Raw genomic sequence first — 144,179 nt, 5'->3', positions numbered from 1 at the left:
AATTACCTCCGTGTCTGCATGAGAATTCTTAGGAGGATGATATATGGATGAACCAAAACTCATCTTATTAAAGATTATTTCCCCCAATTAGGTTATCTCTTTCCTGTTAAGTTGCTGATTGTGGTTGATTGTTTCAGGACGTCTTTGTAAGTGTAAGAAAAAGGGAGAGAACATCATGATAGGAAGTTAGTTAGGTAATACTGGTTCTGCCGCAGGCTGCCACCCATCTCAGCTTCCATGAGGCTAACTCTTATACATATGTCAATAGCTATTATATTGGGTTGAAAAAAGTACAACCCACAGGTAATTTTAATAAATGGATGTAGGAATGCCATGGTGATATGACAAAGGTGATACTGATTGTCACTTCTCCCCAAAACAGACACTTTTTGGAATTAGACTATGGGGTGTATTTGCTGAACTTAGATGAGAAGTATTATTGTGATCCTCTCTTAAAATGAACCAGGCCACAGTTCTTCTAGGTTTGGTAGCTGAACTCTTCAGGATTGCTCAGCATCTCCGTGTTTTATATATATTTTAATAGAACTTGCAGAGTTTACAGTATAGACCAAAATGAACATTATCTGTCTGTCGTCACCGCAAGCCAAGTACATGCTGTGTATTAGAGACAGGTAATGAATGACTTGTTACATGGTATGCACAGTATTTTAGGACATTCATACTGATGTTTTTTTTGTCACAAGCTATCGACCCCAATAACCTGTAATCGTTCTGTAAAGTATCATGTATAACTTTTCTTTGTTTAGAGTGCAAAAAAAAACAAGCAAACAAACAAAAAAGCACAATGTCTTTGTTAAGGTTTCCTGAACATCTTGTTCTATACATTTGAGGGTAAATCACAACAAATGTAGCATATCCCCTCTACCATCCCTGCTTAATACCCTTTTCCTTGAGACGTACCCTCTCATTTGTTGCACAGCTCACCTACTCTAGGCTATAGCTCTGGGCTTTCTTTTAATTCTTGTCACAGACCTACTTTAGATTTTTCCTTTGAGACTATTGTTAAACTTAAGCACAACTGGAAGAGGTAAGAGTGGATTATACGATACATTCATAAGAGAGAAGAAGCTAAAGAAAGCCTTGAAACAAAATCACAACCCAATCCCCAAACAGAGCATCTATACAAAGCATGGGTCAACACTAGGTTTTTGGCCCCAACCCAGGCACACACCACAAACTAGATTCAATGTTGTGTTCCTGAAGACATCAACGGAAAAAAAGGTGATATCAGTTAACGTACTGGACCAAAATATCTCAGTTTGTTTCATCTTCTAGGGGAGACCTGCTATTCAATTACTAGTGATAGATTTATCTCAAGCATTGACTATAGGCCCATGCCTGCTGAAGAAGAAGAGTGTTTGCCTAACTTTACTAGCTTTAAGAGGAAAACTCATGAAAAAATAATATACAAACATTAAAGGGACTCCGCCAAAGAAACATTAGAAATACAGCATCATGGAGGTGCGTAAAGCTACTCCGAACATTTACGGGCCGATTCACCTTAATTATGTCACACCTGAACACTGCTAGTTATTCATAGATACTCAGTACCCTTGTTCACTGTTCATTATCAACCTTTTAGTTTATCTACTCATTCCTGATCCTTATGATGTATACATGAGCAAAGCCCCAGAATGTTTCTTTGGGGAAGAAAGTAGAACAGCTTTCACTCAGTTATATTAAGGGGGGGGGGGAACAGATGTAGCAACCAAGCACTGCCTCTATTTCCAGGAAAAAGGTAAAATAATCAGAGTTTAAATGTTTGGCCAGAACCCATTGCCTGAGGTACTGAAATCCTTTAAATTTAAAGTACGTCCTTGAGTGATCAGACCAATCCATAAAATACAGAGTTACAGAATATTGAATCTAAAGTTTAAAACTAATTAAACTACATATTTGAAAAGTTTGAGTTTAAATAAATAAATAACACACTTTTGTAATTACTGTGAGGACGTACAATAAATATCTGTGTGCGCAAACCCATGATTATGTTATAAATTACTAGTTTATGTCATTAATCTATTTCTAGAATTATTTGGTAAGGATATAATTAACCGTATATAAGCAGAATAGTTGATGGCTGGGATTCAGGTGCAGTCATTCACTGGTTAGAAATTACCTTCTCTCTCTGTTCTTGTATGATTTTCAGCATCAGTGCTTTATTGATCACAATTGGGAAGTTAATAAGGTTTGGGCTAATTACTCCAAAGGGTAGGGACTGGAACTACCCCGAAAAGCTTAATGAAGTCATCAGAGCTTCCTGGCCCTGAAAAGGGTAATTAAAGGCAGATGTACCTTAAGAAAACAGGAATAAGGAACTAGACATCTATCATTTCATTTGCTCATTTGTTATACGAAACGCACAACCAAGAAACATTCTAGATCATAGCAAAAATAATATATACTGTTAAATGAAACCACTCCAATGCTGCTCTTGACCTGAGCAAAGACAGAACCCATATCCATGAAAAGGCAATGGTACCATGCTAATCAAACTACATTCTCTTCTGAGTCCTCCTTGCTGTGGGGGGTTATTCCATGGTGGTCTGGTGGAGGCATCTCATCCGACACTGAAGGTGCTGGGTTATGACCTCCATCTTGCTCTACAGGATATCCTGCTATTGGTTGCCAATCAAAAATGTTTCTGCAGGAAAAGCCCATATCTCCATTTCTTCTTTGTTGGAAATGCAAAGGTGGCACTGGTCAGGATCTGTTTGCGCCTTCAGTAAGATGAAATAAGCCACTGAGGTATGACAAAACCCAAAAACATGTTAAACGGTGTTCTAAAATAAACTGATTTTGGTCTTCAGATAGCTATTCAACTGTTGAAAATAGGAATATTGTGCAACTGCATTAGTTTGGGGCAGTGACCACAACCCCCCCCCCCAAAAAAAACCCCATTGCCTCTAATTGAGATTAACATTACATTTTACCCCAGGTCTGGAGTACTACTACTCACATTGGAAGTAGAGCATCGAGTACGTGCAATTGGCTACTTCTCATCTCACAAGCACACAAGCTGAACTCCCACTGATTTTACTGAAAGCTCGACCCAGCTATAATAAAATAGAATATATCCACCAAATTTCAATGCAACACTTTGCATGTACTCTCCAATTTACCGCATGCAAACTAGTTATTTAGTTAGGTAGAAAATTAGATGCCTGTCCCCCTGTAACTCACATATGCACTAGCCTGCATTGTTACACACTCAAGGAACACACATCCCCTTTCACACTTACATATACACATTCATGTTAACATACTCACACCTAACACCCAAATACATACACATTCATGCTCACACACACTTACACATACATATTCATGCTCACACACATACACATTCATGCTCATACACACACTTATGATTGCAATCTCACTCTAACGTACATACATTTTTTCCTCCCTCACTCTCTTACATCACCCGCAGCTTTCTTTGCGTGTGCAGGCAGCCTCACCTTTACAGGCTCAAGAAAGTGGCGCAATGTCGTAACAGCCCTTTGTGAAGACCTTTGGCTGCTGCCAATGTTAAATATATAAGTAATAGCTTTGCACTCCTGCATTGAAGAGGGTAAATAATAACTTTAACAACTTCCTCAATAACTGCTCAACTGACACATAACAACCGTCACCATTCTCTGCTTGCAAAAAAATAAACTATTGACCATTATTCTGCCTTCAGTAATACAATTGTAAACATTTTATAATTTTCTCGCGATGTGAAATGCATCTTGGAAGAAGCTAATTGATAAACATATAATCTGATCTCAGCGCATTTAGTTCCTGTAACTACTATCTCATGAAGATGAGTCTATCAACCCCTTAGAAAAATCACTGCTGAGAGTAATTAAGCTGCGTTTAACCCACATCTTCATAATTATGTTTACTAAAACATCTGAAAATCAGTCAAGAAAAAAAGATTCAGTAAGAAAGGAGAGAACTCAGCATTTTAACACAAATGTAACCACTATGCACTTTAGCATTAAATGCAAATTGATTGTATGGATCAATGTAAATTAGTGATGCCTATGCCCTAAACATTTTTGAGAATGTGAAAATAAATCTTTTTTTTTTTAATCAAACCAAATAAGTTTTTATACACAATGGTAATGACTTAAGGTGTCACATAGCAAAATTTTTATAACAAAACAATGAAAAATAATTAGCAGATTAGGGGCACATGTGGAAAATCCATATATCCTTTATATGCGACACAATGCAGCCTATTTTCACCAAATGGTATCACATTTCTGCGTTAATTTGAATCCGGCAATTGTGCCAACATGCAGCATTGTGGGCCATGAGACTACATGTGTTTAATGCATCCCCCCACACAATAAATGTGGATGTGGATGGAGCGAAAAGAAAATGTGAGCTAATTTTAAGTGGAATAATCATAGAGCGACCTTAAATGATCACTGCAACAGGCAATTTATTTAGAACATAGCTTATTATATAGGACCTACGCCTTTATATAAAATATTTGCTGTCAAATTATATTTTTTATGATGGCAAATAGGAAGTTGCATTCTGTCTTTAAAGGCCCTTCTTCATTTACAAAAACATGCATTAACCGATCAAAATGTAAAACATTGATCAAGAAATACAACCTCTTGTAATGAATGCAGGAACTGTTCTAGTAAATGTAGAGAAAAAATAGTGCTGGGTGTCATGGTTTGTTAATACCTGTAATGGGCAAAAGTTTTTACTGTTTAGTATTATCACTGTGAATGTCTCACCATTAATTTAACTAGGTTTCTTCAGCTCTAATGGGGAAATAAATCCATCTTAAACAATAATTAAATAAGAATCATGAGAATGAGAATAAAATGAGAATAGACCAAGGTGCATCCATTATATGTATAACCGGCATATACATTTTGTTGCTAAGATGTGCCCAGCTTTGAGCTTTACAGCTGCTTAAGACCCTAAATGAATGAAGGTGCTGGCAAATGTCCAGAATTATTTGGGGAGAGAACTGAGTAACCCCATGGTAATTTACGCTTGGAAATCAGGCTTAATCTGGAAGACCACAGATTATTATGTTAGGCAGTCCATATACATACTACATTTGTTCATAATAGATGAGGCAACACCCCACAACCTCTCCTAGGCAAGCCTATGCTTTTGGCCCACCACCAGTTACACGAGCACCATCTGACTTCCTATATCACCTTCCATCCGAGTACCTCTCCCTTATCACAGCATCCCAACTTTCTCCCTCCTTCCATGTAAATCATCTTTGGTTTTACTTTCCTCTACCTTGGCCAGGGACAGGTCCCAGCTGCCTGGGATGTAAAATGGGCCCTGCTACTGGACCAGTGGCCCATACATCAAAGGTGTGCAGCCGCCAGCTGGATGCCAGGCATCTGCTTGGCTTACACGATGGCCAGTCCAGGTTATTCTATAGGTTTTTTCCTTGTCTTTATGGAAGAACAGTAACATCGCTGGTGAAGTGGGGAAACCCATCATGTGCTGAAGCAAACAATACTGGACCATCTGAACATGGAAGGCGTGAGAATTTGGTACCCGGTATAGTGCCTCTAAGTTTTGAATTGAAATATCTTTTTCACTTCACTGATTCAATAGGTAACCTTTTAAAGGAGAAAAAAACACATGAATGTGCCATCTTTGGTGAGACATTGAATTATACACCACATTATTCATGGTGATCTGTGAACATTATCACTAAAAAAAATCACAGAAGCAGAGGAAGATCATTGTAGTAGAGCAGAGAAATCAGATGCTGTTATGGGATGCATCGTGCTGCCTGGAATTGTCCCTAGAGAGCCATGTTTTAGATCATATTATAGTCGAGCTGTGAATGTTAAAGAGTATTGAGTAAAATGTGTAGATAGCTGTTTAAAAGGCTTAACCAGTGAACACGACTCAACCTCATAACAAAGAGCATTCCTGAAAAGAATACATGTTCAACAATTCACTGTCTCTGAACACAACTCAAGAAAAAAACTAAACAAAAGGAGGGTCTTATTTGACCTTTCTGTCTCTTTAGATTACATAGATTGATCAAACCAGTCAGACAACAAAGGGGTTAAAATACAGTCACACGTTGCTGAAAGTGGGATTTGTAGAACAAGCACATCTGTCATCTTTTCCACCTGTTCTAGATCCAGACTGCAAGACAGTTGGGTGAAATGAAACCTTTCTAAATGCCATCTAAGGAGCGAGGTGCTGAAATACCCCTTTCTTTTGGCCCTGCTCAGTTTACAGTAGCAGATGGAACACCATGTCTTATGTTTATCTCATCATGCGATGATCTCAGAATGCTTCTTCTCCTTGGGTATTTTGGGGCTACTTTTAAGCCATGACATTTTTCCTACGTAATATAAAATTAACTTTGTAATTAGCCTTTACGCCTTTAAACATACACACTATACCGGAGTTCAATATTGAACTTTTCAAATTATGCTTTGCACAATGCTTGAACACAGCGAAAAGAAAAAAAAAAAGTACCAAAATGTTCTCATTGTAGAACTAAAAAAAAACACAACTCAGGGCCTCCAAACTGAAAATGTAAAATATATATTTGCAGATGAGCTTTCAGAAAGGTGAATTCGTGACTGTATTATTTGGGCAGTAGTTAAAGCATAGCTAGGACCTACCAAAAAACTACTATCATTTTGGGGATCTAATAACTAAAGGCAAATGCTGTCCTCACAAACCTGACACACAATGGGCTATTTCCACTGCTTTTTGCTTTTGCTAGTTGGATCTTAATAGTGCTTTTTTAGTCTCCTACCCAAAATGTTTTTATTAATGAGTGTGGTTAGGTTATTGGCTCCATAAACTGATACAATAGTGGTTTTTAGGCTGGTCTATAGATCTGTACTCTGATTGCAGAATGGACCCTAATAATTGGCAGAGACTGATATTTATTTACTAATAAATCTGCAGATAAGCTCAGCTTTGGTGGTAGAGCGGTGAACATTGCTGCCTTCCTAAGCTGCAGATCTACGTTTCTGTCTTATCTGTCTTATGTTATAGAACGTAAAGGCTTTGAAATATGAATCAGAATACTCAAAAAAACAGGGAAGTCCCATAAATGTTCTTCAAATGTAAAATTTCCTTAATTCCATTCATCTGTCATATTTCTTGTAACTGGTAATCCTGATGTCTAAACATTCTCTTGAAATAACGGGATGCAGCAGACATGCTTTATGTGGTTATAGTAGATTGGCGGCCATTCAGCTGTGCAGTAACAACAAATGACAAATGTTTGAGCAGCCTCTTTTATTGCTTATTAGGAACTGAAAGATGTGAAGGGTCACATGCAAGTTTCACTACTGTAATCTGTATTTATGGCTCGATTCCCCATTCTGTAAGACAGACACGTGCCTTGGAGGCCCCATAGTGAGAAGGACCTGGTTACCAGCAGACCGGGAATTGGTCTCATTCCGTGCATTTGCAGAGACCCAAAGCGCTATCACAAATGGTTGAGATAACAGTTGGCTTTGTTCTGAGCGGATGTGAGCTTGGCCCAGTGTATTCACCGTTCATATGAACAATTGCAGATATTAAATCCCAGCCCAGGTCATACGTTGCCTTTTGGTTAAACATTTCTCGTAATGGTGAGAGAGCTTTGATACCGGTTTAGCCATGGCTCTGATTCACAAGGAACGTATGCGTTGGTGGGACACGTTTCTACTCTATTGCATGCAGCGGTCCTCTGGGCACATGGCTAGCCTGTCCTATGGAGGATTTGGCATTGCCTTTATATAACTGCGTCGTTAGTCAACTATCTTTGAGTTTCTGTTAAGACTTTTATGCTAATCATCTGAACATTTATGATTCATGAGAGGCATTCGAGGTCCTTTAAGCATTGGTATCCAGTGTTAACATTTTACCCCGATATATATATAAATATATAAAAACATAATAATATCCTGCAGCACATGGTTCCAGGAAACATCCTGAGCAGGTTTCTGATTCTTACAGGATATTTCACTAAATTGTTTTTAAGGGAGTATCAGGATTTTGGGGAGTTGTTTCTGTAGAAAGATCATCCTAGAGTCTGCACCCAAGGGCACCATAACAGATACTCGATAATACCCCTGTGTGCCTTTACCTAGTACATTTACGCACCATAGGGGTGGGTCCCTTATCAGTCACCATAATTAGCCTACTACTTTTACCTGCTTATTTGGGTAAAGTATTTTCAACATACTCTTCACAAACATCAGCACATCCTCATTTCACCTGTCACAAACATAGTACGTGTGGACGGTATTCACAAAGCCACCCTATTATAACAAATCAGTTAACAGTTCAGTCATGAAGAGCTGACATGTTTGTCACACCTTGCGATAATCCCACCTGTCCTGATAGGAGCTGGTGATAGGATATAACAGGTATTTGCCGGATTTGGTCAAACACCATAAGACAGAGAATACCCAAGGTGACCTATTAGATGGTTGATTACCCCAGTCAGGGTTGTAATATATGAGGAAATTGGCCTAATGATCTTTGATGTGCACCCTAGAGCCTTATAACAATGATGTCATTAGATATGCTTTTTCGGGACAAGAAGTTCAGACACCTCTACATTGTGGGATTTAGCACTTTGTAAATATAATGCCCTTTCATCAACAAAACGTGATTTGCTCTTCCAGACATGACACTTTTACCTTATGATTGTGGAAGCTATTCTCTGGGGTAATTTACACCAATTAATTAAATGCAAGGCACGGGAATAAGGTTTTTTCAAATCCCAAAAATATTTTTTTCCATAGATAACTAACAAACGAAGGCAGAATTATTCTGTGTTAATATCTGAAAAGATGAAAATGTTAAATTTGTAATTAAAACCACCAACATAATGTATTGCATAACTATACAGTAGTGTTGATCCTTTATAGCACCTAGTAGTTCCTGTTATGAATAGCACACATAGTCATTTGTCAAACATGTTTACTGGATTTACAGAGGGAGTTTTGTTTTTTTCATTAACACTTCTACAATTTAATATAATGGTGGTTTGAGAAATGGATTTATCACCATAGAAATGAATGGAGTAGTCTAAGTCTGTATAACAAATCCTGCCTACACTTGTAATCATTATTGACTGATTATTATACTGATCAGGTGTGCAAATTAATTAATACAAGTTATTAATATTATATATATATATATAATATATATATCTATATGATATCTAATATATTATCAATCTTCATTAAATTCAAAAAATATTGATGAAGAAAATCCATACAATAAATAATTAATAAAAGTATATTAAAGATATAATTAATACAACCTAATCATAGAGATTATATAGGAAACCGGTTTAATTCAAAGCTCCTACTTTCAATTAAAGAAGCTTAAAGAATGTTAGAAGTCAATTAAAATGCCCTTAACGGTTATAAGAGATATTTTGACGGCTTAAGATACATTTGATCTTTTTTGTTTTTTTAAAACATCTATGTACCCTATAATGGTCTTAAATTGTGCACATCGGAAAAAATAAAGGTCTTACCGATCGTATAAAACAAATAGTATAATCACATATAAATGATATACACAAAGGCTATATCAGTATAACTTGCGGTTATTATGTCTCAGGTGAGGATTATTCCTAATTACATACAAAAGAATTGTATTATTTTATTTTTATATTGTTGGCATAAAAATACATTGTTTGCCTTATTTTATCCAACTGATCTTGTTTCAATCTTAAATATACATTTGGATTTGCTGAAATAAACCTTGGATTTTTTCCTATCACTATAAAACTGTATTTAGAAATAAGTAACTCTAGATATGTCGTTAATGAAGAACTATAATGCAGATCCCACGGAAAATACTGTAAAACATTTCAAGTTTCTCCCGAATTAATCGATCAACAACTCTTTGAGCCCCTTTTCTTACTCACAACGTTAAAATGTTTTCTTTTCCCATTTATTATTATTTATTTTTAACACATGGGCTTTTTTTGTGTGCAGCTTGTGGCATTAAACCAATCTGCTTCCACTGTCAAGAACTTAATTGCCGCTCTTAACTTCTGTCTCTATTTGAAAGAACTCTACACATTCAATGATGACAGAGAAAAGATTAACCAGAGTGCATCCCCCATCAAAAGACCTTACGGCCCAACTCCCTTTGTTGGCCAGTCCACAATGTTGTTAGAAGCCCACACAGTAGTGATGCTACAATCAGAACAAAGCCCGGGGGCACGTACAGTCACAATTACCCCGGCTCTGCACACTTTACATCTTAATGGGGATTTATCGCGCCGAGCACGTGTGCAGCACACTCCGCGCGGCCCTCCCACTAATTGTATGTAAAGAAGCACTACTCCGATGACACAGGATGCAGGACAAAGTAAACAGAAGACACCGTATCGAGCTATCCATTTACAGTCCAGATGTGTACGTCTCAATGCACAGAATGCTATCTGTTCTCTCGCTATTGCCCGTAGTAACCATAAAACACGCTACTGCTAACTACACTACGCTAAGAGCCTTTACAGCTCATTGACACAGGCGAAAAATGATTCTCAGGAGTAAGCATGGCGGTAAAAAAATGGCTTAAATATTATATTATTAACCTATACATTTTGGGGGAAAAAGAATTAAAACAATTGTTAAAATTAACCCTTAAGGAAGAAAAAAATAGAGAGATAAGTCTAACAACTAAAACAGACTACTAATCAAGAAACACTAAAACCCCCCAAAAATCAGACAATCTCTATATATACTAAATGCAATAAAAATGAAACATTTCTGGTCATATACATTAAATTGATTCTTGTTTTCATATAAGATTCCATCTGAAGAAATGGCTATTATTATTATTTTCTTTTATTTATATAGCGCCAACGGTTTACGCAGCTAAGGCCTTGAAAGCTTAGGTTACTATGTATTTTTCCATGTTGGCTTAATAAAAGGTATCGCCTTTGACTGAAGATTCCATCTTGTCTTGGATCAATAAGGCTGTATTTATTATCATTATCTCACATGGGAAAAAACTAAACAGAATGTTCTTATATGACAAGAATACGTCCACCTGTTAGGTAAAATTCATTTGAATCTGCTAGTATTTGTGATTTTACGGTTGTAATGAACACCTTCGACCAAAAAAAGGCATACACTTGGGCTATGAGGCTATTGACATTAGGTTTCAGAAGATGTAGATGAACACAAGGGTCAGTCTGTTGGGTCAGCCTTAGGTTTTCCAAGCGTTTGTTGTAGGGGTGCTGTGGCGCCCCCTTTCTGCATGAGCCTGCAAATAACCACAAGAAGCACCCCCTACATGATCAGCTAACTACTTTTGCTATATAGTAGTGGTGGCCCTGGTAGCCCTGATATCTGTAACTGTTCTATTAAGGGCTATATTTTGTGTAGCTATTATTTTTTCACCACCCAAGAATCTTATAATTATTTGACTTGCTTTATGAAAATAGATAAATAAATAGTGAATGTATATCATTACCATGCTGTGGATGTGGTTTATTATGTGGATCAGTCAGTTTTTATTTATGGGCAATTCACGATAAAAGGAAAAGTCAACTAAGCCTGCGCATGCTCAGAAGATCAGGAAGAGCCGACTCACAGAAGGCAGGCTTGGAAAGTAAACCTTCTTAGTGAATGGACAATTGTTTACAGGAAAGACGGGGAAGAAAGCATGGTTGGCTTGCTTGATCCTTGAGGAAAAATACATGGGCATGACTATCTATTAGTACAAAAACATTTATGAATACATTTTATTTTTACGGAACGCACTGAAGACCACATCCTAGTGTTAAAAATCAGCGTTTCAGTCTAGATTGACCTTTGTCAATAGTCTACTGGGTACATGAAAATTATGTTTTCAGATTCACTGCTGGGCATTTGTGGGTTATACTTTTTTTTATATTTTCTTTTTTCAAATTTGATCAGAGATTTCACGCCTTTCCCCAAATTTGTGCAATTAAATTCTTAACTTTTTTGACTATTTTTTTTTTATTAAGGTGTTTTTCTTCAAATTATTTTTTAGGATGATTTTTTCCCGTAAACTAAATTATTATTTTTTTTTTTGGAAGGTTCACAAAAGAAGTGCGTCAATCTAGTGAAACTCAAAAATATACTAACCTTCTCCAACTACAATTACAATAAGATCATGTGCATTAAAATAAGCAACATACTGAATAATTCACGTTAAACAATTGATTGGTTTTAAATATTTCCATCTACCTGCATTTAAAAGCCTCCAGAACCTGACTAGAGACTCAAAAAGAGCGGAACCTTTTTGTGTAATAAAGGAAGTTTGTGGCTATTAACCTGCTTAAATTACCCTATCAACAATAACGACTGCAAAACTATTATGAAATTGACAAACGTTGCAATTATTATTTTACTATAGATGGGAAAAAAAGAAATCTCAAATTTAAGGGAACATCGTTTTTCTGTTAATGTACAAATAAGGGGAATTATGTGCGGTTTGGTCTCCATAGCATGTGTTCTGTAGGCTACATCCTTGACCTTGACGGTTAAATTGTCGTAGTCACTACACAGCATCTTTTCTGGAATTAGCTCTCCCTTTGGGAATGAAGTTTATTAACCTTGACTCGAATGTGGTCTTGAGCTGTCAGCTATGTATTATTCATCATTATCCCATCCTCTAACATCCCTCTCTATCTTTATTGACACCATTCGCACTGTATAAAATTATCTAGCATTTTTTCTGACAATATTTACTCGGGTGATTAGGAAATTGCTTCTACCTGGAACTATAGTAACCATTTTATTACCTGAGAAAAAAATAAAAAACCTTTATCTATTTACTCATCTATCTAATGTCATGTTCTGTTTTATAATAATAAATAATAATGTCTAATATACACACACATATATGATATATATATATATATATATATATATATATATATATACACACACAATACATATATTTTATATAATGCACAAACATATTTATTGTAAATGTAAATGTGTTAAATGTAAACACAAGAAACAATTGGTGTAGAAGGAAATCTGTTTTTTTATGTTTATAGACGTTACAGTCTATAATTCCCTTGAAATGAAAGCAGAAGAATAATATACCGCATTAACATACACAATTCACACATACATTTTGTACACTCCATATAAGTGTATGTATAGTTTACTGTATATTTCATAGTATAAGATTCACAATATTTTGTGAATCAGGTTGCCGAGTGGCCCAGTTGACATCTGTATCCATTGTATGGGACTAATAACCGTGAGATACGTGGAACTGGAGAATTCTGTGATAGCGAGCCAAAGATCATACGAGATCAACCAGTTTGTGGGTCATGAAAACTGCAGCTTTTGTGGCATATGAGGTTATTCCAGTGTAATCCCAGGACACGGAACTTTTCTACCGGAATAACTTTTAACGTCTATGACATTTTCAAAATGATTGAGTAGCAAATGAAGTCTCTGCTAATGAAACCGTTTTCAGTATAGACTGGGATAAGTTTATTGCGCATATTAACTTTCTGTAATTGGGATGGATTAAGGACAGAGTCGTTCCCTTGTAGCTATTTTTCATGCTGTTCAACCGGCGACTGGAAGCAGGGAACCTTTTCGCTGATCAATTAGTCACCGAGCAAATTACTCCTGTAAGGAGTGGGGAACGACTAAATAAAGCATTCAATAGCCGCACTCGATGTAACTTTAAAGATTCGGGCAAGTGAGTAAAAATATGTCGTTTTATTTTGGAGTAACATTAGTTTAAAGTGTATCGCCCTGCTTTACTCCCTAACTCACCAACCATGGAAGCTGTCTGTTGATTGCCAATTTGATATTAAAAACGTGAATTTTCATTGCAATCGCAGCGTGTACGTCACTGGTCCTACTCTGGACTTGTTTTTTGAAGATGTGTATAAAAACAGGGAATTTTCAACAGGTCCTATTGAGAGACACTATTATTACAAGGCACATTATAACTTTTTTGCACTGTATCGCTTATGTCTTAATAAGTATAATTCTGGCATTTCATAAGGCACAAAGTGCGACGTACCCATCTCAGCCTAGGTGCAGAGAGCCTTATAATTTATGTGCCCTGTCCAGGGTACTGAAAAAGCTCATATGATGTGGACTGGCAGGAGTGGATTAATAATCATACACTTGACTACATGCTTCTTTTTAGAACATGCGATGTATTGCAAGCACTATTATTGTCACTAAACATAAATAATAATAACTGCTTAAACATAATAATAATAAATACAATTATTATTAATGTCACAAACGAAGAAAGACCCAATCATAATATGAAATAATGACACTATTAATATTGTTTCTAACAAGTAACTTCTTGGCATGGTAACTTTGGCATGGAAATTCTTGGCATGGTAACTTTGGCATGGAAATTCTTGGCATGGTAACTTTGGCATGGAAATTCATCGGCATGGTAACTTTCTATGTTATCTATAAACAGCCAACCAAATGTTTCATCACCATATAGAGAACTCTCTATAATAGACCAAAAAAAATCGAAAGAGAGAGTATAGGGATGTAGTTTGTGTTCATCTAGACAAGCAAGATCTACAATTTTAGTTGATGAGGCAAATCAGGAATGCTCAGTGGGTCCAGTGCACCAATACCGTTGGCAAGAAAACTGGTATTTTAACAGAAAAACACACAGAATCATATGTTATATATTTTTTTCTATGATTAGTTGTCTGACGTTCCCAAAAAAGCCAAGAAAACAACGATTAAAAATGAAGACGTATTGTTGTAACAGATCGTATCCACACAATTAACTTAACAATTGGCATTATGGTAGGCACACTTCTTAGTTTCTGGAGTAACTGACAATTGTACAGCCATTGGAAACTCTATGGGGTTAGAAGATTCCCAGCCCCGCTCGGTGTTCTGAGAGTCACTCAGTTGGAAAGCTATTTAGCCAATCCTGCACTTTAGCCGGAGCCATCTGTCTGCATACTGTTGGGGGCTATCTGATGCCCACGTAGTATAAGCGATACATGCTGCTCGCCTTTGGTCTGTGATGCACGTCAGATACTAGCGATTATAATATATGATGAAAAGGTTTCATATTCAGCCTCCAGAAAGATTCATTTCAATGAAGTACACATAGTGCTCTCTAACAAGGACGGTTCAGCGGAAATGACTGCCTTCCCAAGCAAACCCCTAGATTAGTTACAACAGATATATTCCAATACATTTCCACTCAGTAAATAAACAATATAAAAGAAAATCACGCATAAAAGAAAACCCTACAACAGTTAGTCTTGTAATATCAGATTTAGACAATACATTAAATGAAGATCGCAAATTGCTCAAGGATTATTTTTCCGATATTTGTGAAACAAACAATATATGTGTATAATTTTATACAGAATCAATGCATACAGTGTCATTAGTCATCATGTAAAAAAGGGCAAAGAATTGCAAACATTAGTTAATTAGGATCATATATTCATATATATATATATATATTTTTTGTACTGTAATTGTATGATAGTATATGCATTTAAATGTGAGTTAAGACTATAAAGGGAGTTAAAAATAAAATTATTTCATGAAGTTATTTTTACCCAATATTATTTAGTTTTTATTTCTGTGGAGGGTGAAGGAAATTGTCTCAATGGTTTTTTGCATTTCAGTAATGGAAAGTATATAAACAAATAAACAGTAATGCTGATATATATATATATATATATATATATATATACACACACATACACCCCATAGAATCTAATATAACTCTGTTAAGTTGCTAAATTGGAATTTATTATACATTTCTCAAACAAATATTATGCATTTAGCATTAATTGTATTAGTTAAACGTGTTTGTTTAAGCATTTTGGAAAAGCAATAAAAATGAAACTTAAGAAAAATGCTCGCTGCTGTTCTGTAAGGTGTAAGCCAAACACTGTAACGGAAGAGGCACTTTTAGCTAAATACGGAAGCATTTACATTTCTACTGATGTCATTGTGATTGTCACACCGAACACAGCTTGGCAAATATGTCCAGATTACACTCATGTATGCTTTGCAAACAGTTTGCTTAGCACTGATTTCTATGCAAAAGCACGGTAAGTGTTAACACATTTTTACTAGCAGCATGTGTGCTTCTGTATGTAGGAAAGAGGGGATCAACATATCTGCCTTCTATTAAAAGCCTGAAAGGGACCATATACATTTATATTCAAATAAAAATGGTATCTCATTGCAAAAGGAGTCTTAAAATCTGGGAGCGCGTATTTTTCTTGGGCAAGTGTTGATGGCCATAAGGGGTCGCTGTGAATAATGTATTTATCCAACTTGTTAAGGAGCTGATAAGATCCGAACAAGGAACTGTTTGCAGATAAGAAGGGTTTATTTTGGCACAGAGAATCATCGCAGATTGATTCCATTGAGTGAATGCACACGGGTTACATTTCATTATAAGTAGAACTTCTGCGGATATGAATCAATGGTACCTCCAACCCCAGAGAGCTGCCCCATGGAAGGGAAGATTGTTGGCAGCCTTACACAAAAGGATCTTTAACACAAATAATACAAAGAATGCGCAGTATCTATCACCTAAAATGTGTTTGAAGGAAAATGCATCACAGTGATATAACTTTATAAGAAATGTGTCTCATCCCTCTACTGTTAGACCAAGGAGGGCCCTAACCAGATGCTTAATCTGTTTATATGGTGGCACCACCCCAGCCCCCAGCAATATTTTGAGCAAACGTACACCATTGTACACCAGCACGGATATACTCATTCATTGCTTAGCTAGGTTTGTTCGTGGATCCTGGGTCAGTATCACCGCTCATGGATCAATGTATCTTTCCCACAACTACAACAAACTGGTAACATAATTTTAGGTAACAACTAGATCTATCTATTGCATGTAAAAAAGGAAGGACTAGTTGCCCACATTCTTCAAATTACAGCAACCCAGGGGGTCAGTGTGTCCCTTTTCAGCCCTCCCCTAATTAATGTAAACATGCTCTAATACACTAAATTGCCTACACATATACTACGTCCTAATGCCAGGTACTTAACATTATCAGATGCAATTGGGTTCCCAGAGGTACTGAAACTATCTGGGTAACAAAAGGAAGGAGATCACTTGGTATAGAAAGGTTAACCCAAATTGCATTTAAGATCTGGTATTATTCATTAGGTACCCGTTTAGCTGTATTATCATGCGATCCAGCATCCCAGTCCAGCTGAGTTGTTGTCTAACTGGTTTAATAAGCATTAACCTTCTAGCTGTAAAAAGCTTATTGAAAGCTGCATTGAACGGGTGTCTATATTCACAACAATTCCTCCTGTTATGGAAATGTCACCCTGTTGAGGTTGTCAAGACAGGACAGTCCTAATTTTATTGGGTTTTTTGTTAGGTAAAGAACCAACCTTAGATAGGTACACTATCTACAATAAATACAGCAAGCAGAAACTGGAAAAATTGCAAGTAGAATTTGAAAGGTGCTGTTCTTACACTGAAGAATGTTAAACAATTGTATAACTAAGTGTAGCTTAAGAAACATAATTTCCAGTACTATTGAATGCCCAAACCCTTCACAGAAATAATTATCTAATCAAGTGGAGTTTTGCGTCTTTCATTATTTTCAGTGGTCACATTATGCAAAAGCAGGCATTGATAGTCTAGAAATAGAAGAATGGTTCATGTGTTGCTTTTATGTGATTAAACATTTAGACTACAGACTGCAAGTAATGTTTGTGTAAGTAGAACAGCACCTTTGATTGTTACAGACACAATGAAAGTACAATACCTTATGGGGGAGAGTTTTAGGCATAAAAAAGCAGCAGATATTTAAATATATAATATGTCAATTTTTGGTGCATGTTTTGCAAACAAGATAAACTTATGAATTGTCACAATCACAAAATACACACTCCTTAATCCCTTTACACCTTTATTTTACCGAACCCTCAAATTGTCTTCTCTAGATATCAGAATTATTCTTCGCTAAATACTAATGATACTTCAGGCTATTCAAATGACTTTTTCTACATGTTCATCTTATTAGTGCTTCATTCCGAACCATAACAATCTGAAACATATTAAGAGGTTCGAAGACAGATGACGTCCAAGCTCCTGAGAATCACAAGCTGCGGTCCATGGAACAGACCAGCCGAGTGCGATGGGGCAGGCGGACGCTCAAAATGCATTACTAAAATTATTTTAGTCTAGGGGAACTAGATGTCTATGTCATTGATGCATTCTAACAAGGCCCTGCTAAGGTATGGTACTCCCAATTATATCACATGATGTACAGTTTCCCCTTACAGTATATTTGGGACTGGAGCCGTCCTCTGAAATCACTTTAGCGTAAGCCAATTACAAGAATTGGCGTCAAACATAGCAAAATGTTTAAACTTGGTCTAGGAAATGATGTCCACAAAAACGGAAAAATGCTTAGGCTCACAGATGGTTAAAGGTAAAATTCTTCTTTTAATGTGAATCTTCCCTCCGAGATGGATAGAGCCAACCACTACTATGTTTGTTCCCTTTATACATGTTAGATGTTAATGAAATGTTATTAGTCTATCCCACGTTATAGATGAAAAAAAGACAACAGGGTGATTTATAAAGCTGTAAGTTGTGTGATTCCGCTACTATGAATAAGGGTTTTGTTACAATTTTCTGCAATGGGACGGAATGTGGCATACCCAATAAATATTTGTTATATATAAAAAAAATCTAAAAAAGTAACCACAGCAAGCATAGCGGTGGCACGGTACATGGCACTAGACAGAGGGTCATGTTGATATTTCAAGTGGTTTCAAAAATAAATCAAAATTGCCACATTTTAAGTACCATTAACCGAATGTCATGATGTTTTTGTACCACGTGTATAGAAAGCGAATCCTGTAAACCCACATTATATTTCACATATGTGATGCAGTAAGTTGCATGTCTGTGAATGTTTTGATTTGTTCGTGCGGATGCCTATCTGTTGTGTTGGTGTCTGTGAGTTTCTATGTGTAGAACAATTGCGTTTACAAATGTGCAGCCCTCAATAATAGTATGTAGATCCAAAGAGGCCCTTGCCCAATTGAGTATGATGTCCCTGGACAAAACTGGCCAACTTTGGTTTCTTTGCTAGGAAGAATGTTACTCATCCAATTTAATGCAGTAGGTGATACAGTAATTGTGCAACACTGCCACCCACTGCTCAAAAAAGATATTGCAATGACAAAATATTTCACCGAGGTATGATCAGGGTGCATTACTACAGTTGCTGCCTAACCCAAGTCAGTCCTAAATGTGGCAAATGCATTGAATAAACTACAGAATCCACAAGTGTCATGTTTTAAGTGGCCAAAGTCACAACTATGTTTTTTACAAATGCCAAATACTTAAAACAGTTAAGGTTACTAGGCAGGTCGTTCAGGAGGCTGCCTGGGACATTAGACTGTCCCTTTATGAATACTTTTTAAAAAACTTTTCACAAGTGGGTGATAGATAAATGGAACAGCCTTCCATCAGAAGTAGTAGAGGGTAATACGGTAAATGAATTTAAACATGCTTTGGATAGGCATTTCACTATCCTTAATCTCAGACAAGACCAGACCGAGTCTTTACGTCAGGGCAAATGGGCAGACTAAATGGGCCATCAAATTCTTTTTTTTCTTTTCTTTTTCATGATTAGCCTCATATAGAGCCATTACTAATAGTTCTTTTATTTTTAAGAATATCACTTTGTAACTTTAAAACATAAAAACTGAGATATACGTGCTGTTATCTAGCAAAGGGGTTAACTAGCCAAGACGTTCTCTTGAGTACAGCTTTGGTAATACAATTGACAAAATTTGTAAATACATTTGAAAAATCAGGCTGATGGCATGTCTGCTTCTGGGCAAGTGATTTTTGTCTCTGTTATACCACTGTTACTTTGTCATTTAAATGTTTTCTTTTTATTCACTGCATGGATAGTCTCAGAAATGACATGTGTTGCTAACCCCCAGGTTCCCCAGATGCTGGTGTTAGGAATGGACAGTGTGGTCTCCTTAGTTTTGTATTCAGGACACCCTCAGCAGTGCAAATTTTCAGGTTATTCTGATGAGCACAGATGGAGTAATCAGGGTCTCATCCCACTGACAGATCCCCCCTGTGCTAATGAATGAGCCACCTGTGCTTCTCTGAGGATCGTGGCTGGTAGGGGGGCTGTGGACATCGAGAAGGCATGGATGGCTACAGTGATAGGACTTTTACTCTGCTGTCTCATGTACCCTCCAAACAAATAGTTTTTTAAAAATGTAAAGTATAACACAAGAACAAACTGCAGCTGTTAAAGAGAACATTGAAGTCTGGACATTCATTATGCCTTAAATTGTATTATCAATATGATACGTGATGAACTCTTTTAGTGCCAGAAGGTTGCCCAGCTACGCTTTTTGCAATGTCCTATAATGACAGCAATATTGTATGCATTAAATATTAAATAATGATTGTATGCAGCAGTTTAAACATTATTAAGACAGAATGATACAGTGTTGCACAGCATTTATAAAAATATTGGTCTATTTTGGTGGCTTTGAGATAAAACATTTCTTCTCACTGGCATAACGATGCTGTTTGCAGGACACATCATCAACAGCATAACTAAGTACTGTATATACAGACTGGGCCCTGAATGACCACCTGGTGTCTGATGGGGTCTTATATTTAATGATGCTGCTGCTCCAGTGGCAGGTCAGGTGCTGCAGTGTGTGGCTACTGTCTGGATAAGTGTGGCTGCAAGCTGCATCAGCATAAAAGCAATTGCCCCCCAGGCCGCCCTAAATCAAAAGAAAAAAGCCGGCCGTGCTGTCGTACGGCCGCGCACTAAAGCGGCCAATGCGGCTGCACGACCACCATAGCCATCTTTAATGCGGGACAAAAGCCTGCAGCAACCGTGATCACTTCCACAAGGGCCCTGCTGCTTACCTTTGCGTTGCTCGCCCAGAACAAGCAGGAACCCAGCAGAGTCACGTGACTTTACATCACATAAGGGGGGAAGCTGGGGCCGTTGATTTAAGTAACTATTGATTGAAGTAACAGTGAGGGGCAGGCTGAGGGCATAAATACAGATAGTACTGGCTGGGGGCGATACACAAGGCAATAACACAAAAGGAGGGGTCAACGACAAAGCAGTGTGAAAAAGACCTTTTATTTTTTTTTATTGTTGTAGCTTAGCCCGTTCGGTGGGTGTCAGTATGGCAGAGTCTGTCGTGGTGTGTGTCTGGCTGTCAGTGTGGCAGAGTCTGTCCTGGTGCGTGTGTGTCTGGGTGTCGCTGTGGCAGAGCCTGTCCTGGTGCGTGTGTCTGGATGTCAGTGTGGCAGAGCCTGTCCTGAAGTGTGTGTCTGGCTGTCAGTGTGGCAGAGCCTGTCCTGGTGTGTGTGTCTGGCTGTCAGTGTGGCAGAGCCTGTCCTGGTGCGTGTGTGTTTGGGTGTCGCTGTGGCAGAGCCTGTCCTGGTGCGTGTGTGTGTCTGGGTGTTGGCGTGGCAGAGCCTGTCCTGGTGCGTGTGTCTGGCTGTCAGTGTGGCAGAGCCTGTTCTGGTGTGTGTGTCTGGCTGTCAGTGGGGCAGAGCCTGTCCTGGTGTGTGTGTCTGGCTGTCAGTGTGGCAGAGTCTGTCCTGGTGTGTGTGTTTGGGTGTCGCTGTGGCAGAGCCTGTCCTGGTGCATGTGTCTGCCTGGCTGTCAGTGTGGCAGAGCATGTCCTGATGTGTGTGTCTGGCTGTCAGTGTGGCAGAGCATGTCCTGGTGTGTGTGTCTGGCTGTCAGTGTGGCAGAGCCTGTCCTTGTGTGTGTGTTTGCGTGTCAGTGTGGCAGAGCCTGTCCTGGTGTGTGTGTCTGGGTGTCAGTGTGGCAGAGCTTGTCCTGGTGTGTGTGTTTGGGTGTCAGTGTGGCAGAGCCTCTCCTGGTTTGTGTATTTGGCCATCTCTTTCCTGGTACGTTACTTACTGTAGGAACAAATTGAACTATTTAATTTTTACTTATCCAGAGATAAAACACCCTCCTGAATTTGTCGTCACTTTATAGAACAAAACTTTCTAGGCCCAGAAAATAGTGAGAGGAAAAGTAAAGGTTTTGTGTTATTTAATCTATTTCAATCTGCATATCTTATTAAAAAGGATTAGTGGCACTACATTGTGGCTTCAGGCAGGTATGATGACTTTTTAAGTGTACTGATGTACTCTCAATCCTATCACAATAGATCAATATGTGTTAGAGTTTCTCACCCTATGGAGAGTGTGCCTTGACGTGGCGGGTGAGCTTAATTATGCTTTGGCCAATTCATATAACCAAAACCTCTCGTTTATATTATGTTTATATATTTGTTGCCAACTTTATTAGGGTGAGAAGCGCAGACAGTATTTTGTTTTTTGTATACACTGTACAGCCAATACACTGTTTCTTGCAGCATGCTTACACTGTTTGGTAGGCCTCGTATTACACATTTGTATTATTTGAGCCTGAGACTAGCGTAGCGCACCGACATTTTTTCTTTTCCCTGTTAATACAGAAAGGCACATGTGTCCCAGGCACGCAGTGAGCATGGAAGGACAAGCGTTACTCCTACTGGGCTTTCCTTAAAAGAAACTTTATTTTTGAATAAAAGCACTAGAAGTGCTTAATCGATTCTAGATATTAAATCACCGACAGGCATGCTGGGTATTGCTTCTACAAGGAATTATCTTTTTACTTAAACATCTTGTGGTGCCGGTTAATTGACTGCATGACATTAGTAGTTATTTTTTCAGAATTCTTTCATCTCAAGCATTTTTTCTATAATGGAAGTTTGCATTACATATAACTTCATGCATATTGTTATTAACCCTTTTTATTCATATTAAGGTTTTTCCTTTGAGTTTAGTGTGGGTTTTTACTGTTTCTTTCTTCTATTGGCATACACTATTAGTATCTTCCCCCAACGTTCATTTAGGGATTATATCAGGGGCAGAATAATTGAGGGTGCAGCCAGTGCAAGGCACCATGGCCCACACCCTCTAAGTGGTCCAGTGAGCGACATAATAGGATCTTCCTTTATTTGGCCCCACTGGTGTAACTGAGTTGGTACTGATGTAGGCAATGGATGGGGTCCGACAAGGGGCACCAGAGAAGAGCTGTCACACCTGGCGCACCCACTCTTAGGCCAACAAAGGTAGGTGTGTGAGAAAGTGTGCTAGTGAGAAAAATAAGATACGCAAGTGTAAAAAAAAGTTGAATCAAATAGATTCAAGTTTATACCATGTGTGTATATATATGTGTATGTACTGTAAATGTCAATTTGCGCGTATGTATGGGTTTGTTTATATAAACACGATTTGGAATATGCTATTCTAGTATGTAATGGTGAGGTGTAAAACATGGGGTAGTTGCAATTGTGTCAGTTAACCCAAGATAAGAGAGAGGAGTAGTTGAATACACAAATGATTGGAAAAGACATAAAGGGGGGGGGTAATATATAAAGACAAAAAGGAAGTAGTAAAGGTAAAAAATGAATTACTACTTTTTTAATAGTTGGAGTTAATTTCGCATGGAGTTCAAGGCATTTTACTGCATGCAAATTGCTTTACTCCACCTTAATTCCACTAAAGCAGGAAGCCTACCCAAGTACACTTCCAACAAATGCTGTAATGCCATTAAAACTTAAAGGGTTAAGAGGGAACCAACAGGATGTATGTTAGCCAAACGTGTATAATTGTTTGCCTTTTACCTAAAAGGGCTGGAGTGTTCATTTAAATACTAGCAAAAAGGTATTAGTAAAACAAGACTAAGTATATACATGATGAGAAACCAAAACCAGACCTAGGTAAGACATGAATTGCTGAGTGCTGCCCTCTTGTGGACATATACAAGAACCGGCAAAACTGGAAAAAGCTTTTCTCTGAATAAAAAATAAATAAAAAAAAGGGCAAATTTGCAGTAGAGTTTTGACTGGGGGCGCAACGATTTACAAATAATCAAAGCATAATTTATTGCATGCCTTTCTTATCAGCCTAAAGGATTGCGTGGCTGCTATCATACATATCTCAAACTGAGCACAATTTGTAGTCCAAAACAGATAGAATAATCTAGTTTTGTACACTCGGTCCAAGTACCGGTAGCATCTCATTAAAAACACATAATTTGCCATAGATTAGAACCTTCTTACTCTTCTAGTGCATATTTTACATTTATTTAGTCTTGGCCGTGTCTTAGGCCAGGATATCCTAATACCTATCATATATTTGCTTATATTGTCTTAATGTACTTACTTTCCCCTGACTTCTGCAGTAAAGCTATTCTACTTTCTTACCACCCTTAATTTTTTCCTGTTGCATTTGTGATCCATTTTTTAAAAAACATTACCGCCTTTCTTTTATTTATTGATTTATATTCCATAGAGATGGCTGGCAATCACATAACCTGCAAAACCCCTGGTTTATTGCTAGGGCTAGATTAACAACAAAACACACAGAGCTCCAGGACCCTGGCTGTCTGAGAGGCCTGTTCCTCTCATCTGTCCTACGAAGCGGCGATATGATCAGGTCGCACAGGCGTTCACTGGCTGCGGCAATGCACGTAGACAACCTCCACTGCCGGCACTTCTCTATCATAGATGCCCCACTACACACCAGGGAGTCTGGGGGCGCATTGGTAAGTCTGGGGGGGGAGTGGCATAGCTAGGGAGCAGAGTGGCATATCTATAAGTAAGGTGCATTTTGAATTAAGGGGGGGACCTTTTAAAAAAACAAAAAAAAACATAGGCTGACTAACTGCATAATAGATAAAAAAAATGTTACAATGTATGTATTCCTGTGCATTAGATAAAATACTGTTTTACCATTCCACTTATGTGTATTTTTTCTTTAAAAATATTTCTCTTTCTTTAAAATAGCACCAAACTTCTAGGGTGCAGCCTATAATCGAGCCAATACAGTAATTGTTTTCTGTATGACCTTCTCAGTCTCTCACATCGTTATGGAGGAGCTCTCTTAAGGTCCTCCCCCAACACTTTAGTCAGGCTGTGGTCTGAATTTTAACTGGCCCATTGTAACCCCTTGATTCTTTTTTTCCCAGCCATTCCGTTGTAGATTTGCTGGTGATCTTGGGATCATTGTCCTGTTGCATGACCCAATTTTGTCCAAGCTTCAAGATGACCTTACATTTGACTCTAGAATACTTTGGTTTATAGAGCGGTTCATGGTCAACTCAATGACTGCAAGGTTCCCAGGTCCTCTGGTTACAAAACAAGCCAAAATAATCACCCCTCCACCACCATGCTTGACAGTTGGTATAAGGTGTTTGTGCCTATATGCTGTGTTTGGTTTGTGGCACTGTGCACTATTGCCAACTATGGCAAAGTTGCATTTCAACAAACCACAATACTTCTATAACAGTGTCCTTCGGACAGACGTGACCAAAGTAGAGATTACTTTGGTCACGTCTGTCCGAAGTACACTGTTCCAGAAGTCTTGTGGCTTGTTCAAATGCAACTTTGCAAACCTAAGCCTTACTGCCATGTTTTAGAGAGAATTAGGGATTACTCTAGTCTTGGTGTAGAGAAAACCAAAATTTTATTAAAGACAGGAGGCTTCATATTTGCATCATCTTCTTTACTAAAACCTTCAGCAGCAAAGAAATAGTTAATAACGGAAAACAAACAACCAATCAGAAATATGCAGAGTCCATCAGAAGGCCCACAGAACACTCCACTTCCTCTTCTTTGATGTGTCCAACAGGTGGCACAAAACTTCGACCAAGAACCAGGGGGACAAGGTTGACGTGGATGGGCAAGGGATTCAAAACAAAAACCTTGGACACATTGAACAGAATGAAATAACCTGTCCGCTACTGGGATTTGAGGTAAAATTGAAAAAAAAAGAGAATTACCTGATTAGCCTCGGGTCTTAAAGGAGGAGGTCCCTCTGCCCCTAGCAGGGCCGGACTGGGGCTGAAAAGCAGCCGTGAAAAAATTTGGAGACCAGCCCCATATAGTTTATCTCGCGGTCGAGCTCTTATACCCACACGCACCCCTTATACATACCCGAGTCACACTATAAAACATTCTATTTATCTCATTATTTCAGGGCTCGACAAATACCGCCTAGGTTTTGTCAGCCTCTTACATCCAGAAAAAATTGTGGATGTAAGAGGCTGAGTCACCACACGGGGGCGCTGCTGCTGCTGTCTGCCCAGGAGTCTGGACAGACAGCACAGCCACTCAGAGCCCGCCCCCGAGCCTGAGATCCCTCCCACGGAGTGATCCTGTAGGCTGAAAACGCGGTTGCTGCAAAACCAGCAATCGTGTTTTCAGCTGCCACAGGCAGCTTCAGGGAAGGGGGTTGTGTGTTGATTGGATCCCCACACAAGTGTGGGGACCTGACCCAACACCCCCCAGCTGCCTGATCGCTCCATGAGAGCATTTAGGGGTTAATTCCCATTTTGTATGGGGCTCTGCTGCTGGTGGAAGCCCAGGCAGACCAGCAACAGCAAAAACGAGCCCCCACAAGCCCTTTGATGACTCCTGTAGGCATGGAAGCCTACAGCAGTCATCAAAGACTCCCCCTGCAATGGCTGGTCTATAGACCAGCAATTAAGTCCCAGCCAGAGGCAGCTTCAGGGACAGGGGAGAGGGTTCTTCGGTCTCCACATGAGTGTGGAGACCAGCCCCAACACCCCCCTGCTGCCTGATCGCTCCCTTTTTTCCAAAACTAAATAACCCTAATTCTGATAATCTTTCTGGGTACTGTAGTCCTTCCATTCCATGCAGTCTTCTAATACAGAACACTGTTGATCACCCACAACAATCAACCAGTTCCTCAAGATCTAAATTAATGCAATCCCTGCCTTTAGGACTGCTTTTCCTCATATAAAAATAATGAACACACATAAATCATTTTTTTTTCATTACATTTATGTAAGCTGTTTGTAAGGTGGTTGCTTAAATCTTAATAACAAAACTACAAAAAAACATAACATAACATTCAAAGGGTTAAAACTATGTAGAAAAAAATTGAGCTGGTTATAAGCACACTACTGCAATACAATAAATTACTATCCCTGTGTTGTCTTGAACCCAATGCCTGACTGCAATCAGCTTGTCAAATGTTGGCTCAAATTCTTAGCCTGACTTAGCCCTTCCTGATGTTTGATGAACCCCCATCGCCTTGTACCCCCACATCATTGCACACCCCATGCCATGCTTAGTGCACATCATGGAGGTTATTTACAATTACTGTTTATATCTAAAATAAAAATAAATTAATTGCACTCACAAAGGATGAAAAGAAGGCCCATCACAAATTACAGTAACATTTTCTTTTTAATACCTTCTTTAAAATCTGGAAGATCAAAGAGACTTCAATGGTGCAATATCTCAGCAAAAAGGTAAAAATGAGGGTATAATTACACTTACAACAAATTTTGGCACAACCGAATGGTATGCACTTTTATTATTGTCGCCCCAAATTGTGCTGATTGGTATATCTAATGACATAAAAGAGAGAGGGAAAAAAATGCTTTGGTTTATACAAAATAATATTTATATATTTTATATAAAAATAAACAAATACTACCAATACACCACTGCATTTAGCCACAAAAAGTGACATGCTATGGTAAAATTGTCAGTCTTTCATTTTTAGGTAAATGTGGCTAAACGTAAGGTTAATAATATTTTTCAGTGATGCACAGCTAAACGCCCACAAGACAATGGAAGAAAACATCATAGAATACCCAAATTATGCAATTTACAGACTTTCAGAAAGTACTGTGCATATCACTTTGGATAACTCCATGGCTACATGTAAAACGTTGAAAGAAATATCACACCAACGAAAGAAAGTCTGTTATGTCTTAACCCAAAAGCTTTTCTTATATCATTAAGCCAGAAGAGTATACATCATGTGACCATAAGGTGGCAGCAAAAAACTGTCTAAACGTGCTACTCTTCACATACTGTCTCATAAATGACCAAGAGTGGACACCTCACCATCACACCTATATAAGCTTGTTGGACCTCCCATTCCAAATCCATGGGCATTAATATGACAGCTATAACAGCCTCCACCAGGCCCGGACTGGGACAAAAAATAGGCCCGGGCATTTAAGACTGAGCAGCCTATTTTTATTTATTTATTTATTTATTGTTAAAGCCCACCCTTCATGTACCATCTTTGCATTTCCCCAAATCAATTAAACATTCATGATAGACACAAACACTTACTCGCTCATTCACACAAATCATTAACACATATTCATTAATGCAGTCTCACAAATCATTCAAGCAATTCATCCACACATGAATTCATTATTCTCATACGCATTCACACAATTCATCCACACATTTATTCATTCATTCTTGTACGCATTCACACTACCCCCTCTCCCCATCCCCTTCTTATCTGCCCCTTCTATGTTCCCCCTTCCCCATTTCTCAATATGTACCCCCTCTCACTACCTATCCCCTCTACCCCTTTCTATCTAACCCCTCTCCCCCCTCTGCCCCTTCTCACTGCACCCCCTTCCCTCACCCTACTTACCTTGTTGCCGGAGTAAGCAGCAACTGCGACCGGGTCCGCCACTCTATGGGGCCGGGCAGCCCCAACCAGGGCCGGCCTTAGGGGTGCGCGGCCGCACAGGGCTTAAATTAAAACATTGGGGTTTTTTTGTTGTTTTTTTTTGTACTTTATTTAACATCCTCCGTGTTAAATAAAGTTAAACAAACTTTATTTAACATGAAGGATGTTAAATAAAGTAAACAAAAAAAACCCCCCCGATGTTTTAATTTAAGCCCTGTGCGGCCGCACACCCCTAAGGCCGGCCCTGGTTGGGGCTGCCCGGCCCCATAGAGTGGCGGACCCGGTCGCAGTTGCTGCTGGCTTAAGGGGCAGGTGCCCGAAAATGCCCGGTGTGCCCGATGGCCAGTCCGAGCCTGGCCTCCACCCTTCTGGGAAGCGTTTCTACAATATTTCTGAGTGTGCCCATGCAGGCAAAAAAAGCATTTGTGAGGTCAGGCCCTTGGAGGTTAAGGCCCGGCTCTCAATCCATGTTCAAGTTCATCCCAAAAGCATTGGATGGGGTTGAAGTCAGGGCTCTGTGCGGGGCAGTCATGTTCTACCACACAAAACTCATCCAATCGTGGCTTTATGGTCCTTGCTTTGTTCACAGGGACACAGTCATGCAGAAAAGCTTTCCCCAAACTGGTGCCACAAAGTTGGAAGCATAGCATTGTCCAAAATGCTTTTTACGCTGTTGCATTTATCTTACCCTTTAATGGAACGAAGGGGCCATGCTCCCCAACTCAGCCCCAGTCTATTGTCCCTCATCCATTACATTACAGTGGTCTTTATGGATTTAGTCAGGCAGCGCATCTACAAAATCCTCATTCAGCCATCACTCCAGAGAGCATTTTCCACTGCTCCAGAGTCCAGTGGCGGTGTGCTTTACATCACTCCAGTCGACACAAAGTATTGCCCATAGTGATCTCTGGCTTGTGTGCAGCTGGTCAGCCATGGAACCCATTTAATGAAACTCCGGAAGTGCAGTACTTGTGCTGATGTTGCTTCCAGAGGCAGTAGTGGGTGATGCTACAGAGTACAGGCAATTGTTACGTGTTCTGCACTTCTGCCCCTCTGTGAGTGTGCATGGCCTACTGCTTTGTGGCTGACCTTTTCTCACTCCTTGATGCTTCCACTTCATGATAATAGCACTTACAGTGGACCAGGGCAAACATTTCACAAACTGAATTGAAGCAAAGCTGGCATTCTATGACGGTGTCACGGTTAAAGTCGCTGAGCTCTTCAGTATGACCTATTATGCTGCCAATGTTTGTCTGTGGGGATGGCTCCTTATGAGCTTGATTTTATATACCTTTGGCAATGAGTGTGGATGAATCATATAAACTTAACAATTAGGAGGGATGCCCACTTACTTTTGGCTATATTTTGTATATCATAAGATATGACAGCTTCATGCTAGTTGTGTTTCTTATTCTTGCTTAATCTTTTCAGTTATTGTTCTAACTCACCAAGATGAAAGGCCATTTAGGAAGCATATAATGTGTTAACTATCGAAGTTATTTTAATGACAACAGTTGCACATGATGGGCATTGTTATACTTAGCTGGCACAGATTCTGAGGCTGCCAGTTGATATATATTGTCTCGAGTTATCTAAGGACAGCATAACTGCATTAAATATGAATCATACAATGCGCTTGTGCTAAACGAAGCATAAAACCTACATCAAATAATAACAGTAATGTGGAGTTTATGTCTGAATTGTATTTTTCAACTGGCAATTATTTGTGATAATATGAATGCTGCATTGTTATGAAAACAATAGCCAAACATTTAATAAATCGCTATTTTTGTTTGGATCAAATCAGTTTCTTAAACCTTATTATCATACATTCCAATTCTCCCTCTTTCAATCCCAAGCCCTTTTCTCCTTCTCTTACCCTGATATCCTTTTTTTCTAGAGACTCACAATGTTGTTTGCAGGGAAGAGGGGTGCTGCTGAATCACGTTATGTGCCAGAGTGCACAGATTGTTGGGGTGCTGGATAGCATTATGTGCAGGAGAGGAAGAATCAAAAACACAGAGAGCTAAGCGAGAGAGATGGTGTGTTAAAAAGAGAGAGGAAAGGAAAAAAGGATAGAGGGTATAAACATACCTAGGAACTTCTCGGCTCTGGCTACCCGGAGCCTTCCCTTGCGGGACGCGGCCAGGACTGCACACTGACATCAGCGGGCGGTCCCGGTGATGTTGGCAGTCCCACTGACGTTAATGGGAGTTTCCGCTGACGTTGGGCGCGTTCACTCTCTGGGGAAACACTCCCATTTAAAGGAAAAATGGGCGGGGAGCGGAGCGTGTCAAGACCCTGTTCCCGCAACCCGCAAAGGATTCGGGTCTTGGCCCGGAGAACCGGAGGAGCGGCGCTCACCCAGAAATCTCCGGGTCAAACCTGGAGAGTTCCCAGGTATGGGTATAAAATGACATCACAGCGTCCTGCAGCCATTTAGCTGTCTGGAGTTTTGAGAGCTGGAATTTCCTTTTGTATTTTTGCAAACCACAAAACTAGCTCTAGTTGAATAACAGCAGAAGGGAAGCTTCACCTTTGTTTGTTCTTTCGCAGTTATTAGTTCACTGGCCCAGGAAAAAAAACACAACATTTTCAGAGATTCTGTTTTGGGACGAGCATGGTGTGAAGTAGAAACATTGTAAACCACAAAACAAGTAAACAGTTTGTATCCATAAACTACATTATGGTATCAACTGAGGTCGGAAAATAACTGTATTCAAATGACCATGGGAAAAATGGTCAGTGTTAGTGGTGTTTCTTCATTCATTCATTAAACATTTCATTTTAGGAGCTTCACTAAACATTCTGAAGATCTAGAGATTCTGGAGAAGCACCATGCTGATCCTGAATAACATGCAGTACTTCCACCATATTTGCTTTTATCCCTAAAGCCACTTAAATAAAAAAAACTTCACATACTGTGTATTTTCTGTCAAAACAATCATTGTTTTCACTTAATACAATGATTTTGACAGCTGCATTTGAACTAAATGTTCTTATCCTAAGATACTAGACACACTAAATCCTAAATGCCTTGTGGCAAACGATGGAATTCATATTCTTGACGATTTGTTGACGGTTGATTAGGGAATATGAATGAAAGTGAATCGAGGACTTACTTATAATGTTAACCTTGACAAAGACGATCTGTAGAGTCATGGCTGGTTTTAGCAGGGTGTCTCAGACAGTTGCCTGCGGTGTCTAAATAACGGGGCTCCGTGCAGCAGTATGTTCTACCTAGGGAGACAGGTCTGCAGTTGTGGCACCCCTTGGCCACATTACTAGAATGCCATACCTGGGAACTTTTGGGCTCTGGCTGCCAGAGTTCCCTGGTGTGTAGATTGCCCTATGAGGACTTATTTCCCTCACCTCTTTCCTCATTTCTTTCTAAGAGCTTAGAATGTTTAATGGGTTTGAGCGTATCAGAAGACATCTTCTGCTTGCCACTGTATGTACAACACTCAAGCCATCGCTGGCTTGTACAAGAGTTCCAAGGGGTCTAACGAGACACCTCACATGCACATTCGTTTTAATAAGAGCACTTTTTTGCCACTGATTGGCTACTTCGTGCACCCAAGAGGGGCATGAATAGAGGAAAATAGAATGTATTTACAATGTACTTCAATATGCGTTCATTATTGGTGGGGCTCTATGGGACCACAGACTGTCTCTTTAACTACGATTTTTGCAAATACACAGGAATAGCCTTTAGAAACGGATACTGATTTGCTACAAATAACAAAAAAACCCTAACACAATCATGTTGACCCCTTAAGGACAATGGGCGGTCCCTAAACCCATTGAAAACAATGCATTTTGTCATTAAGGGGTTAAAGACTTAGCTTGCACCAAATGTGTATGGTGGAGAAATCCAGATTAGAGTGATCTAGAACTGTGCAAGACAATGCGTAACAATGTGAACAAAAATATAGTGGAAGAAAAAAAAAAATCTCCTGGTACATCATACACGGGCCACTGTCATACTTTATATTGTTAAAAATGTATAACATGTCCACCAAACATGAGTGGCGTTACTATAAAAGTGCTGTGAAAACGTAACATCATCATTATTTTCTGGCTTGAGAGATTACTCTTGGGGGTTGGTCCGGGGTATTGTCACAAGATGAAAAATTGCTTGTTACAGAGAGCTATTTGGGGACTTTCAGAGGAGAAGTTTGCCATGGTTTGCAAATCGGATCCCTGAGGGTCCTATTAAAGCAGATCTGTCAATCCTCCCAAATCCTACACTTTGCAGTTCTGTACCCTATGATTTGAATATTAAAATAAGCAATACTTAAGTACAACTCAATATGTTTGCCACACAGATTAATTTAAGGTTCCTTAAATGAATCTTTATTAATCTATGATCTTTATGATCTGTGTGATATTCTTCCTCATTATCTTATTTGTTCTTTATTGTTATGATGATGGTTGTTGTTAATTAGTTTAGGAAGCCTTTGTAAGGGTGGGTGAGGGAAGGGCGATAACTCAGGACAGATAATTGATTACACAAAGCTGATTCTGCCACAGACTGCTTCCAATATCAGCTTTCATGAGATGACTATATAAAGTACATGTTTCCAAAGCAAGTACAGACAAGACCAACAAAGAACACAATATTACATTTATTGAATTAATTTACTTATGCTAAAAGCAGCAGATATGTAAATTTTCCATTATTTTTGTGTTTCCCAAAGTTGAGCAAAGCATTAGAGTTGTATTGTGTTGTACTTTGATGAAACAGGCCGCATCTGAGAATGTGAAGGCCTACAACAAACTTTATTTTGTGTTAACATTAAATGTTTCCATATAAAAAGGAAACTTAAGCAACTACCTCCAATATTACTCTGTGGATGTTTCTGGTCTTTTCGTTGTAATCAATGTTTTGTAAATCAATGTACAAAATGTTTTCTTTTTTTCACAAAGTATGCACCTTTTAGGTGATTCTGTGATTGGGTTGTTTTAATGTTGTTATATAAAATTTTGAAACTTCAATAAAATTTTTTTTCCATATATAATGCTTCATTGGGTCTCACATCTATATTGTGCATTCAGACGATATAATAGCATGATTTAGGTGACTTTCACAATGTAACGTAAAATTTTCTGTTACATGAGGTGGCAGCTCACACTCAGTTTTCTGTGAAACCATCTAATTAAAGGAAGCCCCTGTGCCAAACCGTTGCCGAGCCAGTGCTGCAGCTACCTCACATCCTGCAAGTCATGTGGCCAGGCGAATACATAAAGGGATTCTGCATAATCCCTCCATGCATTTGCATTCGAGGACCCCCCAAAAAATAGTTCATATGAAGGCTATTATATCCCTTTAATAATAGTATGGTTGCAGGTTTAGAATAGACTATTTCATTTGTTACTGTCAGTCTGAAGGTTTCCATTTCAGTTGACAGCCTTTAGACCTAGGCCTACATTTGCCTCAAAGGAATTCATGCCATTTGCGTTCATTGAATTTTCTGAAGGTCAGCCAACATAATGCATTTTTAACTGTACCGATAAAACAACAAAATACAGTATTTCTCAAATGAAGTCTCATTCCACATTTGCTTCAATATCAGACAAGCATGGTAATAAAGTAAAGCCTGCAAGCACTCTGGTTCTTGATGACTCCTATAGGCGACGCAAAGAAAAGTATCAAGCTGTGGTCAAAAGAAAAGTTCATTCCGTGCACAAGAGACAGAATAATAAAATACCAGAATTCTTTATTTCTTTACTAACTCGGAAACATATCTTGGCAGGCCTGATGCCAGGACCTCAGCCACCCCTACCACTTACCTCTGTGACCGCCATCTACCATGCTACATGTGTGGTGCAGAGTAAGGCCACTATGGAGGCCGTGCCGGGTAGATACAGTGCTCCATGATATAAATGGGCTGGTTACATGGGATATATCTGATTTTCCCAACCGGCCCAAGGAGAAAGACAATCTGCTCCCCTGGTACTAACGCCCTAGGCCCTAGGTTATAATACAGCACTGTTCTAACTCCGATGCTGTTACTGGAATAACTCCTTACTCTATCGTGTATCCTGTGTCACATACCTCATGGACCTCTCAATGCCTTTCTGGTAGAATGTACTTTCATTGGGTATATATGTGTAAACCTATATCTATAAAAATGATGCACTTTTATTATTACATATTTATTATTATTATTATACTTTATTTATAAAGCGCCGGCAGATTCCGCAGCGCTGTACAAGATGGCAGTGAGATGCAGCTAGTGTGTGATGCATAGTTCTAGTGTCTGTGGAAAGGTTTGAACCAGAAGGGCATAAAAGGAGCTCTCAAGCCATCACATGCACTTTTATCTTTTATGTTTTCCCATTGCCAATGGATGGAGGGATTCAGCAGAATCCCGTCTATATGTATCCTCTTTGTCCTCAAATAATCCATTCAGCCAAATGCTTTGCCTACCAGCGCACATGGGTATGATGCAGGTGTTGCAGAACAGCTCCAGGGGGCCTAATGAAGCCCCCATGCGCATGTGCAAAATCTGCTCCCATTGATTTCAATGAGATTATTTTACATCAAGCTGCCAAAACTGGTATGAGAATCAGAAAACATATGGAGGGCACTCCATATGCAGGCAAGTGCCTTTCAGGCAGAGAATGCTTCTTAAAGTACTTTGTAAGTGGGGCTTTATGGGGCATTGGAATGTCCCTATAACTGAAGTGTTATCCATGACGCCTGTTGCTACCTACTCCTGGTTTATTACTAATCTCAAATGATTGAAATCCCTGCAAAAATACAGATGAGCTCATTAATAATAAATATTAATAATATATATCAGCAGAAGAAAATACCTTCAGACTGGGCATTATTGGGTTCCCGCTGCCTAAGATGACTGCTGCCGTGGGCAAAATTCCTTTAGCTATCGATGCTGCACAATCTCGAGCAAATAAAATGAAAAATACACATGCAGAGGGAAATTAAAACAATTTATCATATTGCCTCTACACAGGCATGATTAGGAAAGACATTAAACCCAAGTGTCACAACAATATTATTATTGATATTATGATTATTACTGAAGGAAATATGTTTTTTTTTCAGTACCACGGACAAGAAACAAATATGATGAAGTCAGCAAATTCTGCAAGCCGAAAGAGCCCTAGCACTGCTTCTGAAGCCTATTTATCAAGGAAGTGCAAGAGTCTTGGTACATAATCAGAAGTGCTAAGATAGCAAATAAACTATTTAATAAAAGTTTTGCTCTACCTTGGCTAATTCATAAACCATACAAAGCGTGGTTTTTCTAGGTCAGCTTGGTTGTGTTATCTATTAGTAATTTGACTAGAATGCGCTTGCAAACAGATGTACAAAACTGTAGTAAATTGCAGCAAATATGGATATTCTAAAGGAGACCGAAAAGGTAGCTACTAATTATGTTTTTGCATAAGTGTAATTATGAAGATTTTGGATTTGGAGTCTCTTGGAGCTCCCCCCCCCTGCTTCTTCTACTAATAGGGGCAGGACTGAGCCAGGGCTAGTTGCACAAATGGAGAAGGCTAGCCCCTAGCAGAAAGCATAATGGGCAGGGAGTAGGCAGCGGCAGTGTCCCACTCCACCACCTGGAGATCATAGGCTGCTATAGAGCCCTGGTAACCAGTTATGATTAGCAGGGTTTCTGGGCCATGAGATTAGTGTAGGTAGTATGTATGTATGGTGTAGGTATGCCTAATTGATCTGCTCCTGTGTAGTGCGTTGCTCCTGTGTAGTGTGTTATATTGAGCCTAAAGGTAGAACAACAGTTAAGGAGAATATACACTTTGATAGAATGGAAACCTGACTTCATAGACTGGCAAAGACTGGATGTTTTCTCAATGGACTTCCCTGTATTCCCTCCATGCGTCCATTCTAGAACTTCTTTCTAGGCTGCCCCAAAGCCTTCTTACTGACAGAGCCTTCTTACACATGTCTTAAAAGTTTAGGTCCCTGTATATGCTTATTGAATGTATATAATTGTGGAACACCAATTTTTGGTTTCATACAGATGTTGTAATTTGATGACATTTGTTTACGTTTTTCTATGCAGATCATCTTTTTACAAGCCTCGCAGTAGACCCTGTATATTATTATTTGGATTGTGACCTACAGTCATGGCAGATGTTCTTATATTTTTATGTAAGGTGTTAGGTGAGGTGTGCCCTTACACTACACTACAAGGAGCACAAAATGCCTCAGGTCCTGTCCATTGTGCTGATGAAATGTACGTGTATTCAATGTTAAAACCCTACTTCATTTGTCAAATGGGTGTTACGCTAAGGAGCCCTAAAGCTCCACAATCTCAAGAGTCCAACAATTCTCCAAAATGCGTCTATAAGGGGGAAGCTTAGTTCACTGCTAGAAAAATCATCCCGAAAAGTGTGTATAAATCAGGAACCTGGAAGAAAGGAGAATAAAATAAATTATTCCCGCACGGTAGGAAAGAGCAGTCTTTGTGGCTCACGATTCATTAAATGCACTGTGGACACTATGCGGGTATCGGTGTGTCTTGGTCAGTTCTAGATTTGTTATATCCTCTGAATTTATGTATAGTAACAAGTGCTGTGTAAATTGTTACATACACTTTATAAATAAAAGATAATAATAATGATAATAATAATACAATAAAAAAATATGATCTGATTGTTCTGTGGAAAAAAAAGACTATGTAAAGTAAGAAAGTCGTGCTAGGTATTTATCTCCATAGTTACTGGGCTGATTTTTGGGGCTCTATTGCACATAGTTCTTTGAAGATGACACCTGTAACTCTGCCTGCGATAATGGAAGGCGGGACTTTGTATCAGTTCCTGTCCGTGTCAAACCTACAGGACAATCGGAGCTTTGAGAACACCGGGTAGTCGGTTCTATTCGTTCCGTGTAAGCGATACCCCCGAGGGAGCTCCGTCCCTGTGAGAACCCATTCACCGAGCCCTAAAGCACCCAATCCGGGAGGAGCCTTAAGCAGGTGGGGAGGGGTCAAAGAGAACAGACGGAGAATGGGAATGCGGCTCTCTGATTGGCTGGAGATCCCGGAGCTCGCCTCTCTGATTAGCTGTCGGTGCTGCGCTTGCCCCCTGCCTCTCACCACAGCAGATTGCCAGGCAGAAGAGAGTGGGAGCCGGTCCGGAGACGGAGGTCACCCACTCGGGCAACGGGACCACGGAGAGGGGCAGCCACTGACCGGCAGCAAGGCAGCACCCACATGCAATAGGAAACTGCAGCGGAACCCGAATGGTGTGTGAACACACACGGAGCACGGAGCTGAGCTGGCACACAGCGTGAGTACCCGGGGCTCTCATTCATAGCTCCAGCTTCACCTCAGGGTGCCCCATACTAGATGACATGGTGTGGGGTGAGTGGTCCCCACAGCCTCAGATCCCCTGCCCTGATGTGTCTTGCTTTTTTGGGCTGATCATTATTGAGAGCGCAGGGATGGGACAAAGGAACTAGCAAGAGAATGGGATTAACGTGGAACAAAGGGGGCAAGAAAGAATACCCTGCAGCTGGCCATGCAATTGGGCACATGGCAGCAGGAGTGCCCCCTGCCTGGCTGATGAGGGATTCAAGAGCACAGAACATTTTATAGAGGATTTCTCTTCCAAAAGCAATAATAAAAGTACCCCTTATCATCTGTAACTCCTTCACTGCTAGATTGGGCCCTGGCACAAAGGGAGTTAAAATGCTTAACTAACAGAATATACGTAGACTGTATGTATAGAATTTAGTTATGATATATATATATATATATATATATATATATATATGGAAATGTCACTATAATGTGTATACATAATATATATCTATTTAACATGCTTCTACCTTCCCCTGTTGTATTTAGTGCATAAACATAAATTTATGTAAATTGTAATTGCAAAGTATGTTCTAGCTTTTAGTCCACCTGCCAAAATGTTTAATATGATCCCTTAGGATCTAATAAGCAGGGCAGACAGTCCAAAAATAAAATAAACATTCATGTAAATCAAATACAGTAGGCTAAAAGAAATTCGCTTCAAGCTGTCAATTGGTAGCACAAAACATTGGACCACAGAAGAGGCCTTGCGCTGCAGCTTCTCCTGAAGTGAAATTATGTATTCTTTTTACACCTTTAGTGAATGTATATTATCCCCTTAAGGCCAAGGGGCGGTCCCTAAACCCATTGAAAACTATGCCTTTTGTCATTAAGGGGTTAAGTTACTTACAAAGTACTTTTCATGTGTATTCTCTGTTCAGGAGGCTGTCTGGGACACTATAAATTCCTTTATTAATGTTTCCCTTTTATACTTTTCAGTTTCTCCTATTGCTGTTGCGCCTTTTGCGTCTGACCAAATATTACTAGCTGATTCTCACTGGATCCCAGACTCGTTCCCGCAGATACATTTGGCACCATATCACATATCATATCTAGCATTGCTTCATTATGAGTTGGTTCTTTTAGTTTAGCAATGCCTCTGTAAGATCTCAAGAATAAACCTGAAAAAAGATTGAGCTAAAGGGACTTTATTATCCACATCTGGAATATTAAAATCCCCCAGTAACAAAGACATCCCTCTTCAGGCATTTTGATTAATATCAACTACAAATCTATCCCGTTCCTCCTCCAGACCAGACGTTTTTTAATGACATTAAATAAAGCTACCTTGGCTCTCAAAGTATCAAGTTTATTGTCTTACCAACCTTTGGATTCATGCCAAGCTGTATTGCAAACGGAGGTACAGTCAGCATGATGTAGTTGATCTATTTTCAAGACCCTTCTATCAATAATTCGCATTACTGCTTGGATTCTATATTGAACAAGCTTTGGAGTCTACGTAGTTCTAGTTTGGAAATCTACTTCATTGTAGTTTGAGATAGTTTGTGCAATAACGAGCATATGTATTTAATATACAAATAAATTTAGACCCTACAGGGCAACTTCTTTTTGCATCGACTGCTGATGGATCTCCCTTAATGTAGCTTGATATTAAGGTTTAAACCTGATTTTATTAAAAAAATTACAACCACACTTTTTTGTAGGTTTGCACCAATTTTTATTGGTATGCTAATTTATTGGCACCATAATATATGATCATTTTTGAATACGAGGGATGTAAAGAAATTAATGCATTTTTTGTTGTTAAAAATACAGTTCAACAATTTAAGTTTACACAACAAAATAAATATTGTTTTTGTTGTAAAACAAAAAAAAAATTCTAACACAAAAATAATCTACCAAATATTTTACTCTTAGTCCTGACAAGATATTATTATTATTGTGCAAAGGGTAGACAGGACATAACAATTAGTATATAACATAACAAGATGACATACAGAAATAATCTATAATGTTATCATTACCAGTTTTATGTAGTAAAGACAGTTGAGTTAATGCTTTGCAAAAGAAAAACATTAAAACAATATAATGTAATGATGTAAATATTTGCCAATATATATTAATGGTAATTTACTTAATACAAATTTCATAAATTAGTGAAAACATTAGTCAATTTAATGGGATGATCACTTTGTATATAAAATTACTAGCAAATCAAGTTAATAATTGCTAAATATTAAATTGCTAAATAAATTATAATGTTCATGCACACCCATGCTAACACCATACACCAATATACATACACTCTAACATTATACACTGGCATACACTCACACTAATGCCATATAGTAACACACACACCACTATGCACTCATACATGCTAACACCACACACTGACTCTGGCATTTTACATACACACAGTTACTATAACACTATACATACACACACAATAACTCTGGCACTATACATACACACACAATAACTCTGGCACTATACATACACACAGTTACTATAACACTATACATACACACAGTTACTATAACACTATACATACACACACAATAACTCTGGCACTATACATACACACAGTTACTATAACACTATACATACACACAGTTACTATAACACTATACATACACACACAATAACTCTGGCACAGTACATACTCACACTGAATTACACTACAATATACACACAAACACACAGACTCTGGCACTGTACATACACACAGACAGAGCCGGCCTTAAGTGTTCTGGCGCCCTGTGCAGACTACCCCTCTGGCGCCCCCCCATCCCCTTCTCACTCCCCCCCCCACTCTGCCCCTTCTCACTGCCCCCACTCTACCCCTTCTCACTGCCTCCCCCTGCCCCTTCTCACTGCCCCCCCCACTCTGCCCCTTCTCACTGCCCCCCCCACTCTGCCCCTTCTCACTGTCCCCCACTCTGCCCCTTCTCACTGCTCCCCCACTCTGCCCCTTCTCACTGCCTCCCCCCCTGCCCCTTCTCACTGCCCTTCGTCCTCTGCCCCTTCCCACTGGCCCCTCCTCTGCCCCTTCTCCCTATCCTTACTTACCTTGTTGCCGGAGTCCTGCGGTGGGGGCGGGAGGCGTCCGTCTTCCCGCTCTGCCGCGGTGCGCGTTTCACTGCTGAGCGGCGGAAAAATTACGGCGCTCAGCATGAAACGCCGGCACCGCGGCGGAGTCACGGAGAGTGAGGGGCACCGAGCGGTTGCTGCAAAACTTCACGAGCGACCACTCGGCGCCCCTACCCGGGACTTAAATTGAAACATCGGTTTTTTTTTTGTTTTAACTTTATTTAACATCCTCCATTTTAAATAAAGTTAAAAAAATACTTTATTTAATATGGAGGATGTTAAATAAAGTTAAAAAAACGATGCTTTAATTTAAGTCCCGGGCAGGCGCCCCTGTTGCCATGGCGCCCTGTGCGGCCGCACAGGTCGCACACCCCTAAGGCCAGCCCTGCACACAGACATACACATTGACTCTAACACTTTATAGACACGCACGTACACACTGACTCTACAGTACACCCACAGATTCTAACTATATAACTACACTCACAAATACGCACACTGTCTGGCACTATACATACACACACATACACATTTACCCTAACACTATACACACACTGACTCCAACACATACATTACCCTCCTTCCGCCCCCTCTCCCTCTTACCTCGGGAAGACATTTCTGAACTGTATGTGAACTGTCTGCTGCTGTCTCTCTAGCGCCGACGGGGAAAACTTCCAAAAGCCAAACTTCCCTCCTTCTTGGGCCCCAGGAAGTGATTCCTAGTTACAATGGAGACCTGGCACTGGGGTCTGTCAAGCCCTGTTTTAGGGATAATATGCATAAAAGTGTATATGATGGCTGGAAAGTCCCTTTAAGTTCTTCCAAGATAGTCAGATGTTCATAACTTGGGGGCTATGCAATAACAAAAATACATATTTAGCTGCCAGCAAGATAACCATATTTTTCACATAATAAGAAAGCACTCCCAGTGATCACAATCAAAGTGCTTGTCCTGCCAGTGATTCAGCGCAGCAGCCAAAACTAGTGTGAATCTTGGAGAGTGTTCTTTTGGGGGGAGGCAGTAAGGGACAGTATACTATAGCTTTAAAGAACAGGCCATGGGTGGAAATGTGATCAGTTTAACACCCTGCAGTGATAGCTTTAACAAAAATACCTCTTTGCTGTAAATAACTTCTATGGGGTCTACAGCTGGCATTTGTGTCACCAATAATCCATTGGAAACTCTCAACCTCATGATGTCTAGGTGCAAAAGTAAAATGTAATATATCTTTTCATTATTTATGGATGGATTTCTTAGTCAAAATATTTTGATATCAATAACAAAAGTAAGATATTTTAACATTTTACATTTCTACTATTCTAGAATATGTTCTACCACTACACAACAGACATCCTTTTCCTTATTGCTTGTTAGCTTTTTATAGTTTCTTTATAACTGATGCCAGACTCAGCAGAAGGCAAAGAGGTTAAATGGGACTCCTGATTACCCCACCTAATGAATTCTACGGTGGGTGGATAGAAATCTTAAAGTAACATTGGATATGTAAGTGCCCTATGCACACTAGAATTAGCAATGTTTATATAAAAAAAAAACATTTAAATTAAAAAAATAACTTTTAAGAACCAGGATAACCAAACACATAATGTTGGGGTTTGGTTAGTACATTCCTCTACTTTGAACAACATATCATATGCTTCCTAGAAATCCTTCTCATCATTTTGCTGACCCATGCAGTATACTGACCTTCTTTGCCTGCTCTTTCTGCATTACAGGTCAGCAAAACTGCCGTTGGAGACTTTTATTGGAGACAATGGGGCCGAAAGAACTGCTGTCTGTGTTGGAAACTGGGTTGTGAAAAATCATGGAGATAAAAGAACGGCAGACAATGCACTTTGCAGGCTGAGACCTCATCTGTATTTTTGTTAATCAATATCTTATCCGGATGGAAAGGTTTATTCGGCAACAGGACAGGGTTAGCGTGTTGGCTGTTTCTGCATGGATTGAGGGAACATTTGTGCTAAAAACAGCCTTGTCCGGAATGACATTTCTATAGACATCATAAGCACATTTAGTTAATCTAATCATACACAATACAAAATAGATACTTCCAAATGGAGATGGAACATTATGCGATCTAAATATGTATTTTAGCTTTTAATTATCATAGTATTGATTGTATAAGAAGTAAGTGTCCACCATGGCTTTGAAAGGCGGGAATTCACAAGCTTATAGTGTCACCTATCACTCCAAAAGTCATAATCAGGATGAAGTAGAAGAACCAAGTGGACGTTTAGATAGTTTCAGGTCACTTAGTTTGCCAGTCTTAAATGGGTGTTGTAAAACTCCTTTTGAAGAATTTGAATCTGGTGTGGTGGACACAATGCAAGCAACGGAAGCAACAAAAAGTGTTTTGCAAGTGTCTGAGTTGACAGATGGCCTTGCCAAAGACATATCATCTCAAAGTTACGCACCCTCTGCCAGGACAGTATTTTCCTTTACAATATCAAGCTTCCTAGGAAGTGGAAATCCTGAGAAGGTAGAATCTAATAGCAATAGTAACAAAAGAAACGGCGTATCCCAGTCAACGACACTGTCTACAATTAGAAATAGTAAAGTCCTTGGAATAACGCTTACAGATTCCCGATGTTTTCTTGTCTGTATGAGCTTTTTAACTTTCATTCAGTCCTTAATGGTCTCTGGTTATCTAAGCAGTGTGATTACCACTATTGAAAGGAGGTATAGTTTGAAGAGTTCAGAATCTGGGCTTCTGGTGAGCTGTTTTGATATCGGAAGCCTTCTGGTGGTGGTTTTCATCAGTTACTTTGGTGGACGAGGACGTAGACCACGCTGGCTCGCTATAGGAGGCTTGTTTATCGCCTTCGGAGCTGCTCTGTTTTCTTTACCTCACTTTATTTCTCCGCCCTATCAAGTTCAAGAGATGAACTCGTCTGCTTCAAATGAAGGGTTGTGTATGAATGGAAACACTACCACCAAAGATTCTTTAGAGTCATCATGCCCTGGAGACTCGGGTGGGAAGGATCACTCACTCTATGTAGCATTATTTGTCTGTGCCCAAATACTCATCGGCATGGGATCCACACCTATCTACACCCTGGGACCAACTTATCTAGATGATAACGTCAAGAAGGACAATGCGTCACTGTATCTAGGTAAGAGATATAAAATATTTTGAAAGGTCACCGAATGTTTTGATTTTACCCTGTAAAGGTAAAGACAGAATCTTAACTATGTCCCTTGCATCAGTCAAGGTAGGAGCATCGAGGTAAGATATGTCTTACTGCATCCTCCCTTGGCTAATACTTTGTAGGTTATAGTTGCCATACCTCTCAAAATTGTAACCATTACAGAACTATCTAATTTTATGTTATGAGGCCATAGGTGATGTATACAATTATTTCACTTATGTAATAAACTCTATGTACAGTTGGTATATGTATTGTGAGCTGAGATCATGTAACCACACAGTCTTAAGGTTTGAAATACCACATAAGGCTGAATTCTTTTTAGAAATTGTAGTCCTTTTATTAAAGGTCTTTAAACAAACATAAATAAAACAAACAAAAAGAAAAACCTTGCTCTCTGAGCACTTACTGACAGACAACAACTGACTATCGTTGGACGGCTTACCCGCTACCAACAAAACATTTAGTACAGACCTTTAGGAATCACTCAGCAGATTTGTTAGGAGAAAAATGCAGTCTCACTCACTGCTTGTAGCTTTCTCACCTGAATAACTCACAGGGCTCCTTTTTGTAGCAGCCCCCTGCTGCTCATTGGTATCAGGTGAGTAATTATCTGGGATAATCAGAACTCCTGGACTGGCTTCCTCACCTGCTGCAAGTAAACTGTGGAGTGGAGCACTGGCCCTCCCTTCTCTCCAAATGCTCCACCCCAGGGACCCAAACGTAACTACAGTATTACCATTATTTTGACGGTAACAAAACATTCTCCCTGGGGTTATCAAATACATTGCATTGCAGTATTTTGTGAGGAATATATGTGTTGTCAACCACCATGCCCTGTTCCCTGTCACACATCCTCCCCCCCAGCTCAAACCTAGTGGGGTGAGCGACCACGGTCATAAGTGAATGTTTACGTGAAAGACCATCAGCATTACCCTGTTTAGAGCCTGCCCTGTGCTCTAATGAGAAATGATAGGGTTGTAAACTAAGGAACCAGCGTGTAACTCTGCTATTTTTCTCCTTGTTTTGACTCATCCAAGTTAGTGGTGCGTGATCGGTCACTAGCTTAAACCTTCTGCCCAACAAATAGTATTTTAGAGTTTCGACAGCCCATTTAATAGCTAAACATTCCTTCTCAACTATTGAATAATTCTTTTCTCTAGGTTGAAGTTTCCTACTTAGGTACAAGATTGGGTGCTCTTCATCTTGAGTTGTCTGGGAAAGCACTGCTCCCAATCCTACATCAGATGCATCAGTTTGTAGGATAAATTCCTTTGAGAAATTCGGTGTGACCAATACAGGTTGAATGCAAATAGCTTCCTTGAGACTTTGAAATGCTTGTTCAGCTTCAGGGGACCACTTCACCATGACAGGGGCTTTAGCTTTTGTGAGATCAGTTAAGGGACTAGCTATAGTTGCAAAGTTGGAAATAAATCTCCTGTAATAGCCAATAAGACCAAGGAATGTTCTGACCTGTTTCTTAGTCAATGGCTGTGGCCAATTCCGTATGGCTTCAATTTTAGCAAGTTGTGGCTTGACTAACCCTCTCCCAATGGAATACCCTAGATACTTAGCCTCCTCTAGGCCAATAGTACACTTACTAGGGTTTGCTGTTAAGCCAGCATTTCGTATGGAATTAAGGACGGCCTGTACTTTTGGTAAGTGAGACTCCCAATCTTCACTGTGTATAACCACATCATCCAAGTAAGCCGCTGCATAACGGGTATGTGGTTTTAGGATTCGGTCCATCATTCTTTGAAATGTTGCTGGAGCCCCATGTAAACCAAAAGGTAACACTTTATATTGGAAAAGTCCATCTGGAGTAGAAAAAGCAGTTATTTCCTTTGCCCGATCTGTGAGGGGCACTTGCCAATAGCCTTTGGTTAGATCCAGTGTGGAGAGATACCGGGCTTTCCCAAGTCTTTCCACAAGTTCGTCAACCCTCGGCATGGGATATGCATCAAACTTGGATATTGTGTTAAGTTTCCGGTAATCATTGCAAAATCTGATTGTACCATCAGGCTTTGGTACAAGCACAATTGGGCTACACCAGTCACTTTGGGATTCTTCGATCACCCCAAGGTCCAACATTTTCTTCACTTCTGCTTTGATTGCTTCTCTACGAGCTTCTGGTATTCTATACGGCTTAAGATGGATTCTTTTCCCCGGTTCAGTGACAATATCATGCTTTATTACAGCAGTTCTCCCTGGAACTGTGGAGAAAACATCTTTATTTAATCTAATAAAGTCTTTTACCTCCCTCTTCTGATGTACAGTCAGGGTTTCGGATATATTGACAGCAGGATCATTATCCTTTGGAGGGAGGTTTGATGCTTCCATGGTCACAAGCACTTCTCTTTCTTTCCATGGCTTAAGTAGATTCACGTGGTAAATTTGTACCTCCTTTCGTCTTCCAGGCTGTCTTACTTTATAATTCACTACTCCCACTTTCTCAATTACTTCATAAGGTCCATGCCATGTTGCTAGGAATTTGTTCTCTACAGTAGGAACCAAAACAAGCACTCTATCTCCTGGTTGAAACGTGCGGACCCTGGCATTTTTATTGTAGCTATTCTGCTGACGTTGTTGAGCATTCTCCATGTGTTCTCTAACAATGGGCATAATGGCTGTCATCCGTTCCTGCATCTGATTTACATGCTCTATGATGCTCTTGTGTGGTGTAGACTCATGTTCCCAAATCTCTTTGGCTATATCTAGCAGTCCTCTAGGGTGTCTACCATACAAGAGTTCAAAAGGAGAAAACCCAGTAGAGGCTTGAGGGACTTCTCTAATAGCAAACATTAAATAAGGCAAAAGGCAGTCCCAGTTTTTCCCATCTTTATCAATGGCCTTTCTAAGCATAGACTTTAGGGTTTTATTGAATCTTTCCACCAAACCATCCGTTTGTGGGTGATATACTGAGGTTTTCAATTGCTTTATACGAAGGAGATTACATAATTCTTTTGTAACTCGGGACATGAATGGAGTTCCCTGGTCTGTTAGTATTTCCTTGGGAATCCCAACCCGACTGAACATGGACATTAGTTCCTTAGCAATAGCTTTTGCTGAAGTTGTACGCATAGGTATTGCTTCAGGGTAACGCGTAGCATAGTCTACTATTACCAATATGTACTGGTGTCCTCTGGCAGATTTTACAAGAGGGCCCACAAAGTCCATACCAATGCGTTCAAATGGTACCTCTATAATAGGTAAGGGCACTAATGGACTACGGTATGCTGTAAGAGGGGCAGTTAACTGGCAATCAGGACAGGAGGAACAATAATTTGTAATTGACGCCATTACACCTGGCCAATAAAATCTCCTGAGGATTCTCTCTTTTGTTTTTTCAACCCCTAGGTGCCCTCCCAGAACATGGCTGTGTGCAAGATTTAATACCGTGTGTCGGTATGCCTGGGGTACCAATAGTTGTTTAACCGACTCTAATTTCTCAACTCTATACAGTAAATCATTTTCTACCTCAAAATATGGATAGGTCAGGGTTTTTCCAGGATTAACAGGGGTCCCATTCCTCATAGTGATCTGGTTTCTTGCCCCAGCTAAAGTGGGGTCCTCCCACTGTGCAGCTCTGAAGTTACCCAGGTTACCTTCTAGGTCAGTCAATTCTACATCAGGCTCCGTGATATTAGAAGGACCTGCCTCACTCTCAGTGTTACTACCCACTAGGGTTTCAATAGGGGTTGAAGGCTTGTTCCTAGCAGCAGCTTCTCTGTCCAAGTCATCCCCCAATAAATCTGAAAAGGGAAAGTCACTAACAGCGCCCTCTACTGGTACTGAGTTAACCCTTTCAGCAGTTGACCATAAAGTCAAAAAATAAGGAAAATCCCTGCCAACTATCATTTCATGGACTAATCCCTTCACTAGACCAACTCTATGATTTACAGTACCACTTTGCGTTTCAATAATCACCTCAGCAGTGGGGTACTGGTGTATGTCCCCATGTATACAGGCAACCTCTAGTTTCTGGGAGTCATCTATTGGAGTGTTTTTTAACAGACCCTGGTCTAGAAGTGTAACCATACTTCCTGAATCTAGTAAAGCATGTACTTCTTTTCCCTCTACCTTTAAAGTACACCAGGGATGGCCCTTCAGACACTCATTTTGTGTGACAGAATATACAGAGTGAGAGAAAAGTGAATAAGCACCCCACTGATCACCAACATTACATTCCATTGCAACAACATTCTCAGGACAGTCTTTTGCAATATGTCCATATTCTTTGCACTGAAAACACTTAACAGTATAATTAGGCATTATTCTTGAGGATGGTGTGGTCTCTTCCAGCCTCACAAAATTCCTGCCTTTTGCTGTAGTGTCCCTTGGGTTGTAAAACCCCATCTGCTCCTCCCGAGACCCCCTTTTCCCTGGATCAGTCTTACCAAACTTACTGGGACTCTGGATCTTCGGGGTCCTAAGTCTCTCCTGGTTAGGGAGTTGCAAAAATTCTCCAGCTGTCACATACCGTTCCACCAAGGCAACTAGTTCATCAGCAGTTTTAGGATCGCTCTGGCTGACCCACCGTCTTAGGGAAACAGGCAATCCTCTCAGGAACCGGTCCATCACAAGTTGTTCCACGATGTGGCTAGATGAGTTAACCTCCGGCTGTAACCATTTCCTGGCCAGATGTATTAAATCAAACATTTGTGACCGTACCGCTTTGTCTTGATTATAAGTCCAGGAGTGAAATCTCTGTGCCCGAACCGCTATCGTGACTCCCAGGCGGGCCAAAATTTCTGCTTTCAGTTTAGCGTAGTCACAGGCTTCTGCAGGCTCCAAATCATAATATGCCTTTTGAGGCTCTCCACTCAGGAACGGTGCTAAAAGGCTTGCCCATTCAGATTCAGGCCAACGTTCTCTTTCAGCTGTCCTTTCAAAAGCCATCAGGTAAGCCTCTACATCATCTGTAGCCAACATCTTTTGCAAATAGTTACTCACTCTCAGAGTCTTAGAACTATGTGGCACTTCTGCAGTATACCTGGCCAGCCTCTCAGATAGGCCCTGGATCTCCTGCTGCATGGCACGAGTGACATTTTGTTGCTCCTCTTTCTGTGCAAGCACCAGTTGCTGCAGGACTGTAATATTTTCTTGCTGGACAGTTGTAGCTTGTTGCTGGGCAGTTGTAGCTTGTTGCTGCGTGGCTGCTGCCTGTAGTAAAGCCTTAATAACATCCTCCATGTTTGTGTTTCGTGGTATTGTTTCCTTTTCCAGACTATCAATGTGGTACCGGCATTCTCCACCATATGTGAGCTGAGATCATGTAACCACACAGTCTTAAGGTTTGAAATACCACATAAGGCTGAATTCTTTTTAGAAATTGTAGTCCTTTTATTAAAGGTCTTTAAACAAACATAAATAAAACAAACAAAAAGAAAAACCTTGCTCTCTGAGCACTTACTGACAGACAACAACTGACTATCGTTGGACGGCTTACCCGCTACCAACAAAACATTTAGTACAGACCTTTAGGAATCACTCAGCAGATTTGTTAGGAGAAAAATGCAGTCTCACTCACTGCTTGTAGCTTTCTCACCTGAATAACTCACAGGGCTCCTTTTTGTAGCAGCCCCCTGCTGCTCATTGGTATCAGGTGAGTAATTATCTGGGATAATCAGAACTCCTGGACTGGCTTCCTCACCTGCTGCAAGTAAACTGTGGAGTGGAGCACTGGCCCTCCCTTCTCTCCAAATGCTCCACCCCAGGGACCCAAACGTAACTACAGTATTACCATTATTTTGACGGTAACAAAACATTCTCCCTGGGGTTATCAAATACATTGCATTGCAGTATTTTGTGAGGAATATATGTGTTGTCAACCACCATGCCCTGTTCCCTGTCACAGTATGTATATACCGTATATGCATGCAGTCAAGGGACATTGTAAACTTATAATTGAAATGTACCATAAGTTGCGGTTAGTACATTAGTTTTTACTGTATGGATACAAAGCTTATTATTCATATTACTGCTTGCAAGTTGGAACATTGATTAGTTAATGGAGATAGAAAAATAGCTTGTCTTATTCAAGTCTTTCCTGGCTGTCTGTATTGAAACAGGGGAGGATTAGTATGTCTACGTGTTCACCCCCATTGACATTATTGAAGAAGTGGCCACTTTTATGTATGCTAGTGAAACATCTGGGTTCGGATAGCGTACATCTGTCTGGCTGCTGATGCTTCTATTGATTTCAGAATGGGGGCTCTGTCGACCATGTGCAAGAAGCATACTGTGGTAAACTCCCTGCTTTCAGTAGAGGCAGCCGGGGGATGAGTTAAGTGAATCCGAAAACCAAATAATTCTTATACTGAATGGACTCCAATCAGGCCCGGACTGGCCTGGTTGACTTAGGGCCTGATGGAGCTGCAGCTCCAGGCCCCTACCTTAAAATAGGCCCAGTCTGACTTAAAATAGGCCCGGACTGACTGGGCCTATGCGGCCTCTACTGCCGCATTAACGCAGGGCATAAGGGGCACCTGCCCCTTAAGCCCACCGCAACTGTGACCGGGTCCGCCACTCTAAGGGGCCGAGAAGCCCCCACCAGGGCCGGCCTCACGGGTGTGCGGCCGCACAGGGTTTAAATTAAAACATCGGGGGGGGATGTTGTTTTTTTTTAAACTTTATTTAACATCCTCCATGTTAAATAAAGTTTTTGTTAACTTTATTTAACATGGAAGATGTTAAATAAAGTAAAAAAAAAACCCCGATGTTTTAATTTAATCCCTGTGCGGCCGCAGACCCCTAAGGCCGGCCCTGGTGGGGGCTTCCCGGCCCCTTAGAGTGGCGGACCTGGTCGCAGTTTTTAGAGGTTTTAAAGTAGGGGCCTGGAGCTGCAGCTCCATCAGCCCCTAAGTCAATCCGGCCCTGCCGCGGGCCCGGTCGCAGTTGCTGCTTGCTCCGGCAACAAGGTAAGTAGGGTGAGGGAGGGGGGTGCAGTGAGAAGGGGCAGAGAGGGGTTAGATAGTGAGAAATGGGGAGAGGGGATAGATAGTGAGAGGGGGTACATATTGAGAAGTGGGGAAGGGGGTACATAGTGAAAAAGGGGGAACATAGTGAGAAGGGGCAGATAAGATGGGGAGAGGGTGTGAATGCGTATGACAATTAATGAATTCATGTGTGGATGAATTGCTTAAATGATTTGCGAGACTGCATTAATGAATGTGTTAATGATTTGTGTGAATGAGTGAGTAAATGCAAAGATGGTACATGAAAGGTGAGCTTTAACAATAAATAAATAAATAAAAATGGGCTGCTCAGGCTTAAATGCCCGGGCCTATTTTTTGTCCCAGTCCGGGCCTGAGTCTCCAATACACATTTTACATGGAAATAGAACTGGAGCGCTCCTTCAAATAATTACTTTTTCAAGCCTACAAGAAATAAGTTAAAACTAGTAGTATATATATTAAAAACCTGTGTATGTTTGTGTAGTATGTCAGTTTGCATACAGTACGTTTCTATTAATCCTAATATATTCAATATCATTGTTTGCAACAGGATGCTTTATATCACATTTTACCTTTGAGAATCTACCCTACCGAGAGAAGCAGTCATCCTAGCCATGCTGTTGCAAGCATTGCTAATGATAATTGTCACATTTCTAACCAAATCAAATTTTACTTTAAATACCCCCGTGAACAAAAAGCAATCAAAATTCCTCCTCCTAAACATCCCTGTTTCAGGTATCACAGCAGTACTAGTACATGTCTCCAGAATATGAAGAATCATCAGTCACTTTTATTGTCACGTGAATTCTTTGAGTAAAAGGATCAGTCTGCATTAAATTCTCTTATGGATTTGTGCAAATGATTAGTTCAGCCAGACTGATTGCGTAATATTAATGCTAAACATATAATGTGTAATTGATTTCCAGCTCTGTCACATATTCTGTAGCGCTGTTCATTAACCCATGAGTTGCTCTGTGTATCCTTGGGGGTGACCAAACCCCTCCATTGCCTGTTAACTAGGGGGGGTACTAAGAATTATAATGCAGACTGACATTAATGACCAACAAAATTGCAGCAAATTCTGTGTGTGTATACTGTAGGTGGACACATAATGCCTTTCCACTCTCTGCGTGTCTTGAAAGGAACTGTTGCATATACATGCCACGTTAGGATCATCATTCCTAGTACTGGAAAATGGGCAAACCCTTCCTAGAAATAATTCTTTTATCCAATAAAAATGTATTCATTCATCATTTTTGATGGGAACTCTTAAATCACCATGTGACAAAAAAATTTACTTATAGTTTGTTGGCATAGAAACTGAAAATTAGCTTTTTAAATGTTTGTTTTATGTGATAAAACATTAAGAGGAAAGAATAAAATGACACATGCATTAGGGTTTATGCTTAGCATACCAGGGCAAGCAGCTAATGTTTTGTTTTCCTGGCAGTAAATAAAGATACAGAAACATAGTTCAGCGGCAGAGAAGAACCATTCGGATCATGTAGAGACCATAATCTGTCCTTGGTCGTGTCTTTGATTCAGGATAGCTTTATGTCTATCCCATGTATGTTTAAATCCTCTCACTGTATTAGTCTCTACCACTTCTGATGGGAGGCTGTTCCATTTATCTTCTCAGTAAAGTAAAGCTTACTTACATTACATCTAATGTGAGATATTACAATACGTTTTCATCTTCTAAATAAAAATAGGTATAGTGAACATATTCTAAACCCCTTCTGTACATGTTCAATTACACCAAGCGGGTTTGTTGACTCATACCTGAACTGTGTTTAACCTCCAACAAAGCTGGTAGCCTAGAAATCCAGAGTCCCAGGGGTATGAAGTCATATGTCTTTGGTCACGCTAAGGCTTCATCTGTAAGGAAGTAAGAAACACTACATCTCAATGTAGTAATTATTTCATTTCTGTGCACAGCTTTTTAACCATATGGTATGGAATAATATGGTCCATTACTCTTTAGTGAGTCAAATAAATCCTAATATATAATGCTGGGCTGTAATATGTAACCCCGATACTCTAAAAATCTGTTGGGTTTTATCTTTTACTGTAGATCTTAAATTCTTAAAAACTTTTACAAAGCTATATGATGTATTTACATACCTGGGAACTCTCCGCGTTTTGCCTGCTTCTCTGGTTCTATGGGTCAGGCAAAGAGCCACACTTAAAAAGAGCCACATGGAAAAAAACTGAACTAATTGATCCCATTGTGTGTATGTGTGTGTGTATATATATGTGTATATGTGTATGTGTATATATATATATATATATATATATATATATATATATATATATATATATATATATATATATATATATATATTAGGGCTGCAACAACTAATCGATAAAATCGATAATAATCGATAATGAAATTCGTTGGCAACGAATTTCATTATCGATTAGTTGAATCGATTATTATCGATTATAAAATGAGGGTTTTTTCAGAGCAAACGCTCTGAAAAATCCCCCTCATTATATAATCCGTTTAGTCTGACTCACCGTCTCACAGCAGCAGCTCCTACTTACTCCCCCTCCCTGTAATCACTGTGACAACTGGCCCCGCCCCTTCCTTCTCCAGGCCAGAACCACATGGCTGTGACACTCATCTAACTGTAAGTATATGTGTATGTATATATATATATATATATATATATATATATATATATATATATATATATATATATGTATGTGTGTATATATATATATATATATATATATATATATATTTGGGCTACTGAAAGTTAGGGGAGGTGGGGGTTAATTTAAGGGCAGTTATGGTTAGTGGGGTGTTTAGGGTTAATTTAGGGGCAGTTATGGTTAATTGGGTGTTTAGGGTTAATTTAGGGGCAGTTATGTTAATAGGGTGTTTAGGGTTAATTTAGGAGCAGCTGTGGTTAATGGGGTGTTTGGGGTTAATTTGAGGCAGTTGTGGTTAATGGTGTGTTTAGGGTTAATTTAGGGGATGCTGTGGTTGATGGGGTCTTTAGGGTTAATTTAGGGGATGCTGTGGTTAAGGCGGTGTTAAGGGTTAATTTAGGGGCAGTTATGGTTAATGGGGAGTTTAGGGTTAATTTAGGGGAATCTAAATCCTGGGGGCAGTGAAGTGACATATCTGGGGGTATAAGGTATATACAGTATATAAGGCATATGTGGGGAAGGCAGTGTGGCATGTCTGGGGAGGACGGAGTGGTGTATCAGGTTGTATAAGGCATATCTGGGGGTAGAGTGGCATATCTGGGGGTAGAGAAGTGGCATGTCTGGGAGGCAGGGTGGCATGTCTGGGGAGGATGGAGTGGGGTATCAGGGGATATAAGGCGTATCAGGCACAGTGGCAGATGTGGGAGGCAGCGTGGAGTGGCAGATGTGGGAGGCAGCGTGGCATATGTGGGAGGCAGCATGGCATATGTGGGAGGCAGCATGGCGTGGCATATGTGGGGAGGGCAGGGCATATGTGGGGAGTGGCATGTCTGGGGAGGATGGAGTGGTGTTTCAGGGGGTATAAGGCGTATCAGGCACAGTGGCATGTGGGGGGTAGAGTGGAGTGGCAGATGTGGGAGGCAGCGTGGCGTGGCAGATGTGGGAGGCAGCGTGGAGTGGCAGATGTGGGAGGCAGCGTGGCATATGTGGGAGGCAGCATGGCATATGTGGGAGGCAGCATGGCGTGGCATATGTGGGGAGGGCAGGGCATATGTGGGGAGTGGCATGTCTGGGGAGGATGGAGTGGTGTTTCAGGGGGTATAAGGCGTATCAGGCACAGTGGCATGTGGGGGGTAGAGTGGAGTGGCAGATGTGGGAGGCAGCGTGGCGTGGCAGATGTGGGAGGCAGCGTGGCGTGGCAGATGTGGGAGGCGGCGTGGCAGATGTGGGAGGCAGCGTGGCGTGGCATATGTGGGGAGGGCATGGTGGCATGTCTGGGGAGGATGGAGTGGTGTTTCAGGGGGTATAAGGCATATCAGGCACAGTGGCATGTGGGAGGCAGCGTGGAGTGGCAGATGTGGGAGGCAGCGTGGTGTGGTATATGTGGGAGGCAGCGTGGAGTGCTGTGGTAGGCAGCGTGGCATATGTGGGGGGGCAGCATGGCATGTCTGGGAGGCAGCGTAGCAAGCCTGGGCTCAAATGTGCATATATTGGGGGGCTGGTTGGGAAATAAAGACAAGAAATGTATTATCAAAGTTTTTTTATTCTGCTGTTTGTATTTAACATCATTTGTTTAGTAAATTATTTTAAATAAATGAAAAATTTACATTCATTTTTTTTTATCCGATTAATCGATTAATCGAAAAAATAATCGGCCAACTAATCGATTATTAAAATAATCGTTAGTTGCAGCCCTAATATATATATATAGAAACAATAAAGCCTGGTTTGAGATGTATTGAAGTACCCGTCATCAAAAAACAAGCTGACACTTTAAATTGAGAATGGTTTCTTTTCATTAAATAGTTGACTATTACATTCAGGAAAAGGGGGGAAATTGGGTAAAACTAGTGGTGATTTTCTGTTTGGTACGGTGCAAAGCCTTGTGACAGGAGTCTTCTATATGCACATACACAGATCAGCCATAACACCACACTGACAGGTGAAGTGAATAACACTCATAATCTTGTAATCACGGCACCTGCCAGTGAGTAGGTGAACATTTCGTCATCAAAGTTGATGTGTAAGAAGAAGGAAAAATGGGCATGCCTAAGGATCTGAGTGACTTTGACAAGGGTCAAATTGTGACGGCCAGACAACTGGGTCAGAGCATCTCCAAAACTGCAGGTCTTGTTGGGTGTTCCAGGTCTGCAGTGGTCAGTACCTATCAAAAATGGTCCAAGGAAGGAAACCGAACCGGTGAATGGGTCATGGGAGGCCAAGGCTCATTAATGCACGTGTGTAGTTAAATCCAACAGATGAGCTACTGTAGCTAAAATTGCTGAAAAAGTTAATCCTGGTTCTGAAAGCACACAGTTGCCATGCATGGGGCTGCGTAGCCGAAGATCAGTCAGGGTGCCAATGCTGACCCCTGTCCACTGCCAGAAGCAGCTACAATGGGCACGTGAGCAGAAGAGCTGGACCACGGAGCAATGGAAGAAGGTGGCCTGGTCTGATAATCACGCTTTCTTGGAGGCCCCACCTCGCAACCTACAGAACTTTAAAGGATCTGCTGCTAATGTCTTGGTGCCAGATACCGCAGCACACCTTCAGAGGTCTAGTGGAGTCCATGCCTCGATGGGTCAGCAAAAGTGGGACCTACACAATATTAGGCAGGTGGTCATAATGTTATGGCTGTTCGGTGTATATTTCACCATATAAATCAGAGTTAAATGATTCTAATTGACAGGGTTATCTTCAAATAAGGAGACTTAGAATGTACATGAAAAAGATGACTAAACATATTTTCACATGTAAAAGTGTGTTCACTGTGCAGAGTTTAAATACGAGACTATTCCTAGTGAATCTATTTAAACCTTTTTTTCCTCTGTAATATTTTTGCAGCTGATGGATTTTGTTCAGGATTCGGTATTAATCATGTGGAACAATGTCCGCCTTTCGTAGGACAAGGGTCAGCTGAGGACATTTTAGTGCTGTATAGCTTAGGGTTATCCATGCTTTTATAGTGTGCACATTAGATAATTAATTAAACCCGCATCTAACAAGAGCAGGTTTCCCAAATAATTAGAAGAATTAATATGGCTAAAAGATGTGGAGCAAATGCAAAACAGTAAATTTCCTTCTTGACTTTTCATCTTGTCTTTTTTATGGTGCGGTATGAAGCTTGATGTAATTATGTTCTAATATCTTGTTGAAAGAACACCAGCCATCATATGCACTTTAATGCATATGATATCTAAGAGCTCCCTTTAAATACATGGGGGTCGTGTGTGCCGAATTTTTCAGCTATTTTGTGTGTAGGCGAATGTTGTTGGTGGAACCCACCATGGTCAGAAGGTGCTTCCATTGATTTCAGTAGGAACACATTCCTGCCACAGACTGGCTGCTCAAGCAGGCAATCAGTGGTGAGAACCATTGGACCATGGAAGAGGCGAGGAGCTGGAGCTCTGGGTCTAACATGCATATTTAAAAAAGCCTTCTATAAGTAGTCCTGTTATTTACAAATGGCCCTCCCAAAAATTGTGAAGGAACCAACATTTTACACAATTAACCCCTTCAATCCCAGGGGTTTTTGGTACCTCAAAGCCCAGAGCAATTTTGCCATTTTTGGGGTATGTCGGTTTAGCGATGATTCTCTTTTCCTGTGAATAGTGTATCCATATAAACTATATATTGTTTTTTCAAGGAGAGATAGAGCTTTCTTTTGATACCATAGTTGGATGATTAGCTGAAAATTTAGAATGAGAAATTTAGTAAAAACTAACGAAGATTAGAAAAATAAACTTATTTTTTTTTACATTTTCCCTCTGAATCCTCACAAAATTAGGTAAAGTGATGGAAAATCCCCTCCAAATTTATCAATTCAGGTGTCCTGATTTCAGAAATACCAAATTTTTATAGATTTTCCATACTTTCCCAGCACCAGGGAGCATACTATAAGGTGTACAATTTTGTATAATTTTTATGCCTATGGCTTAACGGGTTTGGGGGTTGTGAATAATTTTTTATTATCTTTTTTTATATATTTTAATTTTTTTTTAATTTTAATTTTTTTACATATTTTTTTATTTTTTATATATTATTTTTACACAGAAATGGTTAGAGGTCCTCCTAGGGACCTCCTGAACATGCCAGTGACGTCACAATGACATCACAGCTCACATTATAATTTTTTTTGTATTATTTATATTATTATTATTTTAATGATTTTTTTAATATTATTTTTTAAATGAATTAACTTTTTTTTTTTCTGCTTTTCTCTTACAGGACGGGAGGGGAGTGAGAGAGATGGTTTCTCACTCCCCTCCCCGCGATCCCCCTGCACCGATCACACTATGATCTCTATGCAGGTCCTCACAGACCTGCATAGAGATCGCAGTGTCTCTGTGCCTCATCGGAGGGCAGGATATCCCCGCGCGATCGGGCACTTTCAACTGTAGCAGCTTACGGACTTTCATGCCGGAAGCTGTTACGGGAGATTGGGCAGCAGAAAGCCAGCGATGCCGGCTTCTGCTGCCAGGGGGGAGTCCAGGCTGTCAAACGACAGCCTGGTCTCCCGTGCAGCGGCAGGGATGTGTCCCTGACGCTGCACGAAGGGCTGGACGTACCGGGACGTCCATAGGGGTTTCTTTGTGGGCGTTTTTTGGACGTCCCGGTACGTCTATAGGGGAAGGAAGGGGTTAAAGAGTTATTTCTGGGAGAGTTTGAGCATTTATCAGAAATTATACTTCAAATGCTGAATACAGTTAAGTGTTAAATTGAGCGCAGTAGGTGGCCAATCAGTGGCAGGATTGCTATGTTACCCATTTTGTTTTTGAAGACATATACCTTTCACATGTTGCTGATCATCACATTTATGTGTATATGTGTCCTGGAAATAAATGTCTGATATTTAAATCCTATACGTGCAGAATTAAGTAAAGGGCTATTGTCGCACGAGGGCTGCTCCTGTTACTTGTGGGAACCATCACGTTTAAGCTGTTTTGTCTGCAAGGCTTGTCTCAGAGCTGCTAAGTAATGAAGTATACAATCATTTGTTTCCATGAGGTGTCCTTACTGTTAATTACACGGTGTGTTTTTGGTGTGTGCTGATGGAGTCTTTGGGGAACTAATGCACTGACAGCGTTTGCTAACTTGTCACGCCATAAGCAATTAAAATATGTTTCTCAGTTTTAGAAATCCAGTATCAACAAAACATGGTCACAATCACAGGAACAGGACCCTTGGGAAATCTATTGTATTTTTACATTCAACAAAATTGTGTAAAAAAGCCAGTTTAGGATTTCTATTTTGAAGGAACTTCGCTTCTTCAATCCCATAGTTTAGTTCTTGTCAAACACCAAGTGCAAGCGAGAATTTGCCGTGTACATGCTATTCACAAAAAGCTCTTTGCGGCCAAGTTGCATTGTTGCATTGTTGCATAACTCACAGAAACAGGCAATACATCTTTAGGTATCTTGCCAATGGAATGGACTTGGGAAATTTAAATCCTGAACCCACCATAAAGGAAATATGCCTTGAATGTGTTTGCATGAACCCACAATGTTATCCTCCCATGTGCTGCAGACCCAGCAACACTAGACAGGAACCAGCTGGCAGAAAAGTAAATTACGTTGTTTCTAAATATAATGCTCCCTGTTTCACTTAAGATTTGCAGATGCTACTGTTACATTGAGTTCTAATGACATAACAAACAGGCATGAAAGCTGTGATGCATGTTGCTTGAAGTCTCGATGTGCCCGTATGCTTTGTTTATTTCATCTAAATGTGTGTCCAACGAAATTGGGTATTTAAATGACCTCGAAGTCAGAAACATAAAGCCAAAGTTACCTTCATGACTGTCTTGTTAAATTACGAATCTCAATAATAGAATGGTTGAGCTTCACTAAATATATATATATATATATATATATACATATATAATGTAGGAGATAAAATATACTATGGTTCTGGTAACATCTCACTTCTACAGTGTGTCAAAGTTCATATCAGGGTTTTCAAATAAATTGTCAAGAATCAGACATTTCTATGTACTTGAGATCACTATAAATAGCCAAGTACTCGAAAGACCACTAGAAGTTATATACATTTTAGTGCTTCGATAGTATGCTTTGATGATACCTCATCTGTAACTTAGAAGATAATTGATGTGACATGGTTGTGCAGAGCCACCATAAATAAATTAAGGTTGTTTCCACATATTTCCCTTTCAGGATTAGTCCTATAGTATGTCCATATCACATAATTGAAACAAAGTTTGCCAGTTTCATTCAGAACATACAAAAATGTATGTTTGCTCCATCATAGCAGTAACTACCATGTACAAGAACTTCCACCACACTTGGCATGGTTGTTTTTCTATCTTAGCGGGTTGTCTGTCCTTAATAAAATGTATGATTGCAATCATATTCACTTCCTTACCTTATCGCTCAGGATAACCATGATATCTGCCAAGCACAGCTGTTCAAAACAAGGGATTATTCACATGATAGAACGATTCTTCCAGCTGCTTTTAATCTGTAAAAAAAACCTGTGTCCTCCCGCCAATTAGATTTATCTGTACTTATTGATCATCACAGACATCTTGCCAGGTAGAGGGATCCGGAATATGCTGTTTTTCCTTACCTCCAGTTTCAGAAGAACAGAGGAATATTTTAGGTAGTCAGTATGATTGTAGAACATGGAAGGAATTCAACCACAGCTATGAACATAAGAAGATTATTGTAATACACTTTATTCACATAGCTCCAGCAGTGTACACAGAACCCGAGGCACTGAATATTCAAAAAGTTGGGCTCTAGAAGTAAAATTTTAGTAGTCACGTTTAAGGACTCATTTAATATAAAGTACATGTGTACTCTTGGAGTAATCCACTGAAAAAGCACCTGTAAGAACTCCTAGCACCCTTACACCAGCAGTCTTTTATAAATAAAATAAAAAATCTTAGTAATGTAAAAATGTCTGACAGTCCTTTCCATCGCTCATAATATACATTTAATATACCGAGCACTGTACAGGCACAGACTTCTTGGCAGTAGCAGACAGCTGCCGAGTAATCCCGAGCAGCATTTCCAAGCGTTAATACTGCTTGTATTTCAATCAAACAGGGATCTCAGTTTGCTACACTGATCCATTTTGGCAGGACCTACTGCTTTAAATACAACCGCTTGTGGAAGACGGCGTTCGTGAATGCATGTTCGTGACATGCTACATTTTTATGTCATTGTACATGAAAATATTATTCTTTTACTATTTCTACCTGACGGTTCTGTTTTGTCAACTGGTTTGTTCTTCATATACTGCATTTGCTGCCATACCCAGAGCCAAACAAAAAACCCTGTGTACCCTCCGGATGTCTCTTGGTGAAGCCCTGCTTTCCTAGCCCACCCTGGGCCAGAAGAGACGGAGCATGGGGTAGCCTACATTGAGGAGTTCCCTGGTATTCAGCGCCTCATAGCCCACATAAGCACACCTGGGAACTCTCCGGTTAAAGCTAGAAGTTATAATCAGATGCTATTTTCTCCAATCTAGGAGACAGCTTTGGGTGACAGTTTTTGCACGTTGTTCTTGTCCATATTTTAATGAATTTGTGTTCATGACATGACCCTGTGTGTTGGTTGCATTCATCCAATTGCTGTTATCCCCTTTTATCATCTTACAAATCAATAATCATTTATTTAAAACTATCCATTTTGTATACTTGCACAGTTTGAGGCATTCATCTCTGAATGAACCCACTTTCACTAAAAGCTTCAGCTGTGCTGAGTCAGCATTATATGAAGTCTCTGGAGGTAAAATCCTCCTCTCCAGATGACCTTTATTCTTCACAACTGCCATTGGGTATGTCACCTCACAACAATGTGATAACAATAAAACCTTAACAAAAATAGCTGCCAGATATATTGACAGCTGATATTTCAAGATTTATGAGTAGTGTAATACACATTAAGATAATAAGAAGATCTTTTAGGTATCAAAGTGTGTGATATATCTTTTGTCAGTATGTATCCCCCCACACACACACTAAATCATATAGATTTTCCGTTAAATAATTTCTAGACGTTTATAGAAAACATTTTTGGATATCTGGAGTTAAATAAGCAGGACTGGCATTGTTAGAAAAATGTAATGTAGTTTTGAAAAACACACTCTGTGGGTGACTGAAACTCCCCAATGTGTCTTCCGGGCTCAAGACAATCACAAGAGGAAAGAGATTCAGGAGAGCGGAGCTCCATGCCCCCTATCCAAATCAGGTCACCTGTGTGTGACTAGAGGTGAGAAGGGTAGTTCTGAAGCTGGGAGGGGGTATGATCATGGCAGGACCTACGACACACCATAGCTAAATAGCCACCTTTACGATGCTCGTCATGTGGAACAGCACAGTCCTCCATTGATTTTACAGCTCCCTGTACTGGTCCGGAGAACAGAGGATCTCCCCAACGGACCATGATCCCTTATTGCCTGCAAAAGCAGGGAGACAGTGCGGAAAATCAGGACTGCACCTAAAAAAAAAGGTATGCAGGTCTCCTTATCTGCCTTCCATTTCAACTCTCCTGTTACCTTTAACAGGTGGCGTTCCCCCCTCCGAGTCTCTTCCCCATCCAGATATAATATCACAGATGGAAAGCATGCACGGTCAACGCAAACATGATCATAGGCTTATGTCATATTGCCCAGATAACCAGGGCCCATGAGATACAGCATACACACGTTACTCATTTCATACCTACGTACATTGCAAGTTTTCCCGCCTACCTTACATATTCTTAAGTATCCCTGATCTCCAAAACTAATAGCCCTATAACAAGACCTAAGCAACAACAGTGAAAGCAATGTATAACTGAGCCTTCCTTATAGATGCTTTATATACATACACACATACTGTATATACAGTATATATATATAATACCCTATATGTTTTACTATTTGCCGGCCAATCCATTTAACATGGGGTATTAAACAGTTATGTTTGCTCATAAGGAAAGTGATGTAGTAATAGGAAGTTGCAATTAAATCCTAGTAACTCGGGTCAGCATTTTGCAGCCTCTTTCATGCTTCCTCTGGGAGAGAAAATGGGATTGTAATTGCAAGCAATTAGGGCTGCAACTAACGATTATTTTAATAATCGATTAATCGGCCGATTATTTTTTCGATTAATCGATTAATCGGATAAAAAAAAACAATATGCAAATTTTTCGTTTATTTAAAAGAATTTAATGAACTGGATGTTAAAAAACAACTTAAAATTTACATTAACATTCTTATTTTGTTATGATGTAATAAAAAACAATATTTTCAAAGTACAAGAACCCACACAATATTTATGCACTTTGCACCCAGCACTTTGCACCCAGCACTTTGCACCCAGCCCTTGCACTTTGCACCCAGCACTTTGCACCCAGCCCTGGCACTTTGCACCCAGCACTCAGCACTTTGCACCCAACACTGTGCCCCAGCCCTGGCACTTTGCACCCAGCACTTTGCACCCAGCACTGGCACTTTGCACCCAGCACTTTGCCCCAGCCCTGGCACTTTGCACCCAGCACTTTGCACCCAGCACTTTGCACCCAGCCCTGGCACTTTGCACCCAGCACTTTGCAGTCAGCACTTTGCCCCAGCCCTGGCACTTTGCACCCGGCACTTTGCACCCAGCCCTGGCACTTTGCACCCAGCACTTTGCACTGTGCCCCTGCACCCAGTCTCCAACTCTGCCCTGCACCCAGCCCTGCCCCCACATTCTGCCCTGCACCCACTCTGCCCTGCACCCACACCCTGCCCTGCCCCCCCACCCCCACTCTGCCCTGCACCCAGTCTCCCACTCTGCCCTGCACCCAGTCTCCCACTCTGCCCTAACCCCCCCACCCCCACTCTGCCCTAACCCCCCCACCCCCACTCTGCCCTGCACCCACACTCACACCCTGCATCCCCACCCCCACTCTGCCCTGCACCCAGTCTCCTGCCCTGCATCCCCACCCCCACTCTGCCCTGCCCCCCCACCCCCACTCTGCCCTGCACCCCCACTCTCCCCTGCACCCACACTCACACCCTGCCCTGAAACCCCACCCCCACCCCGCCGTGGACCCCCACCCCGCCGTGGACCCCCACCCCCGCGAATCGCTCTGTGCGAATGGAGCCACTCGCACAGAGCGAATCGCTCTGTGCGAATGGAGCCACTCGCACAGAGCGAATCGCTCTGTGCGAATGGAGCCACTCGCACAGAGCGAATCGCTCTGTGCGAATGGAGCCACTCGCACAGAGCGATTCGCTCTGTGCGAATGGAGCCACTCGCACAGAGCGATTCGCTCTGTGCGAATGGAGCCACTCGCACAGAGCGATTCGCTCTGTGCGAATGGAGCCACTCGCACAGAGCGATTCGCTCTGTGCGAATGGAGCCACTCGCACAGAGCGATTCGCTCTGTGCGAATGGAGCCACTCGCACAGAGCGATTCGCACATAGACATAAAGAATACTTACCTCCGCTACGGACTCGTTCCACTTCAAACTTTTAAAACTTTATTGAACTCGATTGAAGCGCGTCACATCCGTCACGTAGCTAGAAGGCGGAGACTGCAGAGCGTGGAGCAGAAGCGGGGAACGCTGGCGGAGGTAAGTAAAAGGAGCCTAGTGCTCCAACGACGAATCGATCACTCGATTAATCGATAACGGAAATCGTTATCGATGATTTCCGTTATCGATTATTATCGATTTTATCGATTCGTTGTTTCAGCTCTAGTGTGTATATATATATATATATATATATATATATATATATTTGGGCTACTGAAAGTTAGGGGAGGTGGGGGTTAATTTAGGGGCAGTTATGGTTAGTGGGGTGTTTAGGGTTAATTTAGGGGCAGTTATGTTAATAGGGTGTTTAGGGTTAATTTAGGGGCAGTTATGTTAATAGTGTGTTTAGGGTTAATTTAGGAGCAGCTGTGGTTAATGGGGTGTTTGGGGTTAATTTGAGGCAGTTGTGGTTAATGGTGTGTTTAGGGTTAATTTAGGGGATGCTGTGGTTGATGGGGTCTTTAGGGTTAATTTAGGGGATGCTGTGGTTAAGGGGGTGTTAAGGGTTAATTTAGGGGCAGTTATGGTTAATGGGGAGTTTAGGGTTAATTTAGGGGAATCTAAATCCTGGGGGCAGTGAAGTGACATATCTGGGGGTATAAGGCATATACAGTATATAAGGCATATGTGGGGAGGGCAGTGTGGCATGTCTGGGGAGGACAGAGTGGTGTATCAGGGTGTATAAGGCATATCTGGGGGTAGAGTGGCATATCTGGGGGTAGAGAAGTGGCATGTCTGGGAGGCAGGGTGGCATGTGTGGGGAGGATGGAGTGGGGTATCAGGATATAAGGCGTATCAAGCACAGTGGCAGATGTGGGAGGCAGCGTGGAGTGGCAGATGTGGGAGGCAGCGTGGAGTGGCATATGTGGGAGGCATTGTGGAGTGGCAGATGGAGGCAGCATGGCGTGGCATATGTGGGGAGGGCAGGGTGGCATGTCTGGGGAGGATGGAGTGGTGTTTCAGGGGGTATAAGGCGTATCAGGCACAGTGGCATGTGGGGGGTAGAGTGGAGTGGCAGATGTGGGAGGCAGCGTGGCGTGGCAGATGTGGGAGGCAGCGTGGAGTGGCAGATGTGGGAGGCAGCGTGGTGTGGTATATGTGGGAGGCAGCGTGGAGTGCTGTGGTAGGCAGCGTGGCATATGTGGGGGGGCAGCATGGCATGTCTGGGAGGCAGCGTAGCAAGCCTGGGCTCAAATGTGCATATATTGGGGGGCTGGTTGGGAAATAAAGACAAGAAATGTATTATCAAAGTTTTTTTATTCTGCTGTTTGTATTTAACATCATTTGTTTAGTAAATTATTTTAAATAAATGAAAAATTTACATTCATTTTTTTTATCCGATTAATCGATTAATCGAAAAAATAATCGGCCAACTAATCGATTATTAAAATAATCGTTAGTTGCAGCCCTAATACACACATACACATTATATATATATATATATACATATACTTACAGTTAGATGAGTGTCACAGCCATGTGGTTCTGGCCTGGAGAAGGAAGGGGCGGGGCCAGTTGTCACAGTGATTACAGGGAGGGGGAGTAAGTAGGAGCTGCTGCTGTGAGACGGTGAGTCAGACTAAACGGATTATATAATGAGGGGGATTTTTCAGAGCGTTTGCTCTGAAAAAACCCTCATTTTATAATCGATAATAATCGATTCAACTAATCGATAATGAAATTCGTTGCCAACGAATTTCATTATCGATTATTATCGATTTTATCGATTAGTTGTTGCAGCCCTACTTTAAACCAAACGTAAACTTCCAAAATTAATAATAAATGAAAATCAGTTTACCACGCACTCACGTTATTGATTGGTGCACTTGTGTCAGCAAACTTTTATCGTTACATATCAGAAGTTGTAAAAATGTTTTGGGGGCAACAGCCTCCCTTATGGTAGTTTGGTTACACAGGTTCACCATAAGACCCATTGTACAGCGCTACGGAATTTGATGTTGCTATATAAAACAATAAATAATAATAAGATAACAGGAGTGCGTGGCATGTTTATTTTAATGTATTATTGGAACTGTATTACATCGGTTCAGCAATTCTGACGCCAGTTATAGAAGTCAGGATCCGCAGTGCGGAGCTGATATCACCTGATGGGCAAAAAACTAAATGAGGCTGAATCCACAGCTGGTGGCTTCAAACATTTCTCTTCAATATAAACACCCGCTGATTTGTAAAAAAACAAACTGGAAAGAGTTATGAATTGTACATTTTTATTTGCATTTCTCACTGGTTAATAAATAGGAAATTGCCAAAATCTTTCTTTGTGAGCGCATTTCATAGTGTGTTAGTCCGCCGCCTGCAGACGCTTCATGCTGACAAACACTTTAATAAGTTCCCTCATCCTGCTTGCTTTAAAAAACAAAGCACGGTACAGCGAAGAACATGGGGTTGCGTTGTTCATGTAATAAAACATATCATCCATTAATATTTTACCAAAAAGCAATAATATGTTGGAACGATGGATAATACATGGCTAACTGTTTCATTTTATTATACCAGTGTCACCCCTTTCTCTTTGTAATATTGTTATTGTAGATCTGTCTTCACTTGTCGATGAATTATAGAAAAGTCAATGCTTTTTATGTTACCGACGGTAATTTACCCCGTCCTCAAGATGGCTATAAGCTTCTTAATGCACGACTCTAAACCTCAATGCATGTTGAAAGCTTTTAGTGGCTCCCCCATTAAATATATAAATACTGAGAATTGTATTTATAAAATGAATTTTGAGTCACATGATGACAGAATGACCTATTTATAAACCGGATGACATTTGTTATTTTTGGCAGTGTGTTTCCGAGTAGGATTGGTTGGGTTTAGCTAAAGCCTGCGTTAGAAGTGCTGTCTCTTCTGGAAGATAACAGAACGTCCTTGAAAAGTTCTTGCGTGTAATGTTTTGATCTCGTACTTGAGTTTCAGTTCTATTTATAGTGAAACAATGTCTGTAGATCCAGTAGTAATGGACCCTGCAGGATGTGAATCTCAGATATGTTCCACTTGTGTACTGTGGGCTCTATCAGAAAAGTAGCCATGGGAGTTTAATTTGGAGTTTCAATTCCAAAGTAACTACACTAAATAGGAGGTTGACTAAACTGCGAGTCCATGCGAGGTATCTAAAAAAAACGCATGTTTGTAGCACAACCTGGTGAAACGCACAGCCTGCAACTTGCATTGGCAAACCCATGGCTCCAGAGAGTCGAGTTCGCCCTCAGAGGAGGAATGCATGCAACACTTTCATAAAAAATGAATACATATTTCTTAAAAATATGGACATCCCAAGTGGTATGTGTGTCACTCACCCCCTTCTTCTTCTAGCATGTGCATGCCGTGTGTGTGGGTAACAACATAAAGGTTTTAAGGACCCCATCCCATGCTTCATCCTCACCCTCGTGGGAAGAGGGTTAATAATTAAATTTGTAGGGCATACCCCCTGAATTGGTGCAAGGAGTTAAAATACCAAAAAAACAACCTTTTTAGAGGCATGACCCCATTATGTGCCTCTGCTTTTCCATATGGAGCAATTAAAAAAAATCCCACCCTAGTGTGTATAGAACATACCGTATTTGCTCGATTATAAGACGAGGTTTTTTTCAGAGCAAATGCTCTGAAAAATACCCCTCGTCTTATAATCGGGGTCGTCTTCTAATCAGACCTCAAATAGAGGTCTGATTAGGAGACTAAGATCCAGATCCCCCGCACCGCTGCAGGGGACCTGGATCCTCCTGTCGTCGCCCCCCCCCCCCACACACACACGCACGCACTTACCGGTGCTTCCGGAGGTGAAGTTGGCAGCGGGGGTTTGTATGCGTCCGTCGCAAATACCTTCCCCGACTGTCAGAGATCAGAGTTCCAGAGTTCCTGATCTCTGACAGCCGGGGAAGGTATTTGCGACGGACGCATACAAACCCCCGCTGCCAACTCCACCTCCTCCCGGCTGCCGCGGAATGAGACGTCAACCCGCTGCCCCGGCAATACAGCAGGAAATTGGAAGCACCGGTAAGTAAGAAAGTGTGTGTGTGTGTGTGTGTGTAGGGCATTTCTGGAATGCCTTACACCCCTATATGCCACTCTGGCACTTAGGGGGTTAAAAGGCATATTATGGGGCAGAGTGGCATATAGGGAGGTGTAAGGCATTTCAGGAGGCAGAGTGGCGTTAAGGGGGCATTTAATAGAGCACTCTGCCTCCTGAAATGCCTTATACCTCCCTATATGCCACTCTGCCCCATAATATGCCTTTTAACCCCCTAAATGCCAGAGTGGCATATAGGGGTATAAGGCATTTCTGGAGGCAGAGTGCTCTATATAATGCCTTTTAACTCCCTTAATGCCACTCTGCCTCCTGGAATGCCTTATACCTCCCTATATGCCACTCTGCCCCATAATATGCATTTTAACCCCCTAAATGCCAGAATGGGATATAGGGGTATAAGGCATTTCTGGAGGCAGAGTGGCACATAGGGGGTCAAAAGGCATACCATGGGGCACAGTGGCATATAGAGGGTTAAAAGGCATATCATGGGCCACAGTGCCATATTGGTGTGGCAAGCCTGGGGGCAGATGTGCGTAACTGGGGGCAGGTTGGAAAATACAAGGAAATAAAAACAAAAAAAATATTTTTCTCAATCATAGCTTTTATTAAAAAAAATAGTTTACATGAATTAACATTTACTGGTAAAACTTTTTTCCTTTAGGGTCGTCTTATATTCAGGCTTTTTCTTTTTTTCCTAAGTTAATATTCAGATTTTGGGGGGTCGTCTTATAATCAGGGTCGTCTTATAATCGAGCAAATACGGTATATAGATTGTAAGTTCCTGCAGGAACAGGGCCCTTCATTCCTCTTGTATCTGTATGTCAATTGCTGTATTGTACTTGTCGTTATCTGTAACATTTTCATCTTTGTACAGCGCTGCGGAATCTGTCGGCGCTTTATAAATAAAGTATAATAATAATATACACCAGATCATTTTACAATTAGCTGCTATTGTTTGCAGACAGAATTATTTTTGTATAGGGTTTTATTATTTTATTTTTTAAGTGCCTCACTTATTTGGTTCAAAAATGAGAATCAATACCTTTGCATGGCAACTCTAAATAAATTGGTGCTTTGACAGACTTCACCCCACCCAGGGTGGGTAGGAATCACTACCTCCTCGATCCCACAGGTCAGGGATGGTGGGAGGCATACCTCTCTAAAGTGTTTCTTTAAATTATGTTTAACCCCACCATCCCACTGGAATGAGGCATAATTCATGATGAGAAAGCATGGGATGAGTTCTGTGCCTCCATTGTCTTTCCCCCATTCCCATGAGCAGTGGATGATGCTGGGATATTATAAACCCCACGCCCCTTTGGTTAATAGGGGTGCTGGGGACTATTTTTTTGCTTGTTTTTTTTATATTTGGGGGTTGATGATTTGTTACCTAAAATTTGGAAGAATTTTTCAAAAATGTAAACAAAAAGTGACTCACAAACAACCTGCATATTATTATTAAATTAAATTGTAAGAACGTAGCATGCAAGGACATGTAAACTCAAACTTAAGTCAGACAAGTTAACCCTTATGTTGACTGACCACTCAACTTGTGAATTGACCTAATGGTGTTTATCTTAATTATTTTATGAAGCAGGGAAGTTGTTCGGACTCACCCAAGTGATATGGGAAAAATGGTAACACGGGCACACTCAGTGTAGATAAAATAATGATAATTATTTTTCCATAAATAACTGCAAGAAAGACCTCTGAATTAGTAACAGAAAGGGATGAGGAAGTAAAATAAAATAAATAGCTTAATTAAATATCATATTTTTACAAATTTGAAGGCGCAAACATTGCAGGATTATTTTTGAAACCCTTTCTCACTGTGTTTCCAACCTCTTATTGTTTTTTTAAGGGCGTATTAATTTCTGCAACATGTGCCAGCATAGATACAAAATAGTAATTTGCACTATAAAGATCAAAATGCTTTCATTGCACAATTTAATACAAATCCTCAACAATGAGGACTGACAGACTCTGACCTAACCATGGTCATGTTTTTTTTCCTTGCCATTAATTATTATAATTAATAATTGTAATCTAATTAGTAGTCAGCTCTTACAGTTTAGAAGCTATAGTAAAAAATAATGCTGTTTCTCATACCCTACACGCATTAAAATGTAGAAACCACAGGAAAAAGCTGCAGATAGTTTTTTCACATAACAAATGTTTTGTAATCAGCAAATGAAATGAATGAAACAATATACTGAAGCAAAGGCTTTCTTAATCAAAAAACACTTAAACCTTTATTTTGTGTTATGGAGAACAAAATGTAAAAAACAACAAATTCCTATCAAGGCTTTCTCTTTATTCTCTGAATACCGCTTTTGTAACCTGTAAACGTGTAACTCCGTTTCATATATTTTGATATATGTTTATGTATTTTTTTTTTAAATGTGTGAAAGTTTAAAAAAAAAAAATTATCTGAAACAATTAATGCGATGTAATTCTCAATGTTATAGAAATCCATTTACTGTGCTTTTACATTAATCTAATTGTAAAATATAGAAAAAAATCATCATTTTTATGATTTCTAGTAGGTTTTGATATATATATATACCCAGTCACTGTGTTCTGTATTCTAAGCTTTTTCTGCTCCTGTGCTGTTCTGTACCTCGTCCTTTGGTTGCTAGCGTTAGTACCGGCTTTGCTGTTCGAGTCCTTGTGTGTCTTCTTCTCTACACAAAACACCCTGACTCGTACCATTATTATCTCTGTAAGCTGGTAAGGATCAGACCTGAGAGCCTGTGGGTCTACCTGTGGATTATTCATCTATTAGTACTTTGGAATCCGCTGGTGCTCTTTAAATAAAACGTCATGTAATATTTCACCATATATCTATCTGTGTATATCAGATGGACATTTTAGTCCAATCATCTGCGTTATGACAGTGTTATGTTGTTATGTTGTTTTCGTGTGGGATATATCTACTTGCAATTAATTTTGGATTGTTTAATGGGGTTCAGAAATACCTAGGCAAGCTAAATTTGAATGACTTGTAACTTTTTAGGTCTGGTCATTGTCCCGAGTGCTGGCGTTGGTATTGTGCTAGGAGGTTATATCATCAAGAAATTGAAACTTAGTGCCAAGGAATCAGCAAAATTAGCCATGATCTGCAGCGGGGTGTCTTTGCTGTGTTTTTCCACGCTGTTCATTGTGGGATGTGAAAGCATCAATCTCGGTGGGATCAACATACCTTACACAACCGGGTAAGTGTATGAATAACGCTTATTTTGTGACTGCTTTTCTGGTTTTACGAACCGTAGCCACGTGATAAGCTGTTCACTTTTCTTTTTTATAAAACCGTATAACCCAATACTCTTCCAGGAAAAGTATCACTTTAAGCCTTTAAAATATTTAAATTATTTTTAAAATTGAAACATTAGAAATGTGGTAACAACTCAGGCTTGTTTAAAAGTATTGTCAAGAAATCACCAAGTCTTTGAAACAAAAAAGGGTCCCCAGTCTGATTAACATGAAGGCGGATATAACAAAATCATAATTTAATGACAGTAATGATTGTAATCTCGTTTGAGCGGGGCCCTCCTCACCTGTTGTCTCTGTAAGTCAATGTGTTATGTTATATACTACTTGTTATGTCCTGTCCACCCATGGTACAGCGCTACGGAATTGATGGCGCTATATAAAACAATAAATAATAATAATATGTGTCCAACGAGTAACCGTTTCTTTATAATAGCGTTTCCCTTTCTTCTGCAGTCCCACGCTGACCATGACACATCGGAATCTGACGGGGGGCTGTAATGTTAACTGCGGCTGCAAAATTCATGAATATGAGCCCGTCTGCGGATCAGATGGAATTACGTATTTCAATCCCTGTCTTGCTGGTTGCATCAATGTGGGAAATCAGAGCATAGCAGTAAGTGCACAGAGCGTGATTCTCTTTTTAGGACACTGCCAACTTGTGAGTGAAGAAAGACTCTTGTGTACGGTTACAGTTTAGCTTTTAGGATTGTTCAGGTAGTGGCAGGTAATAGAAACTCGAATGGCTCTCTTCAACAAACATCCATGGAAACTGAAAGAATGGCAGAAACCCAGCATGGAGGTTGTAGGCATGGAGTATTATAAAACAGACTGATCTGGGGACATAAGATATATGAATTAATGCATGGTATGTCCATCTAGAGGCCTTCGTATAGTTAAAGACATTAAAGGTTCTCCCGCAGTCCTCGTCCTGGGTTTCATTGTATTAGTTAATGAATCTGAAGGATATGTTGCTTACCATGCCAACCCTTTTTGAACCCACGATGAGCGCCCAGGCCCCGCGAACTGGTCTGAGTGGCAACTCCCAGTCCCTGCACTGAAAAGCTAATTTTGTACAATATGGTCAGTAAGCGTTTGCAGACGGCCTGTCATCTGGAGTCAACCATGTGTTAGGTGTTTACGTATCTATCCTAACACTGAACATGATGACCTTGGTCCTAGATGCGCGTGCAGTACTTCCATATTTTAATGCATGTGAACAAAAAGGCATCGTTTGAGCTTTTTATTGTCATACGATACAACAGGATAAGGTGAGACTCAAGGCAGAATCCTAACGGTGCTCTTTTAATACTGCAATCAAACCCGGGTTTCACGCTTATGGTCTACCAGCTGTTATTACCGTATTTGCTCGATTATAAGACGACCCTGATTATAAGACGACCAAATCTTAATATTAATTTAGGAAAAAAAGAAAAAGCCTGAATATAAGACGACCCTATAGGAAAAAAGTTTTACCAGTAAATGCTTTACCAGGTATGCTTGAGAAAAATATTTTGGTTTTATTTCCTTCTATTTTCCAACCTGCCCCCCAGTTATGCACATCTGCCCCAGAAGTGCCTTATACCCCCTATATGCCACTGTGCCCCATGATATGCCTTTTAACCCTCTAAATGCCACAGTGCCCCATGATATGCCTTTTAACCCTATATGCCACTGTGCCCCATGATATGCCTTTTAACCCTATATGCCTTTTAACCCTATCTGGCACTTAGAGGGTTAAAAGGCATATTATGGGGAAGAGTGGCATATAGGGAGGTTTAAGGCATTTCAGGAGGCAGAGTGGCATTAAAGGGGTTAAAAGACATTTCAAAGAGCACTCTGCCTCCAGAAATGCCTTACACCCCCCATTTAACACTCCCCCTCCCTCCTCCAAACTTACCGGTGCTTCTGAGTTGGGGGGGCGCATAACACAAGAGGGTCCAGGTCCCCTGCATCTGAGCCCCAGGTGCTTAGTCCGGGCAGCATGTAGAGCTCCACGCGAATCGCGTAGAGCTCTACACGCTGCCCGGACTAAGCACCGGGGACTCAGAAGCACCGGTAAGTTGGAGGGGGCATAACACAAGAGGATGCAGGTCCCCTGCATCCTCCTGTGTTATGCCCCCCCGCCTCCAGCTTACCGGTGCTTCTGAGTCCCCAGTGCTTAGTCCGGGCAGCGTGTAGAGCTCTACGCGATTGTATCGTGTAGAGCTCTACACGCAGCCCGGACTAAGCACCGGGGACTCAGATGCACCGGTAAGTTGGGTCGGGGGTTAACACAGGAGGATCCAGGTCCCCTGCATCTGGGTCCCCAGTGCTTAGTCCGGGAAGCGTGTAGAGCTCTACACGATTGTATCGCGTAGAGCTCTACACGCAGCCCGGACTAAGCACCGGGGACTCAGAAGCACCGGTAAGTGGGGGGGGGGGTTAACACAGGAGGATCCAGGTCCTCTGCATCGCTGCGGGGGATCTGGATCTTAGTCTCATAATCAGACCTATTTGAGGTCTGATTATAAGACGACCCTGATTATAAGACGAGGGGTATTTTTCAGAGCATTTGCTCTGGAAAAAACCTCGTCTTATAATCGAGCAAACACGGTAGTTTAAAGATCTGCTGGTGGCCATGTGGACTAAACAACGTTTTTGCATTCTTAGGCCGATACAAAAAGCAAATGACACTGCTTGCCAGCTGCTTGTTTACCGTACACCTTAGTTTGTACCGGTCTATATTCAAACCATGAATTCTACAGGAATGTCACCAAAAACAGTGTGTAAACTGACAAAGTAGTGAGTCTGGGTTTAGTGCTAAATGTTCTTTATCGATATTACCATCCACTAAACATGTGAATTGCATGACATCTCTGTGGCCAATAGTAATGGGACACTCCCGCTGTCATATACAATTTAATGCATGTTAAATTACTGAGAAAGCACTTTAATATGCACATATACATTATGTATTAATTTGTTTAAATCTGTGTGACATCTGGATATGGTAATGTTAAAAAACAATAAAATGTTTTTACCTTAAAATGTATTATTCTTTGGAATAGCTCCCAGTGACATTAAACTGACCCTTAAGAATTAAAAGAGAACTGTCACTGAAATCTGAATAGCTATGAAACATTCTGTGTCTTTTACTTAGTGTTCTGTTTTCTGGTTATATAGATTTAAATGTCCCAACTCTGACCAGAGGCCTAGAATTTCATGCACATTTATTATTATTTCCCATGCCCTTCAGCGATAATCTGGAATTATATTACATTTTTTTTTATAGAATGCTAGCAGATTCTGTAGCACATATGTGACAGCTCCCCTTTGACGCAAGCTGTATGATGAATCAAGTGCCGGGGATGTTCAGACAGGGGTATCAGTTACTAATTTCGGAGGCGATCTTGGTGCTTGCATTCTAGCGTTTCCCTGCCAAACCGGTGTAACGTTAGAACTCTCAAGTCCCTTGATAATGTTGCGTCTTCTTATGTCTGAAGGTCATCATCACTTTGGTGGTGTTGTTAAAACTGATGTATTTTCTTTGTGTATCAACCTGGTTTGCCAAAACAGCTGTGTTTTTTCTTTAAAAGTGAAGTTTTAGCACGGGGCAGACGGATTGACTGTAGATGTTTTGTTAGCTAAAGGTCTCATTCAGCATTCTTAAAATAACCCGCTCTTTAATATTAAAAACTACAGCTGAGATTATATTTCCAATTGTTTGCTGGAATATAATTATATACATTGACTTCATCATAGCCAGTGCCCATGGGAAGATAAGTAACGAGAGACCACATACCCCATTTCATCTTATTCATGTCTAGCCTGTTCCTGTGGGCAGGTATATTTTCTTAGATTTATATAAATGTTTTATTATTGTTTTATTACATTTATTACAATTATATGAACTTTGAAAAAGGGTATTACCGACTTGTTTTGTTAAAGCAAGACCTTTGGATTAGGGATGGAAAGGCACCCTCCAGCTATTATATCCACTTTAATGCATGCGATAGCTGAGTGTCATCTGATATCCCAGCGCATGCACATGCGGAAAGAGATTCAACAGATTCCTGTCTTTACATCCCCCCCCCCCAGCTATTTGAACTGCGGAGATGCCTTCCAAAAAAGTTTCTCTTGCTTAGTAGCGTGCTTGCATGGATTATCAGTGCTAGCCAGCTCCAACACGGGCTCAGGAGAGATTTCAAGGGGGTCTAACATGACCCCCTTTCAACATGTACATGCACAGAAAGCCTAGACATTGATTTTAATGGGAGCGCTTTCCCACCAGTGATTGGCTGCTTCTAATAGCCAAAACTGGTGCAGAGAGCAGACAGGGTGGTATACTCGGTGGTGTCTTTTTCATCTTATAGGTAAATAATGGATAATAAAGTACCGTATTTGCTTGATTATAAGACGACCCCCCAAAACTTGAATATTAATTTAGAAGAAAAAAAAAGGCCTGAATATAAGACTACCCTATAAGAATTTTTTTATCAGTAAATATTATTTCTACAGATCATATGCTTTAAAGTGTAAATTGGCTGGATTATAAGTAAATGGTTATACTGATGAATGTTAAATGTACGTAAATATTAAGAACTTACTTAATACTTTTGCACATATATACTCCATCTGTTAACGGTAACTAATTGATCCCTTCACCTATACCTCATATACGTGTGTTTCTTGTTTTAGGTAAGAAATTACACTGAGTGTGCCTGTGTGCAGAGCCGCCAGGTGATCACTCCTCCAACCGTGGGACAACGCAGCCAACTCAGAGTGGTTATCGTGAAGACATACTTAAACGAAAATGGCTATGCCGTGTCAGGGAAATGCGATCGGACCTGCAACACCCTCATTCCATTCCTCATATTCCTCTTCATTGTCACGTTGATCACAGCCTGTGCACAGCCCTCCGCCATCATAGTGACACTCAGGTGAGGCTTCCCATGAACATTTCATAGCCGGCAGTAAGTAGCAGTGCGAGAAATCAATAGGTGATATTGGCAAGTTATACATGAATTGTATTTCTACATACTTTCAATTGTTTTAATCACAAGAACCCCCCAAAAAGCATTTTCTATTGCCTTCTATTACTGAGCAACAAAGCATTTTATTCATCAGCCGCATGCACTTACCAATTATCCCGCAAGTATATACTTGGGTGGCCTCCTAATTTCACCAAGTTTTATATAAACTTTCGAGGCTCATTTTCCAAGCTGTCTGAACAGTTATGATATAGTAACTAGCAGAATAGGTTAATCGCATAAAATGTCATAATTCTATGTGACAGTTAAATATGTATTTATTTGTGTACAACACAACAACTAGGTAACGGTAACTGTGGCAATGGTATTTTTTACATTATTTCCAGAATATTTTTTATACGAATATATTTCCCTCTCGCTGTCTCCCACGATGGGTGAGACGTGTAAAGATTTTGGAAACGTGCACTAATTCACAAAACGAAAAAGTTTATTGTATCTGAAGACGTTACAGTTGAGAATGCCACGAACCAATACATTTTGCAAGCGGTTTCCATCTTCATTAACAATTTTATGAAGCTACAAAGTGTTACCTAGCATTACATCTGCAAACTGCACATAGACACCTTAAAGAAGAACTCCCATATTTTTTAGGTTAGTTGTGTAGTTGGTTAGTTAACTAGTAATATGTACTTTATAGGTAGTCGCAGCGTGTCTGGGAAACTTACCTGCGATTTTCCATGGGTGCCCTGAATTCCTGCCTAATTCGTTTAAACATGTAATTAAAGTTGGGCCCATTTTTATGGGTCTTATAGATATATGCCGTTGAATATAACGAGATGTAAGAATGCTTCTAAATGAAACAAACTACACAAAACTAAACTAAAATCTACAATTATTATGAATAGTAAGCGAGTCCCTTTGCATTAATGTCTCTGATTATGTGGTAATAATGAAAGCTTTGGGCAAAACTCCTCCTATGCCTTCAAGCCGCTGCATGAGAACCTGTATAATTAATCCAGTCGTTGGCTTAACACAGTTCTTTTCCTGGGCTGCAGTTCTGAATGATGTTTAAATATCAGGTGCAACATCAAATGAAACGGTAACAGCTCTATGTGAAACCGATATATAACTATACAGCCATTCTCTGTGCATAAAGCGTGTTCGGGGAGATGTACAGCTGCTGCCTGACTAACTCTGCTTGTCTCTGCTGAGTGCAAGCAATGTGAAGTGACTCGGCATCTAATGTGAACGGCGATGCAAGCAGACAATCGTACATCTACAATGATGAGCTGATAAGGTCGCACGCATATAGCCCTGATCAGTGGCTGTATGGGGCAGTTCTAGTTATTACTAGTTGTTACCCTGTTATTCTCCCAGGGCACGACTTGCCTCTGTGAAGAATGTATTACCCCTAATCTGGGGTAGGAAAATTGTAGGACTGGATACATCCCAGAAGACCATTGCTCCTAGATTTTTGGATCTGCCCTTTTTAGTTATCAATGTGATTATATCCCTTTCCGGCTCCTTCAAAAATCTGGTTGGTTTCTAGTATTTACATGTATCTTTCGGGGAAATGGAATAAACTAAGGGCTGGTAAAACTTACTGGACTCCAGTTAGCCCTACCCCCCAGGGCAACTCTAAACAGGTGGTGGTGTGCAACACGTGTCATCTTCCCTCTTCTGGATTACTGTACAGCAGTTGCCATAGTGTCTAGACACCCCGTTTACGACCAGTCAGTACCAGAATGAACCAGTCTTATTTAGGTGCATTCTTTAAAGACCGTGAAAGGGTTAAATGAGTAGCTTGAGAGACATAAATACCCGGGGTATTTGATATTTCACGTAATATTTATAGACTTGCTCAGTAGACTTGCTTCCAGGCTCCAGATGATGCCAACGGTAAAAGTCTGCGAGGAGATGACATTAGCGTTCTGCATTAACTGCGTTCTCAGCGGTGTCCTGAGAAGAACTCGTCCACGCATTACACCACGCAAGAGCTCGTCTAGTTTCACCCCGAGGTTCCTTTTAGCACTGAAGTGGTGACTTTAATTTGCTGGCATTGCACCAATTTCTCAAAGCCTGTGGTTATAGATTTATTCCATATGAGAAAATGTTGTTTTTGCTAAATCAAGCAGTTTCTTTCAGAGGAAAGTAATTTTTCAGCATATGAAACGTTCCATCTTGGTCGGATTGCCACATAACTGTGTTGTACATGATGGATGTGGCCTATCTCTCCACAGTAATCAAGCAATCAAGCAATCCCTCATTTCACAGTAATGGCATTGCAGCTGTGCCTCAACTACAGGGGGTCCTAAAACACACAGCTGTGTCCCAAATGTAAAGTTTTCTGCAGTTTTCGGGAGATACCTCCCACCCAGAGTTTCTGAAGTTCAGACTAACTTCACTGGGTAATACCTACACCGTCCTTAGTAGTGCTGAATGCCTAAACCCTTCCCAGAAATAATAATTTATGCAAGTAAAATTTGCCGCCTTTCATAAATTTTTATGGGAACATTTATTATTATCGTGTGACCCAAAAGGAGGCACTGATAGGCTGTTTCAGTGTTTTATGGGATGAAACCTTCAGAGGAAAGAATAAAATTACAAACCTACGTTGGGTTATTTACTTAACATACTTGTTAGAGAGTTCATTGAAGGTTTTCTTTAAGCTGAGGAGCACTTTTGGCCAGGTGATAACCATACTGAATGTTTTCACAGATATTTATGTGCAGTCTTCTCCCTCAGTGTTGAATGGAATTAACATATTAGGGTTAGTGGTGGAACTGTGCAAAGAGGAGTGCAATGGAGGGACATGCTTATGGCCCACTGCCCTCAGATGTTTCTCTACTAACCCCTGATGCCAGTCAATGATGTGACCCCAGCATGGTGGCCCAGTGTGTAGGAGCATCCTTTCCATCTGCTCTGTCATGACTGAAGATCGTCGTACCCATCATAACCAGTATTTGTTCAATACAACACATAATGACATGCTCCTTTCTACAGTAAGGTTTGACAAAGAGCAGAAAGGGAGATTTTTGTAGCGTGTAACCAAAAAGAAGGTGCTAACGGGGCGACCAGGTTCTTGGTGACTTATGGCCATGTAGCAATTCCATCTCCTGCAACCCCCACTGTTTTGACAGTTGTTGGCACAGGGTCCATGTTATCCAGTGTCTGTCTATAGTTCAAAGAACATTTTATACAAGCTGGTCCACAATATTGTACAAAAGAATGATTACAAACTAAGTAACAAAAATGCCCTTATGTGGATTTAAAGGTAAATGCGTGAAGTATATACAGTAGGTAAGGTCATATGAATCATCCCACCGTATGGAGGCTTTGGCTGTGATAATAAACACACGTGTTCTGTATTGCAGGTCAGTGGAGGAAGGAGAGAGGCCGTTTGCCTTGGGCATGCAGTTTGTGTTGCTGCGCACTCTTGGTAAGTATTGTCAGCCACGTATCGACAAATACATGCAAGTCAAGCCATTCTGGAAGTCACCAAATGTCATTTAACTGCACGTGTTCAGAAAATAAGGGGAATGGGGGTTGTATTCAGAAATGTCCTCCTGCCGGTGGATGAGATTGTGGTAATGTGATATAGAACAATATTAACCAAGGTAACGAGACACAGTCACAGACATGGCCTAAGGTTTAGCTGCAGGCGCAGGTCATCATCTGTGTGAATAGAGAGAGCTCAGTATGGATGCCAGTACGGGACCATCTGCTGGATCTTTTATGGAGGCCCCACAGCTGCATTGTGATACCTTGCGTATGGTCGTGACCCATCCAAGTGTCACCTCAACAGCTGAAGCTGGAGAGCTGTCACTTTTCTCTTTTTTCAGTGTGCAGTAACGACTTTGTGCAGGATATGCACCACAGATGTGTATCTTGTGCTTGCCTTAAATCTGTTGACATACAGAGCTGTGCCAAAGTTTTAGACCGGTGGGAAAAAATGCTGTAAAGTAAAAATGCTTCCAAAAATAGACATCTTAACAGATTTTTTATCACTTAACAAAACCGACTAAAAATCCCTATCATCCCATTTTAGTTGGAAGATTTAAATTTCCCAAACCAAGACACTCTCGCTCTAAATGGAAGGTGCTGGTCAACCTACTCTGCTGATTTTAACCCTTTTGTAACTAAATACAGCATTAGAAACACCATTCCTAGTAGTATTGAATGCCCAAATCCTTCCCAAACACAATTCTTTAATGACGTAAAAACCGACTCATTCTTATTTTGCTGGGAACGTGACATTAGAGGGCAATTGATTTTTTGTCTCCAGACGAAACAGTGAAGATGGTAGATCTACTCTCGCCTACACTGTACAATTCACACAGGGCCGGCCTTAGGGGTGTGCGACCTGTGCGACCACACAGGGCATCGTTCTTTTTTTGTTTTTGTTTTAACTTTATTTAACATCATTCATGTTAAATAAAGTTTTTAAAAAAACCGATGCTTTAATCTAAGTCCCGGGCAGGGGCGCCGAGCGGTTGCTCGTGAAGTTCTCAGCAACCGCTCGGCGCCCCTTACTCTCTGTGACTCCGACGCGGTGCCGGCATCTCATGTTGAGCGCCGGACTATTCCGACGCTCAACATGAAATGCCGGCACCGCGGCAGAGCGAGAAGACAGATGCCTCCCGCTCTCACCGCAGGACTCCGGCAACAAGGTAAGTGGGGGGGGTAGTTTGAAGGGGCAGAGGGGGAGGTAGTTTGAAAGGGCGAGGGGGGTAGTTTGAAGGGGCAGGGGGGGTAGTTTGAAGGGGCAGAGGGGAGGGGTAGTTTGAGGGGGGGTAGTTTGAAGGAGCAGAGAGGGGGGGTAGTGAGGGGGGGAGGCGCCAGAGGAGTAGTCCGCACAGGGCGCCACAACGCCTAAGGCCGGCTCTGAATTCACACATCAGCTGACAGCCTGCTACATGAAAGCATTATAACCTGATGGTTACATCTGGCAACGTGATCTTCCATATCTTTTAGGGCTTCCCTTTTATGTTGTCTGAGGAGGGTGTCACAAACGCTTTCTGTGATTTAAACATGAATTGTTATACTTTTCCCAGACAAATAGCAGATCCCGCAAAGCATAGTCTCTTTGATTTCTTCTTGCCATCTTCCATCACCTTATATTTCATGTGTTTCATTATATTTCTGTACTTTTTTGCTTTTGACTATAATCAGGCCATTTTTTGTGTATTCTTGTGAAGTATAGACAAAAACTGAAGCAACTTGAAAGTAAGACATTATAAAATAGCATGTTGAAGCATTATATTGCTGTCATTATGGGAATTAGGGGGTTAATTAACCACGCTGTGAGTTGTAGGTAGGTTTAGGTGTCATCTTGTCACCAGTTTACTTACCCATTATAAAGGGCCATCCCAGCATGTTACCTCTGTTTAAATGGTTAAATTGGTTCTATCAGTAACTTTTCTGCCCCTCATAATGTATAGTTAAGTAATTGGGGTAAAATGCACAGTGAACACTGATTGTACTGGGAGAAATTATGGGTGTTATATATTTACCCAGTATTTAATGTGACCAGGGGCCGACATACAGGAGTGCACTGGGTAGAGCAACAATGGCAGAGCATCTTGAAAGATAATGTGATCCCACGTAGAAGATGTATGTGCCGGAATGGATGGGGCAATATGGGCTGCCATAACAACGCCAAAGAAAGCACGACCAAAAATCACATAGTTTCCATGTACTGGCCACTAGGTGGCGCAATAGCACTGTGATTTAACTTTTTCCTCGTACGCTTGTACATCTTTATTTTATTTATACCGAATTAACGTATATTGTCAAATTCTATATGTTCCAGTGCATATGTCTAAACAGAGCATGTAACTGATTTACAACACATTTCACTGACATAAAGTTTCAGTGTATTTAAACAAGCAGGAATAATGAGCAGACTAGTTGAGCCAAATGGTTCTTATCTAAGGGACATTCTATGTTTCTGTTACTCTTCTGTCTAAATAAACCTTTCAGGTACAGATAGTTACATAGTTACATAGTTACATAGTTACATAGGCTGAAAAAAGACATGCGTCCATCAAGTTCAGCCTTTCCTATATCTGTTAATTTGTTGCTGTTGATCCAAAAGAAGGCAAAAAAACCCCGGCTTCGCTCTTTCCAATTTTGCACTAACCAGGGAAAAAAATTCCTTCTTGACCCCAAAATGGCAGTCAGATTTCTCCTTGGATCAATAAGCTGTTTCCCCATAATTAAAGATTATATCCCCGAATATTATTTTTTTCCAGGTATCCATCCAGTCGCAGTTTAAACGTCTGTACAGACTCTGATAAAACTACCTCTGCAGGCAGAGAATTCCACATCCTTATTGTTCTTACTGTAAAAAACCCTTTCCTCTGCTTTAGTCTAAATCTCCTTTCTTCCAGTCTAAATGCATGACCACGTGTCCTATGCATAGTCCTGTTTATGAACAGATTTCCACACAATGGTTTGTATTGGCCCCGAATATATTTATATAACGTTATCATATCCCCTCTGAGGCGACGTTTCTCTAAACTAAACAGATTTAAATTTGTTAACCTTTCTTCATAACTATAGTGCTCCATTCCTTTTATTAATTTTGTAGCCCGCCTCTGCACCCTTTCTAGTGCTATGATATCCTTCTTTAGAAAAGGTGCCCAAAATTGCACAGCATATTCAAGGTGCGGCCTTACCATTGATTTATACAGAGGCAAAATTATATCTTTATTACGCGACTTGATGCCCCTTTTTATACACGACAATACCTTACTGGCCTTAGCAACCGCAGACTGACACTGCATATTGTTGCCTAGTTTGTTGTCTATAACAATTCCCAAATCCTTCTCATTTGCCATTACCCCTAATTCACTACCGTTTAGGGTGTAGGTTGCTTGTGCATTCGCTACCCCGAAGTGCATAACTTTACATTTATCTACATTGAATTTCATCTGCCATTTGAGTGCCCAGTCCCCCAGTCTATCTAGATCCCTCTGCAGCACAGTAATATCCTGCTCGCCCTGTATAACTTTACCTAGTTTTGTGTCATCTGCAAACACAGAAACATGACTTTCAACGCCTATTGCCAGGTCATTTATAAATATGTTGAATAAAATTGGTCCCAGAACAGAACCCTGAGGGACACCACTTACCACTTGACCAGCTTGACAATTTACCATTTATAACAACTCTCTGTTCTCTACCTCTAAGCCAATGTTCTACCCAAGAATAAGAATTTGCATCTAGGCCAATTTCTTTCAGTTTGAATACTAACCTATTGTGTGGAACCGTGTCAAACGCCTTGGCAAAATCCAAGTAGATTACATCCACTGCAACACCCTGATCGACACTTCTACTTACTTCTTCGTAGAATGCAATTAAATTAGTTTGACAGATCTCAGTGGACTTTTTATTGTTTTAAGTTGGTGCCCGAACAAAGCAAATGAGGGTAATAATACTATACCCCAGCTTGGAGTAGGTCCTGCAAAGTTGATTGCCCCATGCGATATCTGTGTTTATGTTGTCTTTCAGGTTTATAGGTATTACTTGGAATATCGTGAAATTGATGAACTGTTGTCCTTCTAACTGATTCTGTATTCACTTTTTGTTGATGTCAGGGAAGACTCACTGCTGTTTTTATGACACATAGGAAAATGTTTCTAAAATGTATATCCTTTTTATTTTTGCAGCTTACATTCCTACTCCGATCTACTTCGGGGCTGTTATTGACACCACTTGCATGCTTTGGCAGCAGGATTGTGGCGTTCAAGGTTCTTGCTGGGAATACAACGTGACATCATTTCGATTTGTTTATTTTGGACTGGCAGCTGGCCTTAAATTCTTAGGATTCATTTTTATATTTTTGGCTTGGTATTCCATTAAACACAAAGAGGATCCGTTACAAAGAAGGCGGTGGAGAGCCTCCCCAATAAGCACAGTCAGCGAGATGGTGGGGAATGCAGGAGCCGAGCCGAATTATGCTCGAACTAGATCCTGCCCCGCGTTCGGTGCCCGAGAAGAGCACAATGAAGATGCTGACAATGACCGAGGCATCCAGCATGAAGCACAAACTTATCCTGGACCCTTCTTAGAAGCAATAAACACATCATTTGAAAATTCTCAAGAAGAAACCCCAGCTGACACATAAATACAGTGACATGTAAGGTTGGATATAGCGCCTTGTGCAACACGTGCCTTTTTTTAACAAACTAAACACAAACAAAACATGAGGACGTGTTTAAATCGTAGCTACAGGGTGATTGGGGCTGGTTTCCTCAAACAGTTATTCTAATGTTCTCCACAACTGGAGATTTTTTTTTTGTTTCTAATGGCGTCTCCAACCGGTATCTCTTTATCTAAAATTGGCTACGGCTTCAAGTAAAGCACAGCCAGCACTAAGTGGATCGATGTCTTCAGTCACTGTGTCTTGCTCAGGGGTAGACAGCTAGAGATGTACAACTTGTAGGTCTCTAGATGTTCTTCTAATCCCATGGTTGGTCCACAACATGTAGTTCTCCAGCTGTTATCAAACTTCTCTCGTGTTTAGTTTGCAACCTGGTGCTCGACAGCTGATGGGCAATATACAACCGGTACCGGGCAGCTCTTGTTGAATTATATGTCGTGGACGGGCCCCAATGTGTGTCCCACCAGCTGTTGATTCACAAATCCCATTGGCTCATCTCTCCAGTGTTAAACTACAACTCCCATGATCTTTTGCTTGCTGAAGAGCTACATTTTGTCTACCATTGATTTTTGCGAGAGGGTACTATTGATTTATTTGGTTTATTTATCTCATTTTAGGCAGACTATTTTAAAACATAAACTTTACTGTGAGGTATGCTATAAAGCACAACTCAATTAGCCTAAACTATGCAACTTAAAGGGTAAAGCTGCATTTTAAGCACGTAAGAAAAATTAGCGTAGGATAATAATCTATTTTAAGAACAAACAATGTGTTAAAGCCATAGCAACGCTGTGTGTCAGTGTACGGTTTTGATAAGTCCATTGACAGCCACACAAGAGTGTGAATACAAATCAAGCAGCGTTTGGGATGATGTAGCACTTTGTATTTTGTTTAACTGTGACATTCATCTTCATTTGGCTGAAAACGGCAAGTTGTCAAACAGCAAGGCACTTAGGGCTGTTTACCACCTACCCCTGGCCTACAACCTAATATTTATTGATTTATATAGCACCACCATATTCCATGGCACTGTACAATGGGTAAACAGGACATAACAATAATGCATCACACTGAGATAGATTTAAGGGGACTACTGCTCCAGGCCTTATCCAGGTCAGCGCCCCCCATCATACTATTCCGAGGGGGTCTTCCCTCTACTCTTGGTTTCTTTGTCGATTGGAGCGCCAGGATATGATCTCTTATCCCAGTTCTTCATCTTCGGACACATCGTAAAGATAATATGTATAAGTGTGGTATGAATGGACTTGTTCTCGAGTTCAATAATTTAGTGTTTGTAAGCCGTTAGTAAGTATTAGTAGCCTTAGACTAATAGGGATTTGCAGGAATGGCCACTTTTAAACATTTTAACCCTAAAAGAGTTTCCCTTTGATTTTGTTTTGTAAAGGAATCTGGAAATGCTGTTTCTCTTACCTCTTACCCATCGTTGTCTCCTGCAGTGATGGGCAAAACGTACTTTTATACACAGATTTTTTTAAATTGCAGAAAACAGGTTTTATGCAAGAATTTTTTGAAGGGAGCAGGAGGGTTTTTAAAAAAATCAAAACCGTCTCCATTCATCCATTCCGTTTTGTTCTGCGCTGTTACCTGACAAAGTGCTGCCGGTGTACAGTTCAGGTTGGTGAATGAGCCACAAGGTAAAAAGATGGCGCTGCCTTTATTGTTTCCTCATCACCTCATTATCATTAGTATTATATTATATTGAGACTTCTGGGGGGGTTTCGGTAAATCAGTGTATCCCGTTAAATGCTGAACATACTTTACTTCTGATATTAGATTATATGGGGTGATTTTATTACAGGATTACCAGTACATATTCTAATAAAGGGGCCTATAGGCTTCCATATAGTTCTTATTTCTAAAATCATTTGGTTCTGTGATTATGTGATGGTTGCAGGGTAATAATTTAAAATGTACACACATTTCTGAATCTTAGAAATAAAAGGGTCATTTATAGCCAAATCTTCATGACTCCTGCAAATTCACACTTTAGTAAATAAACCCTGAAGGGTGTAACCAAGAACACCCGCTTTAGTGAATAAACTCTGGAGGGTGTAACCCGCTCTAGGGAATAAACTTTATACTTGGAAAGATGTATGTGAGAGCACCCACTTTTGTGAATAAACTCTATGCTGGGAGGGTGTAATAGAACACCCACTTTAATGAATTAACTGTATGCTGGGAGGGTATAACTGAGAACACCCGCTCTAGTGATTTAACTGTATGCTGGGAGGGTATAACGGAGAACACCCGCTCTAGTGAATTAACTGTATGCTGGGAGGGTATAACGGAGAACACCCGCTCTAGTGAATTAACTCTATGCTGGCAGGGTGTAACTGAGAACACCCGCTCTAGTGAACTAACTCTATGCTGGGAGGGTGTAACTGAGAACACCCGCTCTAGTGAATTAACTCTATGCTGGGAGGGTGTAACTGAGAACACCCGCTGTAATGAATTAACTGTATGCTGGCAGGGTGTAACTGAGAACACTTGTGTTTTTTAAATCTAAGGCGCACCCCAAGGCCATTGTCATTTTGTATACCTTATATTTTTCTTTTACATTTTTTTGCAGATACACCATCTCATGTTTTTAGAATATTTACTGGGACGTAGTGCCACGTTTGTATGTTAAGACAAGAAATTGACCATCCACTCATCTCTAATTATAGACTGTACTCTATTGATATAATGCAAGGCAGGTTGAGGTTGTGCAGATAAAGGAGAAATGAATGCATTAGTAAGAATGTTATTCAAATTATGGCTCATCACATCCGCATTCGGCATGACTACTTGCATGAAATTAAATGTATTGTGCTCATTTTATTAGGAATAAGTGATTATAGCAGTTAAAAGTATAGAGTTAAAAGTAATGATATAAAATAGTTGGTTCCTACTGAACAACCCCTCATAGTGTTTCATGTGCTCCAGTGTTAAGAGACATAGAGATTACTTTATATTTTATATATGGAATTGCATTTAATCCGAGGAATATGAAAGCATCTCTGTAATTACATAAACAATTACGTTACAATAAATGCTAAGAAAAAAGACAGTTCTTTTTCTACTTCAATATATGTACAGAGAAAAATTCTGCATTGGTGATATAAGAACCAAAAATCCTAAAAAATGTTTTACTGACGGGGTTGCATTTCTGCAGAGCTATTTATGACTGCCACAAATGGGTTAATCTTGGGCACGTTCACTGGAATTAACTTGTTTATGGCCAGGCAGAAGTATATGAAAGTCCGGGACTGTTAGGTGCTTTTGATGGTTAGTATAATAACTACTGTAGTGATGGATAACAAAGGGCATTGTTATAATACATACCTCTGTAATAATGCACTAATAGTACTGTACAATCTAATCAGCATGGATGCAACTCTTGATAATCATAATTATAATACATGTACTTAGCTAATAAACGTTAAAAATGGTTACTTAAAGTCTGCTGATGGTTGTAGAGTAACAAGCCAACGATTTGTACAAGCATTGAGCAATTCTTAGTAGACTGCTGTAAATGTTGTAGTATATGTGTGCCTGTATGGCTGAGTGTATGTGTGTGTGTGTGTGTGTGTGCGCAAACATAGTGCACAGGGACCGAGGCACTGAAAGCTGATAAATGATATTGTGTGTAGGTCTGGTGCTAGTAGTCATCAACATCATTGGTGGTTTCATCAGAAGAGCAGAAAGACAGCAAGGGGCATGAACCAAGAGCTCCTCGTTGGTACAACACTTCTTCCTTGTTTACGTGGATTTGGTGTTGTGATCAGTTAGTGTCATTGTTGCATAACAATATTTTAATGGAAGGAACATAGAAAAGAGATTGCCTGCTCCTGAAAGAGACTCCAGCAAGTGGAGGTGCAGGTCAGCAGAATGGCAAGGGTACTTGCAACTGGCATCGCTGACGTTACGCTGCTGATGAATCACCCGATTGGGCTCCGATGCTGCACATTATGGTGTCTTAGTGCAATGTGTTTTATTTGTAGCGCAATAATGTTTTTGCTTAATATAGGTTTGTTTTTATTCAATATTTATTTCTCTGATGGCCTTGAGAGAGATTTGTAAAAGGTCGCTGCATCAGTTTGTTCTATCTTTATGGAAATGTTTGTTTACAAAACTTGGAATACTTGATACATAAGAATAAAAGAGTAAATGTATACCCTCTGTGTTTCAGTGCTTCTTGAAAACATTTATTCTTAAAGCTGATTGTTGCTTATGACAAGATTAAAACGGAAACAAAAGGCTATTTAAAAGATCAGTCGTGTTTTTATATATATATATATATATATATATATATATATATATATATATATTTGCATAAAATTAAAGTCTCTGCAAAGATGAAACCCAGTCTGCCCAACTGCTACGGGAAAGTGCTTGAGCACATGAACATGCACAGTAGTGCTGCTTGCCAGTCACAATCAGCTGCTTGGAAAGCAAACAAGCAATGGAAAGGTAGAGATCAGTGAAGCATAAACGCTCCTTTAAGTGTCCGCATGTTAAAACATTTACATTAATTACATATAGGGTTAGTAAAAGTGAAGTCCCTTCAGTGTTTGCACTTATTTTGTGAAGAAGGAAAATTAATCTAGATGTTAGACATTGTTAATTAAGCTCACCAGCAAGATCGTGCCTACATTTGTCACCGTATAGTTTGCCCCTTGCAGCTGCTACACTTAATGGACCACATTCAAACCTGACAGGTCGTGTTGGCTTTTTAACTAGGAGTATATTTAAGTCCTAGTTTAGTTGATGTTGCTTGAAGAATATATTTGATAACTGGATCAGAACCAATAGAGACTTATAAATAAGTGATGAAGCAGTCATTGCGTATGTCTATATGGTACCAACCTTCCTCTACGCAGTCCAGATTTTGTCCAATGATTAATTTAGCAATAACTTTTGTACTCAGAAGGCTGGCTTTGGATTCCAGGCATTGAAGAGATGATGGCTATAGTGTGATTGTTCAATATCTTAGCAGGTACTCGAAACTGTGACGTTCGTCATACCACACACAGATCATTACATAGATAGCACTAGCTCCATAACTGGCCTACGTGGTGCTTTCTGGAGACACGGGTACAGGTAGGCCAGAGTAACACACGACGTGTACTTGCATTCAGTCCCATTCTCACGCGTATATTTCCCACCTAGGTCTTGCTGCCTACAGAGAATTATTGATTGACTTTTTAAACAAATTCTAAGGGCATGGGATGAGGGTGCTATGGGTTTTAGTGCTAGTATATATGTGGGCTTCAGTTATTCAATTAAATCTATGTATAGCATCAACAGACTTAACCCATTAGAAAGTACAAGAGAAAAGTGAGCTTATTCTAAGCTTAAAAAATGAAAAGTCATGTGTCCCATAGTGAGTGGGATGGGGAGTGTAAAAGGAATTTTAAATTACATAGATATACGTCCTTTAGATTGTAAGCTCTTGACCAAGGCCCACAAAAGCCCCCCAATGCTGACTGGAACTTTGAATAAAAGTACCATAAGGCTAGATGGCAAGCTTACGGGCAGGGTTCGCAACTTGGTATGCGTCTGTATGTATTAATGTTGATTTGTTATGTGTGTTAACTGCCCAACTTAAATTGTACAGTGCTGTGGCATTTGTTGGCGCTTAATAAAGATAATAATAATTTGGTGATTGGATGCATCAAACACTGGGATACAAGAAGCAAGTGTTGAAGTGTTTAAATCTGTATTATACGGTAATTCTTTGCGGAGATGTACAAGAATCTAATGAAGAACACTTTCAATAAAGCCACCATTTGATGCAATGATTTTTAAGCATTTTAGCATGGAATATCTGTTTATATCATTTAAGGGTTAACGGTGAGCAAGAAAGATTTTGTGATTGAAATTCAAGTTTGTAAAATTAAAGCACATTTTATTTGAAGAAATGTTGCTTCATGACTTTCCTGAAGTCAAGAGTTGTTCTATAAAAGTATACAGAATACTATACATGATTTAAAAAAAAAAAACACAAACCTATTAACTCTTAATTCTATTTACAAAAAAAAGCATAATTCGTAACCATAAATAAGTCTGTTCAGTCATCTTGCACTTGACAGGTACAGCAACAGGTAATCTGATTTAACATATGTACATAAACCATGAGAGGGCCGCTTTGCAGTTTAATGTTAACCCTACACCATGCCAGACATGCATTACCTGGATTTGCATCTGGCAGCTGAAGGGTTAAATCCAAGTTTAACCCTTCCAGTACCAGAATGCATTGCAAATGACAAGAACAAAAAGTTTTCCCATGGGCTGATGGAATTAATTTTGAGGTAATGTATAATATACATTTTTAATTTATGGAAATAAACTGTTAAGGTATTTATTTAAAAAAAAAATTACAGGGAATTTAAAAGGTCTTTTTGCTTTTTTGAAAAAAAATGTGGCATGACGTAGTCCAGTGTTCTAGCAAAATAGAAGTGCTAGCTATAGGTTTTTTTTTGTTTTGTTTTTTCAAGCATTGTGTCCATAAGTTGACAAACCTGTCTGTAGTACCTTGGGGGAAAAAAAACTACTTTTATGCAGTCAGGGAAGAGGCTTGGGTTAGTTATTAACGGTTATAATAATAATAATAAAAGGGCCCTGGATCCAGCATTAGATATAGCATGGCTATCAATCTGACTACCTGTGTGTATATATAGATGCAGTTGATCCATACACTATTGCTTAGGTTATGAGACCAGAACAGCTATTTTGTAGCCAGGGTGGATAGAATAATAACAGGCACATCCAAACTGATTGATTTCAATAACACATAAGTCACAAAATATTTTTCCCAAGCAGGAACATATGTTACATGTGACATTATACTGCGTTAAGACTCCTCAATGTAATATTTGAATGTATTTATAATAAACAAGACTCCATTTAGCGCATGTGCCCTGGCCACAAAGAGGTAATACTGCATTACAGCTTCCTGTACTGCATGCTAAATCCTTCCATATTTTGGAATGAAGTAGCACCATTAATTGTGAGCAGCATGAAGAATCCTTTTTTGCTTTCATTTAGCACAAAATATGCAGATGAACTGAGATGTAAACCTCTAAGGCACACTATGAATGATCATTTTCGCCATTATAATCAACCTTACACCAAAACTCTAAACTAAAAGGGGTAAATATGGTGATAGAATTAAAAAGTTTTAAAAGTGCATGAAAACTTAACTTAATTGTGACATTAAGAAAATTCCAGTGGTTAGGAAATATAAATCATTCAAAATTGTGGGAACCCTCACCAAATATACAATCTTGCCCTATGAACCAACTGGTGAAAATGTGATTTTTTTTCCTTGCAATGTGCTGTGAGGTTGTTGACACTAAAAGTAGGGACTATTTTTGAGATCTTTTTTCCCCGCATGGTATCTGATCGATTACAAAGTAAACTGCTAAATGCACTTCGGAATGTCAAGTGCCATGGTACTAGGTTAACAGGTTTCAGTTAAAATACATTTTAACCAGAATAGAGAGGGAATGATGCGCTGCCTTCAGAATCCATGCTTTTGTCGATCTCTCCTGAAAAGTCTTGTGCAGATGTGATCTTCAAAGTTCTAAGATCCCCAGACTTGGACGGCTGCTTTACAGAGGAAATGGTTTTTGTCTCCTGACCAGCAGACATTAAGTCAATTGGAAGGTATGCCTGATCTTCAAAGATATCTTCACTCCCATGGCTGCTACCTTGGTCTGTTTCCTTTGAAACAGGACTGATGGCCTTATACGCTAAACCATTGTTGGATTCCAGCTCTGTTAGTCCATTCCCGCTGAACTCAATATCATGAATACCTATTGGCTTTGTCCATCTATCTGCGTTCCTCAAATGTTCCTGGTTCATTTTTTGTTTTTCAGGGATATCATTAATTGTTTCAAAATGTCCAAAGTGGGTTTTAATTGTAGGTTCTTTTTCTTCTTCGAATGCACCACTGAATTCTTCCTCGGACTCAGCGGAGGACATATCTATCAATGTTGTTGGTTCTTTTGATGAGACCCCAGATGTTTCAGCAACCACAGTCTTATTTGTTTTAATTGGTTTAGTGTTACCATTGAGCAGTGCAAAAACTCTATCTACATCCTTCAAGTAATTAGCCCAGTCCTCCAGACTAAGTGTATAATTGTTCCTGTATCCATATAAACTTTCACTGACGTTGTACAAGTCTTCCAGTCCTTTCCAGTCAACATCCTCTGTGAAATTTGGCAAGTTAACCTTCCCATCCTTCCCATAGTTGTCCTCTGGAATAAAAAAGAAAATACATTTATATATAGAGAGAGAGAGAGAGATTCAAATAAAAAATAAAAATCTTTGGTTCTAAAAACAAAAACAAAGGGACAAAAGGAATTAAGAAAATTAATCACCCAGGATAGAAAAAAAAGAAAATCTTTGAAAGAGAATCATCAGATGACCTTCCCAGGGACCCGTTCACCTAGCGAGCAGAGGCAACCACACTGAGCAAAGAAGTTTTCAGTGTCAAAAGAAATAGATCTTTATAGCAAAAGTAAAGAGAGGCATTTCAGCAGATCCTCTTAACGCTGCATTCTGCATTGCAAGCTACGTTTATGATAAACATTAATAACATTGTCAATAAAACTTGGCTGAAAATGTTAATTTGTATAGTTTTTCACACACGCAAAAAAAAAAAAAAACCCACAAAATGAAAAAACCGCCATTGTTAACATTCATATCAATTGCAGTTGTAACAATTGTAACAAAAAGTTCCAATTATGCCCCTCAAATTAAAGTGGCATTATATAAGAGCGTGGAAAAGGTGCTGTTCCACTTACATTACATTTCTGAAAGTGGACACAGCCACCTTTGCTAAAGACATTCATACAACAGCACTGACTCTCTCCAACTACAGGACAATTACATTATAGAACACGACAGAAAAGCATAAAAACAGTAGATAGCATTCAGCATCCCACAATGCACCGGGAATGTGCCAGATGCACAGCAGCACGCCATTGCAGAAATTTGCTTTCCCTGTGCCCTGCATGACATGTCCACTAGAAACATTTTTATTGTATGTAATAGCCCTTTCTTTGATAATGTCAGTAGAGTAGGGCTCAAGTCCCTCAGAATCGAGGCAAACACGGGTGTACGGCTGTGCAGATACCCGGCACGCCTGATGGAAAGCATTCAGAGAATGAACTCATGATGCTGCTGGTGGATGAATTAAAGAGCAGCATTGCTCATAAAAAATGCTTTCTTCTGTTACACAAGGGGAGGTGTTTGATTATTACTGCCATTTATGTAGCCATGTCATGAAATGTCCTGGCAATTTGCTAGCCCTAGTTTTCTCCTATATGCAATTGTTCCTACCAGCCAGTCTGGCATCTTACGCAGTGAGACCAAAGAACAATGCATGTCAAAGTACTTTGTAACGGGCATTCTTTAAACCAGCCACTTAACAACTAAAGGACAAGCTGCACCTCAAGGACCGAGCTGCACCCCTCCCGCCATGCACGGACTTTTTGCCCCAGTGTTAGATGCTCCAAGTAGCCAATTGGTGGCATGAAAGCTCTCCCTCAGGAACTCTTGTGCATGCCAGTGCTGGCTGGCAGTGAGAACGGGCCTAAGATATCGCCCTAGGTGCTGGGGGCCAGGGGTGGACTATGCGGAATCCATGCATGCATTTCTAAAAGGGAGAAAAGAGTTATTTAAAGGGGCACTCGGCTACCATGTGCATTAAAGTGCATACGATGGCTGACGCATCCCTTTAAGTGAGCCCAATGTTTATATTTCCAAGCAGATTGTTTGCAAAAAGCCATCTTTTTTCTTTTTTATTCTTATCTACTGCCTGGAGCTGCTAGTTCATATTTACTATGAAATCATATCTGAACAGAAAGAGAGGCTCTCCTGGGTGTGTGAGCTTCGTGCGTTTCTGCAGCTGTCACTATTGGCAACGATGAGAGTTGTTCTGGAGTGTGAGTAAGAGGAGGAATGCTAGCGATGGAGGGTGAAGCGTGGGCACAGCTCAACCATTAGCAGGAATCAATCCGTGGCAGAAGAACAACAGAGTCATTACCGGTTTCCAGGCAGATGGCGAGGGATTTTTGTTACTCAGCAAAGATCAAACGTCAGATCGACAGCTTCTCCAGCGGGCAAATATTTGCAGTAGCTGTAGCTTTGCCATTTATCAGAAGCCAAATTCCTGGTTTCCTCCGTTTACTACAAATATTTTTTTTTTTTAATGAAACACTTTAAAGTCACGCAGGAGTGCACACGGGAACGCAGACACAACAAGGAAGAAGAGCGTTGGAGCAACGCAGGCCATATAGAAGTGCTAAGGATGGACAGGGAACAATGACGTATATATATGGCATGGAACAGATTAAGTTGTGGTGCCGGTTAATAGGTAAACTAGCACTTTAAAGCCATGCTTTCCTAAATTACGTTAGCGTTTATGCATATTCCCAGGGGATATACGAAGACGGGGGTAACTCGCGGCAACTCGCAGGTAGCAAATGGGAGCGATCGTCCAGCAAATTGTTGTAAGCTCAGTCCTTTGCAGAAATGCCAATGCAGGGTCTAACCTAACGAACGGCCCCAGAGGGTCACCCCTGAGAGACGGGCCTGATTGCCCTTTCAAAATGGCGAGCTAGAAATTTTGCTAATCGGAATGTTTAGCTAATCTGAATCCATTCTTAATGCCCTAATTCTTTGGGGCCTATTCACCAAAGGGAGAGATGTGGATTTAACTTCATCACTTCACTATTCATTAAGAAGGGCCAATACTGGCTAACTTCTCCTGCATGAGGGGCAGAGCTGGCCCTGTGTCATGCATACTTCAATGTGTGAGGTCATTTGGAAGAAATCATAATGATTTAACTTGCATTATACATTGCTAACCAAGCTCTTCCTGCAGCAGCAGCTTATTGGGGGACGGGCATTCAAGGAGCTGAAACTATTCTGCAAACGCTCCCCTTAGTGAATAATACCTATTGATCTGCTCTTGCAGTGCTTAACCCCGTGTTGGTGTGTTTTGTAGAAGGCAAGTGACTGCTCCGTGCATTTTTTGCAGCCGTAAAGAGATATTCTGCCTCTTCCTAAATTGAGAATGTCTGGTAACATAATGCAGAACGATTTATACAAAGCAGCACATACTTTTATACTTGCTTTCCATTACAGGGGTACATTTTGGTGAGTTCCAAATTATGGCACATTTGTTTAAAGCTTTTTGGCATAAAGTATGGATACCTCAATTATAAAATAATTCCACTGCAAAGTTACAACGGGGTAGTAAAAAATATAAACACATAAGTTACGAATGAAGCTACTGATATCGGTCATTTGATACAACAAAGATTTTACATACGACGGAGCAGGAGAATCAAAATCTTGGATTACTTTAACAATGTACTACCTTTGTTCCTTTATATAGAACCAACGGATTCTGCTGTGTTGTCCGATGGAAACAGTATAGAATTGTGACACATTATGCTGAATAAATACATATGACGTGGTGGGCCCTGCTCACTAGAGCTTACAATCTAACAGAAAAGAGGAACTTTAGATGTGAAAGGTATATAACAATATAAGTAGTGAGGATCAGATCAGAATGTATTTCAAGCTCCAGGTAACCCACGTACTGCTATATTCTACAAGTCTGATACCTTGTAAGCCGTCACTAACTCATGATACTCAACATCAGTCAAATATAAATGACCTTCTCGTGAAATGTAAATGTTTTACTGAAATAAAGTCATAATGTAATGGCTGACTCTACAAAGCCCACCTTCTGATTTAATGTAATATGCTATTCCTAGATCACGTACCACAGAGGTCTGTTCTTTACATGTTAGATACCACAGTTCTGGGACTCATGGAAAACACCTTATTTATTTTGTGCCAGAAGTGCCAAAAGGCTGGTGTATAATTTTATTGTGTCACAGAGTTATATATAATGCAGGGTTTGACCTGAACTATGTACAGTTTACATGGATACCCGAGTGTTTGCAATATAAAACTTTAAAAGGTTTAGGTGAGAAGAATCTATTAATCGTGGTTTTTACCTATAATATATTTATGGGAAAGGAAAACGTATACCCTTCATCTTTCTGAGTGGCATTTAAATCCCACTGCAAGCATGTATTAGTCATTAATCAATGGGGTGTAGGAATCCCAAATTCAGCAATGGGGGTTATTATCTGCCCTGATTACATTACACATTTGCTGACTGTCACATTACTATGGAAAGATTGTCTACCTTAGTCCTTGTGCTAGGGACACCCATGTTTACCGGTTGCATGAAAAACAGATACAATTATGAGGATGTAACATAGCAGGGTGTTCAATGATAACGTTCTAGCCTTACTCAGTACCGTTGCCAACACCTTTGGGGTCTATTGGCTGATCTTCAAGCTTGGCGGAGGATCCGTCTCTTCTTATAAGTGCAAAGGGTGGGAAAGGACTCATGTGAAAAGAACATGGGACTTGGCAGGGTGTGAGGCAGCATGTCTCCCCAAGGAGTATGGCTAAACTGTCCTTTCAAAACCCAGTTAAAGTAGCCAGAGATAGCTCAGGGGTTTCTTGGGTCATCCTGGTCTTAGTGAAGGATGGATACATAATTTTAGGGAAGATAAGAACCAATTGTCTCATCTCCTTTGCCCATTTTTTTTCCCTCCTGTAAAAACCTCAAACCTTATTTGTCCTCTGTGCTTTATATGAAAAAGACATGCCTAGCCCAAGCATGTTCAAAGTCCTTCACTGTGTTAACCTCTATCACCTCTATTCACATTCACATTAAAACTGGTTTTAGAAAATGGCTTCTTATCCAAACATTTATTTTCTTTTGAACTATTATACTTCCCTTTATGTATTTAAATGTTTCTATCATAACTTTCTATTTCTGTGGGCCAAGCTACACATCTTTTTCACTTTCTTGCAAACCATTCATGCCTTTTTCAGCAACACTTCTGCATTCAACATAACCCCAAAAAAAGCTAACAGCTAATATCAGTAATATCATTTAAATAATTTAAATACAAAGTAAGGTAGGTACATCTGTAATGATATGTATAGTGAAGATGAAAAATGAAAGTATGCACAAATGCAAAGACACATGAAGCACTTCAAGTGACACCATGCCTAGTTCTTACGAAATGGATCCTACATGGATTATGGCGAGCATGGGGTGCCATGTGCTATGTGGATTCTTGAGTGCTAAATTAACAAAGAGTGCTAAATTAGATGCAAGATGGCAGGTCTGAAACCTCTAACCAAATGAAGAGAAGACCATGGTTAGAATCTACATGCACCAAAAGCTATGCGGTGTGCCACATGACGGGATGCAAACATTAGTTGGAATGGGCTGGATCATGCAATTATTTGGAAAGAAGCTGCTGAGAAGAATAAATAAAAAAGGACGAATACCTGTGCGGATCATAGCTTCCTTCATCTTTACTTCCTGATGTAGGAAAATACAAGAGTAATGTTTTATTAAGTTCTGGAAGCAACTGGGAAAAAAAATTCACAATGTTCCTGGCACCAAGCAGTCACACAAGTTGTCTCCCTTACGGGAATGGGCGCCAACCTGCCTCTTTCCCTTTTTAAAACAGTTGAAGTAACGTAGCTGAGATCAGTTATAAAAAAAAATATTGCTGTCAATGAATAAATATGTTACTGTAGAGAACGTTTGGTTGGGGTTGTAGGCAACTCATGGACAGACATGGGCTTGAAGGTATTGGGGGGAAAAACAGTGTAAAAAATGCCCAATTTTGAACAAAAAGCATCCAACATAAAAAGAATATAACTATACACTGTTATGAGCAGGTTAGTTCCCAGCACTTTTATAAGTTAAGTCCAGCCGGTGTTAGCGGAGAAGCAATCGCCGGAAAAAGCCAGGTTACTGTACGTGAATTTATAGTCCCAGAAACAGAAAATCACTAAACCCCACACATTGTATGTAGTGACAGAATAAGTGACAATTCACATGGTATTGATACAAATGCATTCAAAATCACATGTATTGCAAAACACATAGATAACCAAAACACTAGACAGAAAGATGAGTGTCATTTTTGTATAAGTGAACAACAAAATGATTCAATTACCTGTCTCAAGTCCTTTGGGCCTTGGGTTGCATTGTTTATGACCTTGACAACTTCTATGCTCCATCAGCTGTATATGAAGCTGGTTCAGAAGACCCTTCTCTATTGTATGGACAGTATTCGTTAACTAGGATTGAAAATAAATAAGGGTCACTCTTCACATACCATGGTATGTTTGGTAAAACTGAAGTAAAGAGGAGAATGACAGATGCTTGCTTCTTTGATAGTTCTATAGCGGGCATCCAAAGATACTGCATGCCATAAAATGGTTATTCGGACTAACTATACCAAGGCCAGCATCGCAAGGTGTTGCCATCTTCCCTCCTTAAGGCTTTAGTGCATCGTGCTCAAAGAACGTACCTGGTAAGGGTCTGTGTTCATATCAAAATATTCCAGGAAACCAGTTGCAAATTCACAGAACAGAAAGTTGTGAGTATCATTGATAGTTCTTAGACACCAATAAGTGTTATTATTAGAACTGGTGCAGGCGCAGAACGATCCCACTGTAAAAGAAATACAACTTTGTAGGTGATTAGACATTAGAAAATTCACAATGGATAGATATTTAACTCACACACAGTTTAGTCAATAAAACCATATGACTTTTTTGGATGGCACTCTTATGGCATCACAAATAAGCATATAATATTCCTAAAAACGCACAGCTGTACACCACACGTAACCACCTATAACCGCAATAGGAATTGTTCTGGATACGTTTGTTAGATTGCCAATAATTCCAGAAGTACTTAACGTGACACATATTATGTGGGTAAATATTTATCACATTCCAGGTCACTTAGCCATGTGTCAGAGGTCCTTAAACATTATTGAATTTCTTACTTTTTAACAAACCTTACGTCATTTTATAAAATAAGTTTAGAACTTCGGCATTGGGTTGAACAATACAAAAAGTATAGATTGACATCAGCTACGAAGTTAAAAGTAACAAAAGGTTTTGCTAGTGGTTTTCCAGTGAAGCCCTCTGCAGTCTAGAACACAAGAACAAGCCATTCTTACAATTCCAGAAAGGTGCCGTCTGCCAGTGGTTGTTATCGTGAGTAAAGCAGGTCAGTCCGGGAAGACTGCATTCTTCTCCTTTCTTTTGACGTTTCTTCTCTTTCCTTTCCTTTTTCTTTCTCCTGTTGTCTTTAAAAATCTGAAGCTTATTGTCCACTTCCTGAGCAACTTCCCTATGAGAAAGAAATAAAGTATTTCAGAATGCTGATAACTAAATCATACCTAATAAAGAAAGAAAAATATACAGTATTATCCATACCAAATGCGTAAGATCGTTAAACTTCCACACAAGACGTGTGGAATACAGATTTTGTAGAAATGGCTATGACTTGTATTTTGTACTGGGCACGTTACACATAAGAAGGCGAGACAAGTGGCACTCAGATCTAAGTTACAGCTTAACAGAATGGCAATGATTAAGCACAAAGCATGTAATTTGTGTATATATATATATATATATACACACATATACATACACACACACACACACACACAGTATTTTAAATGGGAGCGACAGTTTTTCTGTGTTTTTGTGCCTTTTAAGCAAGCGCCAGTAGGAACTTCCAGATGCCGTGAAGAGTTTCAGAGCGGATTTTTACTGTAAGTGTCATACTCAATGACATAACTAACTAAATCCCAAAGAGTGGTAGATTTCTTGTTGATACTTTTGTATTGCGCTGTTAGATAGTTAAGGAGAAGAATATGGAGAGTTATGAAATATAAAGAAGGACAGGCAGTATGGCGGTACCCATTTAGCTGTGGTTTACTTAAGAAGATGGCAACAATGTAGAGTAGAGTTAAGCATTTCTGTTTGGACGGACATTGAAGGCTTTATACTTCTACAATTGCGGGTATTTTATATCCTACAACGTGGTTAGTGCTCAATGTTCAAGCCAAAAGAAAAAGCTTCCATTTGACATTAAGTACGCCCAAACTGCATTAATCAATGGCTGTTTTCTTCAACAAATAAATGGTGTATTGTGTTCCAACACACCCATGTACCGCTTCAATGCCAGGTGGCTGCAGCCTCTATGGCAAAGTAATGGAAAGTGGAAAACAGAGGTGTGCTGGGGTATTTCACACCGACTATTCCGAGAAAATCAGCCAGTGCATCTTACTTCACTTATATTTTACTATTACTTTGCTAATTGACTTATAAAGCGTCAAAACGTCCAGCAGAACAGCGGCACTTAACATTTTATGGACATATAAGTATCATTATAAAAATATTGTTTTTGCGAGAACCTATCCTAATCTCCCAGCAGATTAAAGAGGTATATTTCACCCTATCATCAAGCACTGTCTCCTATTCAGTTGGCTGTAAAAGTACTCATTCGGAATATCCATAGTATATAAGAAGGAGAGCTAGTTGTAGACCACATGGAACTCCAGGAAAATAATTCGTGGACACCCACACATTGTTTAGAATTATATTTTGCCTAGCAATATATTATACTTAAAAGTAATGACTTTTATGGCCCCTAACCAGACCAGCGGGCCTGGTAGTTTGATTTGAACTGATCAGATGCCTCCAGTTGCATACGGGGTGGAAAATAACCAATTGCTAGGGGGTCTACGAGATGATCTTCGAGAGATCATCCTGGAAGCTAACGTTTTTCTGTTTCTGAGAGATTCTTACACACTCAATTCAAATAAAGTGTGTTTTCTTCACAGCAAGAAGTCGATTCAGTGCAAATCAAAATACGAGATTTGTGGCATCAAAGCGAATAAAATACTGAATGGCCTGGAGCTCTACTTCATTTGAATGTGGAACCGTTCTGAAATATGCAGTCAAGACTCTCATGGTTCAAAAAATGCTCCAAGGTGGAAAGACATGGAATTTAACTTATTTGAGAACTCGTTAAGGTAGTAGGGCTGTGAGGAAGGCTGGGGAAGGACATACTAACTACTGACATGTGCAAGTTAAGTTTTACATCCACTGCATTTTTCTTTAAACCCCTAGCAAATTATTTCCCCCCTCGTACAAAAAAAGCCTCTCCCACGCCAGCCTCCACTATCCTTTGCTCACCTCTAACTATTCAAAGAAAATCTTGTACCCATCATTAACCAATTTACCAATTAGAAAAATATGCAGAGAATAAAATCTATTGTGCTTACTTAAATGGGTGTATGTGGCCCTTAATCTTGTCCTGAACTCTCATGCCTTTCTCTTTCTTGTAAAATCTGGAAAATAAATGTTTGTTGAGTTGTGTTAATGCTCAGTTTTCATGTGTGCAAGTTTGCAGCAACACGTGAAAAAAAACCAGGTTAAAGAACCAGTATGAATGAGACAGTGGCCTATCTATATCCCATTACAGAAGGCTGCAATCACACGCGCTACAACTCTGAGACTGGCAGAGAGTAATGGTAACTAAATTCCAGTTCCAGACTGCTTCCTGGGCACGCATGAATTTTGCAGCTCTGTATTGTTAAACCATTGGCCTTTATATTTCAATATAATAGTTATCACCCTATTGTAGTCGGAGGGGAGGTATGAAAACCTAATGATTTTCTTCTTGCTTCCTCCATAGCAGAAAAAGGTGCACATTTCTTCTAAATAAATGAATTCTAACTAAAACATAATAATAATAACACTAATGTACTGGGTGAGCCTATAAAGAACCACCTCCCAATACACATACTTAATACATAGATATGCTCACCCTGGTTTGCTGCAGTCACATTCGTCAGGCTTTCTTCTTTTAAGATGACCTCTTACTTCCCTTAAGTTTTTTATTTTGTCCTGGAGGGCTTCAATCTACAGGAAAAGATTAAAGTAGTTTAGTTGAAGTCATTCACTTTTTAAAATCTGCCATCTAACAAAGCTTTACACAACAATCATCATGTTGCATGCAAAGCCTAAATGGAATACAAACACAAACTATGAATAAAAAAGCAAAAGTATAATATACACGCACATTATATTTAACTTGTAAAGCATGTAGCACTATTACAATAGGGGAGACTAGGGTTGCGCTAAGGTGGGGATGGTAATGTTTAGTTTAAGTGTAAGGTTCAAGTGTGCGTTAGCATGCATATGTGTGAGCATGAATGTGTCTCTTCATATGGAGTTAAGAGTGTGTGTCTTAGCAGATGGTGCTTGTGTGTGTGTGTCAGCGTACCATATTGGAGTGTCAAGGTGAGCCTAGGGCTAGTGGTGGATGGGTAGGAGGAAGGGGAGCAGCAGGAAAAAGTGTGTCTAAGTTTACTGTGTTAGCATGAGTATGTGTCTATTAGTGCATGGTTTTGGGGTGAGTGGGTCTCACAGAAAGTTAGTATGCATGTGCTTTTAAGTTAGTTACCTGGGTTGTGGGGGTGCCAAAGAAATACTGCACCCAGGTGCCACTAACCCTAATTTTTTAAATATATATATATATATATATATATATATATATATATATACACATACACACACATACATATATACATATATATATATATATATATATATACATACATACACACACACACATATTGTTTAGTGCCCATTTGATTACCAATAAGTTAGAATTATTTGTAACCTAACATACCTCCTTGTCAATATAAGCTTTGTGGTCTTTCCAGGCTTTACTGGACTGGTAAAGTTCCCGTTCACAGTGCACCGTGTCATTGGTAAGAATATAGCACCTGTGACAAAAAAACAAACAAAAAACGTAAAATATATACTATTAACACATTCCCATATAAGCCATATATCTGAAGACTATGGAGAAGAAGAATTTTCACCAGTAAACACAACCCCTCTACACACGCTCAAGTGTAATCAGTTCTATAGCACTGTGCTTTGTCAATGGGACAGTAAGTCAAATCTCATTAACTGCTTAGCTCCTGGACAATATACAACTTGAGACTTAATGGGCAGCATGTGGTCCCTCACCAAGTGTGAGTTCCCCAGGGAACATAAAGTTCAGTTTAATTTGCACTCCATAAAAATTTCACATGAAAAAAGCCAGGCTCATGTCAAAAGGGAATATTTTCTATGTAAACCAGTACAACGGTGTTACTGTGAATGACAGTAGGTTACAAAATCCTTAGTGCAACCTGCAGACAAAAAGCTATTCATGGTGTGCCAGCGGCTTCCTGTCTAACTTCATAAGGGTGTTTGCTTAGTCACTTATGTACGACCAAGGAGCAGATTCCTTTCAAATGAATTGGATACCATTTTAAATTGGTGTAAAAGAAGCACAATGTTTTATGCGTGTAGACCACAGTTTACAGCTGCTACCTTCTGACTGTATTGCCTATGTTTTCTGCAATTAAAAAAAAACACATTAAAAGGCAAATGTATTTTTCTTAAGCCTACCAAATACTTGACCCTGTCTGGCCCTGTTGTAGGAACCATAGTCTTATATATGAGCGCTCTTGGTCAAGTTCCAAAGCCAACAACTCTGACTAGCACTGATATATCTTTCCTATATCCAACAGATCTCTAGCCATGAGTGTAATGGGGGGGGGCATAATTGTGAGGTCTAATGACCAGAGCGTGCCACTGATTGTTTTTTTTTACATTTGTTAGTATAGCCCTTAAAGCAATGCTGGAAAATATTGTTCTAATTGAAAATAAAAACTGCAAGAAACAAATGGAAAATAAAACTCAAGTTTGGTTGAGCTCACAACTGGTATGATTACACATGAAGAATAATTACTTGTGTGTGACTTTGACAGATGCAGCCTGGCTGGCACTCATCACTCCGTCAGCTAACATGATTTCGTCCTCATCAGGCTCCCCCATTAGGTCTTCATCTTCCTCCTCTTCTTCATCATCATCTGTATCTTCTCGTGCCTCCTCATCCGATGTATAATGCCTTTTGGCGATGCTTTTTGGCTTTAAATCTTGCAGATTCTGCTTATCTTCCAAATGTATGTCATAGATTTCCCCTTCAAACTCAACAGATAGGGAGCGTACATGGCGAGTGTGGACAAAGCGAGGATTGAATCCTGCAACAGAGGAATTTTTTTAGAGCTGCACCATCAACATATATTTTATCTTTTTTCGGATCACTTCCATCTACTACGAGTTACCCTGATTCTGTTTCTTTTCTGTATTCAGACCTCAATATTTGCATTAATGAAGATGGATGTAACAGACACATTATCATTTAGCGTCATTGTTATATCTCGTTGAAGATATTTTATTTGTCATCTATTATGGGAGCTACACATACCCCTGCTAGAAATAAAATCTAATCAATCAGTAATTCCGTTATGTCTGATGGAGGTTCTTTCAGTGCTGCACAGAGCAGCTGTACACTTTCATGTCAGAGCTCTGAGCATCTGGTGGCCTTTCATCAACCAGGCTGACCCTTGTCCTTAACTATGCTCTAAACATCAGAAGAGGCAATTACCTTAATTGAAAAATAGCCTCAATAAAAAAAAACAGGTTTATTCAGCAAACATACAGCCCCAATATACCACATTAGCTGTAAAAAGAACAAATACGAGGGACTGCAGATTGGAAACCTACAAGACAGGATCAAGCTCAAAGTTGAAAGAAGGCTCCCCATTATATGGAGTATGTGAGTGTTAGACTTTTACTAAATACCAGCTTGAACTCCAGACAGTAATATTAATATCCATGTCAACAATGTGGACCTCTAAGCAATAAATCAAGATCGTAATAAATAATTCTTGCACATAAGACCCCCCCCAGGAAAAAAAGATATTTTAGCCCTTTCACAGGCAAATAAAAAACTTACTCCAATCACCTGCATGAACCTGTGTCAGAGACGCTATTAAAACCTATTCTATGCAAAAGGAACCACGCAGAAAAGTGTGTAAAAAATGTTAACTGATGTTACTATTATTCCATAAAGCCACTAGGGGGCTCCATGATATAATACATAATACTCCTCTAAAAAAAGTGTAACATTTCTTTGAAACATCTGTCTACAATTTACAAAATAATTGAGTTTATTCATAAATAATGATACCACTTAAATACTAATTTTAGGACTAATTGTGGTTTCAGACACTAAACAAAAGTCTGAAGCCTGAAGTCTTAGGTGAACTATGTCTCCACACCAGCCCCAGGCATGCAACTCCCTACTAAAATAAGTCAACCTTGCGGAGGAGTCCCCAGTCAGCCATATACCATATACAACTAACCAGGTTGTCTATATGGTGGAGTCAGGCCTACTGGGCAACCAACATAGGAATGCCAAGGACCTCTTTACCTACATGAAAATGTCAAATATTTGGTTAAAATAAACATCTGAAATGCTTACTTTTAGCACCGGGATTTCTCAAGAAAAGTTTTTTTTTCCTTTGATTTTTGCTTGTTCTGTAATCCGTTTCATCGCACACACACTCCTTGTGTTTGCTTCCATATCGCCTTGAATTTATACTTCGTGTTCTCTTCCTTAATGCCACTGTGTCTGTAGGTCCCTTACATTTATGAATGCGAAGCTTTCCTGAAACATCTTCAATGCATTGCCATTTCTACAAGAAATCACAAATAAAGATATTAGTCACCAAAACATACACTAAAGTTAAAAAAAAAAAGTCTACATTTCAGGAATAATTTCATTGCAAGGACGATGCACCATTTACTTGTCATTTCTAAATTACTATTACATACATAGCCGTATAGTGTAACAGGAAAGGATTTACAGTCTAGATGCACAAAATCAAAAATGTCAGGTGTCCGTAGCAGGACTTCTGCGTTAGGGAATCACGGTTAAATGCGGGACCACCAGAATCTCCAAATTTACTGAAGCAGAACACAAGCATGCAATCTCTGCTTTAACATGTCGCGACTTGGCCAAGTGGAGCTGCGATCCAAGCCTGTGCTGCAAAAAGCAAACTTTCATCAAAGCTCCATGGGTTTATCATGGGAGAGCCTCTGTTGATTTTTTTATTTAAAAATATGGCCTTATATAACATTTCCAAATATTCTATGTACAGATATTATAAATACAAGCCTGAGAGAGGAACTGGAAACAGTCATTTAATTTCCATGTAGATTAGTGATACCAATACTGTTTTACTTTCCTACTGACATATAGCGGGTTGCTAGAATTAGGTAAACACAACATCAAAAACTGAGTAATGTGGATGTTTCCTCTCATAAGTGATGACATTGTTTGTAATTTCTTATTGAAATATATTATTTACTTGGCATAAAAGGTCACAGCTACAACTACTAATAATATAATGTACATACATGGCCAAACCGCAAAGAAAACTAAAACAAAATATTGTGGCCTAATATTCACAGCACAGTGTGAGGCACAAAAAAAGAAAACCCTGGCGCCATGGTAACAAACTCGCCATTGAAATGAAAACTCCTGTTATCCGGCTTAGACTGGCCTTAAGCGCCATTAGTGGTTCTTCAGAATATTTTCTTCATTTGAGTTGAGGAGATTGGTAGTAAGAGGGTCCCAGTTTACCAAGTACATAACCGTTGGGTATCTAATGCCGGCAAAGCTCAAAAACAAGCAAGGTCGCCCTCCATAAAGGACAAAAATCAATCATGACTCAATAGGTAGTCGAAATAAAATCCCTGCATGAACACCACTTAACGAATAATGGGTACGCTTGGATAACATGCATGTTTCAAGAAAGCAATCAAGTTTATTCTCCACAGCAACTGCAGTGACTACCCCTATAGTACTTAAGTTATTTCAAATAAAGGGGATAATGTTTCTGCTTAATTAAGAAAATAATTGCACTGAAATCAGGATAGAAAATAGTCACCAAATTATTGTATTTTTATTGTACTTGAATAAAATAAAAGGACTAAAATTAAATATTCATAGCAAAATAGTTAACATATCATTGCAAACTGTATGTGAATGCAAATATGATTTAGTTTTTAAAATCTATTTTACTATTTTTATATAATACTATTATACCATATATGTATGACTTTTACTGGAAGTCTCCTGTCTCACCAAAATTTTTATATCTTGGTTGTATCATCTCTACCTCCAGAGCTTTTTAATAAGCTACTTAATGTCAAATGCTTTTTCTAGAGAGAGTACAAGCATCAGATGAAAGATGAGTCGGTGCCAACCATCAAAAACAACGTCTACGTGGTCAGCTCAAACTCATGCGGTCGCCTCTATGAGATCAAGTTGAACTCAAGTCTTACAATCAGACGAAGAGTCTTCGCTATACTACCTACAAATTCAGATGTTTAATGTAAAACTGTCAACTGAATGCTAACCACAGGCATGAAAATTTAATATAGGTCTGAAACGGAGACGTCAGCACAGCCTCTGATGTTTCCCAAGTATATGTGGAAACATCACTCTACTATACACCAGACTCACAGAAGTGTCACACGTTCAATATTATTTTACCACCATCAGATCAAGAGATAGTCGGGCACAGTATATTAATGTATGGTGTTTCAGACAGGAACGGTCAACGCAGAAGGTCGACACATTTGCTTGAAAGAATAATTTAGTATGTTCCACATTCGGTAGACTACAATAAAGAGTACCAAAATCCACAATTTCACACACAAAAAGACTAATTTGTCTTTTCAGTTTCATTAGCACTATAGATTGATTAGGGTTGTAAAGAAACATGTCCTATAGAACCCAAGAATAATTAAATTTATGTGGTTCTTTGTCAACGTGTCCCTAGAAAACAGATGTCCAGACCAGAGTGCTGATGAATGAATCAGCTCCAGCCTTTTCATTCTTCAAATGGCAAATACTCCCTTTCATGAGCATATGTATACTCTGTGTTAAATAGATAAAGGGCAAAGGAAGTGGTTCCTCTCCTCTTATGTAAACACTGCTCACCCAAGAAAGACGAAGGTTCCTTCATTAAAAATACCTTGTTAATACTGAATTATATTCGAGAGCGAGTAAAGCATTTCTGTGAATTAAATTTCACGTATACACTAATTGCTAATAGATTTGAGGCAGTTCCCTTCTTAGACATATTTCAACTTGCCAATATCATCTGCACAAGAAATACCGTGCGTGTTTTTGCCAAGAATGCTAAAGTTCAGCAAATTATCTAATGGATTGTAGGAGGTGAAGGAAGGTCAAGAATTCACTCCGTAAATAAATGCTTTATAAAGGTTTTAGATTTGCATACTTACCAATATTAATCACAGCAAGTACAATAGACATGAACAATTGCCTTTACAATTATTTGTATTACAGCGCATGTGGAAGACACTATGGTATACGAGTCAAACTGTGTGTGTAGTCTGCTCCATAAAAGCTAAGAGAAGCTCCGACATGATGCTATTATGTTAGAGTTGCCAATTATAGGGAAACTTTCAAGTGTTGCCTGCTCCCTAAAAACCCTGATTAGTCACCGCAGGCTTATTGTAATTGTCCAAAATCAATAGGGCCCTACGGTTAATGAACAAATCCCTAAGGGTTTTCAGTTCAATAACCTTACAACTCTACGGACATGTGGGTGTACACAATAGTTTGCTAAGTTTTTTCTATGAAGACACACAGACACATCACTTGCTTTACGTGTCGATATGATACTCTATAATATGACTTCCTGTAATTCCCGATTTAAGTATCTGTCCTAAAAAAGCAGACCCATATCTTTATTTTTCTTTGTGAAATTTGTAGTATTAAAAGCGGTCTCTCTTGCATAAAATGGGTTAAACGGCTGGAGATTGGGTATCCTGCTCTGAATCACAGTCTAGATAACGGAGGAAGGTCTGTCTGGGATATGACTGCCAGTATCTCACGCACCATCTGACACCTCCACCTCACAATCCCAGGCATCTGTGGTTTTGTGCAAACTCCACAGCTGGTCATAGACTGGAAGTTTACAAATGTACAGTTGGAAAGATGTTTATTTTATGGAAAAAAAGGAAATCAGATGCCTGAGCCAAACCAGGCTTCAATTCCTTTTGTCAGATGCATTAGCAAGTCCAATCCAGATACTATACCGATTTAACAAAAACACACAAAAATCTGAAATAATGCAGACACATTTACACGCTGTCGAAATGATCATTTATATTCAGTACAACTTAGGGGTCTATGGACGGGCCAAGAGTTTCCGAAACATAAAAGGTTGATATCAGTCATGTCCCTGTAAGTGCATTCTTTACCATGCACCCCAAACCATTTAAATGGGTGGAAATCTTTATGTTTATACAGGTGGCGGCTGCCTTGAACACTTGAATCAGGGGTGCCGAGCAGTGGTCTGAAGGAGTAGCAGCCCCAGGGTTGCTCTACTAGGGGCAGATTGCCTAATCTCCCCGTATCTCTATTCTCAGGGCTCAGAATGTTTGCTGGGCGTGAATGTAACCCAGTGTTCTACAACCTTAAAATAATATCATGAATAGCATGTATAGAAGCAGGGAATGTGCTAATATATGCTGTAAATAAATATATTATTCACCAGAAAATATACTATACTTAATTAATTAGGCAATTAATGAGAAGTAGCAAGCGGCATTTTGAGCACAGAAATGATACATCAGCAAAGGTGGAAACGAACATTTTTAAACACTTACGTGTTATACGCATATATATATATATATATATATATATATATATATATATATATATATATATATATATATATATATATATATATATATATATATATATATATGCCTAAACGATAATCTCTGTGAAAGGGCAGGCTCTACCTACTAATCATTCTTTTGACAAATAGGAGATTCTTTTCCCTCTGCAATAAGCTGGCTATTGGGTCACTGGAATGCAATCCCACGTTAATCTGCTACGGAATTTACTACAGCAACCTAAATCAGACATAATCATAATGGCAGATGGCAGGTAATACGTCAATCTGAAAGGAGAAACTGCATAAAGCAACCATTTTCATTAAAAGTGATTCAGATTTCACCTTATTGCACATTCATTAAGGAGTATATTCTTGCTTCCCAATATTAATCCGTCGATCCATGTCCTCCAATACAATAATGTCTATTATGATGGTTTTGTTCTTTACATGGATTGCAGTATCATATTTACACACCTTGTACCACATATAAGCTACCTGCATAATGTTTTCACTGCCTTTAACTCTCTCGACCCCTCGTTCTCTCTCATCCATTTCATGTTATTTCAAGAACATTCCTAAGTGACCCAAAACTTTTGAACGGTGGTGTCTATATCCCTCTAGCTGGTTGAGCTGCCACAGGTTATCAGGAAGGGAGGTGTTGACGCTTCAGTTGAGCCAGTCTAAACACCTTTCTCCTTCTACGTCCAGGTGTTAATTCATACCTGGTGAGCGAGTGGCATTCCATGGCCGGCTTGCCCACCTCTACATGGTTGTATGGAACGGATTCTTACCTGCCCTGGCTGCTTGCATGCTGTCTGGTATCGGGGCTGTTGGCACAGTTCTCTGACACGCTCGTATTTTGGCAAGTGGTTAGACTGCGGCGGGGTGCTCTTGATTTGTTCCTCCTTCTTTCGAAGAAATTTTCTTTTGCGGAAGAAAAACAATACGTTACAAATGAAACCGGCAGATACAGCAATATAAAAAAAATAGATGTAACAGGACTGCCCCGCAACAATAAACATGCATGTATACTGGCATAGGTACTATACACATAACTGGAAAACAACACTGATTACACACAACCTACACCGACAACTATAGACTTTCTTTACAGTAGGTCCATTCCTTGAATTACTGTTACACACATAGTAATATTTTTCCCCCCAATTTGACGACTCCAAGCATGAACCTCAATACGTGACGCCCGAATTAAGTAAAACTTTTCAAGCATGGGTGGCTGTTCTTAATCTTAATTCAGTTCTATATATTTGCCCCTCAGTACGTGGAATATCCAAACTCACAGAAGGTGTTTTATCAAAAGAGATTCATACACCCCCATAAAGCAGGTCACTGTCAATGTATGTTTTGAAAGGGAAATATTTAGGCTGTCGGTACATGTAAATCAACTGTAGTATTGAGATTGTATAAAACTACAAAACAAAAGTTACCCTCTTTCTACGAGGAAAGTATCTCGCCAGATCTTGCTTTTCTTGGTTGTTCTTAACCTGGAATGAAAATATAGATTTTAGAATAAAAGGCACAATGTCTTGTATGCGTAGTGTAGTTGAAGAACTCGCTGAATCTAAGTATTTGTTATATTGTATTTTATGCACATAAGTGCAGAGTTAAAAAGTCCATCAAACTAGCATCCTTTTTATCGCTCTACAATCTCTCCCTTCATGAGTCCCGGAATTATCGTCTAAATCAATATGCCAACAAATATGTCATCATTTTTCCTCTTAGCGGTTAATACCGACAGCAAAGAACGCAATACAAATGAAACACACAAATTGCCAAGTTGTTTACAGGCCATTAAAACCGAATTTAAGAACAAAGCTCATCTGGCATTGAAGACACTTGGATAAAAACAAATGGACTGTACCTGTTTCCTGGTCTTTCTATGTCCATCAAGGGCAAAACAGACTTGCCATCCATGTCAGGTGGGGCATCCAGTCCAGCAATATCCAAAATGGTGGGGGCAATATCTAAATTTAGCACAATCTGTGGCACACTACAAAACAAAAGACGGAAAAAACACATGGGTGAAGGGAAAATTATTTTTCAAGATAACAGGTTAATAAAAGTGCTTCTCCAACACATCACCCCTTAATTTACATTAATACTGCAGAGGGGTTAAATGATTCCCTTCTTGGCTCGCACGCGGCCCATAGACATTATAACAAACCAGTCAACCAGGACTCCAACAAAGTCATCCTACAGCCTTCTACGTGCCCTTAAAATCTAATAGTAATTTGCAGTAGTATTCAACTAGCAGAAATCAAATAATTAACTAAATATTCATTGGTTTATCCCGGAAAAATTCTATTATATAAGAAGGAACATCACTCCGAGCAGCCAGGCACATAAAACCATCCCACTGGCACTAAAAAGGATAATTTGTTAGCGAGCCAGCTGGAAGCCAGAAAAAACATGCACGAAATTTTATAAAACAGCCAGTGGGAACTGTATGTGACCCCTTTGACTATACTGTTGGAGACTTTCTACACCAGTAATTGTTATATCTCTCTGCAGACCACCACGGGCAGGATCCGATTACAAAATCAGTTTGATCTTCCATTGTGGTGCACGCACAGCTCAGAAATATCCTGAAGAGGACATAGAACAGACTGTATCACATTGAGAACGCTGGCGCATGGTTTGAGAGCAGCTGTGCTAGTCTGCTCAGAATCATTTACGTTACTGCTGTGGCTAGCTTTGCGCCAAAAGACAAAAATTAAAAGACAAAATGATTTTCTTTGTATAAACAAATTGCTTAAACAGACAGGAGTTGATGATTTCCAGGAGAACGATTCAACATAGTAACCCGTTCGCACAGACACGCAGCAACTGTAAAGCAGACATTAGGAGGACGTACACTGATCCCTGTACCACGTTTGGTCCACGAACAAAAAAGGGAACCCGAATATCGAAGTCATACGGCATTGACTTTCCTTTCACCAGCCCAAACTGCCCTATGTGATAGCCATGGTCTGCTGTGTAGATGATGTAGGTGTTGTCCAATTCTTCAATTTCAACTAGCATATTATACAACTGAAAGGCAAAAAATAAATACAAATCTGCAAAAAAAATCTAATATATATACTTAGAAATCTCATTTTAAAGATCGCTGTGAACATAAAACACTAGTAGAAAAAAAGGTAACTTTGTTATTATTATAACTATTAAGATTTCCCATTACAGATCGATTGGTCCAGTTCAGGTGAGAACCCGGATATACCACATAATACCATTTATCTATTATTTTAGACCTTTAAAATCATTATAGGCTGCAGAAATACTACGTAGGTTCAATAATTGCATACTATTTGAAAACAAATCATTAATTAATCATTTTTCTTAATGGCTGCAACACTGTTAGGATGGAAGGCATCTGCAAAAATCCATATGAAACATAATGTTTGGAGGACTTGGGCACCCAACGTATTTTTCTCTGTACAATTTATGCGGTGCCCAAGTATGACATAAAGTCATGTTTTAAGAGACATATTTGGGGTTTTTATTTAAAATGTAACTCTTTAAACACTGCTCATTCCTGGAGCACATGTGTGTGTTTGCAGCTTTACCTTTTGCATCGAGTCATCAACAGACATCAGGGTCTGTAGTCTCTTCCGGTGCAGAACGTTTGTGAACTCCATATGAATAGGTAGCATGGCACCCGTGTACTGCATGATCCAGTGCTTGTCCATGTTGGGGGCATAGTTATAACTGGGTGTTCTGCAAAATAAAAAAAATTAAAACACGATATTCACTCCATGAGCATGTATAGGAAGCAAATGAGTATGGATTACTAGCTTGGCACAAAGTTTAATGGAACAAAACAGGTGAGCCATGAAGGTTACATAACCAATATCATTAGATCAATGTTCATTCATTAAGATGATGAATTAGATTTGGACTTCAAAGCTGCCTGTGTGCGATATTTCTCGGGGCTCAATTTTAAATACTATCAAAAATATGATCAAATATAAAATAATTAACATTAAATATAATTAAATATAACATAATTAACGGAATGCCAACCAAGCTGTACAAAGAACATCTATAGCTATAGATTGCAGATAATTGAGGACATCTGTGTAGTTTTTCTCTATTTCTCTAGTTGTTTAACTAGTATTTAATAAGAGATTAATTACTGTCATATAAATTAAGCTAATGCAATGCTAAAATGCATGCCCAAAAGGCGAAATAATGGTCAGACTAGATGGGCCAAATGCTTCTCACCCGCAATCAAGTTCTGTAAGCATGATATAGTCTGGGACACTTAATTATGAAAGATATGTATGTAAATACACTGCACCGATATTCACCCATTAGGGTTATTTGCCTATTCTGAACCTTTGTTATACAGGGAGCAACGTGCAGAGTCATGTTTGCACCATTGAGGTCTTTATCTCTAATGTACTGCCTTGAGCCGAGCTGCATAAAATAAAAATAAAAAATGTCCAGATCCAAAAATGGGTGGAAAGCAACATATTCTGCCCCAGAGTATTCTGGGCGTGTTGTATGTTATAAGAGCAAGTTTGTAGATGAGAACATTTTGGCCAAGCTGAACATTAGCACTGGAAGGTGGACCAACGAACAAAGCTTCCATTCTATGTAATACGTTCTAAAGTTGTTTCAATACAAATGTTCCATTTTGTCTGCTTCTGGCATGTGTTTGGCAGATTTTCCTGGTAAAGTAAATCCTTTATTTGGTATTTATTTTTATTGTCCATGCATTCCACCACACATCCCCTTTTCGGCTAAGAAAAAAGTTGTTCCGTGGCAGTGCAGAAATAGCTTTCAGAAGAAACACTTAAAGAAAAGGCACCACCTTAAGGCAAATGATAATCACCCTTCCCTTAATCGAGTTTATAGGTTATGTTGCACCATAGATCAAGTGAGCATTTCAACATTATATTGAGCCTCCATAGCCCCAAATCAAGTTGATTTATTATTATTTATTGTTTAATATAGCACCAAATTCCGTAGCGCTGTACAACGGGTAGACAGGACATAACAAGTAGCATGTAACATAACAAATTGACTTATAGAACAACAGGTGAGGAGGGTCACCAAACTCATACATTTACTACTAAAAAGTGCGACGCTTAAATCATCATCTGTATGAAATGAAAACTGATATTGTATTATTTTAATCTAATTTCTTAGTTTAATACCTTAAATACCTACATTATTCAAACATTCTATAAAGGAACATCTTTTGACACATTGAATAGTTTGACTTCACCGCCAGAATACTCGGGGAAGAAGATTATCACTTGGAAGAAACTTATTGGAAAGCATCATTTCTTTCCAATTTCTGGAGCCAATGACATTTAAAATGTTGTAATTTCACAACCACAGGACTCCCAAGGAAGGGTGGAAAATATAATTAAAAGTCAGGCAAAATACTAAAAACTGACTCATTGAGATAAGAAAGAAAAAAAAAGGATTTAATTGATTTCAGAACAACTCTTTCAGACACAATGAGAAAAACTACATTAAACTAAAGTTTCCAAACTTTCAAGAAAATGTAAAGTTCCCACTTTTGGGTTAACAAATTGACCTAAAGAAATGATGGCATAGTCCCATAGTTTGAAAATCTAGCGTTTGCTAGAAAGGCATTGATATTTTTCCAAGTATTAGGGCTGCAAAATCGCCTTGCAGTGTATTGTACATCTCAACCATGCCTTGTACAGAACACAGAAATGGAGAGCAACATTTTGCGATCATTTTATACTATTTTACACCGACGTCACCCCTTAGAAACAAAGTATGTATGTTATAGAGCCGTATTCTAACAGTTAAAAAATAAATATTGCGGTTACACCTTTATTTGGACTAACATTTCAATCTAGTGGCTAGAATACTGAACAAAACCATCCCAAGTTAGACATCTGGGGCCAAAAAATAAGTAGACAGAAGAGGTTAAGATTACTATGGTCTAAGGTGGTCATAAATAAATTAGGTCAGCATGAGAAGAATGTGGAAGGCCAAGGACTGGAATTGAGATAAATGGCACAGTTTAAGGTGGAACTTTCACAAGTTTTTAAGAAGAAAACAAAAAGAAAAAAAGGTTTCCGATCGTGAGGGTTATTTGTAATAACTTATCGGTTTAGGGAGGAGGATTTTTTAATGATGACATTCTTTTACACCGTCATGAATGTGTCCTATCCCACTTTATCATGAGACCATGGTCAGGATATATAACTTAGTGCAGAATATGCTTATATATGATATTTTGTTAGTTGTGTTTGGTAATTAATTTTATATTTGGGAAATCTTTTATGTTGGATTGAATAATGCAAGGGTTTTGTAGCCGACAGTAAAACATGCCTTCAAATTACAAATGATAAAAGACTCTGACATAAGATATCATTCATTAATAAGTAAATATAGAAGACACCAAAACCCCTGCAGACAGAGAAAGGCAATGCCGAGAGCAATCCATTAGATCTGCTACCTGCGCTAAGACTTTACTTGGCTATTCCAAAGAAACCATCACACGGTGAATTAGTCAGGCTGACACTAGACAGATACAATTCCTCGTCACCACTGAGAGTTCTTCCACTAATTATGGAAATAAATCTCTCAAAACAATCGGCAAACCCTGAAGGAAGCATAGTGTTTCAAAAGCGGCAGCAATCCTAAAGAAACATTTTACCGATCTTGGCCCGAGTTTAGCTTAGGATTTTATGAGGTTTTTTCTACTGTAAAAAAAAGGATGCAGTCATTCTTTTCTTTTTACTATACCAGTTGTGGAAAATGCAAGAGTACTAATGATATTTTTAAAACGTAGCACCATTTAAATTTTTTATTTTATTTTATTTTTTTTTAAATAAAAACTATTTGGGGTTGCCCTTCAACGACAGACCTAAGAACTTTTACGTTTGGGCCAGCTATATTCAACATGGCATTCAGATGTGTTTGACATTAATAATCATACAGATCTTTGTTGATTTTAATTGTTAATTGTTTACTTCGGTAAAAGAAGGCAATGTGATTGGATTGTAAGAACGGTTGAGCTTAAAAAAGGAAAAACTTTAATTTCTAAAAGTCATAACAGAATCTGTTTTTTTAAGAATATTAACAGTTTGAGTCTTTCCAGTCTTCACATGCAGTGCGCCTATAGAAGTACATTTTTATCTATTAGAGACAATGCTTGCCAATAGTTACATTAGATTTTATATAATTACATGAAATGTAATTCTAGGGAATAAAATAGACTCAGCTTAAAGACAAAAGTTTAATTTTTTTATGCCAAAAGTTACTATTTCTTCTACTCAAATGACTAAATCAATATTCATTGATTATTTAAAATTATTTAGAATTTAAAATAATTTTTGCCAAATTAACAGTACCTTTTTATGAAAAATATACCTATCCCTATCAGGGAATGACAGCTTCTCATAAACTGTAGGATTATCACAATTGTAGCCATACATACATTTTTGTGATAGATTTCAGGATTGTATTAATAGCGTGTAACATACATCAGCATTTCTATTACAAATGCAGCACAAATGTAATAAGGTCAAGTTTACAGCCACTTTTAAATTATTAAGCTTTAAAATGAGAGGAAAACCGGATACAATTATTATGATTAATCATTATAAGAAAATCATAATTATCCAACAAAACAGTACTAAAAATATTCTTAAAAATATGCTATACAATACTGTCATAATTCCATTTCTGCCTGTAGAAGTACAAATATTACATACGCTGGGAGTCAGATCCCCAAACAATTTACATGATGGAACATACGCAACACAGGTTCCATAGAATGGGTTACATATTCCCGCTGGTCATTGGCTAGGCAACAGTTCAAGACTGTAATTGTGTAATATATAATATATATATATATATATATATATATATATATATATATATACACATATACACACACACACATATTTATATATAATAAATAAGTAGAAACGTAGAACAAATAAAACATTTTTAAAAATAAAGTCATTCTTGCTTTCAGAAATAATTAATGCTACAAAATATAAGATTTTACTTACATGTGTTGAGAAGCATTTGGGAAAAGCTCTGAAAACTGTGGAGCGGAATCTTCTGGCCCGTGGGGTGCAGCGTGGCTGATCACCATCATTATTGGACGATGGGGATAGATTTTCTTTGATAATTTAAAGTAACTAATACTGTCATTGGTAATCAGGTCGGTAAAATAGTCCTGGAAAGGTAAATAAAGGAAAAGATGTGATTTTTTGCAGCTTACTAAGTATTGCTGTATCTAAGGGGTATTATACCAGATGGCTTTTTTTTGGTAAAAATAATATATGCCTTTTTATAAAGGAGACCAAAGCGGCTCATAAAACCTATTAAGCTGTAAATCATTTAAAAAAATGTAAATTGAAAAAACATGAACAGAGTAGAAATATAATATAGATCACTAATGAGAAGGCGCGTATTGCCACCCTGATGAAATCCAGACATATTTCCGGGCAACACCTATGTCAAGTGCCAAAGCAAAGCTTTGATATCCTGCAAAGCCTATGAAACGCTTAAAAAACGTGTCAGTGTGGAGCAAACTGATGATTAATGGTGTATGTATCATATTCTTTTATTAAAGGCTGCTTCAAACAAAAACATGGTATTTTGGAGCTTAAAAAAAAAAAAAAAAAAAAAAGAAACAAGCTGAATATAAATTTGAATACTGCCTGAAAATGTTAAAGAAACAAAAAAGACAGGATTCTAGAATTTAAGTGAACCCCACAGAAATGTTTGTATATATATATATATATATATATATATATATATATATATAATAAAAATGGCTGATCTGCTTTGGTTGATCATTTAATAAAAGCTTAATTTATCTTATTTATATATTATATGTTTATTATTTCTACTGCCAACAGCTGAATTAGAAGTACACCTGATTGACCTGAAATATTTAGCCTTTTTTTATTATTTTAAGTTGGAAAAATACAGTCTTAAGCTTTCATTCTGCGATTTGAATCTGTAAAATTGTTGACCCTGGGTACACTTTATTATCTATCTCTATTATCTACAACGCGATTACTAGGTTTGTTCAGAAGCCGACATTAAAGCATGCGGACTTCCAAATCAACTGACTTAACTTATAGCCAAGATGGCTCAAGGAAATTGTGCGGCTCGGGGAAATTGAGGAAATTGAAGGGGTGGGAGAGGTGGGGGGAATGAATTTTTAAATTAAACCACCTGCCTGCAGATTCATGCAAACTGCATTAAGGGAAGGCTGAGACCATTCTAACAATTGTCAAGAACGTCCAGGAATCACGTGCGATGTGTTTAGGGTTCAAACAGCTGCGAAGCAGCGCCTAAGGGACAGGACTCCAGATATATAGCAGCACCGACTCAAGCCACACAGCTGTAGTCTCCTTTTAACTCATTCCATGACAAACTATGGTAAAAACTATGGTAAAAACTATTAGGCAGTATATGACCATTTATCTTTTTCCTACCTAAAGAATTAGGCTATTTATCCCTTTATAAGGCACGGTAAAAATAATTCATGCAGACGGTCTCAGGATTCCCGTAAGATTCACCTGCAAATGTATACATCACATACCAAGGATGTATGGTAGCGTTGGTGGGAACCTGGTGATATAATCTTCACCATAGTAAATGGGCGGAGCTAACTTATGCTAATTATGTGAGTTGCACATAGTGGGTGGAGCTTTGGGGCAGTGGGTGTGGTAATTTTGATCACTGTGCTGCTAATGGTTCTTCAAATGTTGGCAGCTATGCCCTGCATTCACGCTCTACAGAGGCCTATTATTCAGAAAATTATTTTTAATCTGTTTAACTATTTATTAAAGGTGAGAGGGAGAGCGTTACGCAGTACACAGAAGGGATATGTATGTACATTGAGGTTACATGTCTTCCTTTTTTAAGATACATCATCCAGGGCCCGAGGAGAAGAATTTCACTAAGCTTGTAATCTAATATACAATCCTATTACACGGGTGAACTACAACATCTGTGTCATCGGCCAACAGCTTTCTTCAGTAATCCCTCCATGGCAATCATCGAGCACAGAGGTTCTGCTAAATCTCACGGCCGTGGGCAGCTCGCCCTGGCACTTACTCTGTGCTTTGTTAGGAGACAGATCAAGATTTAAAAAGCGTCCCAAAACCTTGTTATTTTTCACATATCTGCTGCAGTTTTACTATTCCGAGACGTGACAGCACAAACACCAGTTTTTTTTCCATAGAATAATGAGAACCAGTATGGGTTGAGGTTTTGTTTATATTTTTATATAACTGGAAATACAGTGTAACAACGTTTTATCGGAACATCACGGATTCTTGTTGCCTTTTTTTGTTTTTTGCTCTAGATTTCTGCGGGATGGATCATTTCCACGAGACGTCACCATCATCTAACACTTACACGGGTGCAGAAAACCAACCATTTTGCGACACAGCCATAAAAACTAAAATATTGCATTCTAAGCGGGCACTTATGAGTGAGATTAAGCGAACGGAAAATTAACATTTTGCACAATAAGTGTGAAGGCCAACGGCTTGGAAAAATGACAATGGCTAATGTGGGGGATTAAGAGGTACTAATTTTTTTTGTTTTTTATGGCATTGTAACCCTTCAGGCACACAGAACCAGACAGGATTTAACCCTATAAAGAACTGGATAAATACAATTTTGCCTTCTGTGTTTTACGTGCCTGTACGGACATGTATCAGTGTGGTTTTTCCCAAGCCCATCATAATAAATTTCTGACAGAGATTTTGCATTTCCTGGAAACGCAAAACTGTGATAACTCCGTTCACGCTCAGCCCGACAAATCATTTAATGTGGATTCACCTCATCCCCAACAACATTCTGCCATGTTAACCAGCATCTTGATTTGGGGAGAGATGGAAAGACGTTGTGGTTTTAACTCGCTTACCTTTTCGTTATGAAGCTCCAACACTGGCGGGTATCTCCAGCTAGAAGAGCTGAGCGGGACCAGTATAATGCATAACCGAGTGGTTTAAGAGACTTTGAAAAATTCCCACTGATTTAACTACACATTATACAGGGCCAGCCAAGTTCTTCCTGCAGCAGAAGCTCATTGATGATGGCTATTCATTAATGATAGTAAAGCGAGGGAGTTGAAGCGGAATTTGTACAAACTAAGTGATAGTTGTGGTTTTCAAGACTTTCAAACCAGGTACACCAAAAAGCCCCCAAAAAATTAAAAACAAAAATGTAATTCTCAGTTTTGTCCTTCGACATGTGTCACTAGAAGAGTCTATTAGAGTTCAAATGTTTTGCAGATAGTGAAATATTTTTTAACCTTCACAATAAATACCTTTTCATATTCGAATCCATGCTTTTCCTTGTAACCATTCCTGCACATCGTGTAATTGTAAAAGCGAGAATTCTTTATCAGCCCGAGCCACTCACGCCATCCGGGTGGGATGTAGCTTCCATTGTACTCGTTGAGGTATTTCCCAAAAAATGCTGTGCCCGGTAAAAGGGAAAAATGTTGAAAAGCCAGGTTACAATCCAGAGTCACGCCACATAAATAGATTATTTAACACGCGTTACTATTTGATACATTATGCCCAATGTATTATTTTGAGGTTTGAGTTGCAGAGGAAGCTGGACAACAGAAGGGTTCTCCAAAGAAGGGTTTATTGACTAAAGGTGAGTTGGTAGGAGAGCGATTGTATTCACTATGAACGGCTATCACTAGCAAAAGCTCTGGCCCTCCATGCATAATTCAACCAGCGAGATGATAGAAGAAAAACGTTAAGGTCACTAGGGTTGACCATTGATAATGAAAATTGAAATCATGGAGATAAAATTAACTCCCCCACCTACATATTTTAGATTAAGCAAAGAATGTATTTTGTTGACAAGGAACAAAGAAACATTTGTGACAGAAGGAAAGAACCAAAGGGCCAATCTAGTCTGCTTTCTTATTTAGAAGAGCTTTCTGGTTTACTTGGGTTTGCCTGCATGGTTTCCACTGGAAGGATATTCTACATATCTACTACCCTTTCTGTAAAGTAGAATTTTCTTAAGTTGCCACTCTACCGTCAGACTTTAAAAATTATAAGCGCCAGTCCTTGTGCTCATCATTTTTACTGAAACGCTACCCTATATGAAAGAATTGTGATCATGTAACTGAACGTTATTATTTTATGTTACAGCAAATGCTTGTTAATCTTTACTGCAGCCATATCCCTGCATGCCATAATAAAACTGTAACCTGCTAGGGGATTATAAAAATGCATTTGTTTTTATTTTATTTTATACAGGAAATATCAGCAGCTTAGTAAGCGATTTGCTCATAAAACATCTGTTAAAATGATTCTCGTTGAGTGATAATAATGGAGTATTTCAGAAACATAACAAAAAAATAGAAAAAAAAAATACAAGGAAAATATCCAGAAGCATAAAAATATAAATATGTTAATGCTATGGGGTCATTCAATTTGCAGCACTAAATTGTATAATTCCAGTGGCAATTAAGTAGGAATTTCCTGTACTATTCATCAACTCAAGCACTTAATAGTCTATTAAAAATCCATGCTTCATTGTTCAAGAGAAGCCCCTGATACAAGACAGCAGGAAGATTTTGCTGATGAATACTACTGCTTTAAGAAAGAGGCTCTGTAAGTGAGAGCAAAGTTCAGGAGCACAAAAAGTAGCATTGGCTTCTATAAAACACGGGGATTTTGTAAGCCCAAACAGTTTTAAAGGGACACGGCCTTAAAACTTTTGTATTTTTTTTTTATTTTCGGAAAGGAAAAAAAAAAAAAAAAAAAAAAAAAATCACCATTTTATGGAGTGCAGGCAAAAGCCTCATAACTAAGAAATGGGTCTCTGTACACCTATGTTCCAAATAAATTCATGCTGAGTTTCACAGCATATAAAATTCTAGAAGATTTTTTTTTATTTTTGGCATGTGGCGCATGGGAAGCGTCTCAGATGGAAACTGGGACACAACTGAAAAGCCATCGCATGCAGTTCTTCCTGGCTTTTAATCGCAAATCCCTTTCTTATATTAATCAAGGAAATTGAAATAATTTTTATAAAGTCAGCATTAGATCTCTGATCTTCTCAATTACGAAATTGAGTTCTTACCTAGAAAGGGTAGAAGCAGCAACATATTCTTGCCTAGACAAACTAGTCCCCTTGCTGCAAAACGTGGGGCTTGCCCCATGCAGGTCATGACATTGGATGATAAGGCTCCCTGGTGAGTTGCTGCTCAATGGGTTGGTTACAATATGGAAGACTGTTCCAAGCAGGAATAGCTCCCATAGACTGCCTTAAAAGGTGTTGCTTGCTTTACAATATGATGTCATATCCTAGCACTCCACAGTGAGCATGGTGGGTGGCCTAGTGCAGCGCCCGTGGGCCATTGGGTAGAAATACAGAATGAAATAAAGTCATCATGTTGATTTATGGAACCTTTTCTTCAGTCTGAAAGCGAACCTCAGGGAAAGAACACAGATAAACACTAAGCAATAAACACTGTTACCTGTCCTGTATCCGGTATTATTGAGGTACACTGCAAACGTGCGCGGTTCGTGTATTGCTTGCCAGGACGGGGAGGAGCAGTTCTCATTGTTCGTGTATATGTTGTGATTATGAACATATTTGCCTGTTAACATAGAAGAGCGGGACGGACAGCACATTGGAGTGGTCACAAAGGCATTGATGAAGTTAGCACCTCCTTCTTCCATAATCTTTCTGGTCTTGTTCATCACCTGCAAGGAACCTGTAATAAATAATAATCTTTGCTAACGTATAAGAAGCTTTATGCACAAAAGACAGCTCATAACAGAAAAAAATGTCAACTTCCTAACCTGAAGTCAACTACGCTAACCCGATGGAACAATTGCTGAATATAATAAGATTCCTCAAAGCTGGATATTTTAAGGAAACGTCTTGCTGTTTTCAGGTTTATTTGTTAGCATTTACGTTAATATTTACATCATAATGTCTTGTTTTTCCAAAAAAAAAAATTAAAATATTTTTTCTGGCATTAAAAAAAAATACTAGAACTGTCGATTTTCTTTTAATGACAGACTACATATCTCGAGGGAAAAATAAGTCTTTAGATCTCTACTTTCTAGTCTCTGGCCAATTTGTTACTGCAAGGTTACAAAAGTCTGTTGTGACAGTACCGAGCTCATTAAAACCGTTAATTTATTCCAAACAGGTATGTGATGTAGTCACAGACAGGGTTTGGCATACAATTACTTTACTTGGGTTTGCAAACAGTACAAAAAATGGCAATAAGGAGATCATATAAAAAAGACATAAAATACAATCTGCAGTCTATATTAACAAATAATTTGCAAACATATTTTAAACACATTTAAAATAATACTTTAACCTCAGTCCTAAACTCCTAGTAAGGTTCCCCAACTGTTGTTGACATCTGTACCCCCCTGGCGCTCCAACCTGCTTGTTAGATAAGGGCTTGACTCAAAGCATGAGATACAAGCATGTTTTGGGGGGGGGTTGTTGATTTTTTTTTTTTTTTTTTAAACCAAGAGTAATTGGATATATTCATGCAAATCTAAAATGTCTTACCCAGCTCCACATCCTGGTCATCTGTGAGGACTAGAATAATGTTTGGTCTAATATTCCTCCTGTCTGGATGCATCCGTCCTTTCAATCTGGTTGCTTTTAAAGCAAAACAAGCAGGCAGTTCTAAGCCGAGGACAAGGAAAATAAGGACAAAGCAGTAACGCTTCATGGTAGGGCCGATAGTATATTTGGTCGTACTGCACAATTAAGATGTCTTTCTTTTGTACAGGATTCTCTATCTGAAGGGGAAAAAAATAGATTTTTAAGCAAACATGTTGCTTGCGCAAAGGGCATGACAATATATACACACATATGTCCAAGATACTGGACTCATTAAACTTTAAACTTTATTACTTTTGTCAAAAAAAAGTGTGACCAACTGTATGCAACATGATGCATTTCCATCGTAATCATATTACACAAACTATTTTAAGTAAATAAAAAATAAAGGTTATTTAAAATCAAACGTAGAACATACAGATATTTCCACAACATCTATTAGCGTAGCTTTATTCTGCTTTCTCCTTTAGAACTGTAATCTCAATGATTGACAATGGTAGGGATTGTAAAAAGCCAGAGCTCCCAGCTTTACTGACCATCAATCAGCAATGGAAGTTTGTCCACCATCCATAATGCACAATGCCTCTGGTGATCACCAGTTCCCCACTCTACTGCTTATGGAAACTCCAGGGAGTCTATCGGAGGCTCCTTGGCTCATGTCATTCACGGAGCCTCCATAAACTATAATCTTGACAAAGGTGAACATTCATTGGTTTGTGGGAATCTCAGACTAATTTCAGGATTAACAATCTAACTGGGAGAGCCCTCTGGCAATCAAGAGGTCATGGGTCACCATAAAAAAACAAATACATGCCATTTAATACGATTTATCCAATTGCATTGAAAACTCAGTATCATATTAATTGAAAAGCAAAGTTCGGTTGCAATTTGCAAAAATTGTTAAAACAATTGGCTAAATATTCATGTAAAATATATTGTTTTCCAAAAAAATTAATAAATAAAAGTTCTAATAAAGAGCTCCATAGAAGCTCCATAGACATACAGGGGCCCTAAAGAGCTGCTTTAATGGATTATAGGGTAGCACCACCTATGCTAATAAAAAAATACATTATTTTTCGACAATTGGCAGGTAACATCCTATGCAAGTAGTGTTTAGATATGCAACATAAAACCGAATCAAGCCGGTAAGCAGAAATAAGTGAGAAGAACCTATCAATAGAACACGGAGTGGACTTAGATCACCTAAAAACGTTAAAAATATATACTGCGTGACTTCATGCAGCATTTACTGAAGCAGCGTTATATATGTGTACATGTACGGTGATAACTGTCCGAAAAGATAAAATATACCTAAATATAAGTCATACATTAAACAATATACTATCTAATTATTATTATTTTCTATAAGAAACTATAACATTGTTTATATTGAAGTTTTTTGTTTTTTTTTTAAAAAAAAGGACCAGCGTAATCAGTAAAGGCTAAACTATATACACGAAATGTGCTTACAGCTGGAAGAAGACAGGCTCTGAAAGGGAAGCGCTAATCTAAGTACTCCCTTAATGTTTTATCAGTATTTTTAACAGACTTGATAAGCGTGTTCTATGGTTGGGTTAAAACTGACAAAGCAGATAAGATGCTCTATGGGAAAAAAGGGAAAATTCCGATCCTTGAGTAATTATGTGCTTTAGATTGTAACATAGGATGTTTTAGCCAGTAAAGCTACACATAGATCTGTCTGTTCATCAATGAAAAGAGGAAGTTTCGGGGTATTTTACACATGCTTATAGAGATGTAATCAAGTAGAAACAATAGTTTTTTTCACTTTAAAGTTGATTTTAAAAGTTTAAAAGTTCTTGGGGGGGGGAAGACTGGGAAGTAATCTATAAAACTCAACAAGAATTATGAGTATACATAGAAAAACCATATCTAAAGGGGGCTGTATTATGGCACTAAAGATAATAGAACAAAAGATAATATTCTAGTTACATTACTCAGTATTAAGAAGAGGCGTACAAGTGTCAGCAGAACTATATTGTATGTTTCTTACACTTCTGAAAAGGAAATGTAACAAAAGTGTACTTAATCGGTAAAAACAATACCGTATTTGGGTATTCTTAGCAACAAAGATTTGATACATTCATACAACTTTCTGAAACATACATAATTATATATATATATACACACACACATATACACACACACACACACACATATACACACACACACACACATATATTATATATATATATATACACACACACACACACACACACATTTCTATTCCAATACCCAAATACAAAAAAGTTACCTTGAGCAAAGTTAAGGGTAAGACAATTTAAACTACATGTGCTATTCTTTCAACACGATGGGGGAAGCAATTATCCTCCACACTTCCTGTATACAAGACAGATATAATATGAAGCAGGAAGTCCATATAATACACACATACACCGCTAAAACACTGGGCAAGATTATATATTTTACATACATGTACACACCTAATTTCTACTGAAGTATAAAATGTAAGCTTGCGAGCAGGGCTCTCTCCATCTAATGTATCGGTTTGTCTTGTCATACCCCTTGAATATATGTATTGTATTAAGCGCTGCATAAATTGTTGGCGCTATATAAATAAAAGATAATAATAATAATAACTAACTAAACATTGACAAGCCAACGAACCAATTATATTCACTCCCAATCAATGGTCAAAAAGTTTTTTAAAAAGTTTCTCTCTTCACACTTCTCCTATGTCTCCTTGTGAAGCTCTTAAGATAATAGAATTGGTCATTGAGAAAGGGAGAGACAAGTACTTATACACAAAACAGATTGAGAGACGTAGCATATTAAAAAAAAGAAAAAAAAAATCACAGAAAATAGTAATTTTTGGAAGTAAATTAAACAAATGCACACCAATGATTTTTTCTCCAAACATACCTGTAAAAAGTGCTTTCCAGTAAAATCCAGCTACCAGTATAGTTAAAGAAGATCAAACTACGAATGGCCTTTGAATTCAGAGCAAGACCCCATAAGAAGATTGCGGTTATAGTGAAGTTTAACAAAATCCCAGTTTCTGGCCACTGGCTGGAGATAATCCTTGCAAACTACTTTGACATACAAAGCAAAACACCTCCCACTGCCTCATCTAATCTGAGGGAGAAACTGCTACACCTCCCCGCTATGTCAGACAAGCCACTTCCCTGTGCATAAGAATGCCTCTCATTTACATTCCAATTAGATCCGAAATCAGATTAACAGGAAGCAAAAAAACATTTATCTCTGTCAAAAATCACAACTAACGTAAATAGATGTAACCAGGGATGTGGATCTAGCGTGGTCCAAGAGGACATAGAGTCTACCCGAATATTCTATATATCCTTTTATTGGGCCAATATCATGAAAAGAGACCTCTCACGTCTCGATAGTTTATGTGACTGTACAACATCTTTAGTGGTGGCCTAATAAAAGATCTCACCTGAATGGACTTTAAACTAGATTTTTTTTTTTAAAAAAAAAGGTACTTTCACGTCCACAGTATAAGGCACAAAACGAAACACTTAAATCAATATAACGTGTAGTCTGTAATCCGTGTATTTGAAGATATTTAGTCTAAAAATAATGTAAAATTATGCATCTCCCTTTTTCCTCAAACATTTACAAAAGCCACCAAGGAGATCAGCAGCTTAACTACGTGCGGGAAAAGACAATGGGATAAACAATCCCATTCCATTAGTGTATGGAACTGCAAAACGTAGGCTTTGGGAAACCTTTATAAAGGGAACTGGAACAAGTTTCTCCTAAAGTGAATCTGTCTCTTCTCTCGAAGACGTTAGTAATCAGTAGAACTCACTAATGTCTAAAGTGGAGAGGTACAATGATAAATATCTCCTATGAGATGGTAATGTTTGCAATTTAAACCTTATTACCTGTTCTAATTAACAATCAAGTAGATTGTAAGCTTGATGAAGCAGGGGCCTAGTTTCTTTACCAGTTTAACGTTGGTTAATGATGTTTCATGATTTATTTTCACTGTATCTTATTGTAGCAGTTCCACGGAATCTGCTGGCGCTTTATGAATAAATTTAATGTTAGTGTACTATATGGCACCATCATATTCTACAGCGCTATAGAATGGGATTTAGTTGTCCCAATGAAAAATTGGGAGTTTGGATCTTGAATATTAATTTCCTTTCACAAAAAGAATGTAACACACATATATAAAAGGTTACTTTTTATTGCATTAAACCATTTGAAGTGTGACAGTAAAGTGGATATACAATATTCTAATACATGCCGAAAAAAAGATGTTCTGAATGTTTCATGTTCCATAAATTATTTATACCATACAAATTATAGAAATAAACCTAAACAAGCCTTTCTGTTATTTCATAGACACATGTTGCTATGTTATAAAGCACAGGAGAAGAGGCTACGTGGGAAATGCCCTATACATCTCTGTTCCGCAGATAATATTTCAGACGGTGTTGACCCAGAAAGTGCGGTCATCCTGACTGCCTTAAGCAAACATTGGCAGCCAAGTGTTTGAATAACCCCCCCTCTACCTCCACGGTATGAATCTCCTGACAATTACACCTCAGTGTTAATAAAATTCACACCAGCTCAACACAATAACTGTGAAAATAAGGTGTTCTCCGCATTCTTCCACAATGATACCTTTACTGTGCTATTATCACACCTAAATATACAGTATGGTAATTATACTATTACATTTCAAATACTGAGGTCTAAAGAAGTAACCATGATATCATTGTTCCATAGTAGCCTCTTCTTTCAGTCCTAGGATTAACGTGCAGATTCCTAAAGCTACTGGCAATAGATATGTTTAACCGCCGACTTTCTGCTCAACTGAATTGTTAGTTAAAATAAAATCATGGCATATTAAATTTATGGATGTGTTATGTCCACTTTATTGCTGAAGAAAAGTCATCTGAACATGTGAAAGAGTCATATTTAAATAAAAAGCACTTATGAGGCCAACCACAAAATCCAGAAATCAGCTGCTACATCCATTGGTTTCCATAATTCCAAACAAGAACACAGAAATGCCCTTTATAACTGTGACCCGCTGAAAGTTACATATAAAGAGCAATTCTGTTCTGGAGTGGTAATCAGAATTCACATTCCATCGGTTGATATGAGGACTGGAACGCTTTTGCTGGCTTGTGGACATGCGCAAGCAGGGTCATGCTGGCACACAATCACACTTGGCTCGCCCATCTCTATTCAAAAGCGCCCAAGATTCCATATGATGCATACACTATGCCTTCACTCATAGAAATGGGACCGAAAGACACTGTTAGCCAAGAACCTTTCACATATATATATATGGAACAATAAGAGTTTTCCTCCATACATCCCTCTCTGGAAAAATTTATGATTAATGCAAAAAGTTCATTATTATCCCTCCCTTATGCATATCTATTTGAGCCATGACCTCGCATGTGACTTATTATTGATTTATTTAGAGGTCCTGCACCGAATATGGATTGAGAAACAAGAACACATCATTGATTTGATATTATATGAACTGAAGCATTGTTTCCAGCATTCTTCAATAAAACTTTTCAAGAGTCATTACCATCTACAATTGGTGATTAAGATACACATGAATTTGGGGAAAAGTATCTGCCTTATGCCTAGACGTTATTAAACTACCATCACTACTTTCTAGGACACCAAAAGTCCTCTTGCCTCCAAGTAGCAGATGTGTGCATTTATTGCACCACCATTTATATAGCACCACCATATTCCGTAGCGCTGCACAATCTTTTGCATTAATTCTCAGGGAGCTAAATCAAAGTAAATTTACTGACAATGTAAAGTCCATAATACATATCACAATGTTATATTCTAAATTGGTGACATGGATGAAGTAGTTGACTAGGCCACAAGGGATTAAGGAACGTCTTCAAAATATCTAGAATAACAGAAACAAATGCCAATTCAATTTCCTGAGGGATATCCGGTCTGCAGGCTTAAGGTGCATAGTGTACGGTAACTTAATACTAAACAGAGTCCAAGTTGTGCTATCATTGTAGCCGGCATAAAAAAAGGCATGCAAGGTATGTTCACTGTATAATTTGTATGAAAAAGCTATACCTCACCCAAAGCCAAAGAATAAGCTAAACAGTATAATGAACTAGATGCAGATTACCGTCCTTATGATTCATCCAAACAATACAGATCTGTGCAAGAGACCTAAAACATGATGACCTAAGGCATCGAGAATTCAGTTACAGCCACATCACAACCCATGTAAAACCTGTAGAATTGCAGAATTCACCAAGATGAACGGAGGTCCACCTTTCAATAGACCCATGGACAGGGGTCATGATATATAAACTCAGGCGAACTGACCATATGCCCCAAGTCAAACTTTGTAGCCAAAACCAATGGTTTATAGTCTGTAGTTGGTTAAGCAGTATGGACGCTTGGTTCCACCACTGCTGTAAAGCTACCTGTTGGAGATCCACCATTTAGTAACGGTGCCCCAAAAACCTTACATCACAAACCTCAAACTCTCAGTAATGCTGGGAATGCTGCGTCTTCAGATTGTGTATATAAAACCATTCCATTGTCTTGTTAATACCATCTGTTATCTATTTGATTTATTGCTTGAGAGGATAAATCAGCATACAGCACTATCTAAAAGACAAATTGTCATTCTGGCATCTTTGGTCACAGATATACCCATCATAGACTCCTGAGCTAAAATGTAGAATTGTGTAGATGAAATAATTATACATTTGTTCACATGCAGTATTTTATGCAGCTATTTGGGAATGTATTAGTCAATCATAAATGCTACATAATTCTAATATAAAATGGTCTAAATGTATACTTTAATAATGCATTTTAAAAAATATTGTAGCAATAACAGTTGTGTGTCCATTAATGCTGCATACATGAAAAGGCTACATATAAAAAGTCTTAATTTTCTAATTTTTATATTCATATTCAATAAAAAGATTTTTCATTTAGGGAATGGCCTTGTCGATTTATATATTAGTAACACCAAACAAGTCAATTAGTTCTCAAGCTGGGCTAACCTGACGAAAGTTACCAATTAGTGTTCCTCGAAGCTTGAAGTAGAAGAATAGCGACATAAAGCAAAACAGAAAATGAAAAACACCACAGTGCCAAACAATGTCTTTGGTCTCAAGGATTTGGCCTCCTATCATATGAAACTCACTGCTTGTTATCTGCCTGTCAAGATAATACCAATTGCCTTGACAGCCTGATAACTGCCAGTGTATATAATGCAGCGCTCAGAGAAATGAGCCATAATGAGCCATACAATGTAACCTCCAGGATCATCCCAACAAGAAGTTATTGTCCAGACACGTCTGTATCTGAAAATCCCATGATACAATGCTTACCGTGTTTAGGAGAGGACTGGCAACAATCACCCCGAGGGACAATTCCATCCAACAGGCCTAAAAAGAATGGAAAAAACCCCCAAATATTGGCAGACAGCACACCCGAGATGAGTTACACAGTCCTGCCCAATATATATTCACTGAGTGGGTAGATCACTTGTAAAAACAGCAACAAAAAGTATCCAAACCGGGTGTAAATCATACCCAACATCCATGATACTTTAGATGCCCTGGTGGCTATATATGGAACTTCAAGTAACACACAAAAAGCTTTAGGTAGCGTAACAAATCACTACATCAGTTCAGAACAACACAAAACTAAGCAGCAGCTCCGGAAAACGTGTTTCCCAACCTTCCACACCAACCGACAACAAATAAAGATCAAACTATTATTATATTCATGCTCTTTGCCATCTACAACGGATATAGGAGGCCTCTATCATTCTACACGCTTGAGAATATTAGTCCTGCAACCCTTAGGCTCGAGGAGCATGGAACTTTTAGTGCGGCAGCCCAAGTTTCAGATGTTTCTATGGTTTTAACCAATTATAAATAAAAGCTGCGGATATCATTGCTTACTTAAAATGGACTTGTCACACAAAGCAGGGTGATAGAATTAAACGAGATGATTTGCTACTAAAAATCAGCCATTCATGAATGCTGGTCACCAGAGGCCATTTCAAACAATGCTTATTTCAGAGGACTCTAAAGTAATCCTTTCTTCTGCAGTGATGTGGTTTCCCTGCAGTCTTGAGCACATGTGAACAGCAAACAGGTGACTTATTAAAACCTGATGTTATACTGATTGTGTAAAGCCAGGTTTTGGTGTAATTCGACAATTTAACCATTTTAGCCAAACCTTTGGCTGTTGGAAAGCTCACGGATTTGTTTAAATATTCTAGAACTCAACATTTAAATGTCAATGTTAAAAACAGGGCCAGGTTCACGAGCAGCTCTCTGGCTGTTCTGGAACTACATGTCCCATGATGCTTTGTCAGCCACATGGGAACATCATGGGACATGTAGTTCAACAGCAGAGACACTTTTGTTTTAGACAGCGTGGTTGTGGCGAGCATTTACACATTCATTTATTCATCTCTGCTATGTTCATACACTCTAATGTGACTATAAAGCACTGAGAAACTCATCCCTAGCAAATATATGGAGCTCAGAAAAAATCCTTTTCTGGGCTTTTGGGTCTGGTGGAGCATTTAGACAGCGTTGATCCTTTACAGTTGTGTTCATTTTCATTTGGTCAACATTTTAAATACCTATTCATTGTTTTCTCACTTTGTATGATTATTTCTATATAATAAATACAAAGAAATATTTAAAACCATAGGAAAAAGTATGGGGTGGGACAGGGCAGGGGACTCTGTCTTGAGGCTTGTACGGAGTCCCAAAATTTCTGATGGCGGCCCTGAAAGAGGCATAAAGATTTTGATCCTAAACCTAAGCAAAATGGCAGTTTTAGCCCAAGAGAAAAAATTAACTCTAGTTAATAATTGATATCATTCATTGGGGAATAAAATGGGAAGTTTTATAATCTTTCAGGATAGAGTCTCTTCTTTTAAGATTCTGACTCTTGGGTGATAAGGTTCAGGCTGTCTGATGTTTCTTAAATCCAGCTACTTATTTGTCTCTCAAAAATAACTTTAAAAAAAAAATTAAAGTTTATAAAACCTATTTTTTTGCATGTACTTTAAAACAAAATAAAAAAAATCTGTGCTGTGTACTTACTGGTTTAAGTCATCTCAAACATTATTAAAATAGCTGCCTCGATAATAAATTTCATGGTGGTTTATAATCCAGCGAGTGGATTAATGAGTCATGAGATTGTGTTACAAGCAAGTTCATTCTTTTTCAGATTTTTTTCATTTTATATTTAAAAATTAATCTGTCGTTAGGGTTTTGATAATCTTTTTATTAAAAAAAATACATAATCTAGACAAGAGAATTTTCAACTGTGTACAGTTTTTGTCCATTCCAAAAAGCTACATTTTTGCTTTCAATGGAACATCGATTTTTTTTTTCTTGCAGGTCGTACAGCATGAGGCTGACCTTGCTAGGGCCGCTTAGTTATTCCCAGTCCAGCCCATTTCCAGGTGTATGTTTGCTAAAGTAACCTCACTACTATTACTTGCTGCTTTACAAATTAACTCCAAGATAGACATTAAAAGTTTGCGTTTTCACACTGTCACAAAACGTAATAAAACAAAAAGACACATGGTCTGATGATAACACTATAGCGGCTTGTACAAAAGGAGAAGAGGGCCTTGGCCTTGTGAGCTTACAATCTAGTCAGTGGTAAATCAATATAAAAAATGGGCAAACTAGATGGATAAATGGTTCTTATCGATTGTCGAATTCTTATATCTATGGTAAATATATTCAGTTTTGTACTTATTTTTGTTTCCAACTATAATAAATCCACATTTAAGCCAATTTAAGCTTCAGTGTAGATGTCATTCCCAGCTTTTAACCAGCATGGGAAGAGATGGGTCATCAGTCATTAAGGTTCTAACTATCTCACATTATCTTGTTTTAGACCATGAGGAAACCAGTGAGGATGTATGTTGTAACTGTGTAAACCAACACATTCCCCGGGGTTAAGAGCTTCCTTTTAGAGTCATCCTAGTGTACGTGGGCTATGCCGGCACAAAGCCCGTGCCTCACTCATGCATAAGCAAGAGACGGTTTAAAAACAATGTCTGAGTTTGATGTAAGCAGCAATCCCACACCACATTTCATAAAACTCAATGCGCCCACATTTGTTTTGTTTTCCTTTTCTTGACGGGAGTCCTGACATGATCTATGTCCAGGAATTCAGTAGGCAGTGCAGTATAGCTGGGAATGTTCCTCAGCATTCACAATAAACATCACTAGCCGGGGAAAAAAATATGGAAACTTTTATTTGCAGCCCCCATCTTTTGGTATTTTATACAACAATAACAGAAAAAACAAACTATTTTAATCTCCATGATCCTCAAATATTTAAAGGTTGTGTAAATTATTTAAAATAACGTTCAACGGATATTCGACTAGAATAAACACTGGATATTTATGAAATGAGGAGGCGAGCTTTATGGAAATGCAGACATGAGGAAAATAAATGGAAGTATTGCGGGAAACAGACTATACTGGCGGAGCGTTATATCAGTATGATAACTCAAGAAAGTGGTGTATTCTGCTTTAGGCCAGTATGTCCAGTCTGGTCACCCTACAGGGCGATCGGGTTCCTTGTAGCTCCTCTGCTCAATGGGTCAGTTAAAAAGGGATTTCACCAATCTCACCATTTGGTCCATTAACATTATGGAGGACTGTGCTGAGTCAGCATAGCCTCCACAGTTTAATTACACCGGGCACTGTGCGAAGCACCAGGATATGATGTATTTTTGCGGCACTTAGAAGGATGGTGGTTCGGGGTGGAAGGGGCAGCTGGTGGTGATGGTGGTGCTGCCCTTGGTTTGGCCTAGGGCCTCGCCAAAGAATAATATGGCATGTGTTATGGTTTAAAATGTCAGCTCTTTCACCAAATGACACCAGTGATCACAGGAAGAAGGCTGTGTGATGAGAGCCTCGTCCTACCCCTATCAGCAACAGCCAGCATTGTGTGACAGAGTAACAGCACGCTAGAGGGACAACCAAAAAGTAATGGAAAAACTGTGTTTTGTGTACGGGAATATTTTGGCGCTCTAAAATTTTAAGGTGAACTACTAAGCAAAATTATGGAGGGAAAAAAACAATTGGTATATGGATATTGTTTTGTTGCCTACTTGTACATTTAACGTCTGTTAATGATATTTGAATTGTCTTATTTTCACTGTATCCTTTTGCAACAGCGCTACGTAAATAAATAATGAAATTAGGGTTGAAGAACGAGATAGTAAATGTGCTCAGGTCCTGTAGCCTGAAATAGCCGACATGTCTGGGCTTGGCTGTAAATACCATATAATGAAGTCTGTGACATGAAATGTTCAGCAATTTCCCAGTTTAGTGAATATGCCCCTGAGGGGGGGATCTACACTGAAAACATATGTAAAGAGATGGCACTTCATAGCACCTCAAATGCCAAGTGTCCCATGGTAAGCAAGACAGTCTCTGTTTTTGAGCAGTGTCCCGCTATGGATCAAAAACTGATTAGGGAAATCAGAGTATCGGACACTGCTGGGTGTTTAAATGAAGCTATTGTTTATAGCCCTGGGCTTTTAAAAATCCCTCTGCTTCGAATTCAGGGGGTTATAAATCCTCAGGAGGAAGTCGTTCCGTATAACAAGTATAATTGAATGGATGCAGAGATGTAGAACCAGGCAAATGAACTTGTTCTTACATGTACTGTTTAAAGCCATGGGACATGTACCTCTGGTGAATACTAGCACCTTGTAGCCCAAAAGGTACATTAACTGAGCTTAGCAAAGAACCAGTCTGACATAAACATTAATCCAGGACTAATGGAGTTTGTAGAATCACAAATCCTATTTGTAGTCTGTGGCAGAATAAGCTTTCCATTTATAAAGAAACAACCTCACGAATGTCTTCTTAGGTACTTTAAAAAAAAAAAAAACTTAATCCAATTTAAAACCCAAGGTTGATTCTAGTCCAAATACTAAGTAAATAACGCAATATGGTTTGCAACACTTAAAATATAATCTCCATGTTCTAAAAAAAAATTAAAAACTGTGATTTATTTAATAAATTACCAAGGAAATAGTAGTATACAAGCAAAATTAATGTACATCATTGGGCTCTGGTGAATATAGCTGCTGGTTAATAATGTCCTAATGACTGTGAGGACAGAGTATTTGGTGTAGAAAGAAAGAATATACCGGTAAGTTACAATTATACAAATTTGTTTCATTTTCATGTACAATACTTCTACTGGTAGAACTTCATGCTGGAGTTTGGTAAATGTAGCACACGTGCTTAAGCAAAGCATTCCAAACGCAAAAAACGTATATTCTTTACATCTTAAAGATATATGGGTCTAGCTACAGGCACACATTTATCAAGCTTGATTCGTTTTTCAATCATATAGTTATTGGTTATGTAACAGCAGCACCATCTCTATCCAGATAGTGTCCTACTCTTTGTGTGAAGTAGAATAACCCGCCTTAACTAGATTTTTATTATGTAGTATACCTTCAGAATTTACTTTTGTTTGTAGTATTGTGAAGTTCTGTTTTGACTACTATCATATACAGTTAAAATCTATACCATTCCACGCAGATTCCAAATTGGCTGAGGAGAATTAGAGTGCAAGGTTTCAAGACAACTTAGGACTCTTGTTGAACATGAGCATAAGAATACCTGGAGTCTCTTGGTGAAGTGCTGTTTTTTCTGGGTCTCTGAATCAGTTTCTTCCCTATCCAGGACGGTGAGCGGTATGTATCCAAACCCACTTCCAGTCCACATTCTGCCTACTCAATGCCAACTTTGCTCTGCCCAGTTTCTGCCTACTAAAAGCCTTTTGGACAAAGAGAAGCCTAAAGATGGAAAGCATACGTGGTAAATACCCATGTATGCTAATAATGACATATCTAATAAAGATTTGCATTCAAGGCTGTGGTTTATGCAAATATCAGTGCATAGGCCAAAAGAATAATCTTTATTATGTATTATGTCACTGATCTGGCTTCCGAGACTAGATTTCCCAATCATTTAAAGTTCACAGGATAGCTTCAGTCCATAAAACTCTTTTCATCTGTACTTTACGGCTTGAATTTGCCTAATCTTCCTCGCACACGCCAGGAACTGCATAAAAGGTGCTCATTGCTCATTCCGTGGAGGTAAAGCCGTATCTGTATTAATGGAACTCACATTAGACTAAACAGGCACTGATGCTTTAGCTCTAAAGTAAAAGAACTCTTTAAACGAGGACCGAAAAAGTTTCCGTGGGACTTTGCATATGCCCTTAAATGGCTTTGGGTTAATGCAGCCTCGCTAATTGCTTCCTAATTACAGAATTATAGTACAGTACGTTACAAGTTGGCAAACAAAATGAATGGTTCATATGCTTCAGTGAGGCTCAGTAGAAAATTTAGCTGAGTCACAGACAGAGGGAAATTCTTTTTTTTTTACTGAAAAAGAAATGGTCAGTGTTCACATTAGGTGGAAAAGTGTATTGGTGGATTACCACGGAATACACTGTAAATCCCTCCAGAACATTAGCAAACAAATCATAACCTCCTGTTGGCAAAAGTGAAAGAAAAAGAGTACAAATACCGGTAATAACATTAAAAGAAGCCTATATGAAAATATAAAATCAATGACTATGGCGACAGATTAAAAAACATGTTACAACAACAGGAAATCCTTTCAGTTCGGTCCTGTTGTCTTGTACAGTTACTTTGTTAAGAAGAGGGTAGCTTCTTTGCGGTGAGTGTTTCTTTTGTATTGCACAATGTGGCATTAATACCAACAATACAAAACATAATGTTAGGATAATCAAAAGATAAACACGATTTAAGGCAGAGGTGTGTTTCAGAAGGCATTCAAGTATTTTCATTTAAAAGGAATACATCCTTACATTTTTATAAAATAAAAAAAATAAAAAAATATGCGTTTCTTCCTCGTCTAACAGTCTTCACAGTACTTACTTTGGTTCTCGGATCACCTACAATCTCTTCCCTTATAATCTCGCTGGCCGCTGCTATGAATGATTTTCTAGGATTTCCCAATATATCTGCCTTCTGCTGCTACTCCTAAATATTTACAACACCCTCCACTTCTAGTGCTTCATCTGCTGATCCTCATCCTAACAGCTGTATTCCCTAGCAAATCTATTAGTGTTCTATAAATAAAAGTTAGAAGATAAACGCACTCCATCCGTGTTGCTCCTAGTATAATCAGCGCTACTTCCACCATGCTTGTTGTACCTACTGTAATGACTAATACTTCCAACTCCATGTTTGCTGCTGCTACAGCAATCACCACTCCATCCACCAATGTGCCTGTTGCTCCACTGTAATCCTCACTAATCCACACCCCAACAGCTGTTCCATCTGAAATTCTCACAAATCATTTCCATGCCTGCTGTTCCTACTATAATTCTCACAGACTCGCATTCCAATGAAAACCCATTTTGTAATTCCCCACTACTCCCATTCCTACTGTAGTCACCAAGGGTAGGAAACAAGTATTGTGAAGGAAATCAAACCTTGGTTCTGGAAACCAGAGACTTCCCCAAGCCTGATCGCAGACAGTGGTGCTCCACACTATGCACACACTTTATACACCCTTAGTAATAATTACTTCCTACGTATTCCATCCAAACAGCCACTCTTTCGCTTGTTCACACTTCTCTTGGAAATTCATGGATGTCCATTAAAAAGGCAAACTCAAAATAAAAGTGAAATCAACTAGTCATCTCTTTTCATTCATTTCAGAATTTCTTAACCCCTTAATGTTAAAGCCCATACATGTACAGGCTCAAAATGCATTGTTTTCAATGGGTTTAGGGGCCATGTCTTTAAAAAAAACTCCCCTGTTGAGGTGGGCATGTGTTTCATACATCATCTACTTTGTGCAGCTATGGCTGGTCAAAAAAACCTTTAAACTAGCGCTTTGCGATCGGATGTCTGCTTCTGGATATACCGAAGCCTAGCATATAAAACTGAAAACAGAACATCAATTTGGGCAGACCACTTGAGATTTTTTTGTATTCTCCAATGGACTTCAACTGGTTTAAACCACAATAGAAGGTATTAAATCCATAAAACCAGAAACTAAATAGCATTAACAAGGGCATACAAAAGTTTATCTCCCACAACCAACTTTTCATTCGGTTCACAATCTTGGCAGAAAAAGCTATATAGGGAATATATTGGGATATATCCAAGGAGAAAATTTCCCATGACTCATCTTAACTCAACAGGCCATTTTTTGTTTCTCTGACTACTTTTTTTTTTTAAAGCAGTAATTTATCCTCGTTTAACAGTAGCATTTAAGAGCTAGCATTCACAAATTTCTTGAAGAACAACACAATCTAACATACATGGAAAAGCTTAACAAGAACACTTATTCATAAAGTTGCAGACGGCTTCTTGGGCTAGTGTGACCCTTCAAGGCGCTGTTCGACTTACTCTGCTGAATTTAACACTTTTGGAACTAAATACAATATTAGCGACATTTCCAGTATGGTTGAATGTCCAAATGTTTTCCAGAGAAAAATATTTAATTCTATTAATTTTATTGCTTTTCAAGGAGATCTCCATGCCGCCACATGGGAGATCGGGCTGTCTATTGACACCGTGAACTACCTCTGTCAGCAGAAGCCAACATCCCATTTCCCTAGCACAGCATGTAAAAAGTATAACTTCACGTTCACTACCCCAAACCTCTTGAGCCAGAAATTATTAAAAATACTACCTTATAGGATACTATGTAAAAGATGGATGTCGCCTTCTAGAAGATAAAAAATATGTATGTGGGGTATCTCTAAATTAGGGGGATTTTGTTGAACATAAATGTTCTTATTGTTGATCAGTGGCACCTACTGTGTAGAAGAAATTCTAAGGAAAATTTGAAAAAAAAATATATATATATATATATATATATTGTAAAAAAATATATATATTTTTTTACATACTGGCACTTTTTACATGTTTCTATGTTTGCAAACAAAAGCCCTGTTTTTTTTCCTTTAAAAACAGATGTATTATTTGCGTGGAAATCATAGAAAAGGGAAATCAATATATGGTAAAAATGGCGACAAACGTACGGTATAAAAAAAACAAACAAAAAACAACTGGTAGTTAAGGGGATAATACACACTTTGTCTATGTTTGTCATGCTGCCTATCTCTCAAAAGTAATTGTACGGCAGAGTTGAATCATGAACTAAAGTAAATAACATTAGGATAGAATTTGGTCTTCCTATACAAGAGAAAAATGCCTTCGGCAGCTGATTTTTATAGCTATTTAAAATGCAGATGTTTGAAATATCTTATGCATGGGAGGGAAAATGGTTTGTAAAATGCAAAGCTTTGCACTTCTGAAGATATCATCTGCAAAAGAAAAAAAAAGTTAAGATGAAATACACTAGGCATGTCCAACTCATGTCCTCGGGGGCCATAGAGCCACCAGGTGTTCAGAGTAATAAACTAGGTTAATTGTTTAATTGCAGGATAATTAAAATAAGCAAAGAATATACTTATGTGGAAATCTGGAAGTCAAGAATAGGCCAGGAATCCAATTTCCTGCACTAAATATAAAGTATGTAATGTGTTGGTTAAACTGCACCTGTCATAAAAAAAGGATTACGTGGTTGCATATGGTGATGGTCAAAGTACCGGCAATTTTGACCGAGAATTTCCAGCTATGTTGGTAACGGGGCTCGCGCTTAGCTGACGATAGTCTTGCCATCCTTGCAATTTGAAACACGAGTTCCCTTCTTGACAGATATGCTGCATTAAACACAGTTTAACGGGCATGAGATCTACCGGTATATTCCGTCCCAGAAAGTCCCACCAACAAACACGTTTTAGTCTTCTGAATCCCAGGCATTTCAGACTATTTGCCACAAATTCATTAAGACTAAAATGAAAACCAAGTACAGAAACAAAAAATCATCCAATCCGCATTTGAGTACGCTGATCATAAATGTGCTCATGTTCAAAGGAACTAACTCTAAATCGTGCCTACTAGTGATACTAATCAATGTCTACGAGGCTAAGGTCAGCTGCTTTTCTATAATTTCTGTATATGTTAACAATGCCTTCCACTTCTTATTCGAAGCATAAATTCACCCGTAGATGGTTAACATCCTTCCCGTCTCCAGCAGCGCTCCTCTTCCATTGCAATACCGGCAGCTGCGTCCTTAATCATTATCAATAATTCTTAGATTTTTTTTTCCATTTTCTTGGTTTTAACTCCTTTCATTATGCCGACCTTTGTAGTTTCCTCTAAGCAAATGTGACCGAAGGGTTCAATGAAATGTGGTCTATAGGTTATTTTGCAGCAATCCATCATAATGACTTCCTCTTTCCACATTTTCAACAATTACAGCGCCCTTTCAACATCTTTTCCACATTGCACTTGCCCTTAATTAACCCTTTAATAACTGAATAGTGAAAGTTCTGTAACACAGGGGCATTCACAGGTTTATTCAGGCACATGCATAATGAAAAGAAATCGCTTGTGTCTTGGATAGGACTGGTTCTGCAGCTCTCTATAAAAAGTGGTATAAAAATACTGAATGGGACTATTGTGGATTCTTTCTCTGCAGGTAAACCTATACATACAGATATATACCTGAGGAATACACACACGATGGGGCTTGTTCTATTGAATGGAACCTTCATGTTCCGGTGGCATGTGGAAGCACAGAAATGGACACTTTTAACTTACTTGGCTAGAGTGGTCGGTAGTTAACGTCACTCCTTAAAAACAGCATGACTCTGCCATGTCCAACACGTCAGCAGTGGACCTTCACAAAAAAAATAGGCAACAATATTCTCCTAAAAAGAGAGAAAAACAAAAATGTTATTTTTGCTTCACTGAAGACTATAGGGACTATTAGGACACCTGATACAATGAGCTTTTATGCATTTGGTTACCCAATTCACAATTTAATCAACAGAAAATTTATATCTGTATTTCTACAGGGCTGGTTGTCCGATGCATCGGCAACCTACAGCCTACAATTAGTTTTTATTAAATTACAATTCTTGCCCATGAACCTCATAAGGGTTTCTTGGGGGAAAAAATACGTATATGTTTAGTGAGAGCTGCGCAGTATTTTTAACATAAGCAGAAGCCTTCTGTAGTGAACAGGGAGACTGACACATTAACTATATAAATGTGTTTATACGTCTACTGATTTCTCCTTAGGTTAAGTTTGGCCAAACCAAATATTTAACATATGTTTATAGGTTGTACTTTTGGTCATGGAATAATTTTCACCTCTTACCTCAGTGTAAATGTACCTAATAAAAGAATAAACCTTGCAGTAAGAGTATAAACAGATCACAAACCAGCCTGGTGCTACTATGTTAGTTGAACACAAACTGATCCTATCTAAAGGGGAAATTAACGTTCTATTACCTTTTATGATCTTAAGGGCACTCCTAATGTATTTCGTGCCCGCTTAATGAGTTGTATCCCTACCCAGGGCATGGTAAAACACATAAATTACAGTACAGTATATAAACACACAAAAATGAAATACACTGAGTGTGAGTGAGTGTATGGTTGCACTCGCAGGAGGTCTGTCTGTGATCCAAGTAAGCTGGCATGAAAATATGTTGGCCCGACCAATATATTTCTATGAGCCGCACGTTACGGAAAAAGCCACATGTGGCTTGCGAGCTGCGGTTTGACCCCACTGTGATGTGCTCTGTCTATGGCTATATAGCCACCTTCCCTCGTAGGCAGTAACCCAGAAACCAGCTGTGAACAAAATATTGCTAAAACAGAATAAAAAATCTCTGACTTTTTCGTTCCCACATTCATCAGTGGATGTGCCAGTTTCTGCAGACGTAGGTCCTGAACTAATGTCCTGAATGTATTTATTGGAATGTCCTGAACAAATAAAAATTACAGCTTTTCCACAAGATCTGAACACCATGCCAATATCAGCTCTGATTAAGAATGCCCCCCCCCCAAAAAAAAAAACATGCTTGACTTCTGCTAATATGTGATCAGGATATCGCACTGTATATATGAACAAAGACACTGGAAAGGTAACATTGTGCAACTATTTTGTTTCAATGAGAAATTCATTTTAATGCCCAGTGCTGTATTTTGGGTGAAGACAGATGTTGTAAATCATATATATGAGAACTTAAGTAATCACAAATGACCGGAGTGCCTACATTTTAACTTTTTGGTTCTGAAACTGAATTGTGGGTTCAATCTTTTTCTTAAACTCAAAGCTATCCATCGTGGAGCAACCTGGTCACCTGTGTTGAACTAGGG

At 39.2% G+C, this 144,179-nt stretch overlaps 2 protein-coding genes and 1 long non-coding RNA gene across 5 annotated transcripts in view; 1 reads left to right on the top strand and 2 right to left on the bottom strand.

The window, feature by feature from the left end:
• The first annotated feature begins 67,458 nt into the window (after positions 1 to 67,458).
• On the top strand, positions 67,459 to 84,902 carry SLCO5A1 (solute carrier organic anion transporter family member 5A1). The gene is made up of 6 exons (XM_053467904.1): positions 67,459 to 67,558; positions 71,323 to 71,521; positions 72,033 to 72,192; positions 76,257 to 76,498; positions 79,924 to 79,988; positions 84,223 to 84,902. Exons 1-6 carry the CDS (start codon positions 67,459 to 67,461, stop codon positions 84,678 to 84,680), a joined length of 1,224 nt encoding a protein of 407 aa, XP_053323879.1. The 3' UTR covers positions 84,681 to 84,902.
• A 6,921-nt stretch (positions 84,903 to 91,823) lies between these two features.
• On the bottom strand, positions 91,824 to 125,064 carry SULF1 (sulfatase 1). Of its 3 annotated transcripts, XM_053467762.1 has the most exons (19): positions 124,844 to 125,064; positions 123,783 to 124,022; positions 121,602 to 121,753; positions 118,312 to 118,481; positions 113,866 to 114,016; positions 113,157 to 113,332; positions 112,164 to 112,292; positions 111,730 to 111,786; positions 111,073 to 111,205; positions 106,042 to 106,255; positions 104,464 to 104,755; positions 103,348 to 103,444; positions 102,481 to 102,575; positions 101,936 to 102,001; positions 99,818 to 99,990; positions 99,158 to 99,300; positions 98,801 to 98,924; positions 98,121 to 98,154; positions 92,809 to 92,980 (listed from the first exon to the last, which is right to left on the bottom strand). In XM_053467762.1, exons 1-19 carry the CDS (start codon positions 125,007 to 125,009, stop codon positions 92,950 to 92,952), a joined length of 2,643 nt encoding a protein of 880 aa, XP_053323737.1. In that variant the 5' UTR covers positions 125,010 to 125,064; the 3' UTR covers positions 92,809 to 92,949. The 3 variants fall into 3 exon arrangements, with proteins under 3 accessions (XP_053323734.1, XP_053323735.1, XP_053323737.1); XM_053467759.1 differs by lacking the exon at positions 98,121 to 98,154 and having other exon boundaries at positions 91,824 to 92,980; XM_053467760.1 differs by lacking the exons at positions 98,121 to 98,154; positions 101,936 to 102,001 and having other exon boundaries at positions 91,824 to 92,980.
• Positions 125,065 to 142,150: 17,086 nt separating this feature from the next.
• The window catches only part of LOC128497585 (uncharacterized), an 11,713-nt gene continuing 9,684 nt past the window's right edge, over positions 142,151 to 144,179 (bottom strand). Inside the window, exon 2 of the long non-coding RNA XR_008354332.1 lies at positions 142,151 to 142,720. This is a non-coding gene — a long non-coding RNA (uncharacterized LOC128497585). The remainder of the gene's footprint in view (positions 142,721 to 144,179) is intronic.

This window comes from Spea bombifrons, chromosome 5 (assembly GCF_027358695.1).
Source record: "Spea bombifrons isolate aSpeBom1 chromosome 5, aSpeBom1.2.pri, whole genome shotgun sequence".
NCBI lineage: Eukaryota > Metazoa > Chordata > Amphibia > Anura > Pelobatidae > Spea > Spea bombifrons.
This window is presented reverse-complemented; position numbering and strand designations above follow the sequence as displayed.

What these genes read in the sequence shown, in the direction of transcription:
- SLCO5A1 (XM_053467904.1), top strand. Translation starts at nt 67,459, where the DNA reads ATGGCTCCAGAGAGTCGAGTTCGCCCTCAGAGGAGGAATGCATGCAAC. An exon ending in GCCATCATAGTGACACTCAG is followed by an intron (nt 76,499 to 79,923) that starts GTGAGGCTTCCC and finishes TCTGTATTGCAG; the next exon opens with GTCAGTGGAGGAAGGAGAGA. An exon ending in TGTGTTGCTGCGCACTCTTG is followed by an intron (nt 79,989 to 84,222) that starts GTAAGTATTGTC and finishes TTATTTTTGCAG; the next exon opens with CTTACATTCCTACTCCGATC.
- SULF1 (XM_053467759.1), bottom strand. Translation starts at nt 125,009, where the DNA reads ATGAAGCGTTACTGCTTTGTCCTTATTTTCCTTGTCCTCGGCTTAGAA. An exon ending in AACGTGGTACAGGGATCAGT is followed by an intron (nt 112,293 to 113,156) that starts GTACGTCCTCCT and finishes TTTGTTTTGTAG; the next exon opens with TGTGCCACAGATTGTGCTAA. An exon ending in TGTGACTGCAGCAAACCAGG is followed by an intron (nt 102,002 to 102,480) that starts GTGAGCATATCT and finishes TTTATTTTCCAG; the next exon opens with ATTTTACAAGAAAGAGAAAG.